Raw genomic sequence first — 144,179 nt, 5'->3', positions numbered from 1 at the left:
ATAATTTTAGGACATTTTGGAAGCAGGGGGGCTGAGGAGTATTCCCCATAGCTGAACCCCTGCCCAGTCATGTGAAATCCATAGATAAAGACCTAATGAATTTCATTTAATTAACTGATTTCCTTATATGAATTGTAACTCAGTAAAATATTTTTAATTGTTGCGTGTTGCGTTTATATTTTAGGTGTGCACGCAGATGATCATATTGTACAGAAGAAGGTATTAATAAACTATTGCTGTTACTACAGTGTTTGTTTCATCTCTAAGTTCTCGTTGGTTGGTTTGTCGAGTAAAGTTTACATTGGCTAACGTCGTGGTAAAAATTGTGTAAATGTGCCATAATCTGACTAAATGTTGCATGTTCACAGTGTGGTGTTTACATGTAGGCTTCCTGCCGTGTTGTGGCATGATATTTGATATTCTAATTTCGTCTGTGTGGTGTGTTTTAATGTATATATTATAGAAAGTGTGGTGATTTGTCATTGCTCCTCAGTGTTACAGAAAAGGACCTCCTCTTCACCCTTACTTAACAAATCACAGTCCAAACTCCGCCTACCAGGGGGAAAGACCGCCCACTACAAACCCCAAGGTGGTTCTGGGAAAAATAGGGAATTTTTACTCTGTAATCAACCTCACTCCCACCTATCACATCACATCACAGGCTGGAAACTGATCTCTTCAAATTACAATATAACTTTATTGTAATTTATTTATTATTATTTACATTTATTTATCTGAGGATGGACATTTTTCAATCATTAAAATCAGTTATCCCAACACTGTACTATAACATTCTAAAAACACATTAGTTCTCAGTCATTATTCCATTATAGGTTTTTAATACAGACCACATTACATGTTCTTGAAACGTTTAAATCTCCTTTTTGCTACTGTGTTTATATGAAAATCAATCTGTTGCATTTATTATCATTTACACACAAGATGGTCTAGGAGACTGACAATGTAGTTCTTGGTGGTCTAGGAGACAGCTGATAATGTAGTTCAAGGAGGTCTTGGAGACTGACGATAATGTAGTTCAAGGCGGTCTAGGAGACTGATAATGTAGTTCTAGGAGACTGAAGATAATGTGGTTCTAGGAGACTGACGATAATGTAGCTCTAGGAGGCCGATGATAACGCAGCGCTTGGAGATGGACGATAATGCGGTGCTTGGAGATGGACGATAATGCGGTGCTTGGAGATGGACGATAATGCGGTGCTTGGAGATGGACGATAATGCAGTGCGAGGAGGCGTACGATAATGCAGAGCTAGAAGACGGGCGATAATGTAGTTTTAGGAGACGGGCGATAATGTAGTTCTAGGAGACCAACAATAATGTAGTTCTATGTGACAGACGATAATGTAGTTCTAGGTGGTCTAGGAGACAGATGATAATGTAGTTCTAGGAGACAGTAATGTAGTTCTAGGTGGTCTAGGATACTGACGATAATGCAGGCCTATGCAGTTGAGACCGGGCCTGGATCATCAGGGGAAGCAGGCCTATGCAGTTGAGACCGGGCCTGGATCATCAGGGGAAGCAGGCCTATGCAGTTGAGACCGGGCCTGGATCATCAGGGGAAGCAGGCCTATGCAGTTGAGACCGGGCCTGGATCATCAGGGGAAGCAGGCCTATGCAGTTGACTGGATAGTTTCCAGCCAGTGTGCATCTGTTCAGAGGTGTTTTGTCTGGGAAGCTTGTTCTGAATCCTGCATGTCACACTGTTATCCCTCTGTCCACTGATCCTGTCTGTCCCAGACGCGCCGCTAAGGTCCTGTCTGTCCCAGGCGCGCCGCTAAGGTCCTGTCTGTCCCAGGCGCGCCGCTAAGGTCCTGTCTGTCCCAGGCGCGCCGCTAAGGTCCTGTCTGTCCCAGGCGCGCCGCTAAGGTCCTGTCTGTCCCAGACGCGCCGCTAAGGTCCTGTCTGTCCCAGACGCGCCGCTAAGGTCCTGTCTGTCCCAGGCGCGCCGCTAAGGTCCTGTCTGTCCCAGGCGCGCCGCTAAGGTCCTGTCGGTCCCAGGCGCGCCGCTAAGGTCGTGTCGGTCCTAGACGCTAAGGTCCCGTCGGTCCCAGGCGCGCCGCTAAGGTCCCGTCGGTCCCAGGCACGCCGCTGAGGTCCCGTCGGTCCCAGGCGCGCCGCTGAGGTCCCGTCGCTCCCAGACGCGCCGCTGAGGTCCCGTCGGTCCCAGACGCGCCGCTGAGGTCCCGTCGGTCCCAGACGCGCCGCTGAGGTCCCGTCGGTCCCAGGCGCGCCGCTGAGGTCCCGTCGGTCCCAGGCGCGCCGCTGAGGTCCCGTCTGTCCCAGACGCGCCGCTAAGGTCCCGTCTGTCCCAGACGCGCCGCTGAGGTCCCGTCGGTCCCAGACGCGCCGCTGAGGTCCCGTCGGTCCCAGACGCGCCGCTGAGGTCCCGTCGGTCCCAGGCGCGCCGCTAAGGTCCCGTCAAGGTCCCGTCTGTCCCAGGCGCGCCGCTAAGAGCTTCATCATGGCTTGGTGGCTTCACCGTGTGCACACACCAGATCTCTCACACTCACACCAGCTCTGTCTTTCAGTAAATCGTGTATTGAGTAATTGGATAATGAATGAAAGGGACTCTGGGATGTGGATCTATCCCCCATGATGTCTGCATCTCAAATGAAACCCAAAAGGACACGGATCCTGTCACACTGGTTAAAGCACAGAACGGTTCACTTAATTCACCATGTTCTTTTGCACGTTTTCTCAGTTACTATGGCGATCCTCCCCTTACTGCATGTTACTATGGAGATCCTCCCCTTACTGCATGTTACTATGGCGGTCCTCCCTTTACCGCACGTTACTATGGCGATCCTCCCCTTACTGCACATTACTATGGCGATCCTCCCCTTACTGCATGTTACTATGGCGATCCTCCCATTACTGCATGTTACTATGGCGATCCTCCCCTTACTGCATGTTACTATGGCGATCCTCCCCTTACCGCACGTTACTATGGCGATCCTCCCCTTACTGCACATTACTATGGCGATCCTCCCCTTACTGCATGTTACTATGGCTATCCTCCCTTTACCGCACGTTACTATGGCGATCCTCCCCTTACTGCACATTACTATGGCGATCCTCCCCTTACTGCATGTTACTATGGCGATCCTCCCCTTACTGCATGTTACTATGGCGATCCTCCCCTTACCGCACGTTACTATGGCGATCCTTCCCTTACCGCACGTTACTATGGCGATCCTTCCCTTACCGCACGTTACTATGGCGATCCTCCCGTTACAGCACGTTACTATGGCAATTCCCCCCTTACCGCACGTTACTATGGCGATCCTCCCTGTACCGCAGTTACTATGGTGATTCCCCCCTTACCGCATGTTACTATGGCGATTCCCCTCTTACCGTACGTTACTAAGGTGATCCTACCCTTAACGCACGTTACTATGGTGATCCTCCCATTACTGCACGTTACTATGGTGATCCTCCCATTACTGCACGTTACTATGGTGATCCTCCCATTACTGCACGTTACTATGGCTATCCTCCCATTACTGCACGTTACTATGGCTATCCTCCCATTACTGCACGTTACTATGGCTATCCTCCCATTACTGCACGTTACTATGGCTATCCTCCCATTACTGCACGTTACTATGGCTATCCTCCCATTACTGCACGTTACTATGGCTATCCTCCCATTACTGCATTTGCATCTCAACTAACGATCTGTGTGTGTGTTCGTTCCAGGCATGCGTTGTATGCCGCTGACCCCGTGGGAGAACACAGTGGTCAATCGTCTGCTACAGCCCACACACTCCTACTTGGCACGCAGCCGCAGCGCCATGAGCCTGTCTGGAGACACAGGTAACACACCTGAACACACACACACACACACACCAACTATATCTCACTGATGGGTGCAGTGAGCTCTGATTGATTACATCACTAACCTGTCTGATCTACTGATGGGTTTAGGTCCTGACCAGTATCAACAAATTCTCCTTCTCTTATTCTCTCTCCCTCTGCTCCATCCCTCACCACCTCTCTCCCCTCACCATCTCTCTCCCTCACCACCTCTCTCCCCTCACCACCTCTCTCCCCTCACCACCTCTCTCCCCTCACCACCTCTCTCCCCTCACCACCTCTCTCCCCTCACCATCTCTCTCCCTCACCACCTCTCTCCCCTCACCACCTCTCTCCCCTCACCACCTCTCTCCCCTCACCACCTCTCTCCCCTCACCACCTCTCTCCCCTCACCACCTCTCTCCCCTCACCACCTCTCTCCCTCACCACCTCTCTCCCTCACCACCTCTCTCCCTCACCACCTCTCTCCCCTCACCACCTCTCTCCCCTACCACCTCTCTCCCCTCACCACCTCTCTCTCCCTCACCACCTCTCTCTCCCCTCACCACCTCTCTCTCCCCTCACCACCTCTCTCTCCCCTCACCACCTCTCTCTCCCCTCACCACCTCTCTCTCCCCTCGCCACCTCTCTCTCCCCTCGCCACCTCTCTCTCCCCTCGCCACCTCTCTCTCCCCTCGCCACCTCTCTCTCCCCTCGCCACCTCTCTCTCCCCTCGCCACCTCTCTCTCCCCTCGCCACCTCTCTCTCCCCTCGCCACCTCTCTCTCCCCTCGCCACCTCTCTCCCTCTGCTCCACTCGATCGATCGCTCCTTTCACCCATCCTGTCCATGTCTAACCCCTGATTTGGTGGTGACCCATGACAGGAGCCATGCCTGTATGTCCTCGCTCGGTGTCCTGCCATCCTATGGGATCTATGTCCTTCAAGTCCATCCAGTCCCAGCCTCTGACCGTCTGCCGCAGCCAAGAGCCACGCCTCCCCAGGGACATGACCAACCGCAGGAGGACCACCGGCAACGCACCGGTAAGATATCCCATGACGACAACAACCCGCGCCGGTAAGATGTCACATGACGATAACAACCCGCGCCGGTAAGATATCCCATGACGATAACAACCTGTGCCGGTAAGATATCACATGACGTCAACCCGCGCCGGTAAGATATCTCATGACGATGTCAACCCACGCCGGTAAGATATCCCATGACGATAACAACCTGTCGTGGGTAAGATATCCCATGACGATAACAACCCGCGCCGGTAAGATATCACATGACGACAACAACCCGCGCCGGTAAGATATCCCATGACGACAACCCGCGCCGGTAAGATATCACATGACGACAACAATCCGCGCCGGTAAGATATCCCATGACGACAACAATCCGCGCCGGTAAGATATCACATGACGACAACAATCCGCGCCGGTAAGATATCCCATGACGATAACAACCCGCGCCGGTAAGATATCACATGACGACAACAATCCGCGCCGGTAAGATATCCCATGACGACAACAATCCGCGCCGGTAAGATATCACATGACGACAACCCGCGCCGGTAAGATATCACATGACGACAACAATCCGCGCCGGTAAGACATCACATGACGACAACCCGCGCCGGTAAGATATCACATGACGACAACCCGCGCCGGTAAGATATCTCATGACGATAACAAACCGCGCCGGTAAGATATCCCATGACGACGTCAACCCGCGCCGGTAAGATATCACATGACGACGTCAACCCGCGCCGGTAGGACTTGATGCGTGCATCGGTGAAAACCAGGTCAGTCAGACACAAAAGATCAGTCAGACTGTGGGCTCTGCACCCATCTGTCTGTCTGTCTGTGTTTGTGATGGATTATGACATTATTAAAGCTGCACTATGCAGAAATCCCTCCATTCTAATACCTCATTTCAGTATAAAGTATCATTTAACCATCTAATCCGCTGACAAATGTATTTTTCAAAGCTGATGTTCCAAACCTGAAAGTAAAAGACACAGAAACAAATTAAGAATGTGAAGCATAGAAATAACGTACATAGAACATAGATATACCACTTCTTAGACTTGCTTTCATTGAGATCGACAGATCTATAACCCATAGTTCTATGTGAATTTGGTCAGGTCGCCCAAAAAGTGACAGTGCAGCTTTTTAAAGGCCCAGTCCAGTCAATGAGGAGACGGGAGAGGCCGGACTTGCAGAACGTCAAGATTCACAAATAGAAACAAGTTCTGGCTGTGCAAACGTGCTTGAGCAGTGTGGGCCCAGGGATTGAATTACATGTATGTGCACATTTATTTTGCAAATCCAGCTTTTTTTGGGGGGGGGGGGCATTTTAATGTAAAACGATCATAGTTTGGACTCCCACACTGTCCCATGTTAGCATCAATACGCTACCGTCAGGACCCCACACTGTCCCAAGTTAGCATCAATACGCTAACTTCAGGACCCCCACACTGTCCCATGTTAGCATCAATACGCTACCGTCAGGACCCCACACTGTCCCATGTTAGCATCAATACGCTAACTTCAGGACCCCCACACTGTCCCATGTTAGCATCAATACGCTACCGTCAGTCAGTTTGGACCCCCACACTGTTCCATGTTAGCATCAATACGCTACCGTCAGGACCCCCACACTGTCCCATGTTAGCATCAATACGCTACCGTCAGGACCCCCACACTGTCCCATGTTAGCATCAATACGCTACCGTCAGGACCCCCACACTGTCCCATGTTAGCATCAATACGCTACTGTCAGGACCCCCACACTGTCCCATGTTAGCATCAATATGCTACCGTCAGGACCCCCACACTGTCCCATGTTAGCATCAATACGCTACCGTCAGGACCCCCACACTGTTCCATGTTAGCATCAATACGCTACCGTCAGGACCCCCACACTGTCCCATGTTAGCATCAATACGCTACCGTCAGGACCCCCACACTGTCCCATGTTAGCATCAATACGCTACCGTCAGGACCCCCACACTGTCCCATGTTAGCATCAATATGCTACCGTCAGGACCCCCACACTGTCCCATGTTAGCATCAATACGCGCTACCGTCAGTAGCCCCACACTGTCCCATGTTAGCATCAATATGCTACCGTCAGGACCCCCACACTGTCCCATGTTAGCATCAATACGCTAACTTCAGGACCCCCACACTGTCCCATGTTAGCATCAATACGCTACCGTCAGGACCCCCACACTGTTCCATGTTAGCATCAATACGCTACCGTCAGGACCCCCACACTGTTCCATGTTAGCATCAATACGCTACCGTCAGGACCCCCACACTGTTCCATGTTAGCATCAATACGCTACCGTCAGGACCCCCACACTGTCCCATGTTAGCATCAATACGCTACCGTCAGGACCCCCACACTGTCCCATGTTAGCATCAATACGCTACCGTCAGGACCCCCACACTGTTCCATGTTAACATCAATACGCTACCGTCAGGACCCCCACACTGTCCCATGTTAGCATCAATACGCTACCGTCAGGACCCCCACACTGTCCCATGTTAGCATCAATACGCTACCGTCAGGACCCCCACACTGTCCCATGTTAGCATCAATACGCTACCGTCAGGACCCCCACACTGTCCCATGTTAGCATCAATACGCTACCGTCAGGACCCCCACACTGTCCCATGTTAGCATCAATACGCTACCGTCAGGACCCCCACACTGTCCCATGTTAGCATCAATACGCTACCGTCAGGACCCCCACACTGTCCCATGTTAGCATCAATACGCTACCGTCAGGACCCCCACACTGTCCCATGTTAGCATCAATACGCTACCGTCAGGACCCCCACACTGTCCCATGTTAGCATCAACACGCTACCGTCAGTCAGTTTGGACCCCCTTCTGTCATGTGGTGTCAGAGGAAGAGGAGGCAGTTCCACATTAATTGAAGATCGTTTCATCCGTATGTGTGTCTGTGTGTGTTTAAGGATAAACATAAAGACTTTGTCAGGAAGTCTTGGAGCAACCTCTCCCTGCCTCTGACCACACCTCCTCTGACCACGCCGCCTCTGACCACGCCTACTGCCAAGAGGTTCCGGTCACCAGGGAAACAGCAGAGTAGAGTGACAGCGCCCTCACCTGGCAGGTTGGTGGAATAGCAGCTCATAGACATCCTAGTGTTGTCCTCTTTCTATACTATGACTTTGTATGTCATTCTATGGACCGTCTCCTGAACTACCTCATCTAGTGTTAGTAACTGTTAGGTTCTGACCCACTAACATTGCTCTAAGGCTCTGGTTAAAGGCTCTGGTTAAAGGCTCTGGTTAAAGGCTCTGGTTAAAGGCTCTGGTTAAAGACTAGGCACTAGGCAGGTAGCCTAGTGGTTAGAGCATTGGGCAAGTAACCAAAAGGTTGCTAGATCGAATAACTGAACTGACAGTTCATCTGTCATTCTGCCCCTGAACAAGGCAGTTAACCCACTATTCCTAGGCCGTCATGGTTAAGAACACATTGTTATTTACAGACTTAGTTAAATAAAGGTTAAATATAAATAAAAGTAGTGAACTATATAGCGAATAGGGTGCCATTTCAGAGTAGCCAAATACGCTCTCCCCTTCCTCCCTCCAGACCCCCCCAGAAGCTGTCCCTTCCTCCCTCCAGACCCCCCGAGAAGCTGTCCCCTCGCCCATCCACCCCCAAGCAGCTACGGTCTCCCAGGGGAGAGGACTTGGGGAACCTCAGGCCCAGTAGGACAGTGCCAGAGAGCCTGTCTCTGATTGGACTACAGGCAGGAGGACCTGAGGGAGACCAGGGGGCTGTGACCCCCTCCCAGCCCCGCCCCCAGAGCCTGGGCCAACCCAAAGCCTGCCCCAGCACAGACACGAAGGACACACTGTCATCAGTCAGCGGTGAGTGGAGGCCACACACATCAACAGCTAGCGTTCTGTTCTGTTACTGCAGCTGGTCTGTTACTGCTGCTGGTCTGTTACTGCTGCTGGTCTGTTACTGCAGCTGGTCTGTTACTGCTGCTGGTCTGGTACTGCTGCTGGTCTGTTACTGCTGCTGGTCTGTTACTGCTGCTGGTCTGTTACTGCTGCTGGTCTGTTACTGCAGCTGGTCTGTTACTGCTGCTGGTCTGTTACTGCTGCTGGTCTGGTACTGCTGCTGGTCTGTTACTGCAGCTGGTCTGTTACTGCTGCTGGTCTGGTCTGTTACTGCAGCTGGTCTGTTACTGCAGCTGGTCTGTTACTGCAGCTGGTCTGTTACTGCAGCTGGTCTGTTACTGCTGCTGGTCTGTTACTGCTGCTGGTCTGTTACTGCAGCTGGTCTGTTACTGCTGCTGGTCTGTTACTGCTGCTGGTCTGGTACTGCTGCTGGTCTGTTACTGCAGCTGGTCTGTTACTGCTGCTGGTCTGGTCTGTTACTGCTGCTGGTCTGGTCTGTTACTGCAGCTGGTCTGTTACTGCAGCTGGTCTGTTACTGCAGCTGGTCTGTTACTGCTGCTGGTCTGGTCTGTTACTGCTACTGGTCTGTTACTGCTGCTGGTCTGGTCTGTTACTGCAGCTGGTCTGTTACTGCAGCTGGTCTGTTACTGCTGCTGGTCTGTTACTGCTGCTGGTCTGTTACTGCTGCTGGTCTGTTACTGCTGCTGGTCTGGTCTGTTACTGCTACTGGTCTGTTACTGCTGCTGGTCTGGTCTGTTACTGCAGCTGGTCTGTTACTGCAGCTGGTCTGTTACTGCTGCTGGTCTGTTACTGCTGCTGGTCTGTTACTGCTGCTGGTCTGTTACTGCTGCTGGTCTGTTACTGCAGCTGGTCTGTTACTGCAGCTGGTCTGTTACTGCAGCTGGTCTGTTACTGCAGCTGGTCTGGTCTGTTACTGCTACTGGTCTGTTACTGCTGCTGGTCTGGTCTGTTACTGCAGCTGGTCTGTTACTGCAGCTGGTCTGTTACTGCTGCTGGTCTGTTACTGCAGCTGGTCTGTTACTGCAGCTGGTCTGTTACTGCTGCTGGTCTGTTACTGCTGCTGGTCTGTTACTGCTGCTGGTCTGTTACTGCTGCTGGTCTGTTACTGCTGCTGGTCTGTTACTGCAGCTGGTCTGTTACTGCTGCTGTTCTGGTCTGTTACTGCTGCTGGTCTGGTCTGTTACTGCTGCTGGTCTGTTACTGCAGCTGGTCTGTTACTGCTGCTGGTCTGTTACTGCAGCTGGTCTGTTACTGCTGCTGGTCTGGTCTGTTACTGCTGCTGGTCTGGTCTGTTACTGCTGCTGGTCTGGTCTGTTACTGCTGCTGGTCTGGTCTGTTACTGCTGCTGGTCTGTTAATGCTGCTGCTGCTGGTCTGTTAATGCTGCTGTTCTGTTAATGCTGCTGTTCTGTTACTGCAGCTGTTCTGTTACTGCAGCTGGTCTGGTCTGGTATTGCAGCTGGTCTGGTCTGTTACTGCAGCTGGTCTGTTACTGCAGCTGGTCTGTTACTGCAGCTAGTTGGATACTCAGCAGCTTTTCTGGATATTCCACAACACAGCATTGTACAGCCACATGACGTGTGTGTGTGTGTGTGTGTGTGTGTGTGTGTGTGTGTGTGTGTGTGTGTGTGTGTGTGTGTGTGCGTATATAGAGAGTGTGGGCAGTTCCCCAGCCCATAAGTCTACTACAGGCACCACAGACCCAGAGGAGGCCACACGGGTCCTGGCAGAGAAACGCAGACAAGCCCGGGAACAGAGGGAGAGAGGGGAGGAGAGGAGAGGGATACAGGAGGAGGCAGAGAGGTACAACTGTGTGTTCTGTGTGTGTTCTGTGTACTGTGTGTGTACTGTGTGTGTGTACTTACTCTCTGTGTATCCAGGTGTGGTAAGGCTGAGGAGAGACAGAGGAGAGAGGAGGAGGAGGAGAGAAGGAGGGAGGAGGAGGAGGAGGAGAGAGCCCAGCAGGATAGAGAGGAGGCAGAGCGACAGCAGAAACAGGTCAGACTCTCTCTCTCACACTCTGCCTGCCTGTAGAGGGGTCGCCCTGCCTGTAGAGGGGTCGCCCTGCCTGTAGAGGGGTCGCCCTGCCTGTAGAGGGGTCGCCCTGCCTGTAGAGGGGTCGCCCTGCCTGTAGAGGGGTCGCCCTGCCTGTAGAGGGGTCGCCCTGCCTGTAGAGGGGTCGCCCGGCCTGTAGAGGGGTCGCCCGGCCTGTAGAGGTGTAGACGTTATTATCTTTACTCATACACCCATATTTCTCTGTCTCTCTCTGTGTGTGTTCTCAGAGAGAGGAGGAGGAATGTCGTCAGAGGGAGGATGCAGACAGACTGAGGAAGGAGAGAGAGAAACATTTTCAGAATGAAGAGGCTGAAAGGTTGGAGAGGAAGAAGGTAACACGTTACAGGGTTTCCCGTCTTAACAGAATGCGACCGGAGAGGGTGTTTCCATGGCGACAACTAAAACCGGAGATGGTGTTTGGTGTTTCCGTTATATTGTGCCGCTGCTAAGTTGTTGTCACCATGGCGACAACTAAAACGTCAAATTATACTCCTAACGAGGCACACTTTCAAGATGGGAGAGCTACGGTATCTACACTTTCAAGATGGTAGAGCTACGGTATCTATGCTTTCATGATGGTAGAGCTACGGTATCTATGCTTTCATGATGGTAGAGCTACGGTATCTATGCTTTCATGATGGTAGAGCTACGGTATCTATGCTTTCATGATGGTAGAGCTACGGTATCTATGCTTTCATGATGGTAGAGCTACGGTATCTATGCTTTCATGATGGTAGAGCTACGGTATCTATGCTTTCATGATGGTAGAGCTACGGTATCTATGCTTTCATGATGGTAGAGCTACGGTATCTATGCTTTAGAGATGGTAGAGCTACGGTATCTACGCTTTCAAGATGGTAGAGCTAAAGAGCTACGGTATCTACACTTTAGAGATGCTAGAGAGCTACAGTATCTAAACTTTAGAGATGCTAGAGTACATAGCCAATTCAAAACAGCTTGTAGCTTGGCTAGTTATCTCAATAGTTAACTATTTAGCCAGCTATTATTAGCATGAATTAATGTCATGTCCTAAAAAAAAACTTCCAGCGGTTCTCGCGAATATCCACGAATGGCCGACACGCTCTCGTATCCACGAATGGCAGACACGCACTCGTATCCACGAATGGCCGACACGCACTCGTATCCACGAATGGCCGACACGCACTCGTATCCACGAATGGCAGACACGCACTCGTATCCACGAATGGCCGACACGCACTCGTATCCACGAATGGCCGACACGCACTCGTATCCACGAATGGCCCGACACGCACTCGTATCCACGAATGGCCGACACGCACTCGTATCCACGAATGGCCCGACACGCACTCGTATCCACGAATGGCCGACACGCACTCGTATCCACGAATGGCCCGACACGCACTCGTATCCACGAATGGCCGACACGCACTCGTATCCACGAATGGCCGACACGCACTCGTATCCACGAATGGCCGACACGCACTCGTATCCACGAATGGCCGACACGCACTCGTATCCACGAATGGCCGACACGCACTCGTATCCACGAATGGCAGACACGCACTCGTATCCACGAATGGCCGACACGCACTCGTATCCACGAATGGCCCGACACGCACTCGTATCCACGAATGGCCGACACGCACTCGTATCCACGAATGGCCGACACGCACTCGTATCCACGAATGGCCGACACGCACTCGTATCCACGAATGGCCGACACGCACTCGTATCCACGAATGGCCGACACGCACTCGTATCCACGAATGGCCGACACGCTCTCGTATCCACGAATGGCCGACACGCTCTCGTATCCACGAATTGCCGACACGCACTCGTATCCACGAATGGCCGACACGCACTCGTATCCACGAATGGCCGACACGCACTCGTATCCACGAATGGCCGACACGCACTCGTATCCACGAATGGCCGACACGCACTCGTATCCACGAATGGCCGACACGCACTCGTATCCACGAATGGCCCGACACGCACTCGTATCCACGAATGGCCGACACGCACTCGTATCCACGAATGGCCCGACACGCACTCGTATCCACGAATGGCCCGACACGCACTCGTATCCACGAATGGCCCGACACGCACTCGTATCCACGAATGGCCGACACGCACTCGTATCCACGAATGGCCGACACGCACTCGTATCCACGAATGGCCCGACACGCACTCGTATCCACGAATGGCCCGACACGCACTCGTATCCACGAATGGCCCGACACGCACTCGTATCCACGAATGGCCAGACACGCACTCGTATCCACGAATGGCCCGACACGCACTCGTATCCACGAATGGCCCGACACGCACTCGTATCCACGAATGGCCCGACACGCACTCGTATCCACGAACGGCCGACACGCACTCGTATCCACGAATGGCCCGACACGCACTCGTATCCACGAATGGCCCGACACGCACTCGTATCCACGAATGGCCGACACGCACTCGTATCCACGAATGGCCGACACGCACTCGTATCCACGAATGGCCGACACTCATGAACGGGTGCGTTTTTAAACCATGTTTACTCTGTTAATCGCTTCTTTTGATCGATCAATATTGTGATTTAAGAAATACATTTGGCACCGTTTAAAACCTGTCTTTCTGATAACCAGAGAGATATTTTTATAGGAACATAATGGACACATGCCTCCCATGCAGACAAAAGTACAGATATGTAATACTGAATGAGTACACTGACACTGAATGAGGACACTGACACTGAATGAGGACACTGACACTGAATGAGGACACTGACACTGAATGAGGACACTGACACTGAATGAGGACACTGACACTGAATGAGGACACTGACACTGAATGAGGACACTGAATGAGGACACTGAAGGAGGACACTGACACTGAAGGAGGACACTGGTTTATACCATGTTCTGGTTGCAGGGTCATGAAATAGGCTACAACATCTAATATTCCCCTTCCTGGGCCGCTACTGGGTGTTCATACTGTTGTTCAAACACTCACATCAGACTGTTCCACATCAGACTGTTCCACATCAGACTGTTCCACATCAGACTGACACAGGCACCCTGTGTTTACTTCCAAATGCAGGCACCCTGTGTTTACTTCCAAATGCAGGCACCCTGTGTTTACGATTCTACCCAAAGCTGTTCATTATGGTGTGTTGAGTGTCATTTCTCTCCTACCTCTATCCTCTCCCAGCGGCTGGAGGAGATCATGAAGAGGACGCGTCGCTCAGATCAAGTGGAGAAGGTAGGAACCACTATTGCTATATAACTGGTTAGGGTATGTGTTTTACCAGGATTCAAATGATGCCACTCTCTCTCTCTCCTCTCTATAGAAAGCCGCTCCTCAAAAGAACATAGACGAATCAGGTAACTCCTTACATATCTGTCCTCTCAGTGGTCAATTCTTATAATACCATAGTATAGGTTCAGTCCCATATTCACAGTTATTTTTATAATGAGTATCCCTGTGTTTTTGTGATTGGTTGCGTGTGTTTTTCTCCAGCGTCAAACTGTGATTCTCCGGGCCCCTCAGTGCGCCTGTCAGGGGCCGAGCACAGCGACCGCAACGGAGCCTCCAACCCTAACACTGACCCCAGCCTCAACACTGACCCCAGCACAGCACTGCTGCCACCTGCTGACGAGAGGTAGGACACACCACTACTAATAATACACTGCAACTAGAACATCTAATAAAGGATATTCCTCTCTCTCTGTGTGTCTGTCTCTCTGTGTGTCTGTCTCTCTGTGTGTGTGTCTCTCTGTGTGTGTGTCTCTCTGTGTGTGTGTCTCTCTGTGTGTGTGTCTCTCTGTGTGTGTGTCTCTCTGTTTCTGTCTCTCTCTCTGTCTCTCTGTCTCTCTCTCTCTCTGTCTCTGTCTCTCTCTGTCTCTCTCTGTCTCTGTCTCTGTCTCTCTCTGTCTCTCTGTCGTGGAAATTTCCTCTATTTACCAAATCATGGGAGCAAACCACACACAAGTCAGAGTTAGTTATCAAAGTCCATCTTTAATTATATCAGCTCTATCACAATCCTGTGACTCTCAGATAAATTCAGTGTCTATAAATGAATTCTCTTAGAGCCCCTTCTACATTTCAAATGAGGTCCTTTATAGCAAAGACACACACAGGATAAGACAGCATCGGCATAATTCATCGTTCAGCTTTGTCTCCTTTCTCAAACTCAGAACCATAAACCAACCCTCCATATCAACAGGCATATATCAAATTGTCATTTAGATACAACCAACTCTAAATACAACCAATCCTATCTTGACAAGATCACAGAGACACACTGACTGGCACACAGACATTGTGGAGCCAAGAGATATATTTACACATGATGATACTTTAACCTCTCCCCTCTCTGCGGCCCAAGCAACTTAGTCTTGACATAGAACAGATAACTGCAACCCTGCCACAGTATTATACAAAAATAACATTCTTGATGAGAAGTAACTTACAAACATATGATGAATATAAAACATCTTACATATGTTACCAACTAATTCTGATTCTTCCACAACATCTCTCTCTCTGTCTCTCTCTCTCTGTCTCTCTCTGTCTCTGTCTCTCTCTCTCTGTGTCTCTGTGTCAGGGAGAATGGGTTGTTTGAGGAGGTGATTGTTCTCCCTGCTGACTCCAGACTTCCTCCTGGTGAGGAGCAGCATGTACCTACCACTGCGTTCCAGGAGAACGGGATCGTGAAGCCGCTGCGTGAAGGAGTAGATGACCCTCCAACACAACACACAGCAGGTCAATAGACATCTTCCTCTCTTCAGCTTGTATATCATTTTCACATTGCAATAAACAATTTACTCTTCACTATTTCCATCTCCACTTTGTAATGGAATTAGATTTTAAAACGTCAGTTTAATAGTGACTCTTCTCCTTGGCTCACAGATGTCTGATGGCTGGAAAAGAGGAGATGGTGAGAGATGAAGGAGAGGTGGAGCCATGGACAGGGCCTCCTGGTGTCCAGGTTTCTCCCCATGTTACCAGAACCTCCTTCCAACGCTGCCCTCCTTCTCAAGACTTCTCACAGCATCTTCTGGCCTGGAAAGAATCTGTTCCCAACTCAACGCTGCCCTCCTTCTCAAGACTTCTCACAGCATCTTCTGGCCTGGAGAGAATCTGTTCCCAACTCAACGCTGCCCTCCTTCTCAAGACTTCTCACAGCATCTTCTGGCCTGGAGAGAATCTGTTCCCAACTCAACGCTGCCCTCCTTCTCAAGACTTCTAACAGCATCTTCTGGCCTGGAGAGAATCTGTTCCCAACTCAACGCTGCCCTCCTTCTCAAGACTTCTCACAGCATCTTCTGGCCTGGAGAGAATCTGTTCCCAACTCAGCGCTGCCCTCCTTCTCAAGACTTCTAACAGCATCTTCTGGCCTGGAGAGAATCTGTTCCCAACTCAACGCTGCCCTCCTTCTCAAGACTTCTAACAGCATCTTCTGGCCTGGAGAGGATCTGTTCCCAACTCAACCTAGAGGTTTCTACAGGGGTGGAAGGGGATAATAAACCTAGAGATTTCTACGGGGGTGGATGATGAGGTAAACCTAGAGGTTTCTACGGGGGTGGAAGGTGAGGAGGTAAACCTAGAGGTTTCTACGGGGGTGGATGATGAGGTAAACCTAGAGGTTTCTACAGGGGTGGAAGGTGAGGAGGTAAACCTAGAGGTTTCTACAGGGGTGGAAGGTGAGGAGGTAAACCTAGAGGTTTCTACGGGGGTGGAAGGTGAGGAGGTAAACCTAGAGGTTTCTACAGGGGTGGAAGGTGAGGAGGTAAACCTAGAGGTTTCTACAGGGGTGGAAGGTGAGGAGGTAAACCTAGAGGTTTCTACAGGGGTGGAAGGTGAGGAGGTAAACCTAGAGGTTTCTACAGGGGTGGAAGGTGAGGAGGTAAACCTAGAGGTTTCTACGGGGGTGGAAGGTGAGGAGGTAAACCTAGAGGTTTCTACGGGGGTGGAAGGTGAGGAGGTAAACCTAGAGGTTTCTACAGGGGTGGAAGGTGAGGAGGTAAACCTAGAGGTTTCTACAGGGGTGGAAGGTGAGGAGGTAAACCTAGAGGTCTCTACAGGGGTGGAAGGTGAGGAGGTAAACCTAGAGGTTTCTACGGGGGTGGAAGGTGAGGAGGTAAACCTAGAGGTTTCTACAGGGGTGGAAGGTGAGGAGGTAAACCTAGAGGTTTCTACAGGGGTGGAAGGTGAGGAGGTAAACCTAGAGGTTTCTACAGGGGTGGAAGGTGAGGAGGTAAACCTAGAGGTTTCTACAGGGGTGGAAGGGGAGGTAAATAATAGTGTACACTACTGATTCATGTTTTAGTTTGATACTTATTGCTGTAAAGAATAGTGTACACTACTGATTCATGTTTTAGTTTGATACTCATTGCTGTAAAGAATAGTGTACACTACTGATTCATGTTTTAGTTTGATACTCATTGCTGTAAAGAATAGTGTACACTACTGATTCATGTTTTAGTTTGATACTTATTGCTCTAAAGAATAGTGTACACTACTGATTCATGTTTTAGTTTGATACTCATTGCTGTAAAGAATAGTGTACACTACTGATTCATGTTTTAGTTTGATACTCATCGCTGTAAAGATGAAATGGGATTTTTCTCACTCTTGCGTTTCTTCTGTAGAGCTTAAAAACATTTCCTTTCTGTTTTTGCTATTTTTTCTATGACGATCAGATTTAGTGATTGATTAACCTCCGAACCCAAAGATCCCGTCAAATTCACATCGTGTCAGTGATTTGATTGGCTCCTCTCTCAAAGCCAGTCAGCAGGAAGGGGTGGTTCCCCCCTGTAACAGTCATCTCCTCCTCTAGATGACTCCCTCTAGATGAAGGAAGGGGTGGTACCCCCCTGTAACAGTCATCTCCTCCTCCTCTAGATGACTCTGTAGTGAAGGAAGGGGTTGTTCCCCCCTGTAACAGTCATCTCCTCCTCCTCTAGATGACTCTGTAGTGAAGGAAGGGGTGGTTCCCCCCTGTAACAGACATCTCCTCCTCTAGATGACTCCCTCTAGATGAAGGAAGGGGTGGTTCCCCCCTGTAACAGTCATCTCCTCCTCCTCTAGATGACTCCCTCTAGATGAAGGAAGGGGTGGTTCCCCCATGTAACAGACATCTCCTCCTCCTCTAGATGACTCTGTAGTGAAGGAAGGGGTGGTTCCCCCCTGTAACAGACATCTCCTCCTCTAGATGACTCCCTCTAGATGAAGGAAGGGGTGGTTCCCCCCTGTAACAGTCATCTCCTCCTCTAGATGACTCTGTAGTGAAGGAAGGGGTGGTTCCCCCCTGTAACAGACACCTACCTCCTCCTCCTCTAGATGACTCTGTAGTGAAGGAAGGGGTGGTTCCCCCCTGTAACAGTCATCTCCTCCTCTAGATGACTCCCTCTAGATGAAGGAAGGGGTGGTTCCCCCCTGTAACAGACATCTCCTCCTCTAGATGACTCCCTCTAGATGAAGGAAGGGGTGGTTCCCCCCTGTAACAGTCATCTCCTCCTCTAGATGACTCCCTCTAGATGAAGGAAGGGGTGGTTCCCCCCTGTAACAGTCATCTCCTCCTCCTCTAGATGACTCTGTAGTGAAGGAAGGGGTGGTTCCCCCCTGTAACAGACATCTCCTCCTCTAGATGACTCCCTCTAGATGAAGGAAGGGGTGGTTCCCCCCTGTAACAGACATCTCCTCCTCCTCTAGATGACTCTGTAGTGAAGGAAGGGGTGGTTCCCCCCTGTAACAGTCATCTCCTCCTCTAGATGACTCCCTCTAGATGAAGGAAGGTGTGGTTCCCCCCGGTAACAGACACCTCCTCTAGATGACTCTGTAGTGAAGGAAGGGGTGGTTCCCCCCTGTAACAGTCATCTCCTCCTCTAGATGACTCTGTAGTGAAGGAAGGGGTGGTTCCCCCCTGTAACAGTCATCTCCTCCTCTAGATGACTCCCTCTAGATGAAGGAAGGGTTGGTTCCCCCCTGTAACAGACATCTCCTCCTCCTCTAGATGACTCTGTAGTGAAGGAAGGGGTGGTTCCCCCCTGTAACAGTCATCTCCTCCTCTAGATGACTCCCTCTAGATGAAGGAAGGGGTGGTTCCCCCCTGTAACAGACACCTCCTCCTCCTCTAGATGACTCTGTAGTGAAGGAAGGGGTGGTTCCCCCCTGTAACAGTCATCTCCTCCTCTAGATGACTCCCTCTAGATGAAGGAAGGGGTGGTTCCCCCCTGTAACAGACATCTCCTCCTCTAGATGACTCCCTCTAGATGAAGGAAGGGGTGGTTCCCCCATGTAACAGTCATCTCCTCCTCTAGATGACTCCCTCTAGATGAAGGAAGGGGTGGTTCCCCCCTGTAACAGTCATCTCCTCCTCTAGATGACTCCCTCTAGATGAAGGAAGGGGTGGTTCCCCCCTGTAACAGTCATCTCCTCCTCCTCTAGATGACTCTGTAGTGAAGGAAGGGGTGGTTCCCCCCTGTAACAGACATCTCCTCCTCTAGATGACTCCCTCTAGATGAAGGAAGGGGTGGTTCCCCCCTGTAACAGACATCTCCTCCTCTAGATGACTCTGTAGTGAAGGAAGGGGTGGTTCCCCCCTGTAACAGTCATCTCCTCCTCTAGATGACTCCCTCTAGATGAAGGAAGGGGTGGTTCCCCCCTGTAACAGTCATCTCCTCCTCCTCTAGATGACTCTGTAGTGAAGGAAGGGGTGGTTCCCCCCTGTAACAGACATCTCCTCCTCTAGATGACTCTGTAGTGAAGGAAGGGGTGGTTCCCCCCTGTAACAGTCATCTCCTTCTCTAGATGACTCTGTAGTGAAGGAAGGGGTGGTTCCCCCCTGTAACAGACATCTCCTCCTCTAGATGACTCTGTAGTGAAGGAAGGGGTGGTTCCCCCCTGTAACAGTCATGTCCTCCTCTAGATGACTCTGTAGTGAAGGAAGGGGTGGTTCCCCCCTGTAACAGACATCTCCTCCTCTAGATGACTCCCTCTAGATGAAGGAAGGGGTGGTTCCCCCCTGTAACAGACATCTCCTCCTCTAGATGACTCCCTCTAGATGAAGGAAGGGGTGGTTCCCTCCTGTAACAGTCATGTCCTCCTCTAGATGACTCTGTAGTGAAGGAAGGGGTGGTTCCCCCCTGTAACAGACATCTCCTCCTCTAGATGACTCCCTCTAGATGAAGGAAGGGGTGGTTCCCCCCTGTAACAGACATCTCCTCCTCTAGATGACTCCCTCTAGATGAAGGAAGGGGTGGTTCCCTCCTGTAACAGACATCTCCTCCTCTAGATGACTCCCTCTAGATGAAGGAAGGGGTGGTTCCCCCCTGTAACAGTCATCTCCTCCTCCTCTAGATGACTCCCTCTAGATGAAGGAAGGGGTGGTTCCACCCTGTAACAGTCATCTCCTCCTCCTCTAGATGACTCCCTCTAGATGAAGGAAGGGGTGGTTCCCCCCTGTAACAGACATCTCCTCCTCTAGATGACTCTGTAGTGGAGGAAGTGTGGGTGGTTGTTGTTTCGGCCACACAGCCAACAGATAGTTCAATATTCAATACTGTTCAATCGTTGACCCCTGGCATTTCTATGAATTCTAAAATAACCTTATCCGATAGATTTGAATCGTCTTATGATCACTATCAAGGGTTTATTAAATGAAGTTGATGCTGCTGCTATTTGACTTTCCTTTGCCTTATCATTTCACAGAGAGAGAGAGAGAGGGAGGGCAGTTCAGAGACTGTCAGAGAGTCTACACCATAGAGAGATACATTCAAAGATGTTCCCTTGAATTCTATGGTAAACACACAGTAAAGTAATGATATGCATTCCCAACATGTCAATAGTGTTTCAGGGGGTTAGTTTGAGCAAGGCGAGGCACAGAATCACTCATTTTGATCAAATAATAGTTGAAAATAACTTGAATACATAGTTATTTGATATGCAAGGAGATGTATAAATCAGTAATGCTGTGAAGTCTGACTGCAACGCAGTTGATCTCATAGACCGTGAAGTCTGCACATAGTAAACTAATTCCAAAGACCGTAAACACAGTCTGCACATAGTAAACTAATTCCCATATTCTACTACTCTTCAGCTCTCGGTTCTCTTAGCTTAGCACCAATGGTTCCATGTTATGTCAGAACCCTCTGAACTGTTAGCTTAGCACCAATAGTTCCATGTTCTGTTAGAACCCTCTGAACTGTTAGCTTAGCACCAATAGTTCCATGTTCTGTTAGAACCCTCTGAACTGTTAGCTTAGCACTAATGGTTCCATGTTCTGTTAGAACCCTCTGAACTGTCACAGAACCATAAAACATAGATATGGAATGATCTTAGGTCGTCTGTGACTTGATGTTCCATGGCCGGCATGCTGTCCTATCCTGGGCAACGGGTGGGGCAGTCATGACACGGTTGGGACTTGATTGACCTTTCTGTTCTATGATCTTTTAAAAGCACGTAGGCATTACTACCATCGCTTCCCAAATGGCACCCTAGCCATTACATAGTGCACATTTGGGATGCGGTCTACATTTCTTTCAAATGAAGGTTTGAAGGGGGTAACTACATGAAGAACATATTAATACATATATTATATATTATGTATATATTTTACTAAGACTGACCACAAATAAATGGTCCTTCACTGAGACGGAGAAGGCTGGAAACAGAATGGGTTCTATAATATTACTCTAATGGTTCTGAACCATAGGGTGGGTTCTCTAATATTACTCTAATGGTTCTGAACCATAGGGTGGGTTCTATAATATTACTCTAATGGTTCTGAACCATAGGGTGGGTTCTATAATACAACTCTAATGGTTCTGAACCATAGGGTGGGTTCTATAATACAACTCTAATGGTTCTGAACCATAGGGTGGGTTCTATAATACAACTCTAATGGTTCTGAACCATAGGGTGGGTTCTCTAATATTACTCTAATGGTTCTGAACCATAGGGTGGGTTCTATAATATTACTCTAATGGTTCTGAACCATAGGGTGGGTTCTATAATACAACTCTAATGGTTCTGAACCATAGGGTGGGTTCTATAATACAACTCTAATGGTTCTGAACCATAGGGTGGGTTCTATAATATTACTCTAATGGTTCTGAACCATAGGGTGGGTTCTATAATATTACTCTAATGGTTCTGAACCATAGGGTGGGTTCTATAATACAAGTCTAATGGTTCTGAACCATAGGGTGGGTTCTATAATAGAACTCTAATGGTTCTGAACCATAGGGTGGGTTCTGTAAGAGAACTCTAGTGGTTCTAGGGTTCTTCTGACTCCGTGCTCCTGTCTGGCTTCATAGTAACTGCTTGTCAGAGCTTCTGTCAAGTCGTTTCCCAACTGTTCCATCTGTATAGCATGTCAATAAAACACATTTTGTCTGGAGGATGTTTCTGACTGTTTTTCTGATTGTTAATACACATCTGACCAGCAGAGGGCAGACTATACCACAGCCTGCAACAGCCTCGTCTACCGTGTTACAGCCTCGTCTACCGTGTTACAGCCTCGTCTACCGTGTTACAGCCTCGTCTACTGGTACAATCTGGAAGTGGTTTAAATAAATGGATACGTGTGTGTGGTTATATAGCCTGGGTGGTGAGAAGCAGCACAGGCCTCTTGATTTGGGCCGGAGCTCCTCAGTTAGTGTGATCATCTTTATAGATGTTGTGGTGTTAATGGTGGATAAGGTGTCTGTCTGAGGCACTCTGGGAGACAATAGGTCCAAGTCAGACCTACAGGGATGTTCCAAATGGACCCTACTGTATATCCTGCATGCACTAGCACACTATATAGGGAATAGGGTGCCATGTAGTGCACTATATAGGGAATAGGGTGTCATGTAGTGCACTATATAGGGAATAGGGTGTCATGTAGTGCACTATATAGGGAATAGGGTGTCATGTAGTGCACTATATAGGGAATAGGGTGTCATGTAGTGCACTATATAGGGAATAGGGTGCCATGTAGTGCACTGTATAGGGAATAGGGTGTCATTTGGAACACAAAAGGCCCAAATTAGACAGCACTTTAAATGAACCACACGTTTTAGACGACTCACTAGTCAGACGACACTCTGCTACTGAACGGTGGGACAGTACAGGCTAGTCAGACGACACTCTGCTACTGAACGGTGGGACAGTACAGGCTAGTCAGACAACACTCTGCTACTGAACGGTGGGACAGTACAGGCTAGCCAGACGACACTCTGCTACTGAACAGTGAGACAGTACAGGCTAGTCAGACGACACTCTGCTACTGAACGGTGGGACAGTACAGGCTAGTCAGACGACACTCTGCTACTGAACGGTGGGACAGTACAGGCTAGTCAGACGACACTCTGATACTGAACGGTGGGACAGTACAGGCGTGCAATCACTGGAGAATAAACTGGATGAGCTCTGTTTGAGACTATCCTGTCAACGTGATCTGACGAAATCTAATGTAAATATATATCTAGCCTGTTTTTTTTTTTTATAGATCGGCAGGACAGAACAGTGGTGTCGGGGGACCGTTCAGTAGCAGAGTGTCGTCTGACGTTTAACAAGAACTGTTCTCTAATATTAAGGAAGTCTCGAGGTTCTGCTCGCCTGAGTTTTAAATATATATTTTTTCACCTTTATTTAACCAGGTTGGACAGTTGAGAACAACTTCTCATTTACAACTGGAGCAAAATAAATGAAATAACAGCCCATCCAACTACCTCATCCCCATACTATTTACAGATGAGCTATGTACAGTCGTGACCAAAAGTTTTGAGAATGACACAAAAATTAATTTCCACAGTTTGCAGCTTCAGTGTCTTTAGATATTTTTGTCAGATGTTACTGTGGAATACTGACGTATAATTACAAGCATTTCATACATGTCAAAAGCTTTTATTGACAATTACATGAAGTTGATGCAAAGAGTCAATATTTGCGGTGTTGAGCCTTCTTTTTCAAGACCTCTGCAATCCGCCCTGGCACGCTATCAATTAACATCTGGGCCACATCCTGACTGATGGCAGCCCATTCTTGCATAATCAATGCTTGGAGTTTGTCAGAATTCGTGGGGTTTTGTTTGTCCACCCTCCTCTTGAGGATTGACCACAGGTTCTCAATGGGATTAAGGTCTGGGGAGTTTCCTGGCCATGGACCCAAAATATTTATATTTTGTTCCCCGAGCCACTTAGTTATCACTTTTTCCTTATGGGAAGGTGCTCCATCATGCTGGAAAAGTCATTGTTTGTCACCAAACTGCTCCTGGATGGTTGGGAGAAGTTGCTCTCGGAGGATGTGTTGGTACCATTCTTTATTCATGGCTGTTTTCTTAGGCAAAATTGTGAGTGAGTCCACTCCCTTGGCGGAGAAGCAACCCCACACGAGTGGTCTCAGGGTGCTTTAATATTGGCATGACACAGGACTGATGGTAGCGCTCACCTTGTCTTCTCCGGATAAGCTTTTTTTCCGGATGCCCCAAACAATCGGAAAGGGGATTTGTCAGAGAAAATGACTATACCCCAGTCCTCAGCAGTCCAATCCCTGTACCTTTTGCAGAGTATCAGTCTGTCCCTGATGTTTTCCTGGAGAGAAGTGGCTTCTTTGTTGGCCTTCTTGACACCAGGCCATTCTCCAAAAGTATTCGCCTCACTGTGCATGCAGATGCACTCACACCTGCCTGCTGCCATTCCTGAGCAAGCTCTGTACTGGTGGTGCCCCGATCCCGCAGCTGAATCAACTGTAGGAGATGGCCCTGGCTCTTGCTGGACTTTCTTGGGCACCCGGAAGCCTTCTTCACAACAATTGAACCGCTCTCCTTGAAGTTCTTGATCATCCGATTAATGGTTGATTTAGGTGCAATCTTACTGGCAGGTAAGGTAACCATGGTTGACAAAGGAAGAACAAGGATTCCACCCCTCCTTTTGAAGCTTTCAGTCTGTTTTTCAAACTCAATCAGCATGACAGAGTGATCTCCAGCGTTGCAATTCATCTGATTATTATTCATGGAGACTTCATACCTGTAGTGTAAATACTTTTCAAGCTGCAGTATTTCCTTGATAACCTTTTTAATGACATCACAAAATAACAACTAATTAGCGTTCTATAGATCATCACTGACCATTCCACACATTCCTATGTTAAAAATATTGTCCCCGTATTTGTTTTTTGAACATGTCAGAGATTCAGCAGGAAAAGGTATGTTAACAAAGAACATTCTTTGGTGGATTTTGGAAAGGGAGATCTCTCTGTATCTCTTCTCCATTAATGTACGACACGGTGTGAGCTGTCAAACCGTCCCACTTCTGTGGGTGAGAGAAGTCTGGTTACTATCAACCATCAGCCAAGATCATCTGACCCATTCGACTCCTGACAGTACAGTCATGACAGTTGTGAAATAAGTTATATTGGTGGTAGTGTCTACAGTAGTAATGGTAGTGTCTGGTTATAGTAATGGTAGTGTCTGGTTATAGTATTGGTAGTGACTGGTTATAGTTATAGTATTGGTAGTGACTGGGTATAGTTATAGCATTGGTAGTGACTGGTTATAGTAGTGGTAGTGACTACAGTAGTAATGGTAGTGGCTGGTTATAGTAGTGGTAGTGTCTACAGTAGTAATGGTCGTGACTGGTTATAGTAGTGGTAGTGACTGGTTATAGTAGTGGTAGTGACTACAGTAGTAATGGTAGCAACTGGTTATAGTAGTGGTAGTGGTAGTGACTGGTTATAGTAATGGTAGTGACTGGTTATAGTAATGGTAGTGACTGGTTATAGTTGTGGTAGTGACTGGTTATAGTAGTTATAGTTATGGTTGTTTCTCCACCATGTACGGTAGACTTTTACCTGACCATGTCATGAGATCAGGAAAAACTCCAGGACCCAGTAAAGATGTACGAATTTTGCCACTCAACTTTTGAACCTGTGGTGCCACCTTCTGTAGAGAGCAGAGTTTCGTTTCATCCCAGCACTAATCACATAATCTGACAGAGAGGAACGGTCTTCAGGTCCGTTGATGGAATTCTGCTGGCACGCCGCGCCCCCCTCGGCTGTACTCCACTGGACGCGCTGCGCTTTAAATAGCAGGTGTTTGAAAACTGTTCATGCTCAGCCTGTCACTACTGTAGGTCTGCCTGCTGCGTCCCTCTCTCTTTAACTCCGTCAAAACACACGCGATGTCAGCCGCCAGCACCGAGACGAGCGCCCAGTTGCCCGCGTCCGCCAGCCGGGTGTTCTTCCAGCCGCCGGCCGGGGTTGGGTGCGCTGGTTCCGGCCCCATTCCGCGTGATGACCCGGTCCAAAGGAAGCAGGGAAAAGTGACGGTGAAGTACGACAGGAAGGAGCTGCGGAAGAGACTGATACTGGAGGAGTGGATCATTGAACAACTCAGCGATCTGTACGACTGTGAGGTGAGGAGAGGAGGAGGTTTTAATTGTCGCTTTTTGTCGGTTATTTTTGGAGGATTCGGGATGAATTATTAATTGCCAAGATAATCAGTGTATAAAATGTTACCTTTAGATTTTGGAGTGTGTTTTGGTATGTTTGCAGTGGTGGTGCGTAATGCCCGGGGAAGGGGACATGGAGGTGGTTTGGTTAGCTGTGTAAATCCGCGGGTCACACCGGTCTATTGTCCCCTCTCTCCCCGGCTACATTGTCTCACCCCTGGGCAGGCAGCTTCCAAGAGAGGGTCGCACAGAACAGATGAACCACTGGACAGAAACGGTTTGAATCAACGTTTCCACGTCATTTCAACCAAATATGTTATCAATGTTAGGGCATTTCGTAATTTTTCCACCGAACTTTTAACCTAAATCCAATGACATTGTGACATTTGTTGAGTTCACGTTGAATTCACGTTAGTTGACAACCCAACCAAATGTAGACATTGAACTGAAGTCTGTGCCCAGTGGAAAATGACTGTTTTGAGGTCGTAAAACACACCACGCAGCTGCGCTTTAAGCATCAGAGTCTTTTTGTAGACGAGTCCCGTCTCCTTTAACTGCTGCGTTCACAGTCGGCTCTAGAGGGCTGATTTGTTAACAGGCCGACAGACAGACAAACATTGTCTGACACTATTTTTTCTTTCCGGGAAAGGCATTAAATAATCTGCGCTCTTTACCAGAATACACAATCTGTTTCATTAATTCATAATGTTGACCCGAATAGCTTGTGTTTTCTATTGATTCAAAATAATGCTTGAAGCAAGGGCAAACTGCTGGTCTAGATAATGATTGGTTGTCTGGTATGTGAGTCCATTCATGTTACCATCTGCCTGTGATGTGTCGAGTCGGGAATATTCTTAACCCTTCTGATCACAGGCAAGTCTGTGTCTTTCCCTGAGAGATGGTATTGACCGAGACATTGGAATGCGTTCTCACTCGCTCTGCGGTGGTCGGTACATAATTTAACATTTGAAGAGCTGAGAGCTTCTCCACAGTGCTGTGTGATCCATATCATGCAGGATGCTGCTAGAGAGGAGAGGAGAGGACAGAGCAGTGGGTTAACCAATGAAATGAGGACAGAGCAGTGGGTTAACCAATGTGGGTTAACCAATGACAGGAGGAGGAAAGGACTGTGGGTTAACCAATGAGATGAGGACAGAGCAGTGGGTTAACCAATGACAGGAGGAGAGGGCAGTGGGTTAACCAATGACAGGAGGAGAGGGCAGTGGGTTAACCAATGACAGGAGGAGAGCAGGGCAGTGGGCTAACCAATGAGATGAAGAGGACAGGGCAGTGGGCTAACCAATGAGATGAGGAGGACAGGGCAGTGGGCTAACCAATGAGATGAGGAGGACAGGGCAGTGGGTTAACCAATGAGATGAGGAGGACAGGGCAGTGGGTTAACCAATGAGATGAGGAGGACAGGGCAGTGGGTTAACCAATGAGATGAGGAGGACAGGGCAGTGGGTTAACCAATGAGATGAGGAGAGCAGGGCAGTGGGTTAACCAATGCGAGGAGGGCAGTGGGCTAACCAATGAGATGAGGAGAGGGCAGGGCTCCAGAGGTACAGACCCTGCGCAGACTGATAGGAACTGTGTTAGCTGTATCCACTAGCGGTTCTGAGGTGGGGTGGGTGGGGAGGTGGGGTGGGTGGGGGGGGGGGGCAGTGCCCCTGTGACAACAATTTCTGCCCCCCTTGTGGCCCCCGAAATAATTTTTACATAACTAATTTCTGCTATCATTCTTTTTTTTTTTTTTACATCTGTTAATCATGTAACTGGCCCCTCTAACAGTACAACTGCCCCCAGCTTGGCCCCTCTAACAGTACAACTGGCCCCAGCTTGGACCCTCTAACAGTACAACTGGCCCCAGGCTGGCCCCTCTAACAGTACAACTGGCCCCAGCTTGGCCCCTCTAACAGTACAACTGGCCCCAGCTTGGACCCTCTAACAGTACAACTGGCCCCAGCCTGGCCCCTCTAACAGTACAACTGGCCCCAGCTTGGCCCCCCCAGTTGAAATGGTCTAGAACCGCCACTGGCTGTATCCCAAAGCATTGGTCTCTCGCTCAATCCTGGCAACAATGTGACAAATGTTCTCTATTGAAACATCCCCCTGATACCTGCATGATGAAGACTGAGCACTTCTGAACTGACAGTTGTAATGATCTGTAGCCATGCCAGTCCTTCCTGGCCTTAGCTGGTTATCCCTGGTCTGTAGCCATGCCAGTCCCTCCTGTCTGTAGCTGGTTATCGCTGGTCTGTAGCCATGCCAGACCCTCCTGGCTGTAGCTGGTTATCCCTGGTCTGTAGCCATGCCAGTCCCTCCTGGCTGTAGCTGGTTATCGCTGGTCTGTAGCCATGCCAGACCCTCCTGGCTGTAGCTGGTTATCCCTGGTCTGTAGCCATGCCAGACCCTCCTGGCTGTAGCTGGTTATCCCTGGTCTGTAGCCATGCCAGTCCCTCCTGGCTGTAGTTGGTTATCCCTGGTCTGTAGCCATGCCAGTCCCTCCTGGCTGTAGCTGGTTATCCCTGGTCTGTAGCCATGCCAGTCCCTCCTGGCTATAGCTGGTTATCGCTGGTCTGTAGCCATGCCAGTCCCTCCTGGCCGTAGCTGGTTATCCCTGGTCTGTTGCCATGCCAGTCCTTCCTGGCCTTAGCTGGTTATCCCTGGTCTGTAGCCATGCCAGTCCCTCCTGTCTGTAGCTGGTTATCGCTGGTCTGTAGCCATGCCAGACCCTCCTGGCTGTAGCTGGTTATCCCTGGTCTGTAGCCATGCCAGTCCCTCCTGGCTGTAGCTGGTTATCCCTGGTCTGTAGCCATGCCAGACCCTCCTGGCTGTAGCTGGTTATCCCTGGTCTGTAGCCATGCCAGTCCCTCCTGGCTATAGCTGGTTATCGCTGGTCTGTAGCCATGCCAGTCCCTCCTGGCTATAGCTGGTTATCGCTGGTCTGTAGCCATGCCAGACCCTCCTGGCTGTAGCTGGTTATCCCTGTTCTGTAGCCATGCCAGACCCTCCTGGCTGTAGCTGGTTATCCCTGGTCTGTAGCCATGCCAGACCCTCCTGTCTGTAGCTGGTTATCCCTGTTCTGTAGCCGTGCCAGTCCCCCCTGGCTGTAGCTGGTTATCCCTGGTCTGTAGCCATGCAAGTTCCTCCTGGCCTTAGCTGGTTATCCCTGGTCTGTAGCCATCCCAGTCCCTCCTGGCTGTAGCTGGTTATCCCTGGTCTGTAGCCATGCCAGACCCTCCTGTCTGTAGCTGGTTATCCCTGGTCTGTAGCCATGCCAGACCCTCCTGTCCGTAGCTGGTTATCCCTGGTCTGTAGCCATGCCAGACCCTCCTGTCCGTAGCTGGTTATCCCTGGTCTGTAGCCATGCCAGACCCTCCTGGCTGTAGCTGGTTATCCCTGGTCTGTAGCCATTCCAGTCCCTCCTGGCTGTAGCTGGTTATCCCTGGTCTGTAGCCATTCCAGTCCCTCCTGGCTGTAGCTGGTTATCCCTGGTCTGTAGCCATGCCAGACCCTCCTGGCTGCAGCTGGTTAGACCTGGTCTGTAGCCATGCCAGACCCTCCTGGCTGTAGCTGGTTATCCCTGGTCTGTAGCCATGCCAGACCCTTCTGGCTGTAGCTGGTTATCCCTGGTCTGTGGCCATGCCAGTCCCTCCCTGATGTAGCTGGTTATCCCTGTTCTGTAGCCATGCCAGCCCCTCCTGGCTGTATCTGGTTATCCCTGGTCTGTAGCCATGCCAGTCCCTCCTGGCTGTAGCTGGTTATCCCTGTTCTGTAGCCATGCCAGACCCTCCTGTCCGTAGCTGCTTATCCCTGGTCTGTAGCCGTGCCAGACCCTCCTGTCCGTAGCTGGTTATCCCTGGTCTGTAGCCATGCCAGACCCTCCTGGCCTTAGCTGGTTATCCCTGGTCTGTAGCCATGCCAGTCCCTCCTGGCTGTAGCTGGTTATCCCTGGTCTGTAGCCATGCCAGTCCCTCCTGGCCTTAGCTGGTTATCCCTGGTCTGTAGCCATGCCAGTCCCTCCTGGCTGTAGCTGGTTATCCCTGGTCTGTAGCCATGCCAGTCCCTCCTGGCCTTACCTGGTTATCCCTGGTCTGTAGCCATGCCAGGCCCTCCTGGCTGTAGCTGGTTATCCCTGGTCTGTAGCCATTCCAGACCCTCCTGGCTGTAGCTGGTTTTCCCTGGTCTGTAGCCATGCCAGACCCTCCTGGCTGTAGCTGGTTATCCCTGGTCTGTAGCCATGCCAGACCCTCCTGGCTGTAGCTGGTTATCGCTGGTCTGTAGCCATGCCAGTCCCTCCTGGCTATAGCTGGTTATCCCTCGTCTGTAGCCATGCCAGTCCCTCCTGGCTATAGCTGGTTATCCCTGGTCTGTAGCCATGCCAGACCCTCCTGGCTATAGCTGGTTATCCCTGGTCTGTAGCCATGCCAGTCCCTCCTGGCTGTAGCTGGTTATCCCTGGTCTGTAGCCATTCCAGACCCTCCTGGCTGTAGCTGGTTATCCCTGGTCTGTAGCCATGCCAGACCCTCCTGGCTGTAGCTGGTTATCCCTTGTCTTAGCCATGCCTGTTTGTCTGTCTGCCTGTCCGTCCGTCCGTCCGACTACATTAGTATCATGGTACTACATTAGTTTCATGGTACTACATTAGTATCATGGTACTTCATTAGGGGCGGCAGGGTAGCCTAGTGATTAGAGCGTTGGACTAGTAACCGGAAGGTTGCAAGTTAAAATCCCAGAGCTGACAAGGTACGAATCTGTCGTTCTGCCCCTGAACAGGCAGTTAACCCACTGTTTCTAGGCCGTCATTGAAAATAAGAATTTGTTGTCAACTGACTTGCCTAGTTAAATAAAGTTTTTTTAAATTTTTATTATGGTACTACATTAGTATTATGGTACTACATTAGTATTATATCTACTATTGTTGTCGCTGTTGTTTTCATATTTGTTATGTGTATCACTTGGCAACATTGACCTTGCCCTTCATGCCACTACAGAATATTGAATTTGAGAGAGGAGAGGGAGGGGAGAGGGCGACTGGGGTGGTGTTTACTCCAACGCTGCCAGAGGCTTGCGGCTATCAAGAATGATGCTTACGGTGACCAGGGATTATCAGAGGAAGTTTCAGGATGAACAGACGGGGCATCCATTTCGACGACAGTTGGGAAGTGATGCGAAACCATAGTTTTTCTCCCTTCAGAACTGAAGTTTAGAGGTAACGTAACGTAACGTTAGCTAGCTTGCTAGCCTAGCTGGACTAAGGAAGTTAGCAAGCTTATGTTACTGTCCTGTATTGAACTCCTAAAGCCATCAGCTAAATCAAACATTCAGAAAGTATTCAGATCAATCTATGGATTTCACATGACTTGGCAGGGGCATGAGAGGTGCTGGGAAGGCAGGGCCATGAGAGGGGCTGGGAAGGCAGGGCATGGGAGGGGCTGGGAAGGCAGGGGCATGGGAGGGGCTGGGAAGACAGGGCCAAAGGAGGGGCTGGGAAGGCATGGCCATGGGAGGTGCTGGGAAGGCAGGGCCAAAGGAGGGGCTGGGAAGGCATGGCCATGGGAGGTGCTGGGAAGGCAGGGCCATGGGAGGGGCTGGGAAGGCAGGGCCATGAGAGGGGCTGGGAAGGCAGGGGCATGGGAGGGGCTGGGAAGGTAGGGCCATAGGAGGGGCTGGGAAGGCAGGGCCATTGGAGGGGCTGGGAAGGCAGGGCCATGGGAGGGGCTGGGAAGGCAGGGCCATGGGAGGGGCTGGGAAGGCAGGGCCATGAGAGGGGCTGGGAAGACAGGGCCATGGGAGGGGCTGGGAAGACATGGGCATGGGAGGGGCTGGGAAGGTAGGGCCATAGGAGGGGCTGGGAAGGCAGGGCCATGGGAGGGGCTTGGAAGGCAGGGCCATGGGAGGGGCTGGGAAGGCAGGGCCATGAGAGGGGCTGGGAAGGCAGGGCCATGCGAGGGGCTGGGAAGACAGGGCCATGGGAGGGGCTGGGAAGGCAGGGCCATGGGAGTGGCTGGGAAGGTAGGGCCATGCGAGGGGCTGGGAAGGCAGGGCCATGGGAGGGGCTGGGAAGGCAGGGCGATGAGGAATTTAAAAACTGTATGGTTGAATGAGATGGGGCAACAGGAGTGGCTAGTAAGTCTGGCTACACATCTGACTGACTGACTGCAAATTGAGAAATGATGTGACTAAACTCAACAAGAAGAAGAAGAAACTGTAAAAGATGGCATATTCATTTGATGTTGCCAATTATTTTAATGTATTACATTTTAATATTATGTCATTGGCAAGGTGGGCAAACTTATGCAGGAAATGCCAACAACGAACAGTGAGCCATCGTACTGACAATTTAGATTACAAATAATAATAATAATAATAATGAAAAAATAATTGTACGTTTTGAATTTGAGTCTTATTATCAATTTCTTTCAACCAATCAGTGAATTGTGTCAGTGCAGTACATGTTGAGTGCCCTTCTCCATAAGCATGCTGAGAGTCTGTTATTAATTTGTTTACAGAGAAATAGCATTGTATTTGGTCAAACACATTTTTTTCCAACAGTTACCTAAGAGCTGGCAGCTGATAGGTCTGCTGTTAGAACCAGTAAAGTCCACTTCACCACTCTTGGGTAGCGGAATGACTTTGGCTTCCCACCAGGCCTGAGGACAAAGACTTTCCTCTAGGCTCAGATTAAAGATGTGACAGATAGCAGTGGCTATAGAGTCAGCTACCATCCTCAGTAGCTTTCCATCTAAGTTGTCAAGGAGTTTTGTCATTATTGATGGATAACAATCATTTTCCCACCTCTCCCACACTAACTTTACTCAGAGGGTCTCTTCTTAAATGGAAGCTTCTCTAATGTCAAACAAATTCAATCATATTTACAGTGAAATGCTTACTTACAAGCCCTTAACCAATTATGATTTACTAAAGAAACTAAAGTAAAAAATTAACACAAATAACAATAACGAGGCTATATACAGGGTATTACGGTACAGAGTCAATGTGGAGGCTATATACAGGGTGTTACGGTACAGAGTCAATGTGGAGGCTATATACAGGGGGTACCGGTACAGAGTCAATGTGGAGGCTATATACAGGGGGTACCGGTACAGAGTCAATGTGGAGGCTATATACAGGGTGTTACGGTACAGAGTCAATGTGGAGGCTATATACAAGGGGTACCGGTACAGAGTCAATGTGGAGGCTATATACAGGGGGTACCGGTACAGAGTCAATGTGGAGGCTATATACAGGGGGTACCGGTACAGAGTCAATGTGGAGGCTATATACAGGGTGTTACGGTACAGAGTCAATGTGGAGGCTATATACAAGGGGTACCGGTACAGAGTCAATGTGGAGGCTATATACAGGGGGTACCGGTACAGAGTCAATGTGGAGGCTATATACAGGGTGTTACGGTACAGAGTCAATGTGGAGGTTATATACAGGGTGTTACGGTACAGAGTCAATGTGGAGGCTATATACAGGGGGTACCGGTACAGAGTCAATGTGGAGGCTATATACAGGGGGCACCGGTACAGAGTTAATGTGGAGGCTATATACAGGGGGTACCGGTACAGAGTCAATGTGGAGGCTATATACAGAGGGTACCGGTACAGAGTCAATGTGGAGGCTATATACAGGGGGTACCGGTACAGAGTCAATGTGGAGGCTATATACAGAGGGTACCGGTACAGAGTCAATGTGGAGGCTATATACAGGGGGTACCGGTACAGAGTCAATGTGGAGGCTATATACAGGGGGCACCGGTACAGAGTCAATGTGGAGACTATATACAGGGGGTACCAATACAGATGTGGTTAGTCGAGGTAATTGAGGTAATATTTACATGTAGGTAGAGTTAACCCTATCGGCTGTCTCCTCGTTGTCGGTGATCAGGCCTACCACTGTTGTCATCAGCAAACTTAATGATGGTGTTGGAGTCGTGCTTGGCCACGCAGTCATGGGTGAACAGGGGTGTACAGGAGGGGGCTAATCACGCACCCCTGAAGGACCCCCATGTTGAGGATCAGCGTGGCAGATGTGTTGTTGCCCGGGGGGGCGGCCCGGCAGGATGTCCTTGTGAATGTCGACCTGTTTAAAAAGGTCTTGCTCACATTGGCTACTGAGAGCATGATCACACAGTCGTCCGGAACAGCTGGGGCTCTCATGCATGCTTCAGTCTCGCTTGCCTCGAAGCGAGCATAAAAGGCATTATAGCTCATATGGAAGGCTTGCATCACTGGGCAGCTCACCCTGCCATGTCCAACGGGCATCAGAGTAAGTAGGATTCAATCTTAGACTTGTATTAACGCTTTGCCTGTTTGATGGTTCGTTTGAGGGCATAGCGGGATTTAGTGTCCCGCTCCTCTAGCCTTTTGCTCGGTGCGGATGTTGCCTGTAATCCATGGCTTCTGTTTGGGATATGTAAATACGGTCACTGTGGGGATGACGTCGTCGATGTTCTTATTGATGAAGCCAGTGACTGAGGTGGTGTACTCCTCAACGTCATTGGATGAATCCCGGAATATATTCCAGTCTGTGCTAGCTAAACAGTCCAGACCCCTTCCGTATTGAGTGAGCCACTGGTACTTCCTGCTTAGTTTTTTCTTGTAAACAAGAATGAGGAGGATAGATTTATGGTCAGATTTGCCAAATGGAGGGTGTCTCTGTGTGTGGGGTCTAGATTTTTCCCCCTCTGTTTGCACGTGACATGCTGGTAGAAGTTAGGTAAAACCGATTTGAGTTCCCCTGCATTAAAGTCCCCGGCCACTAGGAGCACCACTTCTGGATCAGCATTTTCTTCTTTGTTTATGACCTTATACAGCTGGTTGAGTGGCCTTATACAGCTGGTTGAGTGGCCTTATACAGCTGGTTGAGTGGCCTTATACAGCTGGTTGAGTGACCTTATATAACTGGTTGAGTGGCCTTATACAGCTGGTTGAGTGGCCTTATACAGCTGGTTGAGTGACCTTATATAACTGGTTGAGTGGCCTTATACAGCTGGTTGAGTGGCCTTATACAGCTGGTTGAGTGGCCTTATACAGCTGGTTGAGTGGCCTTACACAGCTGGTTGAGTGACCTTATACAGCTGGTTGAGTGGCCTTATACGGCTGGTTGAGTGGCCTTATACAGCTGGTTGAGTGGCCTTATACAGCTGGTTGAGTGGCCTTATACAGCTGGTTGAGTGGCCTTACACAGCTGGTTGAGTGACCTTATACAGCTGGTTGAGTGACCTTATACAGCTGGTTGAGTGGCCTTATACAGCTGGTTGAGTGACCTTATACAGCTGGTTGAGTGGCCTTATACAGCTGGTTGAGTGGCCTTATACAGCTGGTTGAGTGGCCTTATACAGCTGGTTGAGTGGCCTTATACAGCTGGTTGAGTGGCCTTACACAGCTGGTTGAGTGACCTTATACAGCTGGTTGAGTGGCCTTACACAGCTGGTTGAGTGGCCTTATACAGCTGGTTGAGTGGCCTTATACAGCTGGTTGAGTGACCTTATACAGCTGGTTGAGTGGCCTTATACAGCTGGTTGAGTGGCCTTATACAGCTGGTTGAGTGGCCTTATACAGCTGGTTGAGTGGCCTTATACAGCTGGTTGAGTGGCCTTATACAGCTGGTTGAGTGGCCTTATACAGCTGGTTGAGTGGCCTTATACAGCTGGTTGAGTGACCTTATACAGCTGGTTGAGTGACCTTATACAGCTGGTTGAGTGACCTTATACAGCTGGTTGAGTGACCTTATACAGCTGGTTGAGTGGCCTTATACAGCTGGTTGAGTGACCTTATACAGCTGGTTGAGTGACCTTACACAGCTGGTTGAGTGACCTTACACAGCTGGTTGAGTGACCTTATACAGCTGGTTGAGTGACCTTATACAGCTGGTTGAGTGACCTTATACAGCTGGTTGAGTGACCTTATACAGCTGGTTGAGTGACCTTATACAGCTGGTTGAGTGACCTTATACAGCTGGTTGAGTGGCCTTATACAGCTGGTTGAGTGGCCTTATACAGCTGGTTGAGTGGCCTTATGATGCACAGAAGACCTAGCCAATCCATGTCGTCGTTCAGCCACGACTTGGTGAAACATAAGATATTACAGTTTAATATCCCGTTGGTAGGATAGTCTGGAACGGAGATCATCCAGTTTATTCTCCAGTGATTGCATGTTGTCCGATAGAACGGATGGTAGAGGCGGGTTACCCACTCACCGACGAGGCACCCTGATTTCCGCCCCCTGTACTTCTGTCTTTTCTTCACGCGAATGACGGGGATTTGGGCCTGTTCTCCGGATAGCAGTGTATCCTTCTCGTCGGACTCATTAAAGTAAAATATTTGTCAGTTCGAGGTGAGTAATCGCTGTTCTGATATCCAGAAGCTCTTTTCGGTCATAAGAGAGGGTAGCAGCAACATTATCGGTAGGGTTATGCATTACGGTTAGCAGTGTGGTTAGGGTTAGGCATGAGGTTAGCAGTGTGGTTAGGGTTAGGCATGAGGTTAGCAGTGTGGTTAGGGTTATGCATTACGGTTAGCAGTGTGGTTAGGGTTAGGCATGAGGTTAGCAGTGTGGTTAGGGTTAGGCATGAGGTTAGCAGTGTGGTTAGGGTTATGCATTACGGTTAGCAGTGTGGTTAGGGTTAGGCATGAGGTTAGCAGTGTGGTTAGGGTTAGGCATCAAAATCAAATCAAATCAAATGTATTTATATAGCCCTTCGTACATCAGCTGATATCTCAAAGTGCTGTACAGAAACCCAGCCTAAAACCCCAAACAGCAAGCAATGCAGGTGTAGAAGCACGGTGGCTAGGAAAAACTCCCTAGAAAGGCCAAAACCTAGGAAGAAACATAGAGAGGAACCAGGCTATGTGGGGTGGCCAGTCCTCTTCTGGCTGTGCCGGGTGGAGATTATGACAAAACATGGTCAAGATGTTCAAATGTTCATAGATGACCAGCATGGTCGAATAATAATAATAAGGCAGAATAGTTGAAACTGGAGCAGCAGCACAGTCAGGTGGACTGGGGACAGCAAGGAGTCATCATGTCAGGTATTCCTGGGGCATGGTCCTAGAGCTCAGGTCCTCCGAGAGAGAGAAAGAAAGAGAGAATTAGAGAGAGCATATGTGGGATGGCCAGTCCTCTTCTGGCTGTGCCGGGTGGAGATTATAACAGAACATGGCCAAGATGTTCAAATGTTCATAAATGACCAGCATGGTCGAATAATAATAAGGCAGAACAGTTGAAACTGGAGCAGCAGCACAGCCAGGTGGACTGGGGACAGCAAGGAGTCATCATGTCAGGTAGTCCTGGGGCATGGTCCTAGGGCTCAGTTCCTCCGAGAGAGAGAAAGGTTAGCAGTGAGGTTAGCAGTGTGGTTAGGGTTAGGCATGAGGTTAGCAGTGTGGTTAGGGTTAGGCATGAGGTTAGCAGTGTGGTTAGGGTTATGCATTACGGTTAGCAGTGTGGTTAGGGTTAGGCATGAGGTTAGCAGTGTGGTTAGGGTTAGGCATGAGGTTAGCAGTGTGGTTAGGGTTTGGCATGAGGTTAGCAGTGTGGTTAGGGTTAGGCATGAGGTTAGCAGTGTGGTTAGGGTTAGGCATGAGGTTAGCAGTGTGGTTAGGGTTTGGCATGAGGTTAGCAGTGTGGTTAGGGTTAGGCATGAGGTTAGCAGTGTGGTTAGGGTTAGGCATGAGGTTAGCAGTGTGGTTAGGGTTAGGCATGAGGTTAGCAGTGTGGTTAGGGTTAGGCATGAGGTTAGCAGTGTGGTTAGGGTTAGGCATGAGGCTAGCAGTGTGGTTAGGGTTAGGCATGAGGTTAGCAGTGTGGTTAGGGTTAGGCATGAGGTTAGCAGTGTGGTTAGGGTTAGGCATGAGGTTAGCAGTGTGGTTAGGGTTAGGCATGAGGATAGCAGTGTGGTTAGGCATGAGGTTAGCAGTGTGGTTAGGGTTAGGCATGAGGTTAGCAGTGTGGTTAGGGTTAGGCATGAGGTTAGCAGTGTGGTTAGGGTTAGGCATGAGGTTAGCAGTGTGGTTAGGGTTAGGCATGAGGTTAGCAGTGTGGTTAGGGTTAGGCATGAGGTTAGCAGTGTGGTTAGGGTTTGGCATGAGGTTAGCAGTGTGGTTAGGGTTAGGCATGAGGTTAGCAGTGTGGTTAGGGTTAGGCATGAGATTAGCAGTGTGGTTAGGGTTAGGCATGAGGTTAGCAGTGTGGTTAGGGTTTGGCATGAGGTTAGCGGTGTGGTTAGGGTTAGGCATGAGGTTAGCAGTGTGGTTAGGGTTAGGCATGAGGTTAGCAGTGTGGTTAGGGTTAGGCATGAGGTTAGCAGTGTGGTTAGGGTTAGGCATGAGGTTAGCAGTGTGGTTAGGGTTAGGCATGAGGTTAGCAGTGTGGTTAGGGTTTGGTATTTTTAAATGTTAATTTTATTATGCTCCCCTCACCCTACCACCACTCCCCTCACCCTAACACCCCTCCCCTCACCCTACCACCCCTCCCCTCACCCTACCACCCCTCCCCTCACCCTCCCACCCCTCCCCTCACCCTACCACCCCTCCCCTCACTCTCCCACCCCTCCCCTCACCCTACCACCCATCCCCTCACCCTACCACCCCTCCCCTCACCCTACCACCCCTCCCCTCACCCTACCACCCCTCCCCTCACCCTACCACCCCTCCCCTAATTGCAGTAAACTAATGAACAACAACACTTAGGCTTCTACTTCCACTTATACACATTATACAGTCTGGTTTTCAGAGCTTAACTATAAGTCCTAGCTTCTATCTCTCTCTCTCTGTCTGTGTCTCCTATGACCTTGTCAACAACACGTCTCCTCCCCCTCTCTTCCTTTTCCTCTGTTAGAACCAGATCCACACTATCATGTGAAGCTCAATGTTAGACAAACGGAGAACAGATCATTCATGAAAATGAAGCTGATGCGTTGGTCAATATGTTATACAGTACTGTGAAGACTGTCCTCTACTGTGGCTACAGTCTATTGATTGAACACTGAATCCCCTATGTCCTTGAAGGTTTGGGAAAAGCCAACTGACATTTACTCCTGAAGTGTTGAACTGCTGCACCCAAAGTAGTTATAATTTGACCCTACTGGTTATCTATGTTTGACCATCTTGAAGAACGATCTGGCCTAAATGGCAATGCCCTCCTATAATCTCTACTCGGTACAGCCAGCAGAGGACTGGTCACCCCTGGAAGCCTGGTTCCTCTGGTCTACCCAGTACAGCAGAGGACTGGTCACCCCTCAGAACCTGGTTCCTCTCTACCCAGTACAGCCAGTAGAGGACTGGTCACCCCTCAGAGCCTGGTTCCTCTCTACCCAGTACAGCCAGTAGAGGACTGGTCACCCCTCAGAGCCTGGTTCCTCTCTACCCAGTACAGCCAGTAGAGGACTGGTCACCCCTCAGAGCCTGGTTCCTCTGGTCTACCCAGTACAGCCAGTAGAGGACTGGTCACCCCTCAGAACCTGCTTCCTCTCTACCCAGTACAGCCAGTAGAGGACTGGTCACCCCTCAGAACCTGGTTCCTCTCTACCCAGTACAGCCAGAAGAGGACTGGTCACCCCTCAGAGCCTGGTTCCTCTCTACCCAGTACAGCCAGTAGAGGACTGGTCACCCCTCAGAACCTGGTTCCTCTCTACCCAGTACAGCCAGTAGAGGACTGGTCACCCCTCAGAACCTGGTTCCTCTGGTCTACCCAGTACAGCCAGTAGAGGTCTGGTCACCCCTCAGAGCCTGGTTCCTCTCTACCCAGTACAGCCAGTAGTGGACTGGTCACCCCTCAGAGCCTGGTTCCTCTGGTCTACCCAGTACAGCCAGTAGAGGACTGGTCACCCCTCAGAGCCTGGTTCCTCTCTACCCAGTACAGCCAGAAGAGGACTGGTCACCCCTCAGAGCCTGGTTCCTCTCTACCCAGTACAGCCAGTAGAGGACTGGTCACCCCTCAGAACCTGGTTCCTCTCTACCCAGTACAGCCAGAAGAGGTCTGGTCACCCCTCAGAGCCTGGTTCCTCTCTACCCAGTACAGCCAGTAGTGGACTGGTCACCCCTCAGAGCCTGGTTCCTCTGGTCTACCCAGTACAGCCAGTAGAGGACTGGTCACCCCTCAGAGCCTGGTTCCTCTCTACCCAGTACAGCCAGTAGAGGACTGGTCACCCCTCAGAGCCTGGTTCCTCTGGTCTACCCAGTACAGCCAGTAGAGGACTGGTCACCCCTCAGAGCCTGGTTCCTCTGGTCTACCCAGTACAGCCAGTAGAGGACTGGTCACCCCTCAGAGCCTGGTTCCTCTCTACCCAGTACAGCCAGTAGAGGATTGGTCACCCCTCAGAGCCTTGTTCCTCTGGTCTACCCAGTACAGCCAGTAGAGGACTGGTCACCCCTCAGAGCCTGTTTCTTCTAGGGCTGAGACGCTACCAGTATGACGATATTCGTTAGTATCGTGGCAAGGAAACAAAACACAAAGTGGATGTAACTTCTTTAGGAAAACAGCCCTGATGTTGAAAACAAACATTATGTTGTTATCCAGAGTCTCATGTATTTATTTTCCAAGCTGTAGCACACTATATTATAACACACAGCAGGACAATACTGGTCCCATCCCAGCCCCAGTTCCTTCCGGTTCCTGTCTTTCTAGGGAGGTTTCCTAGCCACTGTTGATGCTTTATAAAATACATTTGACTGGGAGCTCGATTTCCTGGTCTGGTCTGTGCTTCATTCTGTCCTGGTTGGAGTGTTTTGTTAATGTATGTGATCTGTCTCTGTGATCGATTGAACAGGTCTGGCCTGTGCTTCATTCGGTCCTGGTTGGAGTGTATGTGATCTGTCTCTGTGATCGATTGAACAGGTCTGGTCTGTGCTTCATTCGATCCTGGTTGGAGTGTTTTTGTTAATGTATGTGATCTGTCTCTGTAATCGATTGAACAGGTCTGGCCTGTGCTTCATTCGGTCCTGGTTGGAGTGTATGTGATCTGTCTCTGTGATCGATTGAACAGGTCTGGTCTGTGCTTCATTCGATCCTGGTTGGAGTGTTTTGTTAATGTATGTGATCTGTCTCTGTGATCGATTGAACAGGTCTGGTCTGTGCTTCATTCGATCCTGGTTGTAGTGTTTTTGTTAATGTATGTGATCTGTCTCTGTAATCGATTGAACAGGTCTGGCCTATTGACCTTTTTATAGAATGAATGTACAGAAGTCAAGTCTGGTTTCATTTGACCTCAAAGGCGACCTTGAATTAAAGTAACACTGGACAACAGCCATGTTGTCCAACTAAATCTCAGAAGACATTGTTATTATATTATCGGTCTTCACTAAGCCATTAGACCTGCGTATTTCCATGGTTACATCTGTCAGTATAGGCTACATTATTACCATGGACAGACAGGCTACATTATTACCATGGACAGACAGGCTACATTATTACCATGGACAGACAGGCTACATTATTACCATGGACAGACAGGCTACATTATTACCATGGACAGACAGGCTACATTATTACCATGGACAGACAGGCTACATTATTACCATGGACAGACAGGCTACATTATTACCATGGACAGACAGGCTACATTATTACCATGGACAGACAGGCTACATTATTACCATGGACAGACAGGCTACATTATTACCATGGACAGACAGGCTACATTATTACCATGGACAGACAGGCTACATTATTACCATGGACAGACAGGCTACATTATTACCATGGACAGACAGGCTACATTATTACCATGGACAGACAGGCTACATATTAACTCATTATTACCATGGACAGACAGGCTACATTATTACCATGGACAGACAGGCTACATTATTACCATGGACATACAGGCTACATTATTACCATGGACAGACAGGCTACATTATTACCATGGACAGACAGGCTACATTATTACCATGGACAGACAGGCTACATATAAACACATTATTACCATGGACAGACAGGCTACATTATTACCATGGACAGACAGGCTACATTATTACCATGGACAGACAGGCTACATGATTACCATGGACAGACAGGCTACATTATTACCATGGACAGACAGACCACATTATTACCATGGACAGACAGACCACATATAAACACATTATTAGTAATGCACTAATGATTACAGGAGTTCTAGGTCAGACTAACCAACAAACACGTGTACCAGCCATCATATGTGAACTTTCCGTCCATCATTGAACAGATTGCCATTGATCATTAGGCCCTGCAGGTTCCCCAGACTGACTGACTGACAGGTCAGGCCTGAGGGGAACGAGCTCCTCGAAACACCATAAATGATAACGGCTGTTTAAACGACTGACCCTGATCCCCCCCGTAGCTAAGTAAAGGGTTTTTCTCCTGGCTGAGGGGGGAGGGGTTTTATAGGTATTTTTTTTCTCCTAGTCTTCCTCTGTGTGATTTATTTACTAGCCGCTGTAGAGAACAAACCGCGTTTCCATTCTTCATTTTCACATCATACAGTATAAAAAATAGTAATGACAGCTGTGATGGAAACAGGACGTTTCTGGTACCATTTTTCTAAATGTTGACAGGTAATTTGTTCATTCAACATTGGTGGGATCTTTTTGTGTCGGTAAAATTAATTATGAGGGGAAATGGCGTTCGAAACACTTATTTATGCACAAATATTAACCTAAAAACCATCATATCGAAGTGAACTTGGATTCACGCATGATACACTACTTGGCCCAAAGTATGTGGACACCCCTTCAAATTAGTGGATTCGTTGCTGACGGGTGTATAAAAATCAAGCCCACCGCCATGCGATCTCCATAGACAATCATTGTCAGTAGAATGACCCGTACTGAAGAGCTCAGTGACTTTCAACATGGCACCTTCACAGGATGCACACCTTTCCAACAAGTCAGCTCGTCAAATCTGCTCAAGCTTCCCCTGGTCAACTGTAAGTGCTGATTTTGTGAAGCGGAAAGGTCTAGAAGCAACAACGGCTCAGCCGCTAAAATCTGTCCCCAATTATAGATGGATAGCTAGATAGTGCTAGATGCTGACTGGAATAGATTCAAAACATACACAGATAAGTGTGTATATTACAACACACAGCTGGCCCAGTGCCAGATATCTGACTTAAAACAAGGAGAAAAGGTCAGAGGTTGTTTAGACTCCTCTCTCTCTCTCGCCCTCTCTCACCCTCCCTCTCTGTCTCACGTTCTCTCTCTCTCCCTTTCTCTCTCTCCTCTCTCCTCAAATGTTCCTATTCCTCCCCAGAGAGACCAGGAAGATACAACCCTTTATAGAGACATGACTAGAGAGAATGTGTATTGTCAGGCCAGCTTAGGACCCCTTATAGAGACATGACTAGAGAGAATGTGTATTGTCAGGCCAGCTTAGGACCCTTTATAGAGACATCACTAGAGAGAGAATGTGTATTGTCAGGCCAGCTTAGGACCCTTTATAGAGACCTCACTAGAGAGAATGTGTATTGTCAGGCCAGCTTAGGACCCTTTATAGAGAGAATGTGTATCGTCAGGCCAGCTTAGGACCCCTTATAGAGAGAATGTGTATTGTCAGGCCAGCTTAGGACCCTTTATAGAGACCTCACTAGAGAGAATGTGTATTGTCAGGCCAGCTTAGGACCCTTTATAGAGACCTCACTAGAGAGAATGTGTATTGTCAGGCCAGCTTAGGACCCTTTATAGAGAGAATGTGTATTGTCAGGCCAGCTTAGGACCCCTTATAGAGAGAATGTGTATTGTCAGGCCAGCTTAGGACCCTTTATAGAGACCTCACTAGAGAGAATGTGTATTGTCAGGCCAGCTTAGGACCCTTTATAGAGACCTCACTAGAGAGAATGTGTATTGTCAGGCCAGCTTAGGACCCTTTATAGAGACCTCACTAGAGAGAATGTGTATTGTCAGGCCAGCTTAGGACCCTTTATAGAGACCTCACTAGAGAGAATGTGTATTGTCAGGCCAGCTTAGGACCCCTTATAGAGACATCACTAGAGAGAATGTGTATTGTCAGGCCAGCTTAGGACCCTTTATAGAGACATGACTAGAGAGAATGTTTATTGTCAGGCCAGCTTAGGACCCCTTTATAGAGAGAATGTGTATTGTCAGGCCAGCTTAGGACCCCTTATAGAGACATCACTAGAGAGAATGTGTATTGTCAGGCCAGCTTAGGACCCCTTTATAGAGAGAATGTGTATTGTCAGGCCAGCTAGGACCCTTTATAGAGACATCACTAGAGAGAATGTGTATTGTCAGGCCAGCTTAGGACCCTTTATAGAGACATCACTAGAGAGAGAATGTGTATTGTCAGGCCAGCTTAGGACCCTTTATAGAGACCTCACTAGAGAGAATGTGTATTGTCAGGCCAGCTTAGGACCCTTTATAGAGACATGACTAGAGAGAATGTGTATTGTCAGGCCAGCTTAGGACCCTTTATAGAGACATCACTAGAGAGAATGTGTATTGTCAGGCCAGCTTAGGACGCTTTATAGAGACATCACTAGAGAGAATGTGTATTGTCAGGCCAGCTTAGGACCCTTTATAGAGAGAATGTGTATTGTCAGGCCAGCTTAGGACCCTTTATAGAGACATGACTAGAGAGAATGTGTATTGTCAGGCCAGCTTAGGACCCTTTATAGAGAGAATGTGTATTGTCAGGCCAGCTTAGGACCCTTTATAGAGACATGACTAGAGAGAATGTGTATTGTCAGGCCAGCTTAGGACCCTTTATAGAGAGAATGTGTATTGTCAGGCCAGCTTAGGACCCTTTATAGAGACCTCACTAGAGAGAATGTGTATTGTCAGGCCAGCTTAGGACCCTTTATAGAGACATGACTAGAGAGAATGTGTATTGTCAGGCCAGCTTAGGACCCCTTATAGAGACATCACTAGAGAGAATGTGTATTGTCAGGCCAGCTTAGGACCCTTTATAGAGACAGCACTAGAGAGAGACCTGACAGTTAGGCCAGCCAGTCAATATGCAGCTTGTTCAAGATTTCTGAATGGGTTATAAACATTAACATCATTAGTTTATGGGTTTTAAACATTAACACCATTATTTTAAAGACGCACAGCCTTCTTTCAAATCAAATCAAATCAAATTTATTTATATAGCCCTATTAGCTGATATCTCAAAGTGCTGTACAGAAACCCAGCCTAAAACCCCAAACAGCAAGCAATGCAGGTGTAGAAGCACGGTGGCTAGGAAAAACTCCCTAGAAAGGCCAAAACCTAGGAAGAAACCTAGAGAGGAACCAGGCTATGTGGGGTGGCCAGTCCTCTTCTGGCTGTGCAGGGTGGAGATTATAACAGAACATGGCCAAGATGTTCAAATGTTCATAAATGACCAGCATGGTCGAATAATAATAAGGCAGAACAGTTGAAACTGGAGCAGCAGCACAGCCAGGTGGACTGGGGACAGCGAGGAGTCATCATGTCAGGTAGTCCTGGGGCATGGTCCTAGGGCTCAGGTCCTCCGAGAGAGAGAAAGAAAGAGAGAAGGAGAGAATTAGAGAACGCACACTTAGATTCACACAGGACACCGAATAGGACAGGAGAAGTACTCCAGATATAACAAACTGACCCTAGCCCCCTGACACAAACTACTGCAGCATAAATATTGGAGGCTGAGACAGGAGGGGTCAGGAGACACTGTGGCCCCATCCGAGGACACCCCCGGACAGGGCCAAACAGGAAGGATATAACCCCACCCACTTTGCCAAAGCACAGCCCCCACACCACTAGAGGGATATCTTCAACCACCAACTTACCATCCTGAGACAAGGCTGAGTATAGCCCACAAAGACCTCCGCCACAGCACAACCCAAGGGGGAGGGGGGGGGGTGCCAACCCAGACAGGATGACCACATCAGTGAATCAACCCACTCAGGTGACGCACCCCCTCCAGGGACGGCATGAGAGAGCCCCAGTAAGCCAGTGACTCAGCCCCTGTAATAGGGTTAGAGGCAGAGAATCCCAGTGGAAAGAGGGGAACCGGCCAGGCAGAGACAGCAAGGGCGGTTCGTTGCTCCAGAGCCTTTCCGTTCACCTTCCCAATCCTGGGCCAGACTACACTCAATCATATGACCCACTGAAGAGATGAGTCTTCAGTAGAGACTTAAAGGTTGAGACCGAGTTTGAGTCTCTGACATGGGTAGGCAGACCGTTCCATAAAAATGGAGCTCTATAGGAGAAAGCCCTGCCTCCAGCTGTTTGCTTAGAAATTCTAGGGACAATTGGGAGGCCTGCGTCTTGTGACCGTAGCGTACGTGTAGGTACAGTGCCTTGCGAAAGTATTCGGCCCCCTTGAACTTTGCGACCTTTTGCCACATTTCAGGCTTCAAACATAAAGATATAAAACTGTATTTTTTTGTGAAGAATCAACAACAAGTGGGACACAATCATGAAGTGGAACGACATTTATTGGATATTTCAAACTTTTTTAACAAATCAAAAACTGAAAAATTGGGCGTGCAAAATTATTCAGCCCCCTTAAGTTAATACTTTGTAGCGCCACCTTTTGCTGCGATTACAGCTGTAAGTCGCTTGGGGTATGTCTCTATCAGTTTTGCACATCGAGAGACTGAAATTTTTGCCCATTCCTCCTTGCAAAACAGCTCGAGCACAGTGAGGTTGGATGGAGAGCATTTGTGAACAGCAGTTTTCAGTTCTTTCCACAGATTCTCGATTGGATTCAGGTCTGGACTTTGACGTGGCCATTCTAACACCTGGATATGTTTATTTTTGAACCATTCAATTGTAGATTTTGCTTTATGTTTTGGATCTTTGTCTTGTTGGAAGACAAATCTCCATCCCAGTCTCAGGTCTTTTGCAGACTCCATCAGGTTTTCTTCCAGAATGGTCCTGTATTTGGCTCCATCCATCTTCCCATCAATTTTAACCATCTTCCCTGTCCCTGCTGAAGAAAAGCAGGCCCAAACCATGATGCTGCCACCAACATGTTTGACAGTGGGGATGGTGTGTTCAGCTGTGTTGCTTTTACGCCAAACATAACGCTTTGCATTGTTGCCAAAAAGTTCAATTTTGGTTTCATCTGACCAGAGCACCTTCTTCCACATGTTTGGTGTGTCTCCCAGGTGGCTTGTGGCAAACTTTAAACTAAACTTTTTATGGATATCTTTAAGAAATGGCTTTCTTCTTGCCACTCTTCCATAAAGGCCAGATTTGTGCAATATACGACTGATTGTTGTCCTATGGACAGAGTCTCCCACCTCAGCTGTAGATCTCTGCAGTTCATCCAGAGTGATCATGGGCCTCTTGGCTGCATCTCTGATCAGTCTTCTCCTTGTATGAGCTGAAAGTTTAGAGGGACGGCCAGGTATTGGTAGATTTGCAGTGGTCTGATACTCCTTCCATTTCAATATTATCGCTTGCACAGTGCTCCTTGGGATGTTTAAAGCTTGGGAAATATTTTTGTATCCAAATCCGGCTTTAAACTTCTTCACAACAGTATCTCGGACCTGCCTGGTGTGTTCCTTGTTCTTCATGATGCTCTCTGCGCTTTTAACGGACCTCTGAGACTATCACAGTGCAGGTGCATTTATACGGAGACTTGATTACACACAGGTGGATTGTATTTATCATCATTAGTCATTTAGGTCAACATTGGATCATTCAGAGATCCTCACTGAACTTCTGGAGAGAGTTTGCTGCAATGAAAGTAAAGGGGCTGAATAATTTTGCACGCCCAATTTTTCAGTTTTTGATTTGTTAAAAAAGTTTGAAATATCCAATAAATGTTGTTCCACTTCATGATTGTGTCCCACTTGTTGTTGATTCTTCACAAAAAAATACAGTTTTATATCTTTATGTTTGAACCCTGAAATGTGGCAAAAGGTCGCAAAGTTCAAGGGTGCCGAATACTTTCGCAAGGCACTGTATGTACGGCAGGACCAAATCAGAGAGATAGGTAGGAGCAAGCCCATGTAATACTTTGTAGGTTAGCAGTAAAACCTTGAAATCAGCCCTTGCTTTGACAGGAAACCAGTGTAGAGAGGCTAGCACTGAAGTAATATGATCACATTTTTTGGTTCTAGTCAGGATTCTAGCAGCCGTATTTAGCACTAACTGAAGTTTATTTAGTGCTTTATCCGGGTAGCCGGAAAGTAGAGCATTGCAGTAGTCTAACCTAGAAGTGACAAAAGCATGGATTAATTTTTCTGCATCATTTTTGGACAGAACGTTTCTGATTTTTGCAATGTTACGTAGATGGAATAAAGCTGTCCTTGAAATGGTCTTGATATGTTCTTCAAAAGAGAGATCAGGGTCCAGAGTAACTCTGAGGTCCTTCACAGTTTTATTTGAGACGACTGTACAACCATTAAGATTAATTGTCAGATTCAACAGAAGATCTCTTTGTTTCTTGGGACCTAGAACAAGCATCTCTGTTTTGTCTGAGTTTAAAAGTAGAACGTTTGCAGCCATCCACTTCCTTATGTCTGAAACACATGCTTCTAGCAAAGGCAATTTTGGGGCTTCACCATGTTTCATTGAAATGTACAGCTGTGTGTCATCCGCATAGCAGTGAAAGTTAACATTATGTTTTCGAATAACATCCCCAAGAGGTAAAATATATAGTGAAAACAATAGTGGTCCTAAAACGGAACCTTGAGGAACACCGACATTTACAGTTGATTTATCAGAGGACAAACCATTCACAGAGACAAACTGATATCTTTCCGACAGATAAGATCTAAACCAGGCCAGAACTTGTCCGTGTAGACCAATTTGGGTTTCCAATCTCTCCAAAAGAATGTGGTGATCGATGGTATCAAAAGCAGCACTAAGGTCTAGGAGCACGAGGACAGATGCAGAGCCTCGGTCCGATGCCTTTAAAATGTCATTTACCACCTTCACAAGTGCCGTCTCAGTGCTATGATGGGGTCTAAAACCAGACTGAAGCATTTCGTATACATTGTTTGTCTTCAGTAAGGCAGTGAGTTGCTGCGCAACAGCCTTTTCTAAAATTTTTGAGAGGAATGGAAGATTCGATATAGGCCGATAGTTTTTTATATTTTCTGGGTCAAGGTTTGGCTTTTTCAAGAGAGGCTTTATTACTGCCACTTTTAGTGAGTTTGGTACACATCCGGTGGATAGAGAGCCGTGAGAGTGGTAGAGGAAGGGAAAGGTTCTTAGCTGTTAGCTGTGTCTTCATTCCACAATTCACTGTATCCCTTCACTGTTCTTTAAGCCTGTTCAGTATGATTCACTTAGCTGTTTCTTCATTCCACAGCTCACCGTGTCCCTTCCTCCATCTAAGGAGCACTACAGCTACAGGATGTATTTAGGGAATATAGAGGGAGGGGAGGGAGAGGGAGAGCTTCTCTCTTTTCTCATCTTTAACCTTTCCCTTCCTCTACCACTCTCTCTGTCTCAATGGGGGAGGGATCTTCCCTTCTCGCTCACCTTGTTGCGCAGCAGATTAGAGGGCTGAGCTTTGACATTTCCCGACGCCCACTCCTCCTCCTCCTGTTACTCCTCCTCATCATCATCATCATGTCCTCAGCCCCACAGACCTCATATAATCACCATGACCCACTTATCTCTCTCTCATTCTGCTGTGTGTTCTATATTATACATATTGCAGGACTGTGCACGTGCACCCGTTTTGGTTGCAAGAATGTTCTATCGCTTGCTTCATATACCCTAGGGGTTCTTCTTCACTGAACTGAACCAAATATAGAACCCCTAGAGTTCCTCTTCACTGAACCAAATATAGAACCCCAAGAGTTCCTCTTCACTGAACCAAATATAGAACCCCAAGAGTTCCTCTTCACTGAACCAAATATAAAACCCCAAGAGTTCCTCTTCACTGAACCAAATAGAAAACCCCAAGAGTTCCTCTTCACTGAGCCAAAATGTGTTCCATATAGAACCCTGTATGGTGCCATTGATGAATTATGGATGATGCTAATAGTCATATTCCTAGCTAAGAATATGACGTAATACACAATGAAATCATTATGTGCAAACATAGTTTGTAAATATTCCCAGGTGGCCAGTGAGGAATGATGACCCAGTTCAATCTTTGTACCAACTCTGCCTGACTTCTTTATGGAACAGAATAGTATGGGTTATTGTCTGACTTCTTTATGGAACAGAATAGTATGGGTTGTTGTCTGTCTTCTTTATGGAACAGAATAGTATGGGTTGTTGTCTGTCTTCTTTATGGAACAGAATAGTATGGGTTATTGTCTGTCTTCTTTATGGAACAGAATAGTATGGGTTGTTGTCTGTCTTCCTTATGGAACAGAATAGTATGGGTTGTTGTCTGTCTTCTTTATGGAACAGAATAGTATGGGTTGTTGTCTGTCTTCTTTATGGAACAGAATAGTGTGGGTTGTTGGTCTTCTTTATGGAACAGAATAGTATGTATTGTTGTCTGGCTGTCTTCCTTATGGAACAGAATAGTATGGGTTGTTGTCTGTCTTCTTTATGGAACAGAATAGTATGGGTTGTTGTCTGGCTGACTTCTTTATGCAACAGAATAGTATGGGTTGTTGTCTGTCTTTATGGAACAGAATAGTATGGGTTATTGTCTGTCTTCTTTATGGAACAGAATAGTATGGGTTGTTGTCTGTCTTCCTTATGGAACAGAATAGTATGGGTTGTTGTCTGTCTTCTTTATGGAACAGAATAGTATGGGTGGTTGTCTGTCTTCTTTATGGAACAGAATAGTATGGGTTGTTGTCTGGCTGACTTCTTTATGCAACAGAATAGTATGGGTTGTTGTCTGTCTTCTTTATGGAACAGAATAGTATGGGTTGTTGTCTGGCTGACTTCTTTATGCAACAGAATAGTATGGGTTGTTGTCTGTCTTTATGGAACAGAATAGTATGGGTTATTGTCTGTCTTCTTTATGGAACAGAATAGTATGGGTTGTTGTCTGTCTTCCTTATGGAACAGAATAGTATGGGTTGTTGTCTGTCTTCTTTATGGAACAGAATAGTATGGGTTGTTGTCTGTCTTCTTTATGGAACAGAATAGTGTGGGTTGTTGGTCTTCTTTATGGAACAGAATAGTATGTATTGTTGTCTGGCTGTCTTCCTTATGGAACAGAATAGTATTGGTTGTTGTCTGTCTTCTTTATGGAACAGAATGGTATGGGTTGTTGTCTGGCTGACTTCCTTATGGAACAGAATAGTATGGGTTGTTGTCTGTCTTCTTTATGGAACAGAATAGTATGGGTTGTTGTCTGTCTTCTTTATGGAACAGAATAGTATGGGTTGTTGTCTGGCTGACTTCTTTATGCAACAGAATAGTATGGGTTGTTGTCTGGCTGTCTTTATGGAACAGAATAGTATGGGTTGTTGTCTGTCTTCTTTATGGAACAGAATAGTATGGGTTGTTGTCTGTCTTCTTTATGGAACAGAATAGTATGGGTTGTTGTCTGTCTTCTTTATGGAACAGAATAGTATGGGTTGTTGTCTGTCTGTCTTTATGGAACAGAATAGTATGGGTTGTTGGCTGCCTTCTTTATGGAACAGAATAGTATGGGTTGTTGTTTTCTGTCTTCTTTATGGAACAGAATAGTATGGGTTGTTGTCTGTCTTCCTTATGGAACAGAATAGTATGGGTTGTTGTCTGTCTTCTTTATGGAACAGAATAGTATGGGTTGTTGTCTGTCTTTATGGAACAGAATAGTATGGGTTGTTGTCTGTCTTCCTTATGGAACAGAATAGTATGGGTTGTTGTCTGTCTTCTTTATGGAACAGAATAGTATGGGTTGTTGTCTGTCTTCCTTATGGAACAGAATAGTGTGGGTTGTTGTCTGTCTTTATGGAACAGAATAGTATGGGTTGTTGTTGTCTGTCTTCTTTATGGAACATAATAGTATGGGTTGTTGTCTGTCTTCCTTATGGAACAGAATAGTATGGGTTGTTGTCTGTCTTCCTTATGGAACAGAATAGTGTGGGTTGTTGTCTGTCTTTATGGAACAGAATAGTATGGGTTGTTTTTGTCTGTCTTCTTTATGGAACATAATAGTATGGGTTGTTGTCTGTCTTCCTTATGGAACAGAATAGTATGGGTTGTTGTCTTTCTTTATGGAACAGAATAGTATGGGTTGTTGTCTGTCTTCCTTATGGAACAGAATAGTATGGGTTGTTGTCTGTCTTCCTTATGGAACAGAATAGTATGGGTTGTTGTTTGTCTTCTTTATGGAACAGAATAGTATGGGTTGTTGTCTTTCTTTATGGAACAGAATAGTATGGGTTGTTGTCTGTCTTCCTTATGGAACAGAATAGTATGGGTTGTTGTCTGTCTTCTTTATGGAACAGAATAGTATGGGTTGTTGTCTGTCTTCTTTATGGAACAGAATAGTATGGGTTGTTGTCTGTCTTCTTTATGGAACAGAATAGTATGGGTTGTTGTCTGTCTTCTTTATGGAACAGAATAGTATGGGTTGTTGTCTGTCTTCTTTATGGAACAGAATAGTATGGGTTGTTGTCTGGCTGTCTTCCTTATGGAACAGAATAGTATGGGTTGTTGTCTGTCTTCTTTATGGAACAGAATAGTATGGGTTGTTGTCTGTCTGTCTTTATGGAACAGAATAGTATGGGTTGTTGGCTGTCTTCTTTATGGAACAGAATAGTATGGGTTGTTGTTGTCTGTCTTCTTTATGGAACAGAATAGTATGGGTTGTTGGCTGTCTTCTTTATGGAACAGAATAGTATGGGTTGTTGTCTGTCTTCTTTATGGAACAGAATAGTATGGGTTGTTGTTGTCTGTCTTCTTTATGGAACAGAATAGTATGGGTTGTTGTCTGTCTTCTTTATGGAACAGAATAGTATGGGTTGTTGTCTGTCTTTATGGAACAGAATAGTATGGGTTGTTGTCTGTCTTCTTTATGGAACAGAATAGTATGGGTTGTTGTCTGTCTTCTTTATGGAACAGAATAGTATGGGTTGTTGTCTGTCTTCTTTATGGAACAGAATAGTATGGGTTGTTGTCTGTCTTCCTTATGGAACAGAATAGTATGGGTTGTTGTCTGTCTTCTTTATGGAACAGAATAGTATGGGTTGTTGTCTGTCTTCCTTATGGAACAGAATAGTATGGGTTGTTGTCTGTCTTCTTTATGGAACAGAATAGTATGGGTTGTTGTCTGTCTTCTTTATGGAACAGAATAGTATGGGTTGTTGTCTGTCTTCTTTATGGAACAGAATAGTATGGGTTGTTGTTGTCTGTCTTCTTTATGGAACAGAATAGTATGGGTTGTTGTCTGTCTTCCTTATGGAACAGAATAGTATGGGTTGTTGTCTGTCTTCTTTATGGAACAGAATAGTATGGGTTGTTGTCTGTCTTCTTTATGGAACAGAATAGTATGGGTTGTTGTCTGTCTTCTTTATGGAACAGAATAGTATGGGTTGTTGTCTGTCTTCTTTATGGAACAGAATAGTATGGGTTGTTGTCTGTCTTCTTTATGGAACAGAATAGTATGGGTTGTTGTCTGTCTTCCTTATGGAACAGAATAGTGTGGGTTGTTGTCTGTCTTTATGGAACAGAATAGTATGGGTTGTTGGCTGTCTTCTTTATGGAACAGAATAGTATGGGTTGTTGTTGTCTGTCTTCTTTATGGAACAGAATAGTATGGGTTGTTGTCTGTCTTCTTTATGGAACAGAATAGTATGGGTTGTTGTCTGTCTTCTTTATGGAACAGAATAGTATGGGTTGTTGTCTGGCTGTCTTCCTTATGGAACAGAATAGTATGGGTTGTTGTCTGTCTTCTTTATGGAACAGAATAGTATGGGTTGTTGTCTGTCTGTCTTTATGGAACAGAATAGTATGGGTTGTTGGCTGTCTTCTTTATGGAACAGAATAGTATGGGTTGTTGTTGTCTGTCTTCTTTATGGAACAGAATAGTATGGGTTGTTGGCTGTCTTCTTTATGGAACAGAATAGTATGGGTTGTTGGCTGTCTTCTTTATGGAACAGAATAGTATGGGTTGTTGTTGTCTGTCTTCTTTATGGAACAGAATAGTATGGGTTGTTGTCTGTCTTCTTTATGGAACAGAATTGTATGGGTTGTTGTCTGTCTTTATGGAACAGAATAGTATGGGTTGTTGTCTGTCTTCTTTATGGAACAGAATAGTATGGGTTGTTGTCTGTCTTCTTTATGGAACAGAATAGTATGGGTTGTTGTCTGTCTTCTTTATGGAACAGAATAGTATGGGTTGTTGTCTGTCTTCTTTATGGAACAGAATAGTATGGGTTGTTGTCTGTCTTCTTTATGGAACAGAATAGTATGGGTTGTTGTCTGTCTTCCTTATGGAACAGAATAGTATGGGTTGTTGTCTGTCTTCTTTATGGAACAGAATAGTATGGGTTGTTGTCTGTCTTCCTTATGGAACAGAATAGTGTGGGTTGTTGTCTGTCTTTATGGAACAGAATAGTATGGGTTGTTGTTGTCTGTCTTCTTTATGGAACATAATAGTATGGGTTGTTGTCTTTCTTTATGGAACAGAATAGTATGGGTTGTTTTCTGTCTTCCTTATGGAACATAATTGTATGGGTTGTTGTCTGTCTTCCTTATGGAACAGAATAGTATGGGTTGTTGTCTGTCTTCTTTATGGAACAGAATAGTATGGGTTGTTGTCTGGCTGTCTTCCTTATGGAACAGAATAGTATGGGTTGTTGTCTGTCTTCTTTATGGAACAGAATAGTATGGGTTGTTGTCTGTCTGTCTTTATGGAACAGAATAGTATGGGTTGTTGGCTGTCTTCTTTATGGAACAGAATAGTATGGGTTGTTGTTGTCTGTCTTCTTTATGGAACAGAATAGTATGGGTTGTTGGCTGTCTTCTTTATGGAACAGAATAGTATGGGTTGTTGGCTGTCTTCTTTATGGAACAGAATAGTATGGGTTGTTGTTGTCTGTCTTCTTTATGGAACAGAATAGTATGGGTTGTTGTCTGTCTTCTTTATGGAACAGAATAGTATGGGTTGTTGTCTGTCTTTATGGAACAGAATAGTATGGGTTGTTGTCTGTCTTCTTTATGGAACATAATAGTATGGGTTGTTGTCTGTCTTCTTTATGGAACAGAATAGTATGGGTTGTTGTCTGTCTTCTTTATGGAACAGAATAGTATGGGTTGTTGTCTGTCTTCTTTATGGAACAGAATAGTATGGGTTGTTGTCTGTCTTCCTTATGGAACAGAATAGTATGGGTTGTTGTCTGTCTTCTTTATGGAACAGAATAGTATGGGTTGTTGTCTGTCTTCTTTATGGAACATAATAGTATGGGTTGTTGTCTGTCTTTATGGAACAGAATAGTATGGGTTGTTGTCTGTCTTCTTTATGGAACAGAATAGTATGGGTTGTTGTCTGTCTTCCTTATGGAACAGAATAGTATGGGTTGTTGTCTGTCTTCTTTATGGAACAGAATAGTTTGGGTTGTTGTCTGTCTTCTTTATGGAACAGAATAGTATGGGTTGTTGTCTGTCTTCTTTATGGAACAGAATAGTATGGGTTGTTGTCTGTCTTCTTTATGGAACAGAATAGTATGGGTTGTTGTCTGGCTGTCTTCCTTATGGAACAGAATAGTATGGGTTGTTGTCTGTCTTCTTTATGGAACAGAATAGTATGGGTTGTTGTCTGTCTTTATGGAACAGAATAGTATGGGTTGTTGTCTGGCTGTCTTCCTTATGGAACAGAATAGTATGGGTTGTTGTCTGTCTTCTTTATGGAACAGAATAGTATGGGTTGTTGGCTGACTTCTTTATGCAACAGAATAGTATGGGTTGTTGTCTGGCTGTCTTCCTTATGGAACAGAATAGTATGGGTTGTTGTCTGTCTTTATGGAACAGAATAGTATGGGTTGTTGTCTGTCTTCTTTATGGAACAGAATAGTATGGGTTGTTGTCTGTCTTCTTTATGGAACAGAATAGTATGGGTTGTTGTCTGGCTGTCTTCCTTATGGAACAGAATAGTATGGGTTGTTGTCTGTCTTCTTTATGGAACAGAATAGTATGGGTTGTTGGCTGACTTCTTTATGCAACAGAATAGTATGGGTTGTTGTCTGGCTGTCTTCCTTATGGAACAGAATAGTATGGGTTGTTGTCTGTCTTCTTTATGGAACAGAATAGTATGGGTTGTTGTCTGTCTTCTTTATGGAACAGAATAGTATGGGTTGTTGTCTGTCTTCTTTATGGAACAGAATAGTATGGGTTGTTGTCTGTCTTCTTTATGGAACAGAATAGTATGGGTTGTTGTCTGTCTTCTTTATGGAACAGAATAGTATGGGTTGTTGTCTGGCTGTCTTCCTTATGGAACAGAATAGTATGGGTTGTTGTCTGTCTTCTTTATGGAACAGAACAGTATGGGTTGTTGTCTGTCTTCTTTATGGAACAGAATAGTATGGGTTGTTGGCTGACTTCTTTATGCAACAGAATACTATTGGTTGTTGCCTGCATTCCTGAGAAGATAAAAGGAGCAAAAACAAGAGTTAATGTTCAGAAAAAAACTTGAGTTAATCTGCCAAAATGAAGACAACGCAATGCAGACATATACATCTGATGCTGCACATTTAGCTGACCCAATGTTACAACGTAGTGATTGGTGCTTTGGAAACATGCTGAAGTACGGACCGACTGATGGGAACATGTCTACAACTTCATCAGAAATCTGTCAAACTCTCCTAAATAAGTGACAAGCTACATGGTGTTTATCAGTGCATTACCCAACATCCTTAGCTTGCTAGCTGACATTACATCCATGTGTTTACCAGTGATGCTAGCTAGCAACAGGCTGGCTACAACAAGCTAATAGAAGCTGGGTTTACACAACCAACTAATTTCTGCACATGCTGGAGAAGTTTGCCCTTCACAGATGAATCCCAGTTTCAACTGTTCCCGGGCAGATGGTGTGGGCAAGCGGTTTTCTGATGTCAAAGTTTTGAACAGAGTAGTACCCCATGTGGCAGTGGGGGTTCTGGTATGAGCAGGCATGAAGCTACGGACAAGGAACACAATGTGAATGAACAGAGATGCCGTGACGACGTCCTCCCATTGTCGTGCTTGATCTCCATATGTAATACTTTCTGGTGTGTGTATCACTGACTGTGTGTGTGTGTCTTGTGTTGCAGGAAGAGGAGATGCCGGAGGTAGAGATAGATATTGATGACCTGCTGGAAGTCAACAGTGAAGATGACAGAGCTGTAAAACTACAGGTAAATTGTATTTATTTATTAATATTTTGGGCGGGGGGGGGGGGGTTGCAATTTTCTGCATCATTTCCAACCCCCCATATATTTATTTTGTAAATATACACAGTCAAAAGTTTGGACACACCTACTCATTCAAGGGTTTTTCTTTATATATTTTGTTACTATTTTCTACATTGTAGAATAATAGTGAAGACATCAACACTATAAAATAACACATTTGGAATAATGTAGTAACCAACAAAGTGTTAAACAAATCAAATATATATTTTAGATTCTTCAAATTAGCCAACCCTTTGCCTTGTTGACAGGTGTCATGACTGTCCTGTGAGGATCACAATGGGTCAGATCAGCTTGGATATTGCTGACAATAGCAGACGCTCTCTCACCCGTAAAGGGGGGAACTGTGGAGGGAACTGTAGGGTTTTTGACACCTCTACACCTGGTAGTAAATTTAGGCAGGAGAGAGCTCTCTCTTTACCCTTTAGTATCAAGCAAAGGAATAGTCTAGAGTCTAGAGAGACTTTTGCCTGCCCAAAACTCTATCTTCCAAACATGGATAATGGAAAAATAATTATAACATGAAGAATGTGGGGACCGGTTAGTGGGGAACTATGGAAAATAAATGTCATATTTATTGGTTTTCATTTTGTGATGTCAAAACTGTATTGATCAAATACTGTAACTTGGAAAGGATACCCCTTTATCTGTCAAGTCTCCATCCAATATGTTGTGAACACAATATGAACACTGATTAAAATATTTTTGATGAGATATGAATGTGATTTTAGGAGGGATAAGAGAATCAATATCCTATGAACTGTACATAAGTAAGTAGCCACGCCCTGAGTGAGGTCGGCGAGCATGTCAGTCGGATGAAGCCGCCCCCTTTGATGAGAGTGCATATAAAGCATTGCCGACGAAATTAACATTAGACAAGGAAACGTGAGCGATGTACGTTTGAAATGGTTGAAACCAACCTCAACACAAGGTGAAGAAATGAACTCACCTACCAGAGCAAGACACTGCCAGTCTGCAGCTGTGTGTTTGGAACTTTGACTATCTACCCGAGGTGGCGAGAGGACGTTAAGTAGCTGTTCTGAGGAATGGACACTCACTAGAGACCAGACAACTAAGATGGACATTGTGACCTCTTCTGGACAATCAGAGCCTTACACCTACAGGTGACTCAGCCAAAATACTTTCCAAGAAGAGGTTTCGACGGAGATAGATGATGATCGAAGGCATTTCACACGTAAAAGCATTCATGATTTCTTACTCCAAACAGCCGGGGGTTCATGGGGAAACTATATGACTTCCGTTACTGTGAGAATAATTCTGAAATGTCTCGACGAACGGTGAACTCACCCCCCCCCCCTCCATCTATGTTGTAACAAGCCATCATATGTTGTCAAACCTTTGTCTCATGTAGTAAGTGTTATTCTATGTTATTATTTAGTTAGCTTGTAAATCAGTTGTTAAACCAATTGGTGTAGTACTGAATCACGAGTAAGGCTAGGGTTTTTGCAGATGCATGAGGTTACGACTGTTCAGAATGATGATATGATAAGATATGATTAATAAGATGACGGTTTATTAATGTATATAATAGATACCTTTTTATAGAGTTTAATTCAAGAGATGGTAACTCTTTAAACAACCTCTGCAGGATTTTTAATGAATTTATTTGCAAATTATGGTGGAAAATAAGTATTTGGTCACCTACAAACAAGCAAGATTTCTGGCTCTCACAGACCTGTAACTTCTTCTTTAAGAGGCTCCTCTGTCATAAATAAATGCATTAAAAATCCTACAAAGTGATTTTCTGTTTTTTTTTCTCATTTTGTCTGTCATAGTTGAAGTGTACCTATGATGAAAATTACAGGCCTCTCATCTTTTTAAGTGGGAGAACTTGCACAATTGGTGGCTGACTAAATACTTTTTTGCCCCAATGTATATCTCACTAGGTCAGGATATTAAACCTCCTCCATGTATATCTCACTAGGTCAGGATATTAAACCTCCTCCATGTATATCTCAGGATATTAAACCTCCTCCATGTATATCTCACTAGGTCAGGATATTAAACCTCCTCCATGTATATCTCACTAGGTCAGGATATTAAACCTCCTCCATGTATATCTCACTAGGTCAGGGTATTAAACCTCCATGTATATATCTCACTAGGTCAGGATATTAAAACCTCCATGTATATCTCACTAGGTCAGGATATTAAACCTCCTCCATGTATATCTCACTGGCTCAGGATATTAAACCTCCATGTATATCTCACTAGGTCAGGGAATTAAACCTCCTCCATGTATATCTCACTAGGTCAGGATATTAAACCTCCATGTATATCTCACTAGGTCAAGATATTAAACCTCCTCCATGCATATCTCACTAGGTCAGGATATTAAACCTCCTCCATGTATATCTCACTAGGTCAGGATATTAAACCTCCTCCATGCATATCTCACTAGGTCAGGATATTAAACCATCTATATCTCACTAGACCTTCATTATACTTCTTAAACAACATTATACTAATTTATAGTAATTTGCTGGCTCTCTTGGTGCCTGGCTGTTTATAAACAGTTGTGCTTAATATCTCTGGTCTCTATTTAGTTCAATAAACTTTATTGATATGGAATGTTAATCACTTACGTTGTAAACAATCTACGTCTCTCTCTCCCTCCCTTTCTCTCTCTCTCTCTCTCTATCTCTCTCTTCCTCTCTCTGTCTCTCTCTCTCGGTCTCTCTCTCTCTCTCTCTCTCTCTCTCTCTCTGTGTCTCTCTGTCTCTCTCTCTCGGTCTCTCTCTCTCTCTCTCTCTCTCTCTGTGTCTCTCTGTCTCTCTGTATCTGTGTCTCTGTGTCTGTCTCTGTGTCTCTCTGTGTCTGTCTCTCTGTCCCTGTCTCTCTGTCCCTGTGTCTCCCTCTCTCTGTCTCTGTGTCTCTCTCTCTGTCTCTCTGTGTCTCTCTCTCTGTATCTGTGTCACTGTGTCTCTCTGTCTCTGTGTCTCTCTGTCTCTGTATCTGTGTCTCTCTGTGTCTCTCTGTGTCTGTGTTTCTCTGTCTCTGTGTCTCTCTCTCTGTCTCTGTCTCTCTCTCTGTCTCTCTGTCTCTCTCTCTGTCTCTGTGTCTCTCTCTCTGTCTCTGTGTCTCTCTCTGTCTCTTTGTCTCTCTGTCTCTGTGTCTGTGTCTCTCTGTGTTGGTGTCTCTCTGTGTCTCTCTGTCTCTGTGTCTCTGTCTCTGTGTCTGTGTCTTTCTGTCTCCTTGTCTCTCTGTATCTCTCTCTCTCTCTCTCTCTCTCTCTCTCTCTCTCTCTCTCTCTCTGTGTCTGTCTCTCTTTGTCTCTGTGTCTGTGTCTCTCTATCTCTCTAGGAATCCTTAATAGACTGCTATAAACCCACGGAGGTGAGTAGGGACCCTGTGTGTTCCTGATAGCGCTGACGTTATCCATGAATTCCTATGGAAAACTGTCGATGGCGCATGAATGCTGAATGGCACCAAATAAATCCCATTAGATGTTGTTTTTTGGATTCGCTAGGACGGCACCCTGAGGGTCTGGTGGGAGTGGCTACTGGAGGGGGTGGATGTCGGGCTCAACGCACAGGCAACCAAACACACCCTCTCTCTCTGCTGACCTGAATACACACAAGTGCTGAATGGATAACGCACACACACTGAACCCTCTCTCTATACGTTCATAACCTGAAAACACTCACACTGAGTGTGAGTTAATCTCCCAGTTGACTTGTGTGTGTTTAGGTGGTGAGTGTTTGGGTGGAACAGGGGTTAAGCTGTTTTGTGAAAAGGAGAACACACCTAAATTTCATCTCAGGACACCCCATTCTGACTGTCCACTCTAAAGGACACCCCATTCTGACTGTCCACCCTAAAGGACACCCCATTCTGACTGTCCACTCTAATGGACACCAGGACACCCCATTCTGACTGTCCACCCTAAAGGACACCCCATTCTGACTGTCCACTCTAATGGACACCAGGACACCCCATTCTGACTGTCCACTCTAAAGGACACCCCATTCTGACTGCCCACCCTAAAGGACACCCCATTCTGACTGTCCACCCTAAAGGACACCCCATTCTGACTGTCCACTCTAATGGACACCAGGACACCCCATTCTGACTGTCCACTCTAAAGGACACCCCATTCTGACTGTCCACCCTAAAGGACACCCCATTCTGACTGTCCCCCCTAAAGGACACCAGGACACCCCATTCTGACTGTCCACTCTGAAGGACACCAGGACACCGCATTCTGACTGTCCACTCTGGACACCAGGACACCCCATTCTGACTGTCCACTCTGAAGGACAGCAGGACACCCCATTCTGACTGTCCACCCTACTGGACACCCCATTCTGACTGTCCACTCTAAAGGACACCCCATTCTAACTGTCCACTCTAAAGGACACCCCATGCTGACTGTCCACTCTAATGGACACCCCATTCTGACTGTCCACTCTGAAGGACAGCAGGACACCCCATTCTGACTGTCCACTCTGAAGGACACCAGGACACCCCATTCTGACTGTCCACCCTACAGGACACCCCATTCTGACTGTCCACTCTAAAGGACACCCCATTATAACTGTCCACTCTAAAGAACACCCTATGCTGACTGTCCACTCTAATGGACACCGCATTCTGACTGTCCACTCTAAAGGACAACAGGACACCCCATTCTGACTGTCCACCCTAAAGGACACCCCATTCTGACTGTCCACTCTAATGGACACCCCATTCTGACTGTCCACCCTAATGGACACCCCATTCTGACTGTCCACCCTAAAGGACACCCCATTCTGACTGTCCACCCTAAAGGACACCCCATTCTGACTGTCCACTCTAATGGACACCAGGACACCCCATTCTGACTGTCCACTCTAAAGGACACCCCATTCTGACTGTCCATCCTAAAGGACACCCCATTCTGACTGTCCCCCCTAAAGGACACCAGGACACCCCACTCTGACTGTCCACTCTGAAGGACACCAGGACACCCCATTCTGACTGTCCACTCTGAAGGACACCAGGACACCCCATTCTGACTGTCCACTCTGAAGGACACCAGGACACCCCATTCTGACTGTCCACTCTGAAGGACAGCAGGACACCCCATTCTGACTGTCCACTCTGAAGGACACCAGGACACCCCATTCTGACTGTCCACCCTACAGGACACCCCATTCTGAATGTCCACTCGAAAGGACACCCCATGCTGACTGTCCACTCTAATGGACACCCCATTCTGACTGTCCACCCTAAAGGACACCAGGACACCGCATTCTGACTGTCCACTCTAATGGACACCCCATTCTGACTGTCCACCCTAAAGAACACCAGGACACCCCATTCTGACTGTCCACCCTAAAGGACACCCCATTCTGACTGTCCACTCTAAAGGACACCCCATTCTAACTGTCCACTCTAAAGGACACCCCATTCTGACTGGCCACCCTAAGGAACACCCCATTCTGACTGTCCACTTAAAGGACACCAGGAGACCCCATTCTGACTGTCCACCCTAAAGGACACCCCATTCTGACTGGCCACCCTAATGGACACCCCATTCTGACTGTCCACTCTAATGGACACCCCATTCTGACTGTCCACTCTAAAGGACACCAGGACACCCCATTCTGACTGTCCACCCTAAAGGACACCCCATTCTGACTGTCCACTCTAATGGACACCCCATTCTGACTGTCCACCCTAATGGACACCCCATTCTGACTGTCCACCCTAAAGGACACCCCATTCTGACTGTCCACCCTAAAGGACACCCCATTCTGACTGTCCACTCTAAAGGACACCCTATCTGACTGTCCACCCTAAATGACACTCCATTCTGACTGTCCCCTCTAAAGGACACCCCATGCTGACTGTCTACCCTAAAGGACACCCCATGCTGACTGTCAACCCTAAAGGACACCCCATTCTGACTGTCCACTCTAAAGGACACCCAATTCTGACTGTCCACTCTAAAGGACACCAGGACACCCCATTCCGACTGTCCACCCTAAAGGACACCCCATTCTGACTGTCAACCCTAAAGGACACCCCATTCTGACTGTCCACTCTAAAGGACACCCAATTCTGACTGTCCACTCTAAAGGACACCCCATTCTGACTTTCCACTCTAAAGGACACCCCATTCTGACTGTCCACTCTAAAGGACACCCCATTCTGACTGGCCACCCTAATGGACACCCCATTCTGACTGTCCACTCTAAAGGACACCCCATTCTGACTGGCCACCCTAATGGACACCCCATTCTGACTGTCCACTCTAAAGGACACCAGGACACCCCATTCCGACTGTCCACCCTAAAGGACACCCCATTCTGACTGTCCACTCTAATGGACACCCCATTCTGACTGTCCACCCTAATGGACACCCCATTCTGACTGTCCACCCTAAAGGACACCCCATTCTGACTGTCCACTCTAAAGGACACCCCATTCTGACTGTCCACTCTAAAGGACACCCCATTCTGACTGTCCACCCTAAAGGACACCCCATTCTGACTGTCCACCCTAAATGACACTCCATTCTGACTGTACCCTCTAAAGGACACCCCATGCTGACTGTCTACCCTAAAGGACACCCCATGCTGACTGTCTACCCTAAAGGACACTCCATTCTGACTGTCCACTCTAAAGGACACTCCATTCTGACTGTCCACCCTAAAGGACACTCCATTCTGACTGTCCACTCTAAAGGACACCCCATTCTGACTGTCCACTCTGAAGGACACCACCACACCCCATTCTGACTGTCCACTCTGAAAGACATCAGGACACCTCATTCTGACTGTCCACTCTGAAGGACACCAGGACACCCCATTCCGACTGTCCACCCTAAAGGACACCCCATTCTGACTGTCCACTCTAATGGACACCCCATTCTGACTGTCCACTCTAATGGACACCCCATTCTGACTGTCCACCCTAATGGACACCCCATTCTGACTGTCCACCCTAAAGGACACCCCATTCTGACTGTCCACTCTAAAGGACACCCCATTCTGACTGTCCACTCTAAAGGACACCCCATTCTGACTGTCCACTCTAAAGGACACCCCATTCTGACTGTCCACCCTAAAGGACACCCCATTCTGACTGTCCACCCTAAAGGACACCCCATTCTGACTGTCCACCCTAAATGACACTCCATTCTGACTGTACCCTCTAAAGGACACCCCATGCTGACTGTCTACCCTAAAGGACACCCCATGCTGACTGTCTACCCTAAAGGACACTCCATTCTGACTGTCCACCCTAAAGGACACTCCATTCTGACTGTCCACTCTAAAGGACACCCCATTCTGACTGTCCACTCTGAAGGACACCACCACACCCCATTCTGACTGTCCACTCTGAAAGACATCAGGACACCTCATTCTGACTGTCCACTCTGAAGGACACCAGCACACCCCATTCTGACTGTCTACTCTGAAGGACATCAGGACAACCCATTCTGAGTGTCCACTCGGAAGGACACCAGGACAACCCATTCTGACTGTCCACCCTAAAGGACACCCCATTCTGACTGTCAACCCTAAAGGACACCCCATTCTGACTGTCCACTCTAAAGGACACCCCATTCTGACTGTCCACCCTAAAGGACACCCCATTCTGACTTTCCACTCTAATGGACACAAGGACACCCCATTCTGACTGTCCACTCTAAAGGACACCCAATTCTGACTGTCCACTCTAAAGGACACCCCATTCTGACTTTCCACTCTAAAGGACACCCCATGCTGACTGTCCACTCTAAAGGACACCCCATTCTGACTGGCCACCCTAATGGACACCCCATTCTGACTGTCCACTCTAATGGACACCCCATTCTGACTGTCCACTCTAAAGGACACAAGGACACCCCATTCTGACTGTCCACTCTAAAGGACACCCAATTCTGACTGTCCACTCTAAAGGACACCCCATTCTGACTTTCCACTCTAAAGGACACCCCATTCTGACTGTCCACTCTAAAGGACACCCCATTCTGACTGGCCACCCTAATGGACACCCCATTCTGACTGTCCACCCTAAAGGACACCCCATTCTGACTGTCCACTCTAATGGACACCCCATTCTGACTGTCCACCCTAATGGACACCCCATTCTGACTGTCCACCCTAAAGGACACCCCATTCTGACTGTCCACTCTAAAGGACACCCCATTCTGACTGTCCACTCTAAAGGACACCCCATTCTGACTGTCCACTCTAAAGGACACCCCATTCTGACTGTCCACCCTAAAGGACACCCCATTCTGACTGTCCACCCTAAATGACACTCCATTCTGACTGTCCCCTCTAAAGGATAAACCATGCTGACTGTCTACCCTAAAGGACACTCCATTCTGACTGTCCACTCTAAAGGACACTCCATTCTGACTGTCCACCCTAAAGGACACTCCATTCTGACTGTCCACTCTAAAGGACACCCCATTCTGACTGTCCACCCTAAAGGACACCCCATTCTGACTGTCCACTCTAATGGACACCAGGACACCCCATTCTGACTGTCCACTCTAAAGGACACCCCATTCTGACTGTCCATCCTAAAGGACACCCCATTCTGACTGTCCCCCCTAAAGGACACCAGGACACCCCACTCTGACTGTCCACTCTGAAGGACACCAGGACACCCCATTCTGACTGTCCACTCTGAAGGACACCAGGACACCCCATTCTGACTGTCCACTCTGAAGGACACCAGGACACCCCATTCTGACTGTCCACTCTGAAGGACAGCAGGACACCCCATTCTGACTGTCCACTCTGAAGGACACCAGGACACCCCATTCTGACTGTCCACCCTACAGGACACCCCATTCTGACTGTCCACTCTAAAGGACACCCCATTCTGACTGTCCACCCTAAAGGACACCCCATTCTGACTGTCCACTCTAATGGACACCAGGACACCCCATTCTGACTGTCCACCCTAAAGGACACCCCATTCTGACTGTCCACTCTAATGGACACCAGGACACCCCATTCTGACTGTCCACTCTAAAGGACACCCCATTCTGACTGCCCACCCTAAAGGACACCCCATTCTGACTGTCCACCCTAAAGGACACCCCATTCTGACTGTCCACTCTAATGGACACCCCATTCTGACTGTCCACCCTAAAGGACACCCCATTCTGACTGTCCACCCTAAAGGACACCCCATTCTGACTGTCCACTCTAATGGACACCAGGACACCCCATTCTGACTGTCCACTCTAAAGGACACCCCATTCTGACTGTCCATCCTAAAGGACACCCCATTCTGACTGTCCCCCCTAAAGGACACCAGGACACCCCACTCTGACTGTCCACTCTGAAGGACACCAGGACACCCCATTCTGACTGTCCACTCTGAAGGACACCAGGACACCCCATTCTGACTGTCCACTCTGAAGGACACCAGGACACCCCATTCTGACTGTCCACTCTGAAGGACAGCAGGACACCCCATTCTGACTGTCCACTCTGAAGGACACCAGGACACCCCATTCTGACTGTCCACCCTACAGGACACCCCATTCTGAATGTCCACTCGAAAGGACACCCCATGCTGACTGTCCACTCTAATGGACACCCCATTCTGACTGTCCACCCTAAAGGACACCAGGACACCGCATTCTGACTGTCCACTCTAATGGACACCCCATTCTGACTGTCCACCCTAAAGAACACCAGGACACCCCATTCTGACTGTCCACCCTAAAGGACACCCCATTCTGACTGTCCACTCTAAAGGACACCCCATTCTAACTGTCCACCCTAAAGGACACCCCATTCTGACTGTCCACTCTAATGGACACCAGGACACCCCATTCTGACTGTCCACCCTAAAGGACACCCCATTCTGACTGTCCACTCTAATGGACACCAGGACACCCCATTCTGACTGTCCACTCTAAAGGACACCCCATTCTGACTGCCCACCCTAAAGGACACCCCATTCTGACTGGCCACCCTAATGGACACCCCATTCTGACTGTCCACTCTAATGGACACCCCATTCTGACTGTCCACTCTAAAGGACACCAGGACACCCCATTCTGACTGTCCACCCTAAAGGACACCCCATTCTGACTGTCCACTCTAATGGACACCCCATTCTGACTGTCCACCCTAATGGACACCCCATTCTGACTGTCCACCCTAAAGGACACCCCATTCTGACTGTCCACCCTAAAGGACACCCCATTCTGACTGTCCACTCTAAAGGACACCCTATCTGACTGTCCACTCTAAAGGACACCCCATTCTGACTGTCCACCCTAAAGGACACCCCATTCTGACTGTCCACCCTAAATGACACTCCATTCTGACTGTCCCCTCTAAAGGACACCCCATGCTGACTGTCTACCCTAAAGGACACCCCATGCTGACTGTCTACCCTAGAGGACACTCCATTCTGACTGTCCACTCTAAAGGACACTCCATTCTGACTGTCCACCCTAAAGGACACTCCATTCTGACTGTCCACTCAAAAGGACACCCCATTCTGACTGGCCACCCTAAGGAACACCCCATTCTGACTGTCCACTTAAAGGACACCAGGAGACCCCATTCTGACTGTCCACCCTAAAGGACACCCCATTCTGACTGTCCCCCCTAAAGGACACCAGGACACCCCACTCTGACTGTCCACTCTGAAGGACACCAGGACACCCCATTCTGACTGTCCACTCTGAAGGACACCAGGACACCCCATTCTGACTGTCCACTCTGAAGGACACCAGGACACCCCATTCTGACTGTCCACTCTGAAGGACAGCAGGACACCCCATTCTGACTGTCCACTCTGAAGGACACCAGGACACCCCATTCTGACTGTCCACCCTACAGGACACCCCATTCTGAATGTCCACTCGAAAGGACACCCCATGCTGACTGTCCACTCTAATGGACACCCCATTCTGACTGTCCACCCTAAAGGACACCAGGACACCGCATTCTGACTGTCCACTCTAATGGACACCCCATTCTGACTGTCCACCCTAAAGAACACCAGGACACCCCATTCTGACTGTCCACCCTAAAGGACACCCCATTCTGACTGTCCACTCTAAAGGACACCCCATTCTCATTGTCCTCTCTAAAGGACACCCCATTCTGACTGGCCACCCTAAGGAACACCCCATTCTGACTGTCCACTTAAAGGACACCAGGAGACCCCATTCTGACTGTCCACCCTAAAGGACACCCCATTCTGACTGGCCACCCTAATGGACACCCCATTCTGACTGTCCACTCTAATGGACACCCCATTCTGACTGTCCACTCTAAAGGACACCAGGACACCCCATTCTGACTGTCCACCCTAAAGGACACCCCATTCTGACTGTCCACTCTAATGGACACCCCATTCTGACTGTCCACCCTAATGGACACCCCATTCTGACTGTCCACCCTAAAGGACACCCCATTCTGACTGTCCACCCTAAAGGACACCCCATTCTGACTGTCCACTCTAAAGGACACCCTATCTGACTGTCCACCCTAAATGACACTCCATTCTGACTGTCCCCTCTAAAGGACACCCCATTCTGACTGTCCACCCTAAAGGGCACCCCATTCTGACTGTCCACCCTAAATGACACTCCATTCTGACTGTCCCCTCTAAAGGACACCCCATGCTGACTGTCTACCCTAAAGGACACCCCATGCTGACTGTCTACCCTAGAGGACACTCCATTCTGACTGTCCACTCTAAAGGACACTCCATTCTGACTGTCCACCCTAAAGGACACTCCATTCTGACTGTCCACTCAAAAGGACACCCCATTCTGACTGGCCACCCTAAGGAACACCCCATTCTGACTGTCCACTTAAAGGACACCAGGAGACCCCATTCTGACTGTCCACCCTAAAGGACACCCCATTCTGACTGTCCCCCCTAAAGGACACCAGGACACCCCACTCTGACTGTCCACTCTGAAGGACACCAGGACACCCCATTCTGACTGTCCACTCTGAAGGACACCAGGACACCCCATTCTGACTGTCCACTCTGAAGGACACCAGGACACCCCATTCTGACTGTCCACTCTGAAGGACAGCAGGACACCCCATTCTGACTGTCCACTCTGAAGGACACCAGGACACCCCATTCTGACTGTCCACCCTACAGGACACCCCATTCTGAATGTCCACTCGAAAGGACACCCCATGCTGACTGTCCACTCTAATGGACACCCCATTCTGACTGTCCACCCTAAAGGACACCAGGACACCGCATTCTGACTGTCCACTCTAATGGACACCCCATTCTGACTGTCCACCCTAAAGAACACCAGGACACCCCATTCTGACTGTCCACCCTAAAGGACACCCCATTCTGACTGTCCACTCTAAAGGACACCCCATTCTAACTGTCCTCTCTAAAGGACACCCCATTCTGACTGGCCACCCTAAGGAACACCCCATTCTGACTGTCCACTTAAAGGACACCAGGAGACCCCATTCTGACTGTCCACCCTAAAGGACACCCCATTCTGACTGGCCACCCTAATGGACACCCCATTCTGACTGTCCACTCTAATGGACACCCCATTCTGACTGTCCACTCTAAAGGACACCAGGACACCCCATTCTGACTGTCCACCCTAAAGGACACCCCATTCTGACTGTCCACTCTAATGGACACCCCATTCTGACTGTCCACCCTAATGGACACCCCATTCTGACTGTCCACCCTAAAGGACACCCCATTCTGACTGTCCACCCTAAAGGACACCCCATTCTGACTGTCCACTCTAAAGGACACCCTATCTGACTGTCCACTCTAAAGGACACCCCATTCTGACTGTCCACCCTAAAGGACACCCCATTCTGACTGTCCACCCTAAATGACACTCCATTCTGACTGTCCCCTCTAAAGGACACCCCATGCTGACTGTCTACCCTAAAGGACACCCCATGCTGACTGTCTACCCTAGAGGACACTCCATTCTGACTGTCCACTCTAAAGGACACTCCATTCTGACTGTCCACCCTAAAGGACACTCCATTCTGACTGTCCACTCAAAAGGACACCCCATTCTGACTGGCCACCCTAAGGAACACCCCATTCTGACTGTCCACTTAAAGGACACCAGGAGACCCCATTCTGACTGTCCACCCTAAAGGACACCCCATTCTGACTGGCCACCCTAATGGACACCCCATTCTGACTGTCCACTCTAATGGACACCCCATTCTGACTGTCCACTCTAAAGGACACCAGGACACCCCATTCTGACTGTCCACCCTAAAGGACACCCCATTCTGACTGTCCACTCTAATGGACACCCCATTCTGACTGTCCACCCTAATGGACACCCCATTCTGACTGTCCACCCTAAAGGACACCCCATTCTGACTGTCCACCCTAAAGGACACCCCATTCTGACTGTCCACTCTAAAGGACACCTTATCTGACTGTCCACCCTAAATGACACTCCATTCTGACTGTCCCCTCTAAAGGACACCCCATGCTGACTGTCTACCCTAAAGGACACCCCATGCTGACTGTCTACCCTAGAGGACACTCCATTCTGACTGTCCACTCTAAAGGACACTCCATTCTGACTGTCCACCCTAAAGGACACTCCATTCTGACTGTCCACTCAAAAGGACACCCCATTCTGACTGTCCACTCTGAAGGACACCAGCACACCCCATTCTGACTGTCCACTCTGAAAGACATCAGGACACCTCATTCTGACTGTCCACTCTGAAGGACACCAGCACACCCCATTCTGACTGTCTACTCTGAAGGACATCAGGACAACCCATTCTGAGTGTCCACTCGGAAGGACACCAGGACACCCCATTCTGACTGTCCACCCTAAAGGACACCCCATTCTGACTGTCAACCCTAAAGGACGCCCCATTCTGACTGTCCACTCTAAAGGACACCCCATGCTGACTGTCTACCCTAAAGGACACTCCATTCTGACTGTCCACCCTAAAGGACACCCCATTCTGACTGTCCACTCTAATGGACACCCCATTCTGACTGTCCACTCTAATGGACACCCCATTCTGACTGTCCACCCTAATGGACACCCCATTCTGACTGTCCACCCTAAAGGACACCCCATTCTGACTGTCCACTCTAAAGGACACCCCATTCTGACTGTCCACTCTAAAGGACACCCCATTCTGACTGTCCACCCTAAAGGACACCCCATTCTGACTGTCAACCCTAAAGGACACCCCATTCTGACTGTCCACTCTAAAGGACACCCAATTCTGACTGTCCACTCTAAAGGACACCCCATTCTGACTTTCCACTCTAAAGGACACCCCATTCTGACTGTCCACTCTAAAGGACACCCCATTCTGACTGGCCACCCTAATGGACACCCCATTCTGACTGTCCACTCTAATGGACACCCCATTCTGACTGTCCACTCTAAAGGACACCAGGACACCCCATTCCGACTGTCCACCCTAAAGGACACCCCATTCTGACTGTCCACTCTAATGGACACCCCATTCTGACTGTCCACCCTAATGGACACCCCATTCTGACTGTCCACCCTAAAGGACACCCCATTCTGACTGTCCACTCTAAAGGACACCCCATTCTGACTGTCCACTCTAAAGGACACCCCATTCTGACTGTCCACCCTAAAGGACACCCCATTCTGACTGTCCACCCTAAATGACACTCCATTCTGACTGTACCTTCTAAAGGACACCCCATGCTGACTGTCTACCCTAAAGGACACCCCATGCTGACTGTCTACCCTAAAGGACACTCCATTCTGACTGTCCACTCTAAAGGACACTCCATTCTGACTGTCCACCCTAAAGGACACTCCATTCTGACTGTCCACTCTAAAGGACACCCCATTCTGACTGTCCACTCTGAAGGACACCACCACACCCCATTCTGACTGTCCACTCTGAAAGACATCAGGACACCTCATTCTGACTGTCCACTCTGAAGGACACCAGGACACCCCATTCCGACTGTCCACCCTAAAGGACACCCCATTCTGACTGTCCACTCTAATGGACACCCCATTCTGACTGTCCACTCTAATGGACACCCCATTCTGACTGTCCACCCTAATGGACACCCCATTCTGACTGTCCACCCTAAAGGACACCCCATTCTGACTGTCCACTCTAAAGGACACCCCATTCTGACTGTCCACTCTAAAGGACACCCCATTCTGACTGTCCACCCTAAAGGACACCCCATTCTGACTGTCCACCCTAAATGACACTCCATTCTGACTGTACCCTCTAAAGGACACCCCATGCTGACTGTCTACCCTAAAGGACACCCCATGCTGACTGTCTACCCTAAAGGACACTCCATTCTGACTGTCCACCCTAAAGGACACTCCATTCTGAATATCCACTCTAAAGGACACCACATTCTGACTGTCCACTCTGAAGGACACCACCACACCCCATTCTGACTGTCCACTCTGAAAGACATCAGGACACCTCATTCTGACTGTCCACTCTGAAGGACACCAGCACACCCCATTCTGACTGTCTACTCTGAAGGACATCAGGACAACCCATTCTGAGTGTCCACTCGGAAGGACACCAGGACAACCCATTCTGACTGTCCACCCTAAAGGACACCCCATTCTGACTGTCAACCCTAAAGGACACCCCATTCTGACTGTCCACTCTAAAGGACACCCAATTCTGACTGTCCACTCTAAAGGACACCCCATTCTGACTTTCCACTCTAAAGGACACCCCATTCTGACTGTCCACCCTAAAGGACACCCCATTCTGACTTTCCACTCTAATGGACACAAGGACACCCCATTCTGACTGTCCACTCTAAAGGACACCCAATTCTGACTGTCCACTCTAAAGGACACCCCATTCTGACTTTCCACTCTAAAGGACACCCCATGCTGACTGTCCACTCTAAAGGACACCCCATTCTGACTGGCCACCCTAATGGACACCCCATTCTGACTGTCCACTCTAATGGACACCCCATTCTGACTGTCCACTCTAAAGGACACAAGGACACCCCATTCTGACTGTCCACTCTAAAGGACACCCAATTCTGACTGTCCACTCTAAAGGACACCCCATTCTGACTGTCCACTCTAAAGGACACCCAATTCTGACTGTCCACTCTAAAGGACACCCCATTCTGACTTTCCACTCTAAAGGACACCCCATTCTGACTGTCCACTCTAAAGGACACCCCATTCTGACTGGCCACCCTAATGGACACCCCATTCTGACTGTCCACCCTAAAGGACACCCCATTCTGACTGTCCACTCTAATGGACACCCCATTCTGACTGTCCACCCTAATGGACACCCCATTCTGACTGTCCACCCTAAAGGACACCCCATTCTGACTGTCCACTCTAAAGGACACCCCATTCTGACTGTCCACTCTAAAGGACACCCCATTCTGACTGTCCACTCTAAAGGACACCCCATTCTGACGGTCCACCCTAAAGGACACCCCATTCTGACTGTCCACCCTAAATGACACTCCATTCTGACTGTCCCCTCTAAAGGATACCCCATGCTGACTGTCTACCCTAAAGGACACTCCATTCTGACTGTCCACTCTGAAGGACACTTCATTCTGACTGTCCACCCTAAAGGACACTCCATTCTGACTGTCCACTCTAAAGGACACCCCATTCTGACTGTCCACTCTGAAGAACACCAGCACACCCCATTCTGACTGTCCACTCTGAAGGACACCAGCACACCCCATTCTGACTGTCTACTCTGAAGGACATCAGGACAACCCATTCTGAGTGTCCACTCGGAAGGACACCAGGACAACCCATTCTAACTGTCCACCCTAAAGGACACCCCATTCCGACTGTCAACCCTAAAGGACACCCCATTCTGACTGTCCACTCTAAAGGACACCCAATTCTGACTGTCCACTCTAAAGGACACCCCATTCTGACTTTCCACTCTAAAGGACACCCCATTCTGACTGTCCACCCTAAAGGACACCCCATTCTGACTTTCCACTCTAATGGACACCAGGACACCCCATTCTGACTGTCCACTCTGAAGTAAACCAGGACACCCCATTCTGACTGTCAACTCTAATGGACACCCTATTCTGACTGTCCACCCTAAAGGACACCAGGACACCCCATTCTGACTGTCCTCTCTAATGGACACCCCATTCTGACTGTCCACCCTAAAGGACACCCCATTCCGACTGTCAACCCTAAAGGACACCCCATTCTGACTGTCCACTCTAAAGGACACCCAATTCTGACTGTCCACTCTAAAGGACACCCCATTCTGACTTTCCACTCTAAAGGACACCCCATTCTGACTGTCCACCCTAAAGGACACCCCATTCTGACTTTCCACTCTAATGGACAGCAGGACACCCCATTCTGACTGTCCACTCTAGAGGACACCCCATTCTGTCTGTCCACTCTGAAGTAAACCAGGACACCCCATTCTGACTGTCAACTCTAATGGACACCCTATTCTGACTGTCCACCCTAAAGGACACCAGGACACCCCATTCTGACTGTCCTCTCTAATGGACACCCCATTCTGACTGTCCACCCTAAAGGACACCCCATTCTGACTGTCCACTCTAAAGGACACCCCATTCTGACTGGCCACCCTAAAGGACGCCCCATTCTGACTGTCCACCCTAAAGGACACCCCATTCTGACTGGCCACCCTAATGGACACCCCATTCTGACTGTCCACCCTAAAGGACACCCCATTCTGACTGTCCACCCTAAAGGACACCCCATTCTGACTGTCCACTCTAAAGGACACCCCATTCTGACTGGCCACCCTAAAGGACGCCCCATTCTGACTGTCCACCCTAAAGGACACCCCATTCTGACTGGCCACCCTAATGGACACCCCATTCTGACTGTCCACCCTAAAGGACGCCCCATTCTGACTGGCCACCCTAAAGGACGCCCCATTCTGACTGTCCACCCTAAAGGACACCCCATTCTGACTGGCCACCCTAATGGACACCCCATTCTGACTGTCCACCCTAAAGGACACCCCATTCTGACTGTCCACCCTAAAGGACACCCCATTCTGACTGTCCACTCTAAAGGACACCCCATTCTGACTGGCCACCCTAAAGGACGCCCCATTCTGACTGTCCACCCTAAAGGACACCCCATTCTGACTGGCCACCCTAATGGACACCCCATTCTGACTGTCCACCCTAATGGACACCCCATTCTGACTGTCCACCCTAAAGGACACCCCATTCTGACTGTCCACCCTAAAGGACACCCAATTCTGACTGTCCACTCTGAAGGACATCAGGACACCCCATTCTGACTGTCCACTCTGAAGGACACCCCTTCTGACTGTCCACTCTGAAGGAAATCAGGACACCCCATTCTGACTGTCCACTCTGAAGGACATCAGGACACCCCATTCTGACTGTCCACTCTGAAGGACACCAGGACACCCCATTCTGACTGTCCACCCTACAGGACACCCCATTCTGACTGTCCACTCTAAAGGACACCCCATTCTGACTGTCCACCCTAAAGGACACCCTATTCTGACTGTCCACCCTAAAAAAGGACACCCCATTCTGACTGTCCACTCTAAAGGACACTCCATTCTGACTGTCCACCCTAAAGGACACTCCATTCTGACTGTCCACTCTAAAGGACACCCCATTCTGATTGTCCACTCTGAAGGACACCAGCACACCCCATTCTGACTGTCCACTCTGAAGGACACCAGCACACCCAATTCTGACTGTCTACTCTGAAGGACATCAGGACAACCCATTCTGAGTGTCCACTCTAAAGGACATCAGGACACCCCATTCTGACTGTCCACTCGGAAGGACACCAGGACACCCCATTCTGACTGTCCACCCTAAAGGACACCCCATTCTGACTGTCAACCCTAAAGGACACCCCATTCTGACTGTCCACTCTAAAGGACACCCAATTCTGACTGTCCACTCTAAAGGACACCCCATTCTGACGTTCCACTCTAAAGGACACCCCATTCTGACTGTCCACCCTAAAGGACACCCCATTCTGACTGTCCACTCTAATGGACACCAGGACACCCCATTCTGACTGTCCACTCTAGAGGACACCCCATTCTGTCTGTCCACTCTGAAGGACACCAGGACACCCCATTCTGACTGTCAACTCTAATGGACACCCCATTCTGACTGTCCACCCTAAAGGACACCAGGACACCCCATTCTGACTGTCCTCTCTAATGGACACCCCATTCTGACTGTCCACCCTAAAGGACACCCCATTCTGACTGGCCACCCTAAAGGACGCCCCATTCTGACTGTCCACCCTAAAGGACACCACATTCTGACTGGCCACCCTAATGGACACCCCATTCTGACTGTTCACCCTAAAGGACACCCCATTCTGACTGTCCACTCTAATGGACACCCCATTCTGACTGTCCACTCTAAAGGACACCAGGACACCCCATTCTGACTGTCCACTCTAATGGACACCCCATTCTGACTGTCCACTCTAATGGACACCCCATTCTGACTGTCCACCCTAATGGACACCCCATTCTGACTGTCCACCCTAAAGGACACCCCATTCTGACTGTCCACCCTAAAGGACACCCCATTCTGACTGTCCACCCTAAAGGACACCCCATTCTGACTGTCCACTCTAAAGGACACCCCATTCTGACTGTCCACCCTAAAGGACATCCAATTCTGACTTTCCACTCTAAAGGACACCCCATTCTTACTGTCCACTCTAAAGGACACCCCATTCTGACTGTCCACTCTGAAGGACACCAGGACACCCCATTCCGACTGTCCACCCTAAAGGACACCCCATTCTGACTGTCCACTCTAATGGACACCCCATTCTGACTGTCCACTCTAATGGACACCCCATTCTGACTGTCCACCCTAATGGACACCCCATTCTGACTGTCCACCCTAAAGGACACCCCATTCTGACTGTCCACTCTAAAGGACACCCCATTCTGACTGTCCACTCTAAAGGACACCCCATTCTGACTGTCCACCCTAAAGGACACCCCATTCTGACTGTCCACCCTAAATGACACTCCATTCTGACTGTACCCTCTAAAGGACACCCCATGCTGACTGTCTACCCTAAAGGACACCCCATGCTGACTGTCTACCCTAAAGGACACTCCATTCTGACTGTCCACCCTAAAGGACACTCCATTCTGAATATCCACTCTAAAGGACACCCCATTCTGACTGTCCACTCTGAAGGACACCACCACACCCCATTCTGACTGTCCACTCTGAAAGACATCAGGACACCTCATTCTGACTGTCCACTCTGAAGGACACCAGCACACCCCATTCTGACTGTCTACTCTGAAGGACATCAGGACAACCCATTCTGAGTGTCCACTCGGAAGGACACCAGGACAACCCATTCTGACTGTCCACCCTAAAGGACACCCCATTCTGACTGTCAACCCTAAAGGACACCCCATTCTGACTGTCCACTCTAAAGGACACCCAATTCTGACTGTCCACTCTAAAGGACACCCCATTCTGACTTTCCACTCTAAAGGACACCCCATTCTGACTGTCCACCCTAAAGGACACCCCATTCTGACTTTCCACTCTAATGGACACAAGGACACCCCATTCTGACTGTCCACTCTAAAGGACACCCAATTCTGACTGTCCACTCTAAAGGACACCCCATTCTGACTTTCCACTCTAAAGGACACCCCATGCTGACTGTCCACTCTAAAGGACACCCCATTCTGACTGGCCACCCTAATGGACACCCCATTCTGACTGTCCACTCTAATGGACACCCCATTCTGACTGTCCACTCTAAAGGACACAAGGACACCCCATTCTGACTGTCCACTCTAAAGGACACCCAATTCTGACTGTCCACTCTAAAGGACACCCCATTCTGACTGTCCACTCTAAAGGACACCCAATTCTGACTGTCCACTCTAAAGGACACCCCATTCTGACTTTCCACTCTAAAGGACACCCCATTCTGACTGTCCACTCTAAAGGACACCCCATTCTGACTGGCCACCCTAATGGACACCCCATTCTGACTGTCCACCCTAAAGGACACCCCATTCTGACTGTCCACTCTAATGGACACCCCATTCTGACTGTCCACCCTAATGGACACCCCATTCTGACTGTCCACCCTAAAGGACACCCCATTCTGACTGTCCACTCTAAAGGACACCCTATTCTGACTGTCCACTCTAAAGGACACCCCATTCTGACGGTCCACCCTAAAGGACACCCCATTCTGACTGTCCACCCTAAATGACACTCCATTCTGACTGTCCCCTCTAAAGGATACCCCATGCTGACTGTCTACCCTAAAGGACACTCCATTCTGACTGTCCACTCTGAAGGACACTTCATTCTGACTGTCCACCCTAAAGGACACTCCATTCTGACTGTCCACTCTAAAGGACACCCCATTCTGACTGTCCACTCTGAAGGACACCAGCACACCCCATTCTGACTGTCCACTCTGAAGGACACCAGCACACCCCATTCTGACTGTCTACTCTGAAGGACATCAGGACAACCCATTCTGAGTGTCCACTCGGAAGGACACCAGGACAACCCATTCTAACTGTCCACCCTAAAGGACACCCCATTCCGACTGTCAACCCTAAAGGACACCCCATTCTGACTGTCCACTCTAAAGGACACCCAATTCTGACTGTCCACTCTAAAGGACACCCCATTCTGACTTTCCACTCTAAAGGACACTCCATTCTGACTGTCCACCCTAAAGGACACCCCATTCTGACTTTCCACTCTAATGGACACCAGGACACCCCATTCTGACTGTCCACTCTGAAGTAAACCAGGACACCCCATTCTGACTGTCAACTCTAATGGACACCCTATTCTGACTGTCCACCCTAAAGGACACCAGGACACCCCATTCTGACTGTCCTCTCTAATGGACACCCCATTCTGACTGTCCACCCTAAAGGACACCCCATTCCGACTGTCAACCCTAAAGGACACCCCATTCTGACTGTCCACTCTAAAGGACACCCAATTCTGACTGTCCACTCTAAAGGACACCCCATTCTGACTTTCCACTCTAAAGGACACCCCATTCTGACTGTCCACCCTAAAGGACACCCCATTCTGACTTTCCACTCTAATGGACAGCAGGACACCCCATTCTGACTGTCCACTCTAGAGGACACCCCATTCTGTCTGTCCACTCTGAAGTAAACCAGGACACCCCATTCTGACTGTCAACTCTAATGGACACCCTATTCTGACTGTCCACCCTAAAGGACACCAGGACACCCCATTCTGACTGTCCTCTCTAATGGACACCCCATTCTGACTGTCCACCCTAAAGGACACCCCATTCTGACTGTCCACTCTAAAGGACACCCCATTTTTACTGGCCACCCTAAAGGACGCCCCATTCTGACTGTCCACCCTAAAGGACACCCCATTCTGACTGGCCACCCTAATGGACACCCCATTCTGACTGTCCACCCTAAAGGACACCCCATTCTGACTGTCCACCCTAAAGGACACCCCATTCTGACTGTCCACTCTAAAGGACACCCCATTCTGACTGGCCACCCTAAAGGACGCCCCATTCTGACTGTCCACCCTAAAGGACACCCCATTCTGACTGGCCACCCTAATGGACACCCCATTCTGACTGTCCACCCTAAAGGACGCCCCATTCTGACTGGCCACCCTAAAGGACGCCCCATTCTGACTGTCCACCCTAAAGGACACCCCATTCTGACTGGCCACCCTAATGGACACCCCATTCTGACTGTCCACCCTAAAGGACACCCCATTCTGACTGTCCACCCTAAAGGACACCCCATTCTGACTGTCCACTCTAAAGGACACCCCATTCTGACTGGCCACCCTAAAGGACGCCCCATTCTGACTGTCCACCCTAAAGGACACCCCATTCTGACTGGCCACCCTAATGGACACCCCATTCTGACTGTCCACCCTAATGGACACCCCATTCTGACTGTCCACCCTAAAGGACACCCCATTCTGACTGTCCACCCTAAAGGACACCCAATTCTGACTGTCCACTCTGAAGGACATCAGGACACCCCATTCTGACTGTCCACTCTGAAGGACACCCCTTCTGACTGTCCACTCTGAAGGAAATCAGGACACCCCATTCTGACTGTCCACTCTGAAGGACATCAGGACACCCCATTCTGACTGTCCACTCTGAAGGACACCAGGACACCCCATTCTGACTGTCCACCCTACAGGACACCCCATTCTGACTGTCCACTCTAAAGGACACCCCATTCTGACTGTCCACCCTAAAGGACACCCTATTCTGACTGTCCACCCTAAAAAAGGACACCCCATTCTGACTGTCCACTCTAAAGGACACTCCATTCTGACTGTCCACCCTAAAGGACACTCCATTCTGACTGTCCACTCTAAAGGACACCCCATTCTGATTGTCCACTCTGAAGGACACCAGCACACCCCATTCTGACTGTCCACTCTGAAGGACACCAGCACACCCAATTCTGACTGTCTACTCTGAAGGACATCAGGACAACCCATTCTGAGTGTCCACTCTAAAGGACATCAGGACACCCCATTCTGACTGTCCACTCGGAAGGACACCAGGACACCCCATTCTGACTGTCCACCCTAAAGGACACCCCATTCTGACTGTCAACCCTAAAGGACACCCCATTCTGACTGTCCACTCTAAAGGACACCCAATTCTGACTGTCCACTCTAAAGGACACCCCATTCTGACGTTCCACTCTAAAGGACACCCCATTCTGACTGTCCACCCTAAAGGACACCCCATTCTGACTGTCCACTCTAATGGACACCAGGACACCCCATTCTGACTGTCCACTCTAGAGGACACCCCATTCTGTCTGTCCACTCTGAAGGACACCAGGACACCCCATTCTGACTGTCAACTCTAATGGACACCCCATTCTGACTGTCCACCCTAAAGGACACCAGGACACCCCATTCTGACTGTCCTCTCTAATGGACACCCCATTCTGACTGTCCACCCTAAAGGACACCCCATTCTGACTGGCCACCCTAAAGGACGCCCCATTCTGACTGTCCACCCTAAAGGACACCACATTCTGACTGGCCACCCTAATGGACACCCCATTCTGACTGTTCACCCTAAAGGACACCCCATTCTGACTGTCCACTCTAATGGACACCCCATTCTGACTGTCCACTCTAAAGGACACCAGGACACCCCATTCTGACTGTCCACTCTAATGGACACCCCATTCTGACTGTCCACTCTAATGGACACCCCATTCTGACTGTCCACCCTAATGGACACCCCATTCTGACTGTCCACCCTAAAGGACAACCCATTCTGACTGTCCACCCTAAAGGACACCCCATTCTGACTGTCCACTCTAAAGGACACCCCATTCTGACTGTCCACCCTAAAGGACATCCAATTCTGACTTTCCACTCTAAAGGACACCCCATTCTTACTGTCCACTCTAAAGGACACCCCATTCTGACTGTCCACTCTGAAGGACATCAGGACACCCCATTCTGACTTTCCACTCTGATGGACACCCCTTCTGACTGTCCACTCTGAAGGAAATCAGGACACCCCATTCTGACTGTCCACTCTGAAAGACATCAGGACACCTCATTCTGACTGTCCACTCTGAAGGACACCAGCACACCCCATTCTGACTGTCTACTCTGAAGGACATCAGGACAACCCATTCTGAGTGTCCACTCTAAAGGACATCAGGACACCCCATTCTGTCTGTCCACTCTGAAGTACACCAGGACACCCCATTCTGACTGTCAACTCTAATGGACACCCCATTCTGACTGTCCACTCTAATGGACACCCCATTCTGACTGTCCACTCTAATGGACACCCCATTCTGACTGTCCACTCTAATGGACACCCCATTCTGACTGTCCACCCTAATGGACACCCCATTCTGACTGTCCACCCTAAAGTACACCCCATTATTACTGTCCACCCTAAAGGACACCCCATTCTGACTGTCCACTCTAAAGGACACCCCATTCTGACTGTCCACCCTAAAGGACACCCAATTCTGACTGTCCACTCTAAAGGACACTCCATTCTGACTGTCCACTCTAAAGGACACCCCATTCTGACTGTCCACTCTGAAGGACACCAGCACACCCCATTCTGACTGTCCACTCTGAAAGACATCAGGACACCTCATTCTGACTGTCCACTCTGAAGGACACCAGCACACCCCATTCTGACTGTCTACTCTGAAGGACATCAGGACAACCCATTCTGAGTGTCCACTCGGAAGGACACCAGGACAACCCATTCTGACTGTCCACCCTAAAGGACACCCCATTCTGACTGTCAACCCTAAAGGACACCCCATTCTGACTGTCCACTCTAAAGGACACCCAATTCTGACTGTCCACTCTAAAGGACACCCCACTCTGACTTTCCACTCTAAAGGACACCCCATTCTGACTGTCCACCCTAAAGGACACCCCATTCTGACTGTCCACTCTAATGGACACCAGGACACCCCATTCTGACTGTCCACTCTAGAGGACACCCCATTCTGACTGTCCACTCTAGAGGACACCCCATTCTGTCTGTCCACTCTGAAGTACACCAGGACACCCCATTCTGACTGTCAACTCTAACGGACACCCCATTCTGACTGTCCACCCTAAAGGACACCAGGACACCCCATTCTGACTGTCCTCTCTAATGGACACCCCATTCTGACTGTCCACCCTAAAGGACACCCCATTCTGACTGTCCACTCTAAAGGACGCCCCATTCTGACTGTCCACCCTAAAGGACACCCCATTCTGACTGTCTACTCTGAAGGACATCAGGACAACCCATTCTGAGTGTCCACTCTAAAGGACATCAGGACACCCCATTCTGACTGTCCACCCTAAAGGACACCCCATTCTGACTGTCAACCCTAGAGGACACCCCATTCTGACTGTCCACTCTAAAGGACACCCAATTCTGACTGTCCACTCTAAAGGACACCCCATTCTGACGTTCCACTCTAAAGGACACCCCATTCTGACTGTCCACCCTAAAGGACACCCCATTCTGACTGTCCACTCTAATGGACACCAGGACACCCCATTCTGACTGTCCACTCTAGAGGACACCCCATTCTGTCTGTCCACTCTGAAGGACACCAGGACACCCCATTCTGTCTGTCCACTCTGAAGTACACCAGGACACCCCATTCTGACTGTCCTCTCTAATGGACACCCCATTCTGACTGTCCACCCTAAAGGACACCAGGACACCCCATTCTGACTGTCCTCTCTAATGGACACCCTATTCTGACTGTCCACCCTAAAGGACACCCCATTCTGACTGTCCACTCTAAGGGACACCCCATTCTGACTGGCCACCCTAAAGGACGTCCCATTCTGACTGTCCACCCTAAAGGACACCCCATTCTGACTGGCCACCCTAATGGACACCCCATTCTGACTGTTCACCCTAAAGGACACCCCATTCTGACTGTCCACTCTAATGGACACCCCATTCTGACTGTCCACTCTAAAGGACACCAGGACACCCCATTCTGACTGTCCACTCTAATGGACACCCCATTCTGACTGTCCACTCTAATGGACACCCCATTCTGACTGTCCACCCTAATGGACACCCCATTCTGACTGTCCACCCTAAAGGACACCCCATTCTGACTGTCCACTCTAAAGGACACCCCATTCTGACTGTCCACCCTAAAGGACACCCAATTCTGACTTTCCACTCTAAAGGACACCCCATTCTGACTGTCCACTCTAAAGGACACCCCATTCTGACTGTCCACTCTGAAGGACATCAGGACACCCCATTCTGACTGTCCACTCTGAAGGACACCCCTTCTGACTGTCCACTTTGAAGGAAATCAGGACACCCCATTCTGACTGTCCACTCTGAAGGACACCAGGACACCCCATTCTGACTGTCCACCCTACAGGACACCCCATTCTGACTGTCCACTCTAAAGGACACCCCATTCTGACTGTCCACCCTAAAGGACACCCCATTCTGACTGTCCACTCTAAAGGACACCCCATTCTGACTGGCCACCCTAAAGGACGCCCCATTCTGACTGTCCACCCTAAAGGACACCCCATTCTGACTGGCCACCCTAATGGACACCCCATTCTGACTGTCCACCCTAAAGGACACCCCATTCTGACTGTCCACCCTAAAGGACACCCCATTCTGACTGTCCACTCTAAAGGACACCCCATTCTGACTGGCCACCCTAAAGGACGCCCCATTCTGACTGTCCACCCTAAAGGACACCCCATTCTGACTGGCCACCCTAATGGACACCCCATTCTGACTGTCCACCCTAAAGGACACCCCATTCTGACTGTCCACTCTAATGGACACCCCATTCTGACTGTCCACTCTAAAGGACACCAGGACACCCCATTCTGACTGTCCACTCTAATGGACACCCCATTCTGACTGTCCACTCTAATGGACACCCCATTCTGACTGTCCACCCTAATGGACACCCCATTCTGACTGTCCACCCTAAAGGACACCCCATTCTGACTGTCCACCCTAAAGGACACCCAATTCTGACTGTCCACTCTAAAGGACACCCCATTCTGACTGTCCACTCTGAAGGACATCAGGACACCCCATTCTGACTGTCCACTCTGAAGGACACCCCTTCTGACTGTCCACTCTGAAGGAAATCAGGACACCCCATTCTGACTGTCCACTCTGAAGGACATCAGGACACCCCATTCTGACTGTCCACTCTGAAGGACACCAGGACACCCCATTCTGACTGTCCACCCTACAGGACACCCCATTCTGACTGTCCACTCTAAAGGACACCCCATTCTGACTGTCCACCCTAAAGGACACCCTATTCTGACTGTCCACCCTAAAAAAGGACACCCCATTCTGACTGTCCACTCTAAAGGACACTCCATTCTGACTGTCCACCCTAAAGGACACTCCATTCTGACTGTCCACTCTAAAGGACACCCCATTCTGATTGTCCACTCTGAAGGACACCAGCACACCCCATTCTGACTGTCCACTCTGAAAGACATCAGGACACCTCATTCTGACTGTCCACTCTGAAGGACACCAGCACACCCAATTCTGACTGTCTACTCTGAAGGACATCAGGACAACCCATTCTGAGTGTCCACTCTAAAGGACATCAGGACACCCCATTCTGACTGTCCACTCGGAAGGACACCAGGACACCCCATTCTGACTGTCCACCCTAAAGGACACCCCATTCTGACTGTCAACCCTAAAGGACACCCCATTCTGACTGTCCACTCTAAAGGACACCCAATTCTGACTGTCCACTCTAAAGGACACCCCATTCTGACGTTCCACTCTAAAGGACACCCCATTCTGACTGTCCACCCTAAAGGACACCCCATTCTGACTGTCCACTCTAATGGACACCAGGACACCCCATTCTGACTGTCCACTCTAGAGGACACCCCATTCTGTCTGTCCACTCTGAAGGACACCAGGACACCCCATTCTGACTGTCAACTCTAATGGACACCCCATTCTGACTGTCCACCCTAAAGGACACCAGGACACCCCATTCTGACTGTCCTCTCTAATGGACACCCCATTCTGACTGTCCACCCTAAAGGACACCCCATTCTGACTGGCCACCCTAAAGGACGCCCCATTCTGACTGTCCACCCTAAAGGACACCACATTCTGACTGGCCACCCTAATGGACACCCCATTCTGACTGTTCACCCTAAAGGACACCCCATTCTGACTGTCCACTCTAATGGACACCCCATTCTGACTGTCCACTCTAAAGGACACCAGGACACCCCATTCTGACTGTCCACTCTAATGGACACCCCATTCTGACTGTCCACTCTAATGGACACCCCATTCTGACTGTCCACCCTAATGGACACCCCATTCTGACTGTCCACCCTAAAGGACACCCCATTCTGACTGTCCACCCTAAAGGACACCCCATTCTGACTGTCCACTCTAAAGGACACCCCATTCTGACTGTCCACCCTAAAGGACATCCAATTCTGACTTTCCACTCTAAAGGACACCCCATTCTTACTGTCCACTCTAAAGGACCACCCATTCTGACTGTCCACTCTGAAGGACATCAGGACACCCCATTCTGACTTTCCACTCTGAAGGACACCCCTTCTGACTGTCCACTCTGAAGGAAATCAGGACACCCCATTCTGACTGTCCACTCTGAAAGACATCAGGACACCTCATTCTGACTGTCCACTCTGAAGGACACCAGCACACCCCATTCTGACTGTCTACTCTGAAGGACATCAGGACAACCCATTCTGAGTGTCCACTCTAAAGGACATCAGGACACCCCATTCTGTCTGTCCACTCTGAAGTACACCAGGACACCGCATTCTGACTGTCAACTCTAATGGACACCCCATTCTGACTGTCCACTCTAATGGACACCCCATTCTGACTGTCCACTCTAATGGACACCCCATTCTGACTGTCCACTCTAATGGACACCCCATTCTGACTGTCCACCCTAATGGACACCCCATTCTGACTGTCCACCCTAAAGGACACCCCATTATTACTGTCCACCCTAAAGGACACCCCATTCTGACTGTCCACTCTAAAGGACACCCCATTCTGACTGTTCACCCTAAAGGACACCCAATTCTGACTGTCCACTCTAAAGTACACTCCATTCTGACTGTCCACTCTAAAGGACACCCCATTCTGACTGTCCACTCTGAAGGACACCAGCACACCCCATTCTGACTGTCCACTCTGAAAGACATCAGGACACATCATTCTGACTGTCCACTCTGAAGGACACCAGCACACCCCATTCTGACTGTCTACTCTGAAGGACATCAGGACAACCCATTCTGAGTGTCCACTCGGAAGGACACCAGGACAACCCATTCTGACTGTCCACCCTAAAGGACACCCCATTCTGACTGTCAACCCTAAAGGACACCCCATTCTGACTGTCCACTCTAAAGGACACCCAATTCTGACTGTCCACTCTAAAGGACACCCCACTCTGATTTTCCACTCTAAAGGACACCCCATTCTGACTGTCCACCCTAAAGGACACCCCATTCTGACTGTCCACTCTAATGGACACCAGGACACCCCATTCTGACTGTCCACTCTAGAGGACACCCCATTCTGTCTGTCCACTCTGAAGTACACCAGGACACCCCATTCTGACTGTCAACTCTAACGGACACCCCATTCTGACTGTCCACCCTAAAGGACACCAGGACACCCCATTCTGACTGTCCTCTCTAATGGACACCCCATTCTGACTGTCCACCCTAAAGGACACCCCATTCTGACTGTCCACTCTAAAGGACGCCCCATTCTGACTGTCCACCCTAAAGGACACCCCATTCTGACTGTCTACTCTGAAGGACATCAGGACAACCCATTCTGAGTGTCCACTCTAAAGGACATCAGGACACCCCATTCTGACTGTCCACTCGGAAGGACACCAGGACACCCCATTCTGACTGTCCACCCTAAAGGACACCCCATTCTGACTGTCAACCCTAAAGGACACCCCATTCTGACTGTCCACTCTAAAGGACACCCAATTCTGACTGTCCACTCTAAAGGACACCCCATTCTGACGTTCCACTCTAAAGGACACCCCATTCTGACTGTCCACCCTAAAGGACACCCCATTCTGACTGTCCACTCTAATGGACACCAGGACACCCCATTCTGACTGTCCACTCTAGAGGACACCCCATTCTGTCTGTCCACTCTGAAGGACACCAGGACACCCCATTCTGTCTGTCCACTCTGAAGTACACCAGGACACCCCATTCTGACTGTCCTCTCTAATGGACACCCCATTCTGACTGTCCACCCTAAAGGACACCAGGACACCCCATTCTGACTGTCCTCTCTAATGGACACCCCATTCTGACTGTCCACCCTAAAGGACACCCCATTCTGACTGTCCACCCTAAAGGACACCCCATTCTGACTGGCCACCCTAATGGACACCCCATTCTGACTGTTCACCCTAAAGGACACCCCATTCTGACTGTCCACTCTAATGGACACCCCATTCTGACTGTCCACTCTAAAGGACACCAGGACACCCCATTCTGACTGTCCACTCTAATGGACACCCCATTCTGACTGTCCACTCTAATGGACACCCCATTCTGACTGTCCACCCTAATGGACACCCCATTCTGACTGTCCACCCTAAAGGACACCCCATTCTGACTGTCCACTCTAAAGGACACCCCATTCTGACTGTCCACCCTAAAGGACACCCAATTCTGACTTTCCACTCTAAAGGACACCCCATTCTGACTGTCCACTCTAAATGACACCCCATTCTGACTGTCCACTCTGAAGGACATCAGGACACCCCATTCTGACTGTCCACTCTGAAGGACACCCCTTCTGACTGTCCACTCTGAAGGAAATCAGGACAACCCATTCTGAGTGTGCACTCTAAAGGACATCAGGACACCCCATTCTGACTGTCCACTCGGAAGGACACCAGGACACCCCATTCTGACTGTCCACCCTAAAGGACACCCCATTCTGACTGTCAACCCTAAAGGACACCCCATTCTGACTGTCCACTCTAAAGGACACCCAATTCTGACTGTCCACTCTAAAGGACACCCCATTCTGACGTTCCACTCTAAAGGACACCCCATTCTGACTGTCCACCCTAAAGGACACCCCATTCTGACTGTCCACTCTAATGGACACCAGGACACCCCATTCTGACTGTCCACTCTAGAGGACACCCCATTCTGTCTGTCCACTCTGAAGGACACCAGGACACCCCATTCTGTCTGTCCACTCTGAAGTACACCAGGACACCCCATTCTGACTGTCCTCTCTAATGGACACCCCATTCTGACTGTCCACCCTAAAGGACACCAGGACACCCCATTCTGACTGTCCTCTCTAATGGACACCCCATTCTGACTGTCCACCCTAAAGGACACCCCATTCTGACTGTCCACTCTAAGGGACACCCCATTCTGACTGGCCACCCTAAAGGACGTCCCATTCTGACTGTCCACCCTAAAGGACACCCCATTCTGACTGGCCACCCTAATGGACACCCCATTCTGACTGTTCACCCTAAAGGACACCCCATTCTGACTGTCCACTCTAATGGACACCCCATTCTGACTGTCCACTCTAAAGGACACCAGGACACCCCATTCTGACTGTCCACTCTAATGGACACCCCATTCTGACTGTCCACTCTAATGGACACCCCATTCTGACTGTCCACCCTAATGGACACCCCATTCTGACTGTCCACCCTAAAGGACACCCCATTCTGACTGTCCACTCTAAAGGACACCCCATTCTGACTGTCCACCCTAAAGGACACCCAATTCTGACTTTCCACTCTAAAGGACACCCCATTCTGACTGTCCACTCTAAATGACACCCCATTCTGACTGTCCACTCTGAAGGACATCAGGACACCCCATTCTGACTGTCCACTCTGAAGGACACCCCTTCTGACTGTCCACTCTGAAGGAAATCAGGACACCCCATTCTGACTGTCCACTCTGAAGGACATCAGGACACCCCATTCTGACTGTCCACTCTGAAGGACACCAGGACACCCCATTCTGACTGTCCACCCTACAGGACACCCCATTCTGACTGTCCACTCTAAAGGACACCCCATTCTGATTGTCCACCCTAAAGGACACCCTATTCTGACTGTCCACCCTAAAAAAGGACACCCCATTCTGACTGTCCACTCTAAAGGACACTCCATTCTGACTGTCCACCCTAAAGGACACTTCATTCTGACTGTCCACTCTAAAGGACACCCCTTTCTGATTGTCCACTCTGAAGGACACCAGCACACCCCATTCTGACTGTCCACTCTGAAAGACATCAGGACACCTCATTCTGACTGTCCACTCTGAAGGACACCAGCACACCCCATTCTGACTGTCTACTCTGAAGGACATCAGGACAACCCATTCTGAGTGTCCACTCTAAAGGACATCAGGACACCCCATTCTGACTGTCCACTCGGAAGGACACCAGGACACCCCATTCTGACTGTCCACTCTAATGGACACCCCATTCTGACTGTCCACTCTAATGGACACCCCATTCTGACTGTCAACCCTAATGGACACCCCATTCTGACTGTCCACCCTAAAGGACACCCCATTCTTACTGTCCACCATAAAGGACACCCCATTCTGACTGTCCACTCTAAAGGACACCCCATTCTGACTGTCCACCCTAAAGGACACTCAATTCTGACTGTCCACTCTAAAGGACACTCCATTCTGACTGTCCACTCTAAAGGACACTCCATTCTGACTGTCCACTCTAAAGGACACCCCATTCTGACTGTCCACTCTAAAGGACACCAGGACACCCCATTCTGACTGTCCACCCTAAAGGACACCCCATTCTGACTGTCAACCCTAAAGGACACCCAATTCTGACTGTCCACTCTAAAGGACACCCCATTCTGACGTTCCACTCTAAAGGACACCCCATTCTGACTGTCCACCCTAAAGGACACCCCATTCTGACTGTCCACTCTAATGGACACCAGGACACCCCATTCTGACTGTCCACTCTAGAGGACACCCCATTCTGTCTGTCCACTCTGAAGGAAACCAGGACACCCCATTCTGTCTGTCCACTCTGAAGTACACCAGGACACCCCATTCTGACTGTCAACTCTAATGGACACCCCATTCTGACTGTCCACCCTAAAGGACACCAGGACACCCCATTCTGACTGTCCACTCTAATGGACACCCCATTCTGACTGTCCACTCTAATGGACACCCCATTCTGACTTTCCACTCTAAAGGACACCCCATGCTGACTGTCCACCCTAAAGGACACCCCATTATTACTGTCCACTCTAATGGACACCAGGACACCCCATTCTGACTGTCCACTCTAGAGGACACCCCATTCTGTCTGTCCACTCTGAAGTACACCAGGACACCCCATTCTGACTGTCAACTCTAATGGACACCCCATTCTGACTGTCCACCCTAAAGGACACCAGGACACCCCATTCTGACTGTCCTCTCTAATGGACACCCCATTCTGACTGTCCACCCTAAAGGACACCCCATTCTGACTGTCCACTCTAAAGGACACCCCATTCTGACTGGCCACCCTAAAGGATGCCCCATTCTGACTGTCCACCCTAAAGGACACCCCATTCTGACTGGCCACCCTAATGGACACCCCATTCTGACTGTCCACCCTAAAGGACACCCCATTCTGACTGTCCACTCTAATGGACACCCCATTCTGACTGTCCACTCTAAAGGACACCAGGACACCCCATTCTGACTGTCCACTCTAATGGACACCCCATTCTGACTGTCCACTCTAAAGGACACCCCATTCTGACTGTCCACTCTGAAGGACACCAGCACACCCCATTCTGACTGTCCACTCTGAAAGACATCAGGACACCTCATTCTGACTGTCCACTCTGAAGGACACCAGCACACCCCATTCTGACTGTCTACTCTGAAGGACATCAGGACAACCCATTCTGAGTGTCCACTCGGAAGGACACCAGGACAACCCATTCTGACTGTCCACCCTAAAGGACACCCCATTCCGACTGTCAACCCTAAAGGACACCCCATTCTGACTGTCCACTCTAAAGGACACCCAATTCTGACTGTCCACTCTAAAGGACACCCCATTCTGACTTTCCACTCTAAAGGACACCCCATTCTGACTGTCCACCCTAAAGGACACCCCATTCTGACTTTCCACTCTAATGGACACCAGGACACCCCATTCTGACTGTCCACTCTAGAGGACACCCCATTCTGTCTGTCCACTCTGAAGTAAACCAGGACACCCCATTCTGACTGTCAACTCTAATGGACACCCCATTCTGACTGTCCACCCTAAAGGACACCAGGACACCCCATTCTGACTGTCCTCTCTAATGGACACCCCATTCTGACTGTCCACCCTAAAGGACACCCCATTCTGACTGTCCACTCTAAAGGACACCCCATTCTGACTGGCCACCCTAAAGGACGCCCCATTCTGACTGTCCACCCTAAAGGACACCCCATTCTGACTGGCCACCCTAATCGACACCCCATTCTGACTGTCCACCCTAAAGGACACCCCATTCTGACTGTCCACCCTAAAGGACACCCCATTCTGACTGTCCACTCTAAAGGACACCCCATTCTGACTGGCCACCCTAAAGGACGCCCCATTCTGACTGTCCACCCTAAAGGACACCCCATTCTGACTGGCCACCCTAATGGACACCCCATTCTGACTGTCCACCCTAAAGGACGCCCCATTCTGACTGGCCACCCTAAAGGACGCCCCATTCTGACTGTCCACCCTAAAGGACACCCCATTCTGACTGGCCACCCTAATGGACACCCCATTCTGACTGTCCACCCTAAAGGACACCCCATTCTGACTGTCCACCCTAAAGGACACCCCATTCTGACTGTCCACTCTAAAGGACACCCCATTCTGACTGGCCACCCTAAAGGACGCCCCATTCTGACTGTCCACCCTAAAGGACACCCCATTCTGACTGGCCACCCTAATGGACACCCCATTCTGACTGTCCACCCTAAAGGACACCAAATTCTGACTGTCCACTCTAATGGACACCCCATTCTGACTGTCCACTCTAAAGGACACCAGGACACCCCATTCTGACTGTCCACTCTAATGGACACCCCATTCTGACTGTCCACTCTAATGGACACCCCATTCTGACTGTCCACCCTAATGGACACCCCATTCTGACTGTCCACCCTAAAGGACACCCCATTCTGACTGTCCACCCTAAAGGACACCCAATTCTGACTTTCCACTCTAAAGGACACCCCATTCTGGCTGTCCACTCTAAAGGACACCCCATTCTGACTGTCCACTCTGAAGGACATCAGGACACCCCATTCTGACTGTCCACTCTGAAGGACACCCCTTCTGACTGTCCACTCTGAAGGAAATCAGGACACCCCGTTCTGACTGTCCACTCTGAAGGACATCAGGACACCCCATTCTGACTGTCCACTCTGAAGGACACCAGGACACCCCATTCTGACTGTCCACCCTACAGGACACCCCATTCTGACTGTCCACTCTAAAGGACACCCCATTCTGACTGTCCACCCTAAAGGACACCCTATTCTGACTGTCCACCCTAAAAAAGGACACCCCATTCTGACTGTCCACTCTAAAGGACACTCCATTCTGACTGTCCACCCTAAAGGACACTCCATTCTGACTGTCCACTCTAAAGGACACCCCATTCTGATTGTCCACTCTGAAGGACACCAGCACACCCCATTCTGACTGTCCACTCTGAAAGACATCAGGACACCTCATTCTGACTGTCCACTCTGAAGGACACCAGCACACCCAATTCTGACTGTCTACTCTGAAGGACATCAGGACAACCCATTCTGAGTGTCCACTCTAAAGGACATCAGGACACCCCATTCTGACTGTCAACCCTAAAGGACACCCCATTCTGACTGTCCACTCTAAAGGACACCCAATTCTGACTGTCCACTCTAAAGGACACCCCATTCTGACGTTCCACTCTAAAGGACACCCCATTCTGACTGTCCACCCTAAAGGACACCCCATTCTGACTGTCCACTCTAATGGACACCAGGACACCCCATTCTGACTGTCCACTCTAGAGGACACCCCATTCTGTCTGTCCACTCTGAAGGACACCAGGACACCCCATTCTGACTGTCAACTCTAATGGACACCCCATTCTGACTGTCCACCCTAAAGGACACCAGGACACCCCATTCTGACTGTCCTCTCTAATGGACACCCCATTCTGACTGTCCACCCTAAAGGACACCCCATTCTGACTGGCCACCCTAAAGGACGCCCCATTCTGACTGTCCACCCTAAAGGACACCACATTCTGACTGGCCACCCTAATGGACACCCCATTCTGACTGTTCACCCTAAAGGACACCCCATTCTGACTGTCCACTCTAATGGACACCCCATTCTGACTGTCCACTCTAAAGGACACCAGGACACCCCATTCTGACTGTCCACTCTAATGGACACCCCATTCTCACTGTCCACTCTAATGGACACCCCATTCTGACTGTCCACCCTAATGGACACCCCATTCTGACTGTCCACCCTAAAGGACACCCCATTCTGACTGTCCACCCTAAAGGATACCCCATTCTGACTGTCCACTCTAAAGGACACCCCATTCTGACTGTCCACCCTAAAGGACATCCAATTCTGACTTTCCATTCTAAAGGACACCCCATTCTTACTGTCCACTCTAAAGGACACCCCATTCTGACTGTCCACTCTGAAGGACATCAGGACACCCCATTCTGACTTTCCACTCTGAAGGACACCCCTTCTGACTGTCCACTCTGAAGGAAATCAGGACACCCCATTCTGACTGTCCACTCTGAAAGACATTAGGACACCTCATTCTGACTGTCCACTCTGAAGGACACCAGCACACCCCATTCTGACTGTCTACTCTGAAGGACATCAGGACAACCCATTCTGAGTGTCCACTCTAAAGGACATCAGGACACCCCATTCTGTCTGTCCACTCTGAAGTACACCAGGACACCCCATTCTGACTGTCAACTCTAATGGACACCCCATTCTGACTGTCCACTCTAATGGACACCCCATTCTGACTGTCCACTCTAATGGACACCCCATTCTGACTGTCCACTCTAATGGACACCCCATTCTGACTGTCCACCCTAATGGACACCCCATTCTGACTGTCCACCCTAAAGGACACCCCATTATTACTGTCCACCCTAAAGGACACCCCATTCTGACTGTCCACTCTAAAGGACACCCCATTCTGACTGTCCACCCTAAAGGACACCCAATTCTGACTGTCCACTCTAAAGGACACTCCATTCTGACTGTCCACTCTAAAGGACACCCCATTCTGACTGTCCACTCTGAAGGACACCAGCACACCCCATTCTGACTGTCCACTCTGAAAGACATCAGGACACCTCATTCTGACTGTCCACTCTGAAGGACACCAGCACACCCCATTCTGACTGTCTACTCTGAAGGACATCAGGACAACCCATTCTGAGTGTCCACTCGGAAGGACACCAGGACACCCCATTCTGACTGTCCACCCTAAAGGACACCCCATTCTGACTGTCAACCCTAAAGGACACCCCATTCTGACTGTCCACTCTAAAGGACACCCAATTCTGACTGTCCACTCTAAAGGACACCCCATTCTGACGTTCCACTCTAAAGGACACCCCATTCTGACTGTCCACCCTAAAGGACACCCCATTCTGACTGTCCACTCTAATGGACACCAGGACACCCCATTCTGACTGTCCACTCTAGAGGACACCCCATTCTGTCTGTCCACTCTGAAGGACACCAGGACACCCCATTCTGACTGTCAACTCTAATGGACACCCCATTCTGACTGTCCACCCTAAAGGACACCAGGACACCCCATTCTGACTGTCCTCTCTAATGGACACCCCATTCTGACTGTCCACCCTAAAGGACACCCCATTCTGACTGGCCACCCTAAAGGACGCCCCATTCTGACTGTCCACCCTAAAGGACACCACATTCTGACTGGCCACCCTAATGGACACCCCATTCTGACTGTTCACCCTAAAGGACACCCCATTCTGACTGTCCACTCTAATGGACACCCCATTCTGACTGTCCACTCTAAAGGACACCAGGACACCCCATTCTGACTGTCCACTCTAATGGACACCCCATTCTGACTGTCCACTCTAATGGACACCCCATTCTGACTGTCCACCCTAATGGACACCCCATTCTGACTGTCCACCCTAAAGGACACCCCATTCTGACTGTCCACCCTAAAGGATACCCCATTCTGACTGTCCACTCTAAAGGACACCCCATTCTGACTGTCCACCCTAAAGGACATCCAATTCTGACTTTCCATTCTAAAGGACACCCCATTCTTACTGTCCACTCTAAAGGACACCCCATTCTGACTGTCCACTCTGAAGGACATCAGGACACCCCATTCTGACTTTCCACTCTGAAGGACACCCCTTCTGACTGTCCACTCTGAAGGAAATCAGGACACCCCATTCTGACTGTCCACTCTGAAAGACATTAGGACACCTCATTCTGACTGTCCACTCTGAAGGACACCAGCACACCCCATTCTGACTGTCTACTCTGAAGGACATCAGGACAACCCATTCTGAGTGTCCACTCTAAAGGACATCAGGACACCCCATTCTGTCTGTCCACTCTGAAGTACACCAGGACACCCCATTCTGACTGTCAACTCTAATGGACACCCCATTCTGACTGTCCACTCTAATGGACACCCCATTCTGACTGTCCACTCTAATGGACACCCCATTCTGACTGTCCACTCTAATGGACACCCCATTCTGACTGTCCACCCTAATGGACACCCCATTCTGACTGTCCACCCTAAAGGACACCCCATTATTACTGTCCACCCTAAAGGACACCCCATTCTGACTGTCCACTCTAAAGGACACCCCATTCTGACTGTCCACCCTAAAGGACACCCAATTCTGACTGTCCACTCTAAAGGACACTCCATTCTGACTGTCCACTCTAAAGGACACCCCATTCTGACTGTCCACTCTGAAGGACACCAGCACACCCCATTCTGACTGTCCACTCTGAAAGACATCAGGACACCTCATTCTGACTGTCCACTCTGAAGGACACCAGCACACCCCATTCTGACTGTCTACTCTGAAGGACATCAGGACAACCCATTCTGAGTGTCCACTCGGAAGGACACCAGGACACCCCATTCTGACTGTCCACCCTAAAGGACACCCCATTCTGACTGTCAACCCTAAAGGACACCCCATTCTGACTGTCCACTCTAAAGGACACCCAATTCTGACTGTCCACTCTAAAGGACACCCCATTCTGACGTTCCACTCTAAAGGACACCCCATTCTGACTGTCCACCCTAAAGGACACCCCATTCTGACTGTCCACTCTAATGGACACCAGGACACCCCATTCTGACTGTCCACTCTAGAGGACACCCCATTCTGTCTGTCCACTCTGAAGGACACCAGGACACCCCATTCTGACTGTCAACTCTAATGGACACCCCATTCTGACTGTCCACCCTAAAGGACACCAGGACACCCCATTCTGACTGTCCTCTCTAATGGACACCCCATTCTGACTGTCCACCCTAAAGGACACCCCATTCTGACTGGCCACCCTAAAGGACGCCCCATTCTGACTGTCCACCCTAAAGGACACCACATTCTGACTGGCCACCCTAATGGACACCCCATTCTGACTGTTCACCCTAAAGGACACCCCATTCTGACTGTCCACTCTAATGGACACCCCATTCTGACTGTCCACTCTAATGGACACCCCATTCTGACTGTCCACCCTAATGGACACCCCATTCTGACTGTCCACCCTAAAGGACACCCCATTCTGACTGTCCACCCTAAAGGACACCCCATTCTGACTGTCCACTCTAAAGGACACCCCATTCTGACTGTCCACCCTAAAGGACATCCAATTCTGACTTTCCACTCTAAAGGACACCCCATTCTTACTGTCCACTCTAAAGGACACCCCATTCTGACTGTCCACTCTGAAGGACATCAGGACTCCCCATTCTGACTTTCCACTCTGAAGGACACCCCTTCTGACTGTCCACTCTGAAGGAAATCAGGACACCCCATTCTGACTGTCCACTCTGAAAGACATCAGGACACCTCATTCTGACTGTCCACTCTGAAGGACACCAGCACACCCCATTCTGACTGTCTACTCTGAAGGACATCAGGACAACCCATTCTGAGTGTCCACTCTAAAGGACATCAGGACACCCCATTCTGTCTGTCCACTCTGAAGTACACCAGGACACCCCATTCTGACTGTCAACTCTAATGGACACCCCATTCTGACTGTCCACTCTAATGGACACCCCATTCTGACTGTCCACTCTAATGGACACCCCATTCTGACTGTCCACTCTAATGGACACCCCATTCTGACTGTCCACCCTAATGGACACCCCATTCTGACTGTCCACCCTAAAGGACACCCCATTATTACTGTCCACCCTAAAGGACACCCCATTCTGACTGTCCACTCTAAAGGACACCCCATTCTGACTGTCCACCCTAAAGGACACCCAATTCTGACTGTCCACTCTAAAGGACACCCCATTCTGACTGTCCACTCTGAAGGACACCAGCACACCCCATTCTGACTGTCCACTCTGAAAGACATCAGGACACCTCATTCTGACTGTCCACTCTGAAGGACACCAGCACACCCCATTCTGACTGTCTACTCTGAAGGACATCAGGACAACCCATTCTGAGTGTCCACTCGGAAGGACACCAGGACAACCCATTCTGACTGTCCACCCTAAAGGACACCCCATTCTGACTGTCAACCCTAAAGGACACCCCATTCTGACTGTCCACTCTAAAGGACACCCAATTCTGACTGTCCACTCTAAAGGACACCCCACTCTGACTTTCCACTCTAAAGGACACCCCATTCTGACTGTCCACCCTAAAGGACACCCCATTCTGACTGTCCACTCTAATGGACACCAGGACACCCCATTCTGACTGTCCACTCTAGAGGACACCCCATTCTGTCTGTCCACTCTGAAGGACACCAGGACACCCCATTCTGACTGTCAACTCTAATGGACACCCCATTCTGACTGTCCACCCTAAAGGACACCAGGACACCCCATTCTGACTGTCCTCTCTAATGGACACCCCATTCTGACTGTCCACCCTAAAGGACACCCCATTCTGACTGGCCACCCTAAAGGACGCCCCATTCTGACTGTCCACCCTAAAGGACACCACATTCTGACTGGCCACCCTAATGGACACCCCATTCTGACTGTTCACCCTAAAGGACACCCCATTCTGACTGTCCACTCTAATGGACACCCCATTCTGACTGTCCACTCTAAAGGACACCAGGACACCCCATTCTGACTGTCCACTCTAATGGACACCCCATTCTGACTGTCCACTCTAATGGACACCCCATTCTGACTGTCCACCCTAATGGACACCCCATTCTGACTGTCCACCCTAAAGGACACCCCATTCTGACTGTCCACCCTAAAGGACACCCCATTCTGACTGTCCACTCTAAAGGACACCCCATTCTGACTGTCCACCCTAAAGGACATCCAATTCTGACTTTCCACTCTAAAGGACACCCCATTCTTACTGTCCACTCTAAAGGACACCCCATTCTGACTGTCCACTCGGAAGGACACCAGGACACCCCATTCTGACTGTCCACCCTAAAGGACACCCCATTCTGACTGTCAACCCTAAAGGACACCCCATTCTGACTGTCCACTCTAAAGGACACCCAATTCTGACTGTCCACTCTAAAGGACACCCCATTCTGACTGTCCACCCTAAAGGACACCCCATTCTGACTGTCCACTCTAATGGACACCAGGACACCCCATTCTGACTGTCCACTCTAGAGGACACCCCATTCTGTCTGTCCACTCTGAAGGACACCAGGACACCCCATTCTGACTGTCAACTCTAATGGACACCCCATTCTGACTGTCCACTCTAATGGACACCCCATTCTGACTGTCCACTCTAATGGACACCCCATTCTGACTGTCCACTCTAATGGACACCCCATTCTGACTGTCCACCCTAATGGACACCCCATTCTGACTGTCCACCCTAAAGGACACCCCATTATTACTGTCCACCCTAAAGGACACCCCATTCTGACTGTCCACTCTAAAGGACACCCCATTCTGACTGTCCACCCTAAAGGACACCCAATTCTGACTGTCCACTCTAAAGGACACCCCATTCTGACTGTCCACTCTGAAGGACACCAGCACACCCCATTCTGACTGTCCACTCTGAAAGACATCAGGACACCTCATTCTGACTGTCCACTCTGAAGGACACCAGCACACCCCATTCTGACTGTCTACTCTGAAGGACATCAGGACAACCCATTCTGAGTGTCCACTCGGAAGGACACCAGGACAACCCATTCTGACTGTCCACCCTAAAGGACACCCCATTCTGACTGTCAACCCTAAAGGACACCCCATTCTGACTGTCCACTCTAAAGGACACCCAATTCTGACTGTCCACTCTAAAGGACACCCCACTCTGACTTTCCACTCTAAAGGACACCCCATTCTGACTGTCCACCCTAAAGGACACCCCATTCTGACTGTCCACTCTAATGGACACCAGGACACCCCATTCTGACTGTCCACTCTAGAGGACACCCCATTCTGTCTGTCCACTCTGAAGGACACCAGGACACCCCATTCTGACTGTCAACTCTAATGGACACCCCATTCTGACTGTCCACCCTAAAGGACACCAGGACACCCCATTCTGACTGTACTCTCTAATGGACACCCCATTCTGACTGTCCACCCTAAAGGACACCCCATTCTGACTGGCCACCCTAAAGGACGCCCCATTCTGACTGTCCACCCTAAAGGACACCACATTCTGACTGGCCACCCTAATGGACACCCCATTCTGACTGTTCACCCTAAAGGACACCCCATTCTGACTGTCCACTCTAATGGACACCCCATTCTGACTGTCCACTCTAAAGGACACCAGGACACCCCATTCTGACTGTCCACTCTAATGGACACCCCATTCTGACTGTCCACTCTAATGGACACCCCATTCTGACTGTCCACCCTAATGGACACCCCATTCTGACTGTCCACCCTAAAGGACACCCCATTCTGACTGTCCACCCTAAAGGACACCCCATTCTGACTGTCCACTCTAAAGGACACCCCATTCTGACTGTCCACCCTAAAGGACATCCAATTCTGACTTTCCACTCTAAAGGACACCCCATTCTTACTGTCCACTCTAAAGGACACCCCATTCTGACTGTCCACTCGGAAGGACACCAGGACACCCCATTCTGACTGTCCACCCTAAAGGACACCCCATTCTGACTGTCAACCCTAAAGGACACCCCATTCTGACTGTCCACTCTAAAGGACACCCAATTCTGACTGTCCACTCTAAAGGACACCCCATTCTGACTGTCCACCCTAAAGGACACCCAATTCTGACTGGCCACCCTAAAGGACGCCCCATTCTGACTGTCCACCCTAAAGGACACCACATTCTGACTGGCCACCCTAATGGACACCCCATTCTGACTGTTCACCCTAAAGGACACCCCATTCTGACTGTCCACTCTAATGGACACCCCATTCTGACTGTCCACTCTAAAGGACACCAGGACACCCCATTCTGACTGTCCACTCTAATGGACACCCCATTCTGACTGTCCACTCTAATGGACACCCCATTCTGACTGTCCACCCTAATGGACACCCCATTCTGACTGTCCACCCTAAAGGACACCCCATTCTGACTGTCCACCCTAAAGGACACCCCATTCTGACTGTCCACTCTAAAGGACACCCCATTCTGACTGTCCACCCTAAAGGACATCCAATTCTGACTTTCCACTCTAAAGGACACCCCATTCTTACTGTCCACTCTAAAGGACACCCCATTCTGACTGTCCACTCTGAAGGACATCAGGACACCCCATTCTGACTTTCCACTCTGATGGACACCCCTTCTGACTGTCCACTCTGAAGGAAATCAGGACACCCCATTCTGACTGTCCACTCTGAAAGACATCAGGACACCTCATTCTGACTGTCCACTCTGAAGGACACCAGCACACCCCATTCTGACTGTCTACTCTGAAGGACATCAGGACAACCCATTCTGAGTGTCCACTCTAAAGGACATCAGGACACCCCATTCTGTCTGTCCACTCTGAAGTACACCAGGACACCCCATTCTGACTGTCAACTCTAATGGACACCCCATTCTGACTGTCCACTCTAATGGACACCCCATTCTGACTGTCCACTCTAATGGACACCCCATTCTGACTGTCCACTCTAATGGACACCCCATTCTGACTGTCCACCCTAATGGACACCCCATTCTGACTGTCCACCCTAAAGGACACCCCATTATTACTGTCCACCCTAAAGGACACCCCATTCTGACTGTCCACTCTAAAGGACACCCCATTCTGACTGTCCACCCTAAAGGACACCCAATTCTGACTGTCCACTCTAAAGGACACTCCATTCTGACTGTCCACTCTAAAGGACACCCCATTCTGACTGTCCACTCTGAAGGACACCAGCACACCCCATTCTGACTGTCCACTCTGAAAGACATCAGGACACCTCATTCTGACTGTCCACTCTGAAGGACACCAGCACACCCCATTCTGACTGTCTACTCTGAAGGACATCAGGACAACCCATTCTGAGTGTCCACTCGGAAGGACACCAGGACAACCCATTCTGACTGTCCACCCTAAAGGACACCCCATTCTGACTGTCAACCCTAAAGGACACCCCATTCTGACTGTCCACTCTAAAGGACACCCAATTCTGACTGTCCACTCTAAAGGACACCCCACTCTGACTTTCCACTCTAAAGGACACCCCATTCTGACTGTCCACCCTAAAGGACACCCCATTCTGACTGTCCACTCTAATGGACACCAGGACACCCCATTCTGACTGTCCACTCTAGAGGACACCCCATTCTGTCTGTCCACTCTGAAGGACACCAGGACACCCCATTCTGACTGTCAACTCTAATGGACACCCCATTCTGACTGTCCACCCTAAAGGACACCAGGACACCCCATTCTGACTGTCCTCTCTAATGGACACCCCATTCTGACTGTCCACCCTAAAGGACACCCCATTCTGACTGGCCACCCTAAAGGACGCCCCATTCTGACTGTCCACCCTAAAGGACACCACATTCTGACTGGCCACCCTAATGGACACCCCATTCTGACTGTTCACCCTAAAGGACACCCCATTCTGACTGTCCACTCTAATGGACACCCCATTCTGACTGTCCACTCTAAAGGACACCAGGACACCCCATTCTGACTGTCCACTCTAATGGACACCCCATTCTGACTGTCCACTCTAATGGACACCCCATTCTGACTGTCCACCCTAATGGACACCCCATTCTGACTGTCCACCCTAAAGGACACCCCATTCTGACTGTCCACCCTAAAGGACACCCCATTCTGACTGTCCACTCTAAAGGACACCCCATTCTGACTGTCCACCCTAAAGGACATCCAATTCTGACTTTCCACTCTAAAGGAAACCCCATTCTTACTGTCCACTCTAAAGGACACCCCATTCTGACTGTCCACTCTGAAGGACATCAGGACACCCCATTCTGACTTTCCACTCTGAAGGACACCCCTTCTGACTGTCCACTCTGAAGGAAATCAGGACACCCCATTCTGACTGTCCACTCTGAAAGACATCAGGACACCTCATTCTGACTGTCCACTCTGAAGGACACCAGCACACCCCATTCTGACTGTCTACTCTGAAGGACATCAGGACAACCCATTCTGAGTGTCCACTCTAAAGGACATCAGGACACCCCATTCTGTCTGTCCACTCTGAAGTACACCAGGACACCCCATTCTGACTGTCAACTCTAATGGACACCCCATTCTGACTGTCCACTCTAAAGGACACCCCATTCTGACTGTCCACTCTAATGGACACCCCATTCTGACTGTCCACTCTAATGGACACCCCATTCTGACTGGCCACCCTAATGGACAACCCATTCTGACTGTCCACCCTAAAGGACACCCCATTATTACTGTCCACCCTAAAGGACACCCCATTCTGACTGTCCACTCTAAAGGACACCCCATTCTGACTGTCCACCCTAAAGGACACCCAATTCTGACTGTCCACTCTAAAGGACACTCCATTCTGACTGTCCACTCTAAAGGACACCCCATTCTGACTGTCCACTCTGAAGGACACCAGCACACCCCATTCTGACTGTCCACTCTGAAAGACATCAGGACACCTCATTCTGACTGTCCACTCTGAAGGACACCAGCACACCCCATTCTGACTGTCTACTCTGAAGGACATCAGGACAACCCATTCTGAGTGTCCACTCGGAAGGACACCAGGACAACCCATTCTGACTGTCCACCCTAAAGGACACCCCATTCTGACTGTCAACCCTAAAGGACACCCCATTCTGACTGTCCACTCTAAAGGACACCCAATTCTGACTGTCCACTCTAAAGGACACCCCACTCTGACTTTCTACTCTAAAGGACACCCCATTCTGACTGTCCACCCTAAAGGACACCCCATTCTGACTGTCCACTCTAATGGACACCAGGACACCCCATTCTGACTGTCCACTCTAGAGGACACCCCATTCTGTCTGTCCACTCTGAAGTACACCAGGACACCCCATTCTGACTGTCAACTCTAACGGACACCCCATTCTGACTGTCCACCCTAAAGGACACCAGGACACCCCATTCTGACTGTCCTCTCTAATGGACACCCCATTCTGACTGTCCACCCTAAAGGACACCCCATTCTGACTGTCCACTCTAAAGGACACCCCATTCTGACTGGCCACCCTAAAGGACGCCCCATTCTGACTGTCCACCCTAAAGGACACCCCATTCTGACTGTCTACTCTGAAGGACATCAGGACAACCCATTCTGAGTGTCCACTCTAAAGGACATCAGGACACCCCATTCTGACTGTCCACTCGGAAGGACACCAGGACACCCCATTCTGACTGTCCACCCTAAAGGACACCCCATTCTGACTGTCAACCCTAAAGGACACCCCATTCTGACTGTCCACTCTAAAGGACACCCAATTCTGACTGTCCACTCTAAAGGACACCCCATTCTGACGTTCCACTCTAAAGGACACCCCATTCTGACTGTCCACCCTAAAGGACACCCCATTCTGACTGTCCACTCTAATGGACACCAGGACACCCCATTCTGACTGTCCACTCTAGAGGACACCCCATTCTGTCTGTCCACTCTGAAGGACACCAGGACACCCCATTCTGTCTGTCCACTCTGAAGTACACCAGGACACCCCATTCTGACTGTCCTCTCTAATGGACACCCCATTCTGACTGTCCACCCTAAAGGACACCAGGACACCCCATTCTGACTGTCCTCTCTAATGGACACCCCATTCTGACTGTCCACCCTAAAGGACACCCCATTCTGACTGGCCACCCTAAAGGACGTCCCATTCTGACTGTCCACCCTAAAGGACACCCCATTCTGACTGGCCACCCTAATGGACACCCCATTCTGACTGTTCACCCTAAAGGACACCCCATTCTGACTGTCCACTCTAATGGACACCCCATTCTGACTGTCCACTCTAAAGGACACCAGGACACCCCATTCTGACTGTCCACTCTAATGGACACCCCATTCTGACTGTCCACTCTAATGGACACCCCATTCTGACTGTCCACCCTAATGGACACCCCATTCTGACTGTCCACCCTAAAGGACACCCCATTCTGACTGTCCACTCTAAAGGACACCCCATTCTGACTGTCCACCCTAAAGGACACCCAATTCTGACTTTCCACTCTAAAGGACACCCCATTCTGACTGTCCACTCTAAAGGACACCCCATTCTGACTGTCCACTCTGAAGGACATCAGGACACCCCATTCTGACTGTCCACTCTGAAGGACACCCCTTCTGACTGTCCACTCTGAAGGAAATCAGGACACCCCATTCTGACTGTCCACTCTGAAGGACATCAGGACACCCCATTCTGACTGTCCACTCTGAAGGACACCAGGACACCCCATTCTGACTGTCCACCCTACAGGACACCCCATTCTGACTGTCCACTCTAAAGGACACCCCATTCTGACTGTCCACCCTAAAGGACACCCTATTCTGACTGTCCACCCTAAAAAAGGACACCCCATTCTGACTGTCCACTCTAAAGGACACTCCATTCTGACTGTCCACCCTAAAGGACACTCCATTCTGACTGTCCACTCTAAAGGACACCCCATTCTGATTGTCCACTCTGAAGGACACCAGCACACCCCATTCTGACTGTCCACTCTGAAAGACATCAGGACACCTCATTCTGACTGTCCACTCTGAAGGACACCAGCACACCCCATTCTGACTGTCTACTCTGAAGGACATCAGGACAACCCATTCTGAGTGTCCACTCTAAAGGACATCAGGACACCCCATTCTGACTGTCCACTCGGAAGGACACCAGGACACCCCATTCTGACTGTCCACTCTAATGGACACCCCATTCTGACTGTCCACCCTAATGGACACCCCATTCTGACTGTCCACCCTAAAGGACACCCCATTCTTACTGTCCACCATAAAGGACACCCCATTCTGACTGTCCACTCTAAAGGACACCCCATTCTGACTATCCACCCTAAAGGACACTCAATTCTGACTGTCCACTCTAAAGGACACTCCATTCTGACTGTCCACTCTAAAGGACACCCCATTCTGACTGTCCACTCTAAAGGACACCAGGACACCCCATTCTGACTGTCCACCCTAAAGGACACCCCATTCTGACTGTCAACCCTAAAGGACACCCCATTCTGACTGTCCACTCTAAAGGACACCCAATTCTGACTGTCCACTCTAAAGGACACCCCATTCTGACGTTCCACTCTAAAGGACACCCCATTCTGACTGTCCACCCTAAAGGAAACCCCATTCTGACTGTCCACTCTAATGGACACCAGGACACCCCATTCTGACTGTCCACTCTAGAGGACACCCCATTCTGTCTGTCCACTCTGAAGGAAACCAGGACACACCATTCTGTCTGTCCACTCTGAAGTACACCAGGACACCCCATTCTGACTGTCAACTCTAATGGACACCCCATTCTGACTGTCCACCCTAAAGGACACCAGGACACCCCATTCTGACTGTCCACTCTAATGGACACCCCATTCTGACTGTCCACTCTAATGGACACCCCATTCTGACTGTCCACCCTAATGGACACCCCATTCTGACTGTCCACCCTAAAGGACACCCCATTATTACTATCCACCCTAAAGGACACCCCATTCTGACTGCCCACTCTAAAGGACACCCCATTCTGACTGTCCACCCTAAAGGACACCCAATTCTGACTGTCCACTCTAAAGGACACTCCATTCTGACTGTCCACTCTAAAGGACACCCCATTCTGACTGTCCACTCTGAAGGACACCAGCACACCCCATTCTGACTGTCCACTCTGAAAGACATCAGGACACCTCATTCTGACTGTCCACTCTGAAGGACACCAGCACACCCCATTCTGACTGTCTACTCTGAAGGACATCAGGACAACCCATTCTGAGTGTCCACTCGGAAGGACACCAGGACAACCCATTCTGACTGTCCACCCTAAAGGACACCCCATTCTGACTGTCAACCCTAAAGGACACCCCATTCTGACTGTCCACTCTAAAGGACACCCAATTCTGACTGTCCACTCTAAAGGACACCCCATTCTGACTTTCCACCCTAAAGGACACCCCATTCTGACTGTCCACTCTAATGGACACCAGGACACCCCATTCTGACTGTCCACTCTAGAGGACACCCCATTCTGTCTGTCCACTCTGAAGTACACCAGGACACCCCATTCTGACTGTCCTCTCTAATGGACACCCCATTCTGACTGTCCACCCTAAAGGACACCCCATTCTGACTGTCCACTCTAAAGGACACCCCATTCTGACTGGCCACCCTAATATATGCCCCATTCTGACTGTCCACCCTAAAGGACACCCCATTCTGACTGGCCACCCTAATGGACACCCCATTCTGACTGTCCACCCTAAAGGACACCCCATTCTGACTGTCCACTCTAATGGACACCCCATTCTGACTGTCCACTCTAAAGGACACCAGGACACCCCATTCTGACTGTCCACTCTAATGGACACCCCATTCTGACTGTCCACTCTAATGGACACCCCATTCTGACTGTCCACCCTAATGGACACCCCATTCTGACTGTCCACCCTAAAGGACACCCCATTCTGACTGTCCACCCTAAAGGACACCCCATTCTGACTGTCCACCCTAAAGGACACCCAATTCTGACTTTCCACTCTAAAGGACACCCCATTCTGACTGTCCACTCTAAAGGACACCCCATTCTGACTGTCCACTCTGAAGGACATCAGGACACCCCATTCTGACTGTCCACTCTGAAGGACACCCCTTCTGACTGTCCACTCTGAAGGAAATCAGGACACCCCATTCTGACTGTCCACTCTGAAGGACATCAGGACACCCCATTCTGACTGTCCACTCTGAAGGACACCAGGACACCCCATTCTGACTGTCCACCCTACAGGACACCCCATTCTGACTGTCCACCCTAAAGGACACTCCATTCTGACTGTCCACTCTAAAGGACACCCCATTCTGACTGTCCACTCTGAAGGACACCAGCACACCCCATTCTGACTGTCCACTCTGAAAGACATCAGGACACCTCATTCTGACTGTCCACTCTGAAGGACACCAGCACACCCCATTCTGACTGTCTACTCTGAAGGACATCAGGACAACCCATTCTGAGTGTCCACTCTAAAGGACATCAGGACACCCCATTCTGACTGTCCACTCGGAAGGACACCAGGACACCCCATTCTGACTGTCCACCCTAAATGACACCCCATTCTGACTGTCAACCCTAAAGGACACCCCATTCTGACTGTCCACTCTAAAGGACACCCAATTCTGACTGTCCACTCTAAAGGACACCCCATTCTGACGTTCCACTCTAAAGGACACCCCATTCTGACTGTCCACCCTAAAGGACACCCCATTCTGACTGTCCACTCTAATGGACACCAGGACACCCCATTCTGACTGTCCACTCTAGAGGACACCCCATTCTGTCTGTCCACTCTGAAGGACACCAGGACACCCCATTCTGTCTGTCCACTCGGAAGGACACCAGGACACCCCATTCTGACTGTCCACCCTAAATGACACCCCATTCTGACTGTCAACCCTAAAGGACACCCCATTCTGACTGTCCACTCTAAAGGACACCCAATTCTGACTGTCCACTCTAAAGGACACCCCATTCTGACGATCCACTCTAAAGGACACCCCATTCTGACTGTCAACTCTAATGGACACCCCATTCTGACTGTCCACCCTAAAGGACACCAGGACACCCCATTCTGACTGTCCACTCTAATGGACACCCCATTCTGACTGTCCACTCTAATGGACACCCCATTCTGACTGTCCACCCTAATGGACACCCCATTCTGACTGTCCACCCTAAAGGACACCCCATTCTTACTGTCCACCCTAAAGGACACCCCATTCTGACTGTCCACTCTAAAGGACACCCCATTCTGACTGTCCACCCTAAAGGACACCCAATTCTGACTGTCCACTCTAAAGGACACTCCATTCTGACTGTCCACTCTAAAGGACACCCCATTCTGACTGTCCACTCTAAAGGACATCAGGACACCCCATTCTGACTGTCCACTCTGAAGGACACCCCTTCTGACTGTCCACTCTGAAGGAAATCAGGACACCCCATTCTGACTGTCCACTCTAAAGGATACCCCATTCTGACTGTCCACTCTGAAGGACATCAGGACACCCCATTCTGACTGTCCACTCTGAAGGACACCAGGACACCCCATTCTGACTGTCCACCCTACAGGACACCCCATTCTGACTGTCCACTCTAAAGGACACCCCATTCTGACTGTCCACCCTAAAGGACACCCCATTCTGACTGTCCACTCTAAAGGACACCAGGACACCCCATTCAAATTGTCCACCCCATTCTAACTGTCCACCCTAAAGGACACCCCATTCTGACTGTCCACCCTAAAGGACACCCCATTCTGACTGTCCACTCTAAAGGACACCAGGACACCCCATTCAAATTGTCCACCCCATTCTAACTGTCCACCCTAAAGGACACCCCATTCTGACTGTCCACCCTAAAGGACACCCCATTCTGACTGTCCACTCTAATGGACACCCCATTCTGACTGTCCACTCTAATGGACACTCCATTCTGACTGTCCACCCTAAAGGACACCCCATTCTGACTGTCCACTCTAAAAGACACCCCATTCAGAGTGGCCATTTTTAATGACACCCCACTCTCTCTGCCTCTATGTCTATCTCTCTCTCTCTCTCTCTCTCTCTCTCTCTCTCTCTCTCTCTGTGTCTGTCTATCTATCTTTCTCTGTCTCTGTCTCTGCAGGTCTTTGTCAGGGAGTTGTTAGGGAGGATACGAGGGATGAGGAAACTCAGTGCGCCCACCAAGAAGGGCCTATAATGGTCGTCTACCCACTCTGCTGTGGATCGGCCATGACCCAGCTGCAGTTCATCCACAACGACTGCAGCTAGACCGCAAATGGACAAGTACAGACTGGACTCAACTGCTAGTGTCAACATGGATTTAGCTACCCAGTAGCTTTGTGACCATTACCCCTAAATCACTTTACAACAGTACAGCTGAGATACAGCACCTCTACAGCTGAGATACATCACCTCTACAGCTGAGATACAGCACCTCTACAGCTGAGATACATCACCTCTACAGCTGAGATACATCACCTCTACAGCTGAGATACAGCACCTCTACAGCTGAGATACATCACCTCTACAGCTGAGATACAGCACCTCTACAGCTGAGATACATCACCTCTCTACAGCTGAGATACATCACCTCTACATCACCTCTACAGCTGAGATACAGCACCTCTACGGCTGAGATACATCCCCTCTACAGCTGAGATACATCACCTCTCTACAGCTGAGATACAGCACCTCTACGGCTGAGATACATCACCTCTACAGCTGAGATACAGCACCTCTACAGCTGAGATACATCACCTCTACAGCTGAGATACATCACCTCTCTACAGCTGAGAAACAGCACCTATCTACAGCTGAGATACAGCACCTCTACGGCTGAGATACATCACCTCTACAGCTGATATACAGCACCTCTACAGCTGATATACAGCACCTCTCTACAGCTGAGATACATCACCTCTACAGCTGAGATACATCACCTCTACGGCTGAGATACAGCACCTCTACGGCTGAGATACAGCACCTCTACAGCTGAGATACATCACCTCTACAGCTGAGATACATCACCTCTACATGTGAGATACAGCACCTCTACAGCTGAGATACAGCACCTCTACAGCTGAGATACATCACCTCTACATCACCTCTACAGCTGAGATACAGCACCTCTACAGCTGAGATACATCACCTCTACAGCTGAGATACAGCACCTCTCTACAGCTGAGATACATCACCTCTACAGCTGAGATACATCACCTCTACATCACCTCTACAGCTGAGATACAGCACCTCTACAGCTGAGATACATCACCTCTACAGCTGAGATACAGCACCTCTCTACAGCTGAGATACAGCACCTCTACAGCTGAGATACATCACCTCTACAGCTGAGATACAGCACCTCTACAGCTGAGATACAGCACCTCTACATCACCTCTACAGCTGAGATACAGCACCTCTTCAGCTGAGATACAGCACCTCTACATCACCTCTCTACAGCTGAGATACATCACCTCTACAGCTGAGATACAGCACCTCTACAGCTGAGATACAGCACCTCTACATCACCTCTACAGCTGAGATACAGCACCTCTTCAGCTGAGATACAGCACCTCTACATCACCTCTCTACAGCTGAGATACATCACCTCTACAGCTGAGATACAGCACCTCTACAGCTGAGATACATCACCTCTACAGCTGAGATACATCACCTCTACAGCTGAGATACAGCACCTCTACAGCTGAGAAACAGCACCTCTACAGCTGAGATACATCACCTCTCAGCACCTCTACAGCTGAGATACATCACCTCTACAGCTGAGATACAGCACCTCTACAGCTGAGATACATCCCCTCTCAGCACCTCTACAGCTGAGATACATCACCTCTACAGCTGAGATACATCACCTGTACAGCTGAGATACAGCACCCCTCTACAGCTGAGATACAGCACCTCTACAGCTGAGATACATCACCTCTACAGCTGAGATATATCACCTCTACAGCTGAGATACAGCACCTCTACAGCTGAGATACAGCACCTCTACAGCTGAGATACAGCACCTCTACAGCTGAGATACATCACCTCTACAGCTGAGATATATCACCTCTACAGCTAAGATACATCACCTCTACAGCTGAGATACAGCACCTCTACAGCTGAGATACAGCACCTCTACAGCTGAGATACAGCACCTCTACAGCTGAGATACATCACCTCTACAGCTGAGATACAGCACCTCTACAGCTGAGATACAGCACCCCTCTACAGCTGAGATACAGCACCTCTACAGCTGAGATACAGCACCTCTACAGCTGAGATACAGCACCTCTACAGCTGAGATACAGCACCTCTACAGCTGAGATACAGCACCTCTACAGCTGAGATACAGCACCTCTACAGCTGAGATACAGCACCTCTACAGCTGATATACAGCACCTCTACAGCTGAGATACAGCACCTCTACAGCTGAGATACATCACCTCTACAGCTGAGATACAGCACCTCTACAGCTGAGATACAGCACCTCTACAGCTGATATACAGCACCTCTACAGCTGAGATACAGCACCTCTACAGCTGAGATACAGCACCTCTACAGCTGATATACAGCACCTCTACAGCTGAGATACAGCACCTCTACAGCTGAGATACATCACCTCTACAGCTGAGATACAGCACCTCTACAGCTGAGATACAGCACCTCTACAGCTGATATACAGCACCTCTACAGCTGAGATACAGCACCTCTACAGCTGAGATACAGCACCTCTACAGCTGAGATACAGCACCTCTACAGCTGAGATACAGCACCTCTACAGCTGAGATACAGCACCTCTACAGCTGAGATACAGCACCTCTACAGCTGAGATACAGCACCTCTCTACAGCTGAGATACAGCACCTCTACAGCTGAGATACAGCACCTCTACAGCTGAGATACAGCACCTCTACAGCTGATATACAGCACCTCTACAGCTGAGATACAGCACCTCTACAGCTGAGATACATCACCTCTACAGCTGAGATACAGCACCTCTACAGCTGAGATACAGCACCTCTACAGCTGAGATACAGCACCTCTACAGCTGAGATACAGCACCTCTACAGCTGAGATACAGCACCTCTCTACAGCTGAGAAACAGCACCTCTACAGCTGAGATACAGCACCTCTACAGCTGAGATACAGCACCTCTACATCACCTCTACAGCTGAGATACAGCACCTCTACAGCTGAGATACAGCACCTCTACAGCTGAGATACAGCACCTCTACAGCTGAGATACAGCACCTCTACAGCTGAGATACAGCACCTCTACAGCTAAGATACAGCACCTCTACAGCTGAGATACAGCACCTCTACAGCTGAGATACAGCACCTCTACAGCTGAGATACAGCACCTCTACAGCTGAGATACAGCACCTCTACAGCTGAGATACAGCACCTCTCTACAGCTGAGATACAGCACCTCTACAGCTGAGATACAGCACCTCTACAGCTGAGATACAGCACCTCTGTACAATAACTTCACAAACACGCTTTGTTGTGCAATTAAAGTTCCAATCCATTGCATTTAAAACAGCAATAATGTCATGAATTCAGGTTTGGTGAAATTATACCCAGGATAAATATAAGCCTTCCACAACCACAAGACCCACTAATAATTGAATTTTATTTTATCAAAAATAGTTGTCCCTGCTTTCATTTGTTTGTTGTTGCAATAATCACTGGTCTGTCTTTTCAGCTGAGATACAGCACCTCTACAGCTGAGATACAGCACCTCTACAATAATCACTGGTCTGTCTTTTCAGCTGAGATACAGCACCTCTACAATAATCACTGGTCTGTCTTTTCAGCTGAGATACAGCACCTCTACAATAATCACTGGTCTGTCTTTTCAGCTGAGATACAGCACCTCTACAATAATCACTGGTCTGTCTTTTCAGCTGAGATACAGCACCTCTACAATAATCACTGGTCTGTCTTTTCAGCTGAGATACAGCACCTCTACAATAATCACTGGTCTGTCTTTTCAGCTGAGATACAGCACCTCTACAATAATCACTGGTCTGTCTTTTCAGCTGAGATACAGCACCTCTACAATAATCACTGGTCTGTCTTTTCAGCTGAGATACAGCACCTCTACAATAATCACTGGTCTGTCTTTTCAGCTGAGATACAGCACCTCTACAATAATCACTGGTCTGTCTTTTCAGCTGAGATACAGCACCTCTACAATAATCACTGGTCTGTCTTTTCAGCTGAGATACAGCACCTCTACAATAATCACTGGTCTGTCTTTTCAGCTGAGATACAGCACCTCTACAATAATCACTGGTCTGTCTTTTCAGCTGAGATACAGCACCTCTACAATAATCACTGGTCTGTCTTTTCAGCTGAGATACAGCACCTCTACAATAATCACTGGTCTGTCTTTTCAGCTGAGATACAGCACCTCTACAGCTGAGATACAGCACCTCTACAATAATCACTGGTCTGTCTTTTCAGCTGAGATACAGCACCTCTACAATAATCACTGGTCTGTCTTTTCAGCTGAGATACAGCACCTCTACAGCTGAGATACAGCACCTCTACAATAATCACTGGTCTGTCTTTTCAGCTGAGATACAGCACCTCTACAATAATCACTGGTCTGTCTTTTCAGCTGAGATACAGCACCTCTACAATAATCACTGGTCTGTCTTTTCAGCTGAGATACAGCACCTCTACAATAATCACTGGTCTGTCTTTTCAGCTGAGATACAGCACCTCTACAATAATCACTGGTCTGTCTTTTCAGCTGAGATACAGCACCTCTACAATAATCACTGGTCTGTCTTTTCAGCTGAGATACAGCACCTCTACAATAATCACTGGTCTGTCTTTTCAGCTGAGATACAGCACCTCTACAGCTGAGATACAGCACCTCTACAATAATCACTGGTCTGTCTTTTCAGCTGAGATACAGCACCTCTACAATAATCACTGGTCTGTCTTTTCAGCTGAGATACAGCACCTCTACAGCTGAGATACAGCACCTCTACAATAATCACTGGTCTGTCTTTTCAGCTGAGATACAGCACCTCTACAGCTGAGATACAGCACCTCTACTTTTCAGCACTGACTATAAAAATGGCCTTCTTTTGTTGTTGTTGCATAATGCACGTTCACTGGTCTCATCAACTCTCTCTCAACCACAAGCCCACGTGATAGTCCAGTCCAAGTTCAGCCATCTTGGATCTCGGTATAATTTCACCAGCTCTACATTCAGTAGTTTATTAGTTATGACCCTGCCTTCCGTTAACAGCATGTTAGCCTGTCCACTTTGTTCAGATGTTGAAATCAAGTGGTCGTCCTTATTTTCTCAGAATGAGAACGAGTTGCCAATTCTTGATAGAAATGTTACATGTTTATTGCATACTTAATAAACACAGACTAAACAGCTAGTTTAACAGTCTTTATGTGACTAAAATGCTGCTAACTATAATTTCACACTACAGCCGTAACTCCACACTACAGCCGTATCTCTACACTACAGCCGTAACTCTACACTACAGCCGTAACTCTACACCACAGCCGTAACTCTACACCACAGCCGTAACTCTACACTACAGCCGTAACTCTACACTACAGCCGTATCTCTACACTACAGCCGTAACTCTACACTACAGCCGTAACTCTACACCACAGCCGTAACTCTACACCACAGCCGTAACTCTACACTACAGCCGTAACTCTACACTACAGCCGTATCTCTACACTACAGCCGTAACTCTACACTACAGCCGTAACTCTACACTACAGCCGTAACTCTACACTACAGCCGTAACTCTACTCTACACTACAGCCGTATCTCTACTCTACACTACAGCCGTAACTCTACTCTACAGCCGTAACCCTACTCTACACTACAGCCGTAACTCTACACTGCAGCCGTATCTCTACTTTAAAACAGCCGTAACTCTACACTACAGCCGTATCTCCACACTACAGCCGTATCTCTACTCTACAGCCGTAACTCTACACTACAGCCGTATCTCCACACTACAGCCGTATCGCTACACTACAGCCGTATCCCTACACTACAGCCGTAACTCCACACTACAGCCGTATCTCCACACTACAGCCGTATCACTACACTACAGCCGTATCTCCACACTACAGCCACAACTATACACTACAGCCGTAACTACACTACAGCCGTATCTCTACTCTACACTACAGCCGTATCTCTAGTCTACACTACAGCCATATCTCTACACTACAGCCGTATCCCTACACTACAGCCGTAACTCTACACTACAGCCGTAACTACAATACAGCCGTGTCTCTACACTACAGCCGTATCTCTACTCTACACTACAGCCGTATCTCTAGTCTACACTACAGCCATATCTCTACACTACAGCCGTATCCCTACACTACAGCCGTATCTCTACTCTACACTACAGCCGTAACTCTACTCTACAGCCGTAACCCTACTCTACACTACAGCCGTAACTCTACACTGCAGCCGTATCTCTACTTTAAAACAGCCGTAACTCTACACTACAGCCGTATCTCCACACTACAGCCGTATCTCTACTCTACAGCCGTAACTCTACACTACAGCCGTATCTCCACACTACAGCCGTAACTCTACACTACAGCCGTATCTCTACACTACAGCCGTATCGCTACACTACAGCCGTATCCCTACACTACAGCCGTATCTCTACACTACAGCCGTAACTCTACTCTACACTACAGCCGTATCTCTACACTACAGCCGTAACTCCACACTACAGCCGTATCTCTGCACTACAGCCGTATCTCTACACTACAGCCGTATCTCTACACTACAGCCGTAACTACACTACAGCCGTGTCTCTACACTACAGCCGTAACTCTACTCTACAGCCGTAACTCTACACTACAGCCGTAACTACACTACAGCCGTGTCTCTACACTACATCCGTAACTCTACTCTACAGCCGTAACTCTACTCTACAGCCGAAACCCTACTCTACACTACAGCCGTAACTCTACACTACAGCCGTATCTCTACTCTACAGCCGTAACTCTACACTGCAGCCATATCTCCACACTACAGCCGTATCTCTACTCTACAGCCGTAACTCTACACTACAGCCGTAACTCTACTCTACACTACAGCCGTATCTCTACACTACAGCCGTAACTCCACACTACAGCCGTATCTCTGCACTACAGCCGTATCTCTACACTACAGCCGTATCTCTACACTACAGCCGTAACTCTACACTACAGCCGTAACTACACTACAGCCGTGTCTCTACACTACAGCCGTATCTCTACTCTACACTACAGCCGTATCTCTAGTCTACACTACAGCCATATCTCTACACTACAGCCGTATCCCTTCACTACAGCCGTAACTCTACACTACAGCCGTATCGCTACTCTACACTACAGCCGTATTTCTACACTACAGCCGTATCTCTACTCTACACTACAGCCGTATCTCTAGTCTACACTACAGCCATATCTCTACACTACAGCCGTATCCCTACACTACAGCCGTAACTCTACACTACAGCCGTATCTCCACACTACAGCCGTAACTCTACTCTACAGCCGTAACTCTACTCTACAGCCAAAACCCTACTCTACACTACAGCCGTAACTCTACACTACAGCCGTATCTCTACTCTACAGCCGTAACTCTACACTACAGCCATATCTCCACACTACAGCCGTATCTCTACTCTACAGCCGTAACTCTACACTACAGCCGTAATTCTACTCTACACTACAGCCGTATCTCTACACTACAGCCGTAACTCCACACTACAGCCGTATCTCTGCACTACAGCCGTATCTCTACACTACAGCCGTATCTCCACACTACAGCCATAACTCTACACTACAGCCGTAACTCTACAATACAGCCGTAACTACACTACAGCCGTGTCTCTACACTACAGCCGTATCTCTACTCTACACTAGAGCCGTATCTCTAGTCTACACTACAGCCATATCTCTACACTACAGCCGTATCCCTTCACTACAGCCGTATTTCTACACTACAGCCGTATCTCTACTCGACACTACAGCCGTATCTCTACACTACAGCCGTATCTCTACACTACAGCCGTAAGTCTACACTACAGCCGTATCTCTACACTACAGCCGTATCTCTACACTACACTACAGCCGTATCTCTACACTACACTACAGCCGTAACTCTACACTACAGCCGTAACTCTACACTACAGCCGTGTCTCTACACTACAGCCGTATCTCTACACAACAGCCGTATCTCTACACTACAGCCGTAACTCTACACTACAGCCGTAACTCTACACTACAGCCGTATCTCTACACTACAGCCGTAACCCTACTCTACACTACAGCCGTAACTCTTCACTACAGCCGTATCTCTACTCTACAGCCGTAACTCTACACTACAGCCATATCTCCACACTACAGCCGTATCTCTACTCTACAGCCGTAACTCTACACTACAGCCGTAACTCCACACTACAGCCGTAACTCTACTCTACAGCCGTAACTCTACTCTACAGCCGAAACCCTACTCTACACTACAGCCGTAACTCTACACTACAGCCGTATCTCTACTCTACAGCCGTAACGCTACACTACAGCCATATCTCCACACTACAGCCGTATCTCTACTCTACAGACGTAACTCTACACTACAGAATTATCTCCACACTACAGCAGTAACTCTACACTACAGCCGTATCCCTACACTACAGCAGTATCTCTACACTACAGCTGTATCTCTTCACTACAGCCGTATCTCTACACTACAGCCGTAACTCTACTCTACACTACAGCCGTATCTCTACACTACAGCCGTAACTCCACACTACAGCCGTAACTCTACACTACAGCCGTAACTCTACACCACAGCCGTAACTCTACACCAAAGCCGTAACTCTACACTACAGCCGTAACTCTACACTACAGCCGTATCTCTACACTACAGCCGTAACTCTACACTACAGCCGTATCTCTACACTACAGCCGTATCTCTACACTACAGCCGTATCTCTACTCTACACTACAGCCGTAACTCTACTCCACACTACAGCCATAACTCTACACTACAGCCGTAACTCTACACTACAGCCGTAACTACACTACAGCCGTGTCTCTACACTACAGCCGTATCTCTACTCTACACTACAGCCGTATCTCTAGTCTACACTACAGCCATATCTCTACACTACAGCCGTATCCCTTCACTACAGCCGTAACTCTACACTACAGCCGTATCGCTACTCTACACTACAGCCGTATTTCTACACTACAGCCGTATCTCTACTCTACACTACAGCCGTATCTCTACACTACAGCCGTAACTCTACACTACAGCCGTAACTCTACACTACAGCCGTAACTCTACACTACAGCCGTGTCTCTACACTACAGCCGTATCTCTACACTACAGCCGTATCTCTACACTACAGCCGTATCTCTACACTACAGCCGTAACTCTACACTACAGCCGTAACTCTACACTACAGCCGTATCTCTACACTACAGCCGTAACCCTACTCTACACTACAGCCGTAACTCTTCACTACAGCCGTATCTCTACTCTACAGCCGTAACTCTACACTACAGCCATATCTCCACACTACAGCCGTATCTCTACTCTACAGCCGTAACTCTACACTACAGCCGTATCTCCACACTACAGCCGTAACTCTACTCTACAGCCGTAACTCTACTCTACAGCCGAAACCCTACTCTACACTACAGCCGTAACTCTACACTACAGCCGTATCTCTACTCTACAGCCGTAACGCTACACTACAGCCATATCTCCACACTACAGCCGTATCTCTACTCTACAGACGTAACTCTACACTACAGCCTTATCTCCACACTACAGCAGTAACTCTACACTACAGCCGTATCCCTACACTACAGCAGTATCTCTACACTACAGCTGTATCTCTTCACTACAGCCGTATCTCTACACTACAGCCGTAACTCTACTCTACACTACAGCCGTATCTCTACACTACAGCCGTAACTCCACACTACAGCCGTAACTCTACACTACAGCCGTAACTCTACACCACAGCCGTAACTCTACACCAAAGCCGTAACTCTACACTACAGCCGTAACTACAATACAGCCGTGTCTCTACACTACAGCCGTATCTCTACTCTACACTACAGCCGTATCTCTAGTCTACACTACAGCCATATCTCTACACTACAGCCGTATCCCTACACTACAGCCGTATCTCTACTCTACACTACAGCCGTAACTCTACTCTACAGCCGTAACCCTACTCTACACTACAGCCGTAACTCTACACTGCAGCCGTATCTCTACTTTAAAACAGCCGTAACTCTACACTACAGCCGTATCTCCACACTACAGCCGTATCTCTACTCTACAGCCGTAACTCTACACTACAGCCGTATCTCCACACTACAGCCGTAACTCTACACTACAGCCGTATCTCTACACTACAGCCGTATCGCTACACTACAGCCGTATCCCTACACTACAGCCGTATCTCTGCACTACAGCCGTATCTCTACACTACAGCCGTATCTCCACACTACAGCCATAACTCTACACTACAGCCGTAACTCTACACTACAGCCGTAACTACACTACAGCCGTGTCTCTACACTACAGCCGTAACTCTACTCTACAGCCGTAACTCTACTCTACAGCCGAAACCCTACTCTACACTACAGCCGTAACTCTACACTACAGCCGTATCTCTACTCTACAGCCGTAACTCTACACTGCAGCCATATCTCCACACTACAGCCGTATCTCTACTCTACAGCCGTAACTCTACACTACAGCCGTAACTCTACTCTACACTACAGCCGTATCTCTACACTACAGCCGTAACTCCACACTACAGCCGTATCTCTGCACTACAGCCGTATCTCTACACTACAGCCGTATCTCTACACTACAGCCGTAACTCTACACTACAGCCGTAACTACACTACAGCCGTGTCTCTACACTACAGCCGTATCTCTACTCTACACTACAGCCGTATCTCTAGTCTACACTACAGCCATATCTCTACACTACAGCCGTATCCCTTCACTACAGCCGTAACTCTACACTACAGCCGTATCGCTACTCTACACTACAGCCGTATTTCTACACTACAGCCGTATCTCTACTCTACACTACAGCCGTATCTCTAGTCTACACTACAGCCATATCTCTACACTACAGCCGTATCCCTACACTACAGCCGTAACTCTACACTACAGCCGTATCTCCACACTACAGCCGTAACTCTACTCTACAGCCGTAACTCTACTCTACAGCCAAAACCCTACTCTACACTACAGCCGTAACTCTACACTACAGCCGTATCTCTACTCTACAGCCGTAACTCTACACTACAGCCATATCTCCACACTACAGCCGTATCTCTACTCTACAGCCGTAACTCTACACTACAGCCGTAATTCTACTCTACACTACAGCCGTATCTCTACACTACAGCCGTAACTCCACACTACAGCCGTATCTCTGCACTACAGCCGTATCTCTACACTACAGCCGTATCTCCACACTACAGCCATAACTCTACACTACAGCCGTAACTCTACAATACAGCCATATCTACACTACAGCCGTGTCTCTACACTACAGCCGTATCTCTACTCTACACTAGAGCCGTATCTCTAGTCTACACTACAGCCATATCTCTACACTACAGCCGTATCCCTTCACTACAGCCGTATTTCTACACTACAGCCGTATCTCTACTCTACACTACAGCCGTATCTCTACACTACAGCCGTATCTCTACACTACAGCCGTAAGTCTACACTACAGCCGTATCTCTACACTACAGCCGTATCTCTACACTACACTACAGCCGTAACTCTACACTACAGCCGTAACTCTACACTACAGCCGTGTCTCTACACTACAGCCGTATCTCTACACTACAGCCGTATCTCTACACTACAGCCGTATCTCTACACTACAGCCGTAACTCTACACTACAGCCGTAACTCTACACTACAGCCGTATCTCTACACTACAGCCGTAACCCTACTCTACACTACAGCCGTAACTCTTCACTACAGCCGTATCTCTACTCTACAGCCGTAACTCTACACTACAGCCATATCTCCACACTACAGCCGTATCTCTACTCTACAGCCGTAACTCTACACTACAGCCGTATCTCCACACTACAGCCGTAACTCTACTCTACAGCCGTAACTCTACTCTACAGCCGAAACCCTACTCTACACTACAGCCGTAACTCTACACTACAGCCGTATCTCTACTCTACAGCCGTAACGCTACACTACAGCCATATCTCCACACTACAGCCTTATCTCTACTCTACAGACGTAACTCTACACTACAGCCTTATCTCCACACTACAGCAGTAACTCTACACTACAGCCGTATCCCTACACTACAGCAGTATCTCTACACTACAGCTGTATCTCTTCACTACAGCTGTATCTCTACACTACAGCCGTAACTCTACTCTACACTACAGCCGTATCTCTACACTACAGCCGTAACTCCACACTACAGCCGTAACTCTACACTACAGCCGTAACTCTACACTACAGCCGTAACTCTACACTACAGCCGTATCTCTACACTACAGCCGTATCTCTACACTACAGCCGTATCTCTACTCTACACTACAGCCGTAACTCTACTCCACACTACAGCCATAACTCTACACTACAGCCGTAACTCTACACTACAGCCGTAACTACACTACAGCCGTGTCTCTACACTACAGCCGTATCTCTACTCTACACTACAGCCGTATCTCTAGTCTACACTACAGCCATATCTCTACACTACAGCCGTATTCCTTCACTACAGCCGTAACTCTACACTACAGCCGTATCGCTACTCTACACTACAGCCGTATCTCTACACTACAGCCGTAACTCTACACTACAGCCGTAACTCTACACTACAGCCGTAACTCTACACTACAGCCGTGTCTCTACACTACAGCCGTAACTCTACTCTACAGCCGTAACTCTACTCTACAGCCGAAACCCTACTCTACACTACAGCCGTAACTCTACACTACAGCCGTATCTCTACTCTACAGCCGTAACTCTACACTGCAGCCATATCTCCACACTACAGCCGTATCTCTACTCTACAGCCGTAACTCTACACTACAGCCGTAACTCTACTCTACACTACAGCCGTATCTCTACACTACAGCCGTAACTCCACACTACAGCCGTATCTCTGCACTACAGCCGTATCTCTACACTACAGCCGTATCTCTACACTACAGCCGTAACTCTACACTACAGCCGTAACTACACTACAGCCGTGTCTCTACACTACAGCCGTATCTCTACTCTACACTACAGCCGTATCTCTAGTCTACACTACAGCCATATCTCTACACTACAGCCGTATCCCATCACTACAGCCGTAACTCTACACTACAGCCGTATCGCTACTCTACACTACAGCCGTATTTCTACACTACAGCCGTATCTCTACTCTACACTACAGCCGTATCTCTAGTCTACACTACAGCCATATCTCTACACTACAGCCGTATCCCTACACTACAGCCGTAACTCTACACTACAGCCGTATCTCCACACTACAGCCGTAACTCTACTCTACAGCCGTAACTCTACTCTACAGCCAAAACCCTACTCTACACTACAGCCGTAACTCTACACTACAGCCGTATCTCTACTCTACAGCCGTAACTCTACACTACAGCCATATCTCCACACTACAGCCGTATCTCTACTCTACAGCCGTAACTCTACACTACAGCCGTAATTCTACTCTACACTACAGCCGTATCTCTACACTACAGCCGTAACTCCACACTACAGCCGTATCTCTGCACTACAGCCGTATCTCTACACTACAGCCGTATCTCCACACTACAGCCATAACTCTACACTACAGCCGTAACTCTACAATACAGCCGTAACTACACTACAGCCGTGTCTCTACACTACAGCCGTATCTCTACTCTACACTAGAGCCGTATCTCTAGTCTACACTACAGCCATATCTCTACACTACAGCCGTATCCCTTCACTACAGCCGTATTTCTACACTACAGCCGTATCTCTACTCTACACTACAGCCGTATCTCTACACTACAGCCGTATCTCTACACTACAGCCGTAAGTCTACACTACAGCCGTATCTCTACACTACAGCCGTATCTCTACACTACACTACAGCCGTAACTCTACACTACAGCCGTAACTCTACACTACAGCCGTGTCTCTACACTACAGCCGTATCTCTACACTACAGCCGTATCTCTACACTACAGCCGTATCTCTACACTACAGCCGTAACTCTACACTACAGCCGTAACTCTACACTACAGCCGTATCTCTACACTACAGCCGTAACCCTACTCTACACTACAGCCGTAACTCTTCACTACAGCCGTATCTCTACTCTACAGCCGTAACTCTACACTACAGCCATATCTCCACACTACAGCCGTATCTCTACTCTACAGACGTAACTCTACACTACAGCCGTATCTCCACACTACAGCCGTAACTCTACTCTACAGCCGTAACTCTACTCTACAGCCGAAACCCTACTCTACACTACAGCCGTAACTCTACACTACAGCCGTATCTCTACTCTACAGCCGTAACGCTACACTACAGCCATATCTCCACACTACAGCCGTAACTCTACACTACAGCCGTAACTCTACACTACAGCCGTAACTCTACACTACAGCCGTATCTCTACACTACAGCCGTATCTCTACACTACAGCCGTATCGCTACTCTACACTACAGCCGTAACTCTACTCCACACTACAGCCATAACTCTACACTACAGCCGTAACTCTACACTACAGCCGTAACTACACTACAGCCGTGTCTCTACACTACAGCCGTATCTCTACTCTACACTACAGCCGTATCTCTAGTCTACACTACAGCCATATCTCTACACTACAGCCGTATCCCTTCACTACAGCCGTAACTCTACACTACAGCCGTATCGCTACTCTACACTACAGCCGTATTTCTACACTACAGCCGTATCTCTACTCTACACTACAGCCGTATCTCTACACTACAGCCGTAACTCTACACTACAGCCGTGTCTCTACTCTACAGCCGTATCTCTACACTACAGCCGTATCTCTACACTACAGCCGTATCTCTACACTACAGCCGTAACTCTACACTACAGCCGTAACTCTACACTACAGCCGTATCTCTACACTACAGCCGTAACCCTACTCTACACTACAGCCGTAACTCTTCACTACAGCCGTATCTCTACTCTACAGCCGTAACTCTACACTACAGCCATATCTCCACACTACAGCCGTATCTCTACTCTACAGCCGTAACTCTACACTACAGCCGTATCTCCACACTACAGCCGTAACTCTACTCTACAGCCGTAACTCTACTCTACAGCCGAAACCCTACTCTACACTACAGCCGTAACTCTACACTACAGCCGTATCTCTACTCTACAGCCGTAACGCTACACTACAGCCATATCTCCACACTACAGCCGTATCTCTACTCTACAGACGTAACTCTACACTACAGCCTTATCTCCACACTACAGCAGTAACTCTACACTACAGCCGTATCCCTACACTACAGCAGTATCTCTACACTACAGCTGTATCTCTTCACTACAGCCGTATCTCTACACTACAGCCGTAACTCTACTCTACACTACAGCCGTATCTCTACACTACAGCCGTAACTCCACACTACAGCCGTAACTCTACACTACAGCCGTAACTCTACACCAAAGCCGTAACTCTACACTACAGCCGTAACTCTACACTACAGCCGTATCTCTACACTACAGCCGTAACTCTACACTACAGCCGTATCTCTACACTACAGCCGTATCTCTACACTACAGCCGTATCTCTACTCTACACTTCAGCCGTAACTCTACACTACAGCCGTAACTCTACACTACAGCCGTGTCTCTACACTACAGCCGTATCTCCACACTACAGCCATAACTCTACACTACAGCCGTAACTCTACAATACAGCCGTAACTACACTACAGCCTTGTCTCTACACTACAGCCGTATCTCTACTCTACACTAGAGCCGTATCTCTAGTCTACACTACAGCCATATCTCTACACTACAGCCGTATCCCTTCACTACAGCCGTATTTCTACACTACAGCCGTATCTCTACTCTACACTACAGCCGTATCTCTACACTACAGCCGTATCTCTACACTACAGCCGTAAGTCTACACTACAGCCGTATCTCTACACTACAGCCGTATCTCTACACTACACTACAGCCGTAACTCTACACTACAGCCGTAACTCTACACTACAGCCGTAACTCTACACTACAGCCGTGTCTCTACACTACAGCCGTATCTCTACACTACAGCCGTATCTCTACACTACAGCCGTATCTCTACACTACAGCCGTAACTCTACACTACAGCCGTATCTCTACACTACAGCCGTAACCCTACTCTACACTACAGCCGTAACTCTTCACTACAGCCGTATCTCTACTCTACAGCCGTAACTCTACACTACAGCCGTAACTCTACTCTACAGCCGTAACTCTACTCTACAGCCGAAACCCTACTCTACACTACAGCCGTAACTCTACACTACAGCCGTATCTCTACTCTACAGCCGTAACGCTACACTACAGCCATATCTCCACACTACAGCCGTATCTCTACTCTACAGACGTAACTCTACACTACAGCCTTATCTCCACACTACAGCAGTAACTCTACACTACAGCCGTATCCCTACACTACAGCAGTATCTCTACACTACAGCTGTATCTCTTCACTACAGCCGTATCTCTACACTACAGCCGTAACTCTACTCTACACTACAGCCGTATCTCTACACTACAGCCGTAACTCCACACTACAGCCGTAACTCTACACTACAGCCGTAACTCTACACCACAGCCGTAACTCTACACCAAAGCCGTAACTCTACACTACAGCCGTAACTCTACACTACAGCCGTATCTCTACACTACAGCCGTAACTCTACACTACAGCCGTATCTCTACACTACAGCCGTATCTCAAATCAAATCAAATCAAATTTTATTTGTCACATACACATGGTTAGCAGATGTTAATGCGAGTGTAGCGAAATGCTTGTGCTTCCAGTTCCGACAATGCAGTAATAACAAGTAATCTAACTAACAATTCCAAAACTACTGTCTTGTACACAGTGTAAGGGGATAAAGAATATGTACATAAGGATATATGAATGAGTGATGGTACAGAGCAGCATAGGCAAGATACAGTAGATGGTATCGGGTACAGTATGTACAAATGAGATGAGTATGTAAACAAAGTGGCATAGTATAGTATAAAGTGGCTGCACTACAGTCTCTACACTACAGCCGTTTCTCTACTCTACACTACAGCCGTAACTCTACTCCACACTACAGCCATAACTCTACACTACAGCCGTAACTCTACACTACAGCCGTAACTACACTATAGCCGTGTCTCTACACTACAGCCGTATCTCTACTCTACACTACAGCCGTATCTCTAGTCTACACTACAGCCATATCTCTACACTACAGCCGTATCCCTTCACTACAGCCGTAACTCTACACTACAGCCGTATCGCTACTCTACACTACAGCCGTATTTCTACACTACAGCCGTATCTCTACTCTACACTACAGCCGTATCTCTACACTACAGCCGTAACTCTACACTACAGCCGTAACTCTACACTACAGCCGTAACTCTACACTACAGCCGTTTCTCTACACTACAGCCGTATCTCTACACTACAGCCGTATCTCTACACTACAGCCGTATCTCTACACTACAGCCGTAACTCTACACTACAGCCGTATCTCTACACTACAGCCGTAACCCTACTCTACACTACAGCCGTAACTCTTCACTACAGCCGTATCTCTACTCTACAGCCGTAACTCTACACTACAGCCATATCTCCACACTACAGCCGTATCTCTACTCTACAGCCGTAACTCTACACTACAGCCGTATCTCCACACTACAGCCGTAACTCTACTCTACAGCCGTAACTCTACTCTACAGCCGAAACCCTACTCTACACTACAGCCGTAACTCTACACTACAGCCGTATCTCTACTCTACAGCCGTAACGCTACACTACAGCCATATCTCCACACTACAGCCGTATCTCTACTCTACAGACGTAACTCTACACTACAGCCTTATCTCCACACTACAGCAGTAACTCTACACTACAGCCGTATCCCTACACTACAGCAGTATCTCTACACTACAGCTGTATCTCTTCACTACAGCCGTATCTCTACACTACAGCCGTAACTCTACTCTACACTACAGCCGTATCTCTACACTACAGCCGTAACTCCACACTACAGCCGTAACTCTACACTACAGCCGTAACTCTACACCACAGCCGTAACTCTACACCAAAGCCGTAACTCTACACTACAGCCGTATCTCTACACTACAGCCGTATCTCTACACTACAGCCGTAACTCTACACTACAGCCGTATCTCTACACTACAGCCGTATCTCTACACTACAGCCGTATCTCTACTCTACACTACAGCCGTAACTCTACACTACAGCCGTAACTCTACACTACAGCCGTGTCTCTACACTACAGCCGTATCTCTACACTACAGCCGTATCTCTACACTACAGCTGTATCTCTACACTACAGCTGTAACTCTACACTACAGCCGTAACTCTACTCTACAGCCGTAACTCTACTCTACAGCTGAAACCCTACTCTACACTACAGCCATATCTCCACACTACAGCCGTATCTCTACTCTACAGCCGTAACTCTACACTACAGCCGTATCTCCACACTACAGCCGTAACTCTACTCTACAGCCGTAACTCTACTCTACAGCCGAAACCCTACTCTACACTACTGCCGTAACTCTACACTACAGCCGTATCTCTACTCTACAGCCGTAATTCTACACTACAGCCATATCTCCACACTACAGCCGTATCTCTACTCTACAGCCGTAACTCTACACTACAGCCGTATCTCCACACTACAGCAGTAACTCTACACTACAGCCGTATCCCTACACTACAGCAGTATCTCTACACTACAGCCGTATCCCTACACTACAGCAGTATCTCTACACTACAGCTGTATCTCTTCACTACAGCCGTATCTCTACACTACAGCCGTAACTCTACTCTACACTACAGCCGTATCTCTACACTACAGCCGTAACTCTACTCTACAGCCGTAACTCTACACTACAGCCGTATCTCCACACTACAGCAGTAACTCTACACTACAGCCGTATCCCTACACTACAGCAGTATCTCTACACTACAGCTGTATCTCTTCACTACAGCCGTATCTCTACACTACAGCCGTAACTCTACTCTACACTACAGCCGTATCTCTATACTACAGCCGTAACTCCACACTACAGCCGTATCTCTACACTACAGCTGTATCTCTACACTACAGCCGTATCTCTACACTACAGCCGTAACTCTACACTACAGCCGTATCTCTACACTACAGCCGTATCTCTACACTACAGCCGTATCTCTACTCTACACTACAGCCGTAACTCTACACTACAGCCGTATCTCTACACTACAGCCGTATCCCTACACTACAGCAGTATCTCTACACTACAGCTGTATCTCTTCACTACAGCCGTATCTCTACACTACAGCCGTAACTCTACTCTACACTACAGCCGTATCTCTACACTACAGCCGTAACTCCACACTACAGCCGTAACTCTACACTACAGCCGTAACTCTACACCACAGCCGTAACTCTACACTACAGCCGTAACTCTACACTACAGCCGTATCTCTACACTACAGCCGTAACTCTACTCTACACTACAGCCGTATCTCTACACTACAGCCGTAACTCCACACTACAGCCGTAACTCTACACTACAGCCGTAACTCTACACCACAGCCGTAACTCTACACTACAGCCGTAACTCTACACTACAGCCGTATCTCTACACTACAGCCGTAACTCTACACTACAGCCGTAACTCTACATTACAGCCATATCTCCACACTACAGCCGTATCTCTACACTACAGCCGTAACTCTACTCTACAGCCGTAACTCTACTCTACAGCCGAAACCCTACTCTACACTACTGCCGTAACTCTACACTACAGCCGTATCTCTACTCTACAGCCGTATCTCTACTCTACAGCCGTAATTCTACACTACAGCCGTATCTCTACTCTACAGCCGTAACTCTACACTACAGCCGTATCTCCACACTACAGCAGTAACTCTACACTACAGCCGTATCCCTACACTACAGCAGTATCTCTACACTACAGCTGTATCTCTTCACTACAGCCGTATCTCTACACTACAGCCGTAACTCTACTCTACACTACAGCCGTATCTCTACACTACAGCCGTAACTCCACACTACAGCCGTAACTCTACACTACAGCCGTAACTCTACACCACAGCCGTAACTCTATACCACAGCCGTAACTCTACACTACAGCCGTAACTCTACACTACAGCCGTAACTCTACACTACAGCCGTAACTCTACTATACACTACAGCCATAACTTTACTCTACACTACAGCCATAACCCTACTCTACACTACAGTCCTAACTCTACTCTACAGCCGTAACCCTCCTCTACTCTACAGCCGTAACCCTCCTCTACTCTACAGCCGTAACCCTACTCTACACTACAGCCGTAACTCTACTCTACAGCCGTAACCCTACTCTACTCTACAGCCGTAACCCTACTCTACACTACAGCCGTATCTCTACTCTACATACGTAACTCTACACTACAGCCGTATCTCTGCACTACAGCCGTATCTCTACACTACAGCCGTATCTCTACACTACAGCCGTATCTCTACTCTACAGCCGTAACTCTACACTACAGCCGTATCTCCACACTACAGCCGTAACTCCACACTACAGCCGTAACTCTACACTATAGCCTTATCCCTACACTACAGCCGTATCCCTACACTACAGCCATATCTCTACACTACAGCCGTAACTGAATATCATAACGCACCATTTACACACAATAACACACTGTAACACACTATAACACACAATAACACACAATAACACACTATAACACACTACAACACACTATAACACACTACAACACACCGTAACACACAATAACACACCATAACACACCATAACACACTACAACACACAATAACACACCATAACACACCATAACACACCACGTTATATCCACGTCAACTTGTCTCTCCACTGTAACCCAGCAGCCATGATCCAACTACGGTCTCTTAGTAGATCCCCCAAAGGGCTTTAACCCTCTGTTGTTATTGGGATGTATGTAGACGATGCTTGGAAAATATACACTGCTTCATAGTTTTGTTTTTCCTGTGTTTAAAAAAACAAAAACAAAAAAAAAACAATATATGTTGTTTATTTGCCATTTTGATGTATATACAGTATGCCCTGTTCTAACTCAAGCCAGGGGAAGGTTCTAGTCTTCAGTCTGAAAAGCTCCCTTTAACATCTGATCAAGAGGAACTGGGTACCAGAAGCACCTTCTGTCCTCGTGTCAACAAGGACAGTTCTAGAACAGATGACTCTTCTCCCCTTGTGTTTGCTGACACATATAAAATCATCAGATTCGATAGCGCCATTGACGACGTTTCAAGCTAGCTGTGGAGTGATCTTAACGGGCAGGGTTCCTACCACCATAACACAAACACCTATCCAGCCCCTTCAGAAACACAAGGGGAGATGGGCTTTCAGAACACACTGGAGTTCTGAAGAGTCATCTGTTCTAGAACTGTCCTTGTTGACACGAGGCATGATGGTTACTGTAGTTCTTTAGTTCTTCCTGAAGGGTACCTGTATGATTGGTGGTCCTGAGCTGGTCACGTCACATCCACTGTTTCCTCCACAGCTATTCCCTGTTGATAGTTGATGTCATTGAGAGTTTATCCACAGTATGGGGTTTGTGGCGAGCTCAAGCACAACATTATCAGAACTCTGAGGTGACATTTTTAAATGCCTGGTTCAATCACTTTTTACATTTATTAAGTAATTTATTAGACTCTCTGATCCAGAGCCACTACAGTAGTGAGTCATTTAGCAGACAGAATTTATAAATATCCACTGTCTCATCAGCCCAGCCAGCCAATTTATAGACTTGATATCCGCTGTCTCTTCAGCCCAGCCAGGCAATTTATACATTTCCACTGTCTCATCAGCCCAGCCAGGCAATTTATAAATATCCACTGTCTCATCAGCCCAGCCAGGCAATTTATGAACTAGATCTCCACTGTCTCATCAGCCCAGCCAGCCAACGTATAGACTTGATATCCGCTGTCTCATCAGCCCAGCCAGCCAATTTATAAACTAGATCTCCACTGTCTCATCAGCCCAGCCAGCCAATTTATAAACTAGATCTCCACTGTCTCATCAGCCCAGCCAGCAAATTTATTAACTAGATCTCCACTGTCTCATCCGCTCAGCCAGCCAATTTATAAACTAGATCTCCACTTTCTCATCAGCCCAGCCAGCCAATTTATAAACTAGATCTCCACTGTCTCATCAGCCCAGCCAGCCAATTTATAAACTAGATCTCCACTGTCTCATCAGCCCAGCCAGCAAATTTATTAACTAGATCTCCACTGTCTCATCCGCTCAGCCAGCCAATTTATAAACTAGATCTCCACTGTCTCATCAGCCCAGCCAGCCAATTTATAAACTAGATCTCCACCGTCTCATCAGCCCGGCCAGCCAATGTATAGACTTGATATCCATTGTCCAGCTTTCAGTGTGCATGTTTTATTAGCAAGATCCAGGACACATTTTGATGACCCAGAACCATTTTATTTGATCAAAATGAGTTTTCCTTTAGTTATACATTATTATGAAGATTATACTGTTATTTCACACCAAGACTGTTAGATTTTTAACTGTATTTGTGGTGTTACAATAAAGAGACAGAAATACTTTTGAACTGTTGTTCTTTCTCTCATGATCATTCCTCTGTTTAATACCTGGGGAGCATCATGATCATTCCTCTGTTTAATACCTGGGGAGCATCATGATCATTCCTCTGTTTAATACCTGGGGAGCATCATGATCATTCCTCTGTTCAATACCTGGGGAGCATCATGATCATTCCTCTGTTTAATACCTGGGGAGCATCATGATCATTCCTCTGTTTAATACCTGGGGAGCATCATGATCATTCCAGTCTGTAAGACCTGGGGAGCATCATGATCATTCCTCTGTTTAATACCTGGGGAGCATCATGATCATTCCCGTATGTAAAACCTGGGGAGCAGCATGGTCATTCCTCTGTTTAATACCTGGGGAGCAACATGATCATTCCAGTCTGTAAGACCTGGGGAGCATCATGGTCATTCCTCTGTTTAATACCTGGGGAGCATCATGATCATTCCAGTCTGTAAGACCTGGGGAGCATCATGATCATTCCTCTGTTTAATACCTGGGGAGCATCATGATAATTTCAGTCTGTAAGACCTGGTGAGCATCATGATCATTCCTCTGTTTAATACCTGGGGAGCATCATGATCATTCCTCTGTTTAATACCTGGGGGGAATCATGGTCATTCCTCTGTTTAATACCTGGGGAGCATCATGATCATTCCTCTGTTTAATACCTGGGGAGCATCATGATCATTCCTCTGTTTAATACCTGGGGAGCATCATGATCATTCCAGTCTGTAAGACCTGGGGAGCATCATAATCATTCCTCTGTTTAATACCTGGGGAGCATCATGATAATTTCAGTCTGTAAGACCTGGGGACCTGGGGACCTGGGGAGGAGGAGGAGTGATACTGCTCTCTGTGGGGAGGAGGAGTGATACTGCTCTCTGTGGGGAGTGGGAAGAGTGATACTGCTCTCTGTGGGGAGGAGGAGTGATACTGCTCTCTGTAGGGAGGAGGAGGAATGATACTGCTCTCTGTGGGGAGGAGGAGGAGTGATACTGCTCTCTGTGGTGGGGAGGAGGAGTGATACTGTTCTCTGTGGTGGGGAGGAGTGTTACTGCTCTCTGTGGTGGATACTGCTTTCTGTGGTAGGGAGGAGGAGTGATACTGCTCTCTGTGGTGGGGAGGAGGAGTGGTACTGCTCTCTGTGGTGGGGAGGAGGAGTGATACCGCTCTCTGGTGGGGAGGAGTGTTACTGCTCTCTGTGGTGAGGAGGATGAGTGATACTGCTCTCTCTGGTGGGGAGGAGTGTTACTGCTCTCTGTGGTGAGGAGGATGAGTGATACTGCTCTCTGTGGTGGGGAGGAGGAGTGATACTGCTCTCTGTGGTGGGGAGGAGGAGTGATACTGCTCTCTGTGGTGGGGAGGAGGAGTGATACTGCTCTCTGTGGTGAGGAGGAGGAGGGATACTGCTCTCTATGGTGGGGAGGAGGATGAGTGATACTGCTCTCTGTGGGGAGGAGGAGGAGTGATACTGCTCTCTGTGGGGAGGAGGAGTGATACTGCTCTCTTTTGGGAGGAGGAGGAGTGATACTGCTCTCTGTGGTTAGGAGGAGTAGTGATACTGCTCTCTGTGGGGAGGAGGAGTAGTGATACTGCTCTCTGTGGTGGGGAGGAGGAGTGATACTGCTCTCTGTGGGTTAGGAGGAGTGATACTGCTCTCTGTGGTGGGGAGGAGTGTTACTGCTCTCTGTGGTGGATACTGCTCTCTGTGGTGGGGAGGAGGTGTGATACTGCTCTCTGTGGTGGGGAGGAGTGGTACTGCTCTCTGTGGTGGGGAGGAGGAGTGGTACTGCTCTCTGTTGTGGGGAGGATTGATACTGCTCTCTGTGGTGAGGAGGAGCAGTGATACTGCTCTCTGTGGTGGGGAGGAGGAGTGATACTGCACTCTGTTGTGAGGAGGGATACTGCTCTCTGTGGTGGGGAGGAGGAGTGATACTATAATCTGTGGTGAGGAGGAGGAGTGATACTGCTCTCTGCGGGGAGGAGGAGTGATACTGCTCTTTTTGGGGAAGAGGAGGAGTGATACTGCTCTCTGTGGTTAGGAGGAGTGATACTGCTCTCTGTGGGGAGGAGGAGGAGTGATACTGCTCTCTGTGGTGAGGAGGAGGAGTGATACTGCTCTCTTTTGTGGGGAGGAGGAGTGATACTGCTCTCTGTGGTGAGAAGGAGGAGTGATTCTGCTTTCTTTGGTGAGGAGGAGTGATACTGCTCTCTGTGGTGAGGAGGAGGAGGGATACTGCTCTCTGTGGTGGGGAGGAGGAGTGATACTGCACTCTGTGGTGAGGAGGATGAGTGATACTGCACTCTGTGGTGAGGAGGAGGAGTGATACTGCTCTCTGTAGGGAGGAGGAGTGATACTGCTCTCTGTGGGGAGGAGGAGTTTTACTGCTCTCTGTGGGATTAGGAGGAGTGATACTGCTCTCTGTGGGGAGGAGGAGTGATACTGCTCTCTGTGGGGAGGAGGAGGAGTGATACTGCTCTCTGTGGGGAGGAGGAGTGATACTGCTCTCTGTGGTGGGGAGGAGGAGTGATACTGCTCTCTGTGGGGAGGAGGAGGAGTGATACTGCTCTCTGTGGTGGGGGAGGAGTGATACTGCTCTCTGTGGTGAGGAGGAGGAGTCATACTGCTCTCTGTGGTGGGGGAGGAGTGATACTGCTCTCTGTGGTAAGGAGGAGTGGTACTGCTCTCTGTGGTGGGGAGGAGGAGTGATACTGCTCTCTGTGGTGGGGAGGATGAGTGGTACTGCTCTCTGTGGTGAGGAGGAGAAGTGTTACTGCTCTCTGTGGTGGATACTGCTCTCTGTGGTAGGGAGGAGGAGTGATACTGCTCTCTGTGGTGGGGAGGAGTGGTACTGCTCTCTGTGGTGGGGAGGAGGAGTGGTACTGCTCTCTGTGGTGAGGAGGAGCAGTGATACTGCTTTATGTGGTGGGGAGGAGGAGTGATACCTCTCTCTGTGGTGGGGGAGTAGGAGTGATACTGCTCTCTGTGGTGAGGAGGAGGAGTGATACTGCTCTCTGTGGGGAGGAGGAGGAGTGATACTGCTCTCTGTGGTGGGGAGGAGGAGTGATACTGCTCTCTGTGGTGGGGAGGAGTGATACTGCTCTCTGTGGGGAGGAGGAGTGATACTAATCTCTGTGGTTGGGGAGGGTTGATACTGCTCTCTGTGGTGGTGGATGAGTGATACTGCTCTCTTTGGTGGGGGAGGAGTGGTACTGCTCTCTGTGGTGGGGAGGAGGAGTGATACTGCTCTCTGTGGTGGGGGAGGAATTATACTGCTCTCTGTGGTGAGGAGGAGTGTTACTGCTCTCTGTGGTGGGAAGGAGCAGTGTTACTGCTCTCTGTGGTGGATACTGCTCTCTGTGGTGGGGAGGAGGAGTGTTAATGCTCTCTGGTGGGGGAGTAGTGATACTGCTCTCTTTGGTGGGGGAGGAGTGATACTGCTCTCTGTGGTGAGGAGGAGGAGTGATACTGCTCTCTGTGGTGGGGGAGGAGTGATACTGCTCTCTGTGGTGAGGAGGAGGAGTCATACTGCTCTCTGTGGTGGGGGAGGAGTGATACTGCTCTCTGTGGTAAGGAGGAGTGGTACTGCTCTCTGTGGTGGGGAGGAGGAGTGATACTGCTCTCTGTGGTGGGGAGGATGAGTGGTACTGCTCTCTGTGGTGAGGAGGAGGAGTGATACTGCGCTCTGTGGTGGGGAGGAGGAGTGATACTGCTCTTTGTGGTGCGGAGGAGGAGTGATACTGCTCTCTGTGGTGGGGAGGAGGAGTGGTACTGCTCTCTGTGGTGAGAAGGATGAGTGATACTGCTCTCTGTGGTGGAGAGGAGGGAGTGATACGGCTCTCTGTGGGGAGGAGGAGTGATACCTATCTCTGTGGTGGTGAGGAGTAGTGATACTGCTCTCTGTGGTGGGGAGGAGTGTTACTGCTCTCTGTGGTGAGGAGGAGTGATACTGCTCTCTGTGGTGAGGAGGAGTGATACTGCTCTCTGTGTTGAGGAGTGATACTGCTATCTGTGGTGGGGGAGGAGTGATACTGCTCTCTGTGGTGAGGAGGAGGAGTGATCCTGCTCTCTGTGGTGGGGGAGGAGTGATCCTGCTCTCTGTGGTGGGGGAGGAGTGATACTGCTCTCTGTGTTGAGGAGGAGGAGTCATACTGCTCTCTGTGGTGGGGGAGGAGTGATACTGCTCTCTGTGGTGGATACTGTTCTCTGTGGTGGGGAGGAGTGATACTGCTCTCTGTGGTGAAGACTGCTCTCTGTGGTGTTGAGGAGGAGTGATACTGCTCTCTGTGGTGGGGAGGAGTGTTACTGCTCTCTGTGGTGAGGAGGAGTGATACTGCTCTCTGTGGTGAGGAGGAGTGGTACTGCTCTCTGTGTTGAGGAGGAGGAGTTATACTGCTCTCTTTGGTGGGGGAGGAGTGATACTGCTCTCTGTGGTGAGGAGGAGGAGTGATACTGCTCTTTGTGGTGGGGGAGGAGTGATACTGCTCTCTGTGTTGAGGAGGAGGAGTCATACTGCTCTCTGTGGTGGGGGAGGAGTGATACTGCTCTCTGTGGTGGATACTGCTCTCTGTGGTGGGGAGGAGTGATACTGCTCTCTGTTTTTAGGAGGAGGAGTGATACTGCTCTCTGTGGGGAGGAGGAGGAGTGATACTGCTCTCTGTGGTGGGGAGGAGGAGTGATACTGCTCTCTGTGGGGAGGAGGAGTGATACTGCTCTCTGTGTTGGGGGAGAAGTGATACTGCTCTCTGTGGTGGGGAGGAGGAGTGATACTGCTCTCTGTGGAGAGGAGGAGTGATACCTCTCTCTGTGGTGGGGGAGGAGTGATACTGCTCTCTGTGGTGAGGAGGAGTTATACTGCTCTCTGTGGTGGGGAGGAGGAGTGTTTCTGCTCTCTGTGGTGGATACTGCTCTCTGTGGTGGGGAGGAGGAGTTTTACGGCTCTCTGGTGGGGGAGGAGTGATACTGCTCTCTGTGGTGAGGAGGAGGAGTGATACTGCTCTCTGTGGTGGGTAGGAGGAGTGATACTGCTCTCTGTGGAGAGGAGGAGTGATACCTCTCTCTGTGGTGGGGGAGGAGTGATACTGCTCTCTGTGGTGAGGAGGAGTGATACTGCTCTCTGTGATGAGGAGGAGGAGTGATACTGCTCTCTGTGGGGAGGAGGAGGAGTGATACTGCTCTCTGTGGTGGGGAGGAGGAGTGATACTGCTCTCTGTGGGGAGGAGGAGTGTTACTGCTCTCTGTGGTGGATACTGCTCTCTGTGGTAGGAAGGAGGAGTGATTCTGCTCTCTGTGGTGGGGAGGAGTGGTACTGCTCTCTGTGGTGGGGAGGAGGAGTGGTACTGCTCTCTGTTGTGGGGAGGAGGAGTGATACTGCTCTCTGTGGTGAGGAGGAGCAGTGATACTGCTTTCTGTGGTGGGGAGGAGGAGTGATACCTCTCTCTGTGGTGGGGGAGTAGGAGTGATACTGCTCTCTGTGGTGAGGAGGAGGAGTGATACTGCTCTCTGTGGGGAGGAGGATGAGTGATACTGCTCTCTGTGGTGGGGAGGAGCAGTGATACTGCTCTCTGTGGTGGGGAGGAGTGATACTGCTCTCTGTGGGGAGGAGGAGTGATACTGCTCTCTGTGGTTGGGGAGGGTTGATACTGCTCTCTGTGGTCGTGGATGACTGATACTGCTCTCTTTGGTGGGGGAGGAGTGGTACTGCTCTCTGTGGTGGGGAGGAGGAGTGATACTGCTCTCTGTGGTGGGGGAGGAATTATACCGCTCTCTGTGGTGAGGAGGAGTGTTACTGCTTTATGTGGTGGGGAGGAGGAGTGTTACTGCTCTCTGTGGATGATACTGCTCTCTGTGGTGGGGAGGAGGAGTGTTACTGCTCTCTGGTGGGGGAGGAGTGATACTGCTCTCTGTGGTGAGGAGGAGTTATACTGCTCTCTGTGGTGGGGAGGAGGAGTGTTTCTGCTCTCTGTGGTGGATACTGCTCTCTGTGGTGGGGAGGAGGAGTTTTACTGCTCTCTGGTGGGGGAGGAGTGATACTGCTCTCTTTGGTGGGGGAGGAGTGATACTGCTCTCTGTGGTGAGGAGGAGGAGTGATACTGCTCTCTGTGGTGGGGAGGAGGAGTGATACTGCTCTCTGGAGAGGAGGAGTGATACCTCTCTGTGGTGGGGGAGGAGTGATACTGCTCTCTGTGGTGAGGAGTGATACTGCTCTCTGTGGTGAGGAGGAGGAGTGATACTGCTCTCTGTGGGGAGGAGGAGGAGTGATACTGCTCTCTGTGGTGGGGAGGAGGAGTGATACTGCTCTCTGTGGGGAGGAGGAGTGTTACTGCTCTCTGTGGTGGATACTGCTCTCTGTGGTAGGGAGGAGGAGTGATACTGCTCTCTGTGGTGGGGAGGAGTGGTACTGCTCTCTGTGGTGGGGAGGAGGAGTGGTACTGCTCTCTGTTGTGGGGAGGAGGAGTGATACTGCTCTCTGTGGTGAGGAGGAGCAGTGATACTGCTTTCTGTGGTGGGGAGGAGGAGTGATACCTCTCTCTGTGGTGGGGGAGTAGGAGTGATACTGCTCTCTGTGGTGAGGAGGAGGAGTGATACTGCTCTCTGTGGGGAGGAGGAGGAGTGATACTGCTCTCTGTGGTGGGGAGGAGCAGTGATACTGCTCTCTGTGGTGGGGAGGAGTGATACTGCTCTCTGTGGGGAGGAGGAGTGATACTGCTCTCTGTGGTTGGGGAGGGTTGATACTGCTCTCTGTGGTCTTGGATGACTGATACTGCTCTCTTTGGTGGGGGAGGAGTGGTACTGCTCTCTGTGGTGGGGAGGAGGAGTGATACTGCTCTCTGTGGTGGGGGAGGAATTATACTGCTCTCTGTGGTGAGGAGGAGTGTTACTGCTCTCTGTGGTGGGGAGGAGGAGTGTTACTGCTCTCTGTGGTGGATACTGCTCTCTGTGGTGGGGAGGAGGAGTGTTACTGCTCTCTGGTGGGGGAGTAGTGATACTGCTCTCTTTGGTGGGGGAGGAGTGATACTGCTCTCTGTGGTGAGGAGGAGGAGTCATACTGCTCTCTGTGGTGAGGAGGAGGAGTGATACTGCTCTCTGTGGTGGGGGAGGAGTGATACTGCTCTCTGTGGTGAGGAGGAGGAGTCATACTGCTCTCTGTGGTGGGGGAGGAGTGATACTGCTCTTTGTGGTGGGGAGTAGGAGTGATACTGCTCTCTGTGGTGGGGAGGAGGAGTGGTACTGCTCTCTGTGGTGAGGAGGATGAGTGATACTGCTCTCTGTGGTGGAGAGGAGTAGTGATACGGCTCTCTGTGGGGAGGAGGAGTGATACCTATCTCTGTGGTGGTGAGGAGTAGTGATACTGCTCTCTGTGGTGAGGAGGAGTGATACTGCTCTCTGTGGTGAGGAGGAGTGATACTGCTCTCTGTGTTGAGGAGGAGGAGTGATACTGCTATCTGTGGTGGGGGAGGAGTGATACTGCTCTCTGTGGTGAGGAGGAGGAGTGATACTGCTCTCTGTGGTGGGGGAGGAGTGATACTGCTCTCTGTGTTGAGGAGGAGGAGTCATACTGCTCTCTGTGGTGGGGGAGGAGTGATACTGCTCTCTGTGGTGGATACTGTTCTCTGTGGTGGGGAGGAGTGATACTGCTCTCTGTGGTGAACACTGCTCTCTGTGGTGTTGAGGAGGAGTGACACTGCTCTCTGTGGTGGGGAGGAGTGTTACTGCTCTCTGTGGTGAGGAGGAGTGATACTGCTCTCTGTGGTGAGGAGGAGTGATACTGCTCTCTGTGTTGAGGAGGAGGAGTTATACTGCTCTCTTTGGTGGGAGAGGAGTGATACTGCTCTCTGTGGTGAGGAGGAGGAGTGATACTGCTCTCTGTGGGGAGGAGGAGGAGTGATACTGCTCTCTGTGGTGGGGAGGAGGAGTGATACTGCTCTCTGTGGTGTGGAGTAGTGATACAGCTCTCTGTGGGGAGGAGGAGTGATACTGCGCTCTGTGGTTGGGGAGGAGTGATACTGCTCTCTGTGATGGGGGAGAAGTGTTACTGCTCTCTGTTGTGGGGAGGAGTGATACTGTTCTTTGTGGTGGGGAGGAGTGTTTCTGCTCTCTGTGGTGTGGTGGAGGAGTGATACTGCTCTCTGTGGTGGGGGAGGAGTGATACTGTTCTCTGTGGTGCGGTGGAGGAGTGATACTGCTCTCTGTGGTGGGGGTGTAGTGATACTGCTCTCTGTGGTGCGGTTAAGGAGCGGTAGATGCTTGAAGGGGGTGAACCGTGTAGCTGTGCCTTTAACCCAGTGACCTACTTTCTCGGGGCTGGGCTTTCGGGGAGTGAGGCTTTCGGGGAGTGAGGCTTTCTGGGAGTGAGGCTTTCGGGGAGTGAGGCTTTCGGGGAGTGAGGCTTTCGGGGAGTGAGGCTTTCGGGGAGTGTGGACACCGGCTAAATAATTGGGACTGCAAGGTGAATGTGAGGAGAATTACTCCCCCATTCTCTCCATCCTCTCTCCCCCCTACATACTCTCTCTCCCTCCTCTCTCTCCATCCTCTCTCCCTCTGTTTTTCCTCTATGGTGGATTATGTGATTCATCATGTGTATGCTTGGATTTAGGAAAGAGGAGAGAGAGAGAGGGAGAGAGGGATAGAGAGAGGGGATAGAGAGAGGGAGAGAGAGGAGAGAGAGAGAGGGGATAGAGAGAGAGGAGAGAGGGAGGAGAGAGGGAGGAGAGAGAGAGGTGAGAGAGAGGGGAGAGAGAGGGGGGAGAGAGAGAGGAGAGAGGGAGGAGAGAGGGAGGTGAGAGAGAGGTGAGAGAGAGGGGAGAGAGAGGGGAGAGAGAGGGGAGAGAGAGAGAGGAGAGAGAGAGGAGAGAGAGAGTTGAGTGAAATGGCTTCTGAGAGAGATGAGAGATGGAGTGACATCGGGCTGTTGTTTAGATTCACTATGTCCTTCACTTCATGTCTGTCTGTCTCCCTCCACACTGAAACTAATGACATCATCAGTCAAACGCTGGGGGAACTCTTTACGCTGCTCTGCCCGGTAAGTCATTAAGATAGCCTCACAGTTTAGACACACAGCTAGCTACCCAGCTCCATCAGACTGGAAACACACAGGGAGAGTGAGAGAGATAGAGGGGGGGGAGAGGAGAAACAGAGCAGGATGAAGATAGACAGGGGATGGAATGAGATATGAAGGGAGAGAGAGGGTCGGAAGGGGGAAGGAGGGAGAGAATTCAAAGTAAGATGTAAAATGAAGTGAGAGTATGAAAGAAAAAGGATTAGAAGTGGGAGAGTGAGAGAGAGAGGTAGGTAAGAAGAGAGGAGAGATATGGAGAGAGGGAGAGATATATGGAGCGAAGGAGAGATATGGAGAGAGGGAGAGATATATGGAGCGAAGGAGAGATATGGAGAGAGGGAGAGATATGGAGAGAGGGAGAGATATGGAGAGAGGGAGAGATATATGGAGCAAAGGAGAGATATGGAGAGAGGGAGAGATATATGGAGCGAAGGAGAGATATGGAGATAGGGAGAGAGGGAGAGATATGGAGAGAGGAAGAGATATGGAGCGATGGAGAGATATGGATAGAGGGAGAGATATGGAGAGTGAATGAGAGAGAGAGATATGGAGAGAGGGAGGTAGAGCAGCGTGAGAAATAGGATCTTGTTTAATGTCACCTCAGTGGTTATAATTTGGTTTCACTGCGAGGGAAACTGATGCATTGTGGGTAAAGAGGGCACCGCATGCTTGACTCTCCAAATCTCCACTGTCCTAACCAGCGTATACCAAGGTGAGAACCGTATCCATCCTGCAGCTACTTACTCTACATGCTGAACCATCGACAGGGAGCTGAACCATGCCTCTCATCCTCGCAGGCAAAGAAGTGTGTATTTGTCTGTGTGTGCGTGTGCATAGGTGTGTGTGTGTACTAGTGATTTAATATTTTAAATCTTCTTCCCATTGATCTACTTCTCCTTCAGCCTGCTGCTATCCCCCTTCCACTTCAGGAATACACAGTTACACACCGCATGGAGACCTCTCATGGGAATCTCCTTACTCTGTCCGCTGAGCAAATTTACTGTTCTACTACTAATATCATTACTATTAATATTACTAATACTATTACTACTATTAATATTACTGCTATTAATATTACTACTATTAATATTACTGCTATTAATATTACCACTACTACTATTACTACTATTAATATTACTACTACTACTATTACTACTATTAATATTACTACTACTACTATTACTACTATTAATATTACTACTATTAATATTACTACTACTACTATTACTACTATTAATATTACTACTACTACTATTACTACTATTAATATTACTACTACTACTATTACTACAATTAATATTACTACTATTAATATTACCACTACTACTGTTACTAATATCATTACTATTAATATTACTACTACTATTACTAATATCATTACTATTAATATTACTACTACTATTACTACTATTAATATTACTACTACTATTACTACTACTACTATTACTACTGTTAATATTACAACTATTAATATTACTACTACTATTACTACTTCTACTACTACTACTACTATTACTACTATTGATATTACTACTACTATTACTACTACTACTATTACTACTGTTAATATTACAACTATTAATATTACTACTACTATTACTACTATTAATATTACTA

The 144,179-nt window shown here is 48.8% G+C and overlaps 3 protein-coding genes across 3 annotated transcripts in view; all 3 read left to right on the top strand.

Annotated features, from left to right (window-relative positions):
• The window catches only part of LOC110518775 (ensconsin), a 40,181-nt gene extending 22,942 nt beyond the window's left edge, over window positions 1-17,239 (top strand). The window contains exons 8-20 of the mRNA XM_036986813.1: window positions 494-589; window positions 3,719-3,835; window positions 4,699-4,856; window positions 7,809-7,966; window positions 8,449-8,729; window positions 10,438-10,588; window positions 10,666-10,783; window positions 11,068-11,172; window positions 14,027-14,077; window positions 14,166-14,199; window positions 14,336-14,477; window positions 15,423-15,580; window positions 15,728-17,239. Coding sequence (XP_036842708.1) covers window positions 494-589; window positions 3,719-3,835; window positions 4,699-4,856; window positions 7,809-7,966; window positions 8,449-8,729; window positions 10,438-10,588; window positions 10,666-10,783; window positions 11,068-11,172; window positions 14,027-14,077; window positions 14,166-14,199; window positions 14,336-14,477; window positions 15,423-15,580; window positions 15,728-15,735 — 1,577 coding nt within the window. The 3' untranslated portion in view covers window positions 15,736-17,239. The remainder of the gene's footprint in view (window positions 1-493; window positions 590-3,718; window positions 3,836-4,698; window positions 4,857-7,808; window positions 7,967-8,448; window positions 8,730-10,437; window positions 10,589-10,665; window positions 10,784-11,067; window positions 11,173-14,026; window positions 14,078-14,165; window positions 14,200-14,335; window positions 14,478-15,422; window positions 15,581-15,727) is intronic.
• LOC118965590 lies at window positions 15,735-17,239 on the top strand. Its single transcript, XM_036986811.1, has 3 exons — window positions 15,735-15,755; window positions 16,205-16,327; window positions 16,365-17,239. The coding sequence occupies exons 1-3, from the start codon at window positions 15,735-15,737 to the stop codon at window positions 17,133-17,135; spliced, it is 915 nt and encodes a 304-aa protein (XP_036842706.1). The 3' UTR covers window positions 17,136-17,239.
• Window positions 17,240-25,897: 8,658 nt separating this feature from the next.
• LOC118965476 (protein phosphatase 1 regulatory subunit 14C-like) lies at window positions 25,898-111,053 on the top strand. Its single transcript, XM_036984533.1, has 4 exons — window positions 25,898-26,217; window positions 57,337-57,420; window positions 60,799-60,831; window positions 110,677-111,053. The coding sequence occupies exons 1-4, from the start codon at window positions 25,984-25,986 to the stop codon at window positions 110,749-110,751; spliced, it is 426 nt and encodes a 141-aa protein (XP_036840428.1). The 5' UTR covers window positions 25,898-25,983; the 3' UTR covers window positions 110,752-111,053.
• The last annotated feature ends 33,126 nt before the right edge of the window (window positions 111,054-144,179 follow it).

This window comes from Oncorhynchus mykiss, chromosome 8, assembly GCF_013265735.2.
Source record: "Oncorhynchus mykiss isolate Arlee chromosome 8, USDA_OmykA_1.1, whole genome shotgun sequence".
Lineage (NCBI taxonomy): Eukaryota > Metazoa > Chordata > Actinopteri > Salmoniformes > Salmonidae > Oncorhynchus > Oncorhynchus mykiss.
This window is presented reverse-complemented; position numbering and strand designations above follow the sequence as displayed.

Excerpts from the sequence above, each read along its gene's own strand:
- LOC118965590 (XM_036986811.1), top strand. The coding sequence starts at position 15,735 with ATGGCTGGAAAAGAGGAGATG. Across the intron at positions 15,756-16,204 it reads TGGCTGGAAAAGAGGAGATG|CATCTTCTGGCCTGGAGAGA; the intron begins GTGAGAGATGAA and ends GACTTCTAACAG. Across the intron at positions 16,328-16,364 it reads ACCTAGAGGTTTCTACAGGG|GTGGATGATGAGGTAAACCT; the intron begins GTGGAAGGGGAT and ends ATTTCTACGGGG.
- LOC118965476 (XM_036984533.1), top strand. The coding sequence starts at position 25,984 with ATGTCAGCCGCCAGCACCGAGACGAGCGCCCAGTTGCCCGCGTCCGCC. Across the intron at positions 26,218-57,336 it reads GCGATCTGTACGACTGTGAG|GAAGAGGAGATGCCGGAGGT; the intron begins GTGAGGAGAGGA and ends CTTGTGTTGCAG. Across the intron at positions 57,421-60,798 it reads ACAGAGCTGTAAAACTACAG|GAATCCTTAATAGACTGCTA; the intron begins GTAAATTGTATT and ends CTATCTCTCTAG.